Source organism: Mixophyes fleayi, chromosome 1, assembly GCF_038048845.1.
Source record: "Mixophyes fleayi isolate aMixFle1 chromosome 1, aMixFle1.hap1, whole genome shotgun sequence".
In the NCBI taxonomy this organism is placed as follows: domain Eukaryota; kingdom Metazoa; phylum Chordata; class Amphibia; order Anura; family Limnodynastidae; genus Mixophyes; species Mixophyes fleayi.
This window is the reverse complement of record NC_134402.1, coordinates 216,921,952-217,066,130: the sequence shown is the minus strand read 5'-3', so window position 1 is coordinate 217,066,130 and position 144,179 is coordinate 216,921,952. Positions and strand designations below refer to the sequence as shown.

The 144,179-nt window shown below is 41.6% G+C and overlaps 1 protein-coding gene across 3 annotated transcripts; it reads left to right on the top strand.

Annotated features, from left to right (window-relative positions):
• The first annotated feature begins 68,821 nt into the window (after nt 1-68,821).
• KLHL26 (kelch like family member 26) lies at nt 68,822-133,050 on the top strand. 3 transcript variants are annotated; one of them, XM_075205198.1, is made up of 4 exons: nt 68,823-69,190; nt 69,940-70,160; nt 92,166-92,348; nt 130,795-133,050. In XM_075205198.1, the coding sequence occupies exons 2-4, from the start codon at nt 70,114-70,116 to the stop codon at nt 132,374-132,376; spliced, it is 1,812 nt and encodes a 603-aa protein (XP_075061299.1). In that variant the 5' UTR covers nt 68,823-69,190; nt 69,940-70,113; the 3' UTR covers nt 132,377-133,050. The 3 variants fall into 3 exon arrangements, with proteins under 3 accessions (XP_075061306.1, XP_075061299.1, XP_075061296.1); XM_075205195.1 differs by lacking the exon at nt 69,940-70,160; XM_075205205.1 differs by lacking the exons at nt 69,940-70,160; nt 92,166-92,348 and having other exon boundaries at nt 68,822-69,190.
• The last annotated feature ends 11,129 nt before the right edge of the window (nt 133,051-144,179 follow it).

Here is a 144,179-nt window from a genome sequence, read left to right as displayed (position 1 = left end):
GATTTATCGAAGAAGGGACGTTCCACTTTCTTTTGGGACATCATTTGTTGCCTAATGTACGTATACTACCGATTTGCATCACCATTTACATGTATATTTGAAGTAAGAATGTTCCATTTCTGTTGAGACCATAGATTGGTACCTTATGTATGTACACAGCTGATATTATAATACTGTTGTTGTGTATAGGAGGAAGGGAACCTTTCCTATTGTGTACATATTGGGTAGTAGATCTTTTGGAGCGCTGTCAGTACTCGATCAAACCACTATTGCATGTGTGTATGTGTGGCAAGTGCTTTAAACATTACAGGAATTGTGCAAAAAAGACTTGCGCAACTTGCAGTGTACTATGGTTTGATATTTGAATTTACTTGTAGTAGTTTTGTACATATTTATGGACCCCGCTATTAGGCACAGACAGCTCAAAATGTATCTTTATTTGTAAGAAATGCCCCAATTACGCATCCATGTTTATCCCTTTACTGAGTTCAAGTGTATGCTGACGTTACACACTTGTTCCTGTGCCTCAAACAATGTTAGTATATAAAACTGGACTCTTAATTTTTGACTGTACCTAGGTTTTTGCTGAGTTTTTTTGTTTTTTTTTTGGGGGGGAGAAGGATGCTTGTGTATATGTTTGTTTACACTCATAAGCAGCTTGTAAACAATCATTTGAATGGAACTTTGGAAACACATTGCTGGCCCATTTGTATAGTAAACAGTAATGTTGTTGTTATATTTTAGTGTTTAAAGTTATGTTGAGTCAGTGTGCTAATTTTACAGTGTACTCACAAACAACAAGATGTTACCTTTTCCCATGTCTGCATAATTTAACCAAAAAAGACAATCAAACATTTTCCCAATTTTTTTTTAATTTAATTATCATTAGAAATTTTACAAATTTGAATTTATAACGAAAACAAAAAAATAAATAATTATTTTTTTTTATTTTTGCACTTTTTGCCCCGCTTTGAGGCGGAAACATGAGCTTGACTTCTTGTCACCAGTGATGTTGAGGGCTTGGAGGAAGCATTAGAACTCTCTTGGTCAGCAGGGTGTGACCAACGGCATGATTAATGGGTAGGGGCCTGGGCAGAGGAGTGAGCAGAGGCTTGGCCAGGGGGGTAGGCAAGAGGCTGGGCAGGGGAGTAGGCATAGTGGGGTAGGCGGGGGATGCTGAGGGGGGTGCAGAAGGATGAGAAGGGCCAGGAGGATGCAAAGGACCCAGAGGATATGAAGGACTTGGAGGATGACAAGGGCCTGGAGGATGAAAAGGGCCTGGAGGATGAAAAGGGCCTGGAGGATGAAAAGGGCCTGGAGGAAGAAAAGGGCCTGGAGGAAGAAAAGGGCCTGGAGGATGAGAAAGGGAAGGAGGCAGAGAAATAGAAAGTGGGGAATTATTTGGATCAGTGATCTGAGGGTCTGGAGTAGGTGAAGGAGTGACATTTAGTGGAGGGCGTTGTGAAGTTTGCATAATATGGACGATTCGGGACAAGAGTGTACACATATTTGTGAGGGTTAAATTTAAAGTATTCATGTGTTGGTCAAAATTGTGCTCTACACGGGTGAGGGTATTGCCCATATTGCGAACGTTGAAGTCAAGGGACTCACTGGCAGATTCAAAGTGTTGGCTTATGTGCGAAAGTGTCTGCAGCCTCAAGAGTGCTGCAGGCTCCATCACGGGTAGCCGCCTCCACTTGTTCTACATTTTGAGTTTCCACTTCACTTTGTGCCTCCTGCACCCGCTCTGTAAAAAAAAAAAAGAATAAACAATATTAGGTTTACATTGAAAATCAAACAAAGCAAGGGGGTTCCGCGCTGGGCTAAAAAGTATTATATATTGTAATCCAGGTGAAATAAAGCAGCTGTAAACAAAGGGGAAATTGCTAATCCCCAACTAGAAATATCGGTAGAACAAAAGATAACAGTGCTAAATGACACTCTGGAATAAACGATGTAGATAGTAAAAATAATCTCAAAAACCAGGGCAGAATAAATAAGTACTTCAAAGATTTAATAATGCACATACATGTATTGAAATCCAGCAATATAATAAAATAAGGAGATAATACTCCTAAGGTGTGTGTAAAAAACCGTAATCAACTTGTCAATTGAACACATAAATGGTTATTGGGCCACAATGATGTGCAAACCAAGGCCACAATCACATATATATATATATGGATAAAAATAGAGAGCATGGTAGAACGATGAAAATGGGTACTAAAATCAATACCGGAGTATAGAGTTCAATTCAAGTGTCCAGCAATAGATAGGGATAGCGAAAACCAACGGTACTCACGATCCTCTAATCTCAGCTCAGTTCACAGCTCTCCCGATTGAATGTTGTTACAGCTTTAGGCTGTTAAATGTCCACAGTATCCTGAGAAACGATGTTTCCTTAAACGTATGTAGCAGCTCTCTACAGCGTACAGCTGTCAACATGGTAATGTGTGCTGAAAAAATCTGCCCGGGCAGAAACAGGGAACCAAATTTTTCAGGTCCCTCTCAGATTGGGTCCCTGTATCGGATATGTGTTCAAAACTCCAAGTGATAAGCGGTGATATGCTCCACAGCAATAGGCGACGCGTTTCGTCCCTGAATGAGACTTTCTCAAGCCAATGGTTAGTATAGGTTCTTAGTCCTCATCCCTTTTTATGTAAAAAGGAAGGGGGTGGAGATTCAGATCTCTAATTGGAGATTAATTGATTACATACGTTACACCAGTTGGAACAGTGCAAACAAATACCAATATAGAGTTGGACCTTAATAATACATGAAAGGTAAAATACATTTAAAATAAAAATATAAATATACAATCAGCAGAGAGAAGGGCATTTATATATAAAAAAAACTCATTAACCATATATATAATCTTTATAAGACAATGAGTATCTCTAGATTACTGAATTGAAATATCAAACTAAATATATCTATATAGTGTATAATTCACTCCATCAGAGTAAAGGACTTACTACATATAAGAAATTAAACGGACCACAAAGGAATACTCGATATATAAAGACATTGTCTAGTTATATCACGAATAACTAATATATTAGTCTTCAAAAAAATCCAAAGCCTCATTTAATCCCTCTGGGTTTAGGGTTTTTAGCTTAAAAATCCATAATGTTTCTGCTTCACATAATTTTCTAAATCTATCCCCTCCTCTAGAGGTTTTAGTTATTAATTCTATTCCAGTTAATTGTAAACCTGAAGGATCTCGATTATGTACCAATGAAAAATGCTTAGATACACTATGTGTTTGTAAACCTATAGTGAAATTACGTCTATGTTCTCTAAAACGTGTTTTTAGGGATCTAGTCATTCTGCCTACATATTGGCGCTGGCAAGGGCATTCTAGAACATATATAATGAACATAGAATCACAAGTAATATGTTGTTTAATAGGAAAGGTTTCACCAGAAACAGTTGAAATCACAATCTTCTTTTTATCGGTAATAAAAGTACAGGTCATACATATTTTTTTGTTACATTTGTAGCATCCTGATAATTTTGGTGGTAGCCAATTAAGAATGACAGGTTTTGATGTCTTCTCTGCCTTAAATTGACTCGAAGATAAAACTTTTTAAATTTCTACTCTTTCTGAAAACAACTTTTGGTTTGGCACCTAATAGAGGTTCCAATACAGCATCCTGTCTTAATAAATCGTAATTTTTCTCTATCGATTTCTTAATGTTCAATGACTTGGTTTTAAACTTGGATACGAAAATCGGTGTAAATCCATCTTCAAAGGTAATACTTTTTTGATTTATAACTTTATCAGTCTTTGGTTTAAACAACATTTTCCTATCTTTTTCTAACACAGATTTCTTTGCTTCAGACAGTAACTCACAGGGATAGCCTCTCTGTATAAATTCTTGGCACATATTGTCTGCCTGTGCACTAAATTCTTCATCTAATGTACAATTACGTCTCAGACGATTTAGTTGACTCTTTGGTATGTTATTAACCCAGGGTCTATGGTGGGCACTCTTGTAATGTAAGAAATTGTTTGTATTTACAGATTTATTATAATTTTTAGTCATTATCTTATTATTTTGTACAAAAAAAGTGACATCAAGATAGTTCATTTCTGTCTCATTATATGTGTATGTGAAGTTTAAATTAAATAAATTGGTATTCAGAAATGAAACAAACTCATGTGCTAATGCGGGACCTCCTTTCCAAATAATAAAAAGGTCGTCAATATAGCGACCGTAGAACACCAGATTTGCCCCGTATGGGCCATTCCAAATTAGATTGTCTTCCAACTGGCCCATATAAATGTTGGCAAAACTAGGGGCAAATCTGGTGCCCATTGCTGTCCCTAAAATTTGTAAATAATACGTGGTATCAAATAAGAAATAAATGTGAGTTAAAATAAATAATATTGAATTTAAAATAAAAAAAACAGTGAGGAACAGAAATCTCTGTATTTTTCTGAAGAATATTTTTTACCACTTCTATACCACAAAGATGTGGTATGTGTGTATATAAGGCTTGTACATCTAAAGGTTAGGAAACCCATATTATCTTCCCAAGTAAAGTCATCTAATGTTTCCAAAAGAGACATAGTATCTCGAATATAGGAACGTATTGAAATAACAAGAGGCTGTAAATAATAGTCAACATAAGCAGAAGATTCGATGTCAAAGATCCAATGCCTGATATTATTGGCCTTCCCGGTGGCTGGGTAAGTGACTTATGTATTTTTGGTAAAAAATAAAAAACTGGAGTAATTGGATGTTCAGTAAATAAAAAATGGAATTCATCTTTTGATATTATATTATCTTCTAAAGCTAGCTGTAAATGAGACAGTAACGCCTGTTTGAACTGGAGTGTGGGATCACTGTCCAATTTACTGTAGAAGGTTGAATCCCCTAATTGGCGCATTGATTCAGTAATATAATATGAAGTATTCATTACCACAACTCCACCTCCCTTATCTGCTGATTTAATAGTTAATGACTTCTCTTTTTCTAATTGTCTAAGAGCTATTCTCTCGCCCTTTGATAAGTTTTTCATCCCTAATTCTTTCCCAGAATGTGAATCGCATAATTTTTTGAAATCATTAAGAGTTTTTTTTATAAAAACATTGTATTGCCGGACTTTTTTGGTTATTAGGGAAAAATTTGGATTTTACATTGAAAATCAAAAACATCACATTAATGAAAATACTGATACATCCATTAAGATGACTAAGATTTTAGGTTTAGGGTTATCTTGCAAACAAAGATTAACACATTTGAGAATCTGCAAAAAAAAAACATAAACAAAACACAAACATCAACAGCCAACAATAGTAAATAGTCTAACTGTACCTAAGGGGGGTAACGGCCATGTTGGGGGTGGGTCACCGCCAGTATCAATTCGGCCCACCCCAACAAGAGACTCCTCTGATATTGCCACACTGGCTCGCTCCTCAAGGGACGTTAATATAAGGTGATGTGGTGAGCCACCACCAACTCCCTGAGCATGCCTCCTTGCCTCTATAAGTTTTTTCTTTAAATTTTGCTTTTAGTCATCCCAGCTGTACCAAAGAGAGATGTATGTTATTTTGACAATTCTTATACAGTAAAAACCAGGGAACATCACATTGTTCTGTTATGATTTACATTTACATGTCCAAAGACATACTCACATACACACTGCTAAATGTGTGTTCCTTGGTCTGGGTGGATAATTGACTCAAAGTAACATGTAAATTAGTACAACTACTCTTTGACACTACAATGCACATTTCCTAGGCACAAATATGGCCTTCAAATTCAAATGACTTACATTAAAATATGTAAAATATGTGCCAAGGTAACAGTCGTGAGTCTGGAACTATGTTTAAAAGGAATGTAAACATATATATGCTTTTTGACAACCAATTAATTTGACCGTTTCTTCACTTCATTGTGCGTATGCCGACATGGAGCAATGCCATTTTCTTGTTGGGTTATTTCTTCCCAATCGCATGATTTCTTAATGGCTGACAGGCGTCTATTGTGGGTGTGAAATTTCTCTATTGTCATTTCAACCAATATTTCAATTTCTTTCGATGTGAAGTTATGTTGGCGCCTGGTTCGAGGCCATGGCCAGCATCTGACATTTTTTACTATAATATAAAGAGAGTTGTACAAATTAAAAACCAACTACAAATGAACTACATTTACATTATTTAATCTACCCCCCTCTAAATCTAATAGATTGCATGCTTATGAAAAATAAAGCATTAATCATGCTCCTACATAGTTTGTAAGTACATGGACATTAGAATATAAATGCTTATGCATGAAATAACAGATTGCATGCTTAAGAAAAATAAAGCATTACTCATGCTTCTACATAGTTTGCAAGTACATGAACATGTTACGAATACTTACCCCTCTGCGTTCCCCTGCCGCTCCGTCGGACCCGGAAGCCGCACTTCCGGGTTCGGCGGTCACATAATCGCTACCTAGTGCGGGGAATTCAAACAGGGCTCACTACAAAAACATAGCTCTGACACTTGGTGAGTGTCAGAGCACCTCACCTGTTCCTGGCTCCTGTTCCCTGTTCCTTCCAGTGCCTGCTCCCAGTGTATTTGACCTCCTGTGTACCGACCCGGCTTGCTGACTTCTGATTGCCTGTGTCCCTTACCCGGATTGTCTGATGCCTCTTCTATCACCTAGCTATATGCTCCCGCTGCCCTTGCCGCTACACTACTTCTTGAGGTGAGCCTGAGGACCGTGACCTGCATCTCTCGGCAGCTAAGCCCATCCCGCCTTGCGGTGGTTCTTGGTGAACACCGGGGAGTTCGTTAAACTCCGCACCTCAGGTAAGCCAGCGCTAATCAAGAATAGTCCAGGATCCACTTAATCCATTACAGAACATTAGAATTAGAGATGGGCGGGTCCGGTTCTCCGAGAACCGAACCCACCCGAACTTTGGGTATCCGAGTACCGAGCTGAGCAGCTCGGTACTCTCCCGCCCATTCCGAATCCAAATCGAGGCCGAACGTCATTGTGACGTCGTCGGATCTCGGGGCTCGGTTCTCGCGATACTTCAACTTTATAAATACACGCCTCCAAAGCAATCCATCGCCATTTGACAGAGGGAGAGAGCAGGGTGTAGTCATAGGCTAATTAGAGCAGGGACAGAGAATACAATATTGTTCTTGCAATTGCTCTAACCAAAATCGCTAGTGCAGAGAGGAGGATAGAGGTTTATTATTTTTTCTTCATATTTGGCACTCCCCAGCGCTTTTGGGGTGTCCCCCATAATTGTGCATTAATATTTCTGGCTGTCAAAAGTCATATCTGTCAGCAGTATCTACTAAATAATTTTTAGCACTCCTCAGTGCTTTTGGGGTGTCCTCCCTAATTGTGCATTAATATTTCTGGCTGTCAAAAGTCATATCTGTCAGCAGTATCTACTAAATAATTTTTAGCACTCAGTGCTTTTGGGGTGTCCTCCCTAATTGTGCATTAATATTTCTGGCTGTCAAAAGTCATATCTGTCAGCAGTATCTACTAAATAATTTTTAGCACTCCTCAGTGCTTTTGGGGTGTCCTCCCTAATTGTGCATTAATATTTCTGGCTGTCAAAAGTCATATCTGTCAGCAGTATCTACTAAATAATTTTTACCACTCCTCAGTGCTTTTGGGGTGTCCTCCCTAATTGTGCATTAATATTTCTGGCTGTCAAAAGTCATATCTGTCAGCAGTATCTACTAAATAATTTTTAGCACTCCTCAGTGCTTTTGGGGTGTCCTCCCTAATTGTGCATTAATATTTCTGGCTGTCAAAAGTCATATCTGTCAGCAGTATCTACTAAATAATTTTTAGCACTCCTCAGTGCTTTTGGGGTGTCCTCCCTAATTGTGCATTAATATTTCTGGCTGTCAAAAGTCATAACTGTCAGCAGTATCTACTAAATAATTTTTAGCACTCCTCAGTGCTTTTGGGGTGTCCTCCCTAATTGTGCATTAATATTTCTGGCTGTCAAAAGTCATATCTGTCAGCAGTATCTACTAAATAATTTTTAGCACTCCTCAGTGCTTTTGGGGTGTCCTCCCTAATTGTGCATTAATATTTCCGGCTGTCAAAAGTCATATCTGTCAGCAGTATCTACTAAATAATTTTTAGCACTCCTCAGTGCTTTTGGGATGTCCTCCATAATTGTGCATTAATATTTCTGGCTGTCAAAAGTCATAACTGTCAGCAGTATCTACTAAATAATTTTTAGCACTCCTCAGTGCTTTTGGGGTGTCCTCCCTAATTGTGCATTAATATTTCTTTCTGTCAAAAGTCATATCTGTCAGCAGTATCTACTAAATAATTTTTAGCACTCCCCAGTGGTTTGCGCTCAGAATGGATTCAAAGCAGTCCACATATGATCTGAATGAGCAACCAGGTTCTGTCACCAGTCCTGATGTTAGTGGTCCCAGTACGTCATCTGGCCAAGGCGATGTCAAACAACAGAGTGTTTTCAAATTAGTGCAAAAAACAAAAACCAAAAAAAAATTTACTGTATTGAAGCAAAAAAGAAGTGTAACTGAGCAAAAGTTAAGTGACGATAAAAAAAAAATTGCAAGCATGCCATTCTACACACGCAGTGGCAAAAAGAGAATGAGGCCTTCACCTTTGGCTATTAGTGGCAGATCCCAAAAAGTTACCCAGCCTACAATTGGTGCACAACTACTGTTACGCGTCAAAGCCGAGCTGCAAGATAACAGTGAGGCATTACAGGAGAATATTTGCTCTGATTCACAAATGACAACAATCCCTGTGGAGAGTCCATCCAACAGTGGGATGTCTAATCGTGAGCATTCTGCTGATGTGTGCCTTAATAGCCCGAGTGTAGCCGGTGATACCCAAATTGAGGATGCCACTTTGGAATTAGAAGAGGATGAGGGGGAGATTTGTGTAGGCGACGAGGGCGCTAATGATGATGTTGATGATTATGATGCAGACAGATACCAAATTGCCTTTCTCAATTTCTATTTATATTCTAGATTATATAACGGCTGAATAGTTTTCTATTTTACTCCTAGTGGAGAGAGGATCTGATGCAGACAGATACCAAACTGCCTTTGTCCATTTCAATTTATATTGTACAGTATATAACGGCTGAATTTATTAGTATTTTATACAAGTGGAGGGGGGCCTAGAGAGACAGAAACCAAACTGGCTTTCTCCATGTCAATTAATATTGTACAGTCTATAACGGCTGGATTTTTTGGTATTTTATACAAGTGGAGGGGGGCCTAGAGAGACAGAAACCAAACTGGCTTTCTCCATGTCAATTAATATTGTACAGTGTATAATGGCTGAATTTTTTGTTTTTTTAAAAAAGTGGAGGGGGGGCTATAGAGACAGAAAGCAAACTGTCTTTTTCCATTTCTTTACATATTTAACTATAAGTGTAGGGTGTAATATACATCCAAAGACGATGGCTGCATTGCCAATATGCATAGAGGGATAGGAAGACAATCTGTTTTGTGTGTAGAATAAATGAAGGCCTACCAACAAAGAATTAAACAGTTTTTTTGGATGATTTATTACCTCAACAATTAGATTACTTATCTCTAAAAAAGGTTGGAGCACTAAATTGGGTTATTTTAGGCACAAAAACATGTATTTTCCAACAAAATAGCAAAACAAAACCAAACAAAACCAAAACCAAAACACGCAATGGCGGTTTTGCAAAACCAAAACCAAAACACGACGGTAATCCAGATCCAAAACCGAATCCAAAACCAAAACACGGGGGTCAGTGACCATCTCTAATTAAAATATAAATGCTTATGCATTTGAAATATAGGCACTGGTGGCGCCTCAGGCGGAGGAGGTGGAGGTGGTTAGGGAGCCTCAGGAGGAGAAGGAGGAAGCAGTGGTGGAGGCAGAGGATGAGGAGGTGGTCACGGAGGCGGTGAAGATGGTGTTGGAGACATAGGAGATGGAAGTGAAGGCTGCAGAGGCAGTGGAGTAAGTGGAGGTGCTGGTGGCCAGCCAAGAGGTGTAGGCCTTGGTGGATGGTAAGTATTTACATTAAAGCTTTTACATAATTTTATAGTATTTAGATGTCCATTGTACTGGTAATAAATCCATGATGTCACACATGTTCAATCAAAGTTGACATACTTAAAAATGTGACAGGTTTCCATCATGATTGGCCTACAAAGTATCTTTGGAAAATACACTCTCCAACCCCCCCCCCCCCCCCACAACAGAATTGTGTATATATATAAAACTGCAACCAAAAAGCCTTAGGCCTCTTGCTCCAACTGTATTTGCATCCCATTAGACATTGCTGTCAGTTTAAAGTTATGTAACAGTAAATGTCTTTGCTAACTCCTGTCTTTTTTGAAAATTAGGTGGCCATGGATTTATTTATTTTGTTATTTTCTCTTACAGCTCCCGAATACACCTCAATAAGTCCTAGAGGCCCCCTTTCGGTGGCAGAAATCACTGCCAACATCCAGAGATATTCCAAAAACTTGCCAAACATCAAAAAAAAGATTAAAAAAAGAATCAAAATTATTGGACAATCTTTATGGTTAATTTTTTTTGTTTTATTAATTTCCATATATTTTTGGTTTCTATATTTTTGAAATAATATAATCAAACAATCATTTGTGTGTGTGTGTTTATTAATATATTACAATTGCACAACATGTGGGTATAAGGACAATAAAGAATGGAGATTTCAATAAAACAATAATAACATTTAAGCTAGATTGTTTTGTTACTACTACATCATCATTGCAACATTTATATAGCACCACTAATTCTACATCAGTGTGCAGAGAATGCAATCTGTCCCAACAGAGCTGACAATGTAAAAACTGTAACAGACAGACTCAGGTCAATTTGTTAGCAGCAAATGAAGATACTAGTATGTCTTTGGATTTTGCAAGGAAATCCACACTAACATGGGATGAACATACTAACTCTACACCGGTGGTAATCGTTAATACGATTATCACAATTACGACAGCCACTTACTTGAGCTACAAATGAAAAAAAAAAGTGTTAAAAGCCAATGTAAATAGTAATAGATTTACTTTTAAACCGACTGTGCACATCACCGATGGAGCAGTATGCTGACCGCAAGTGATTTCGATTGAAGAGCTGTCCGACACTACAGTTTACAGTCATCACAACTTTTATTAATCTTGATTTAAAGCGACAATGTCGGGCCCACGCAGGGTAAGTGTTTTAACCCGACATTGCCGCTTTAAACTCAGATTAATAAAACTCACGATGACAGTAAACTGTAGTGCCGGAGAGCTCTTTATTCACTTGCGGTCAGCATACTGCTCAATCAGTGATGTGCACAGTCGGTTTAAAGGTAAGTCTATTAATATTTGCATCGCTTTTTAACACTTTCGTTTATTATTTGTAGATCAAGTGGGTGTCGGGTTTTTGGCAATCCAAAAACCGTACCCCACCCCTCCACACAGATAAAGCAATGGTCAGGAATCAAACTCATGACACCATCACTGGGAGGCAGAGGTGCTAGACACTAAGCCACCATGATGACCCAGTGTTGTCTGCAGTATTTTTCTATACAAGATGGGAAATAACATACAAGCAGTAGATGAGGAAAAAAAAGGTTTGCAGTTGCTAGTTGCATGTTATGCACGTTTTGTCGCTATTCAATAACGATTGTCGAATCTCGATTTGTGTTTCCAAAGCACAAAGTGATTTATTATCCAAAAGTAGCAGAATGAAGCAAAATAAAACAGCCATTACTTATCGCAGGCGCTCTGGATCCAGTGAACAGTCATTCAGGTTTGAAGGCTGTGGTCAGAGACTGGTCACTAAGCCCGGAGCCCCTGCTTATATGCAGTCAGAAATTCAGTAAAACAATGCAGATAATGTGGCTTACTTCTATTGGTCCAGGCTTCAGGAAGGTCCAGTGTACTGCAGGTCATAGGCCAGTTCAAACCAAAATATCCAAAGGTGGGGGTCATCTCTCCAGGGGATGTGCTCCGATTTTCCCGCCAAGAATCCAGTTTCAACTAGTCTATTTGCATTTTACAGTCGGTATCACTTTAAAGATTTATTCCCTAACATCGCTAACTAGAGTATGCAATGTGCGATTCCTTCGGCGAATGAACCGGACAACTGCTGATGAAAAAGGGATTAAAATGATACTGAACATGACATAATCTGCAACCTGAACCTTTGATTTTACTAACATGCATATAACTTATAATATTAAACATAAATACTACTATATTTCGACATAAATAACTATGTGTTGCAACTACAATTAATGTGTACTAATTACAAATGTGTGTGTTTGTGTGAATGTGTGTAAAAGTGTAAAACCTGTTATTGCCATGTGTTGAGACGCTACGCATAATTTCAGACAAAGACAACCAAGTTTGCTCGATATTAATTGAAATGACTTTATCCAATTTGCTGACTTCGAAAGCTCCACCCTTTGATAGTGTAATAAACTATCACCCAATCACATTCTTGAGGTTAGGATTGTACTGTACCCTTTCACAGACCATGATCTCAGATCTCACTAAGATGGTACCAAGTATAAGGAGAAGGAGCTTACTTACGCTAGCAACCATTTCCTGTACCCACTCCCCTAGACCAGAGAACCATTTTACATGGTTCAACCATGAGAACCAACCTGCCACCTTTTCCCCGACCTCATACAATGAAGAATCTCCCGGTCTATTACTTCTTTGGGGTCCTCCGTATTATTGGTGATGTACGTGCAACATTTGACACCAAATTGGGTGGGCAACGTCACACAATATCCACCAGTAATAGATGTAAGATAATTCAATACCAGTCTATGCTGCACCAACTCCTTCTTATACGCTTGTAGCTCCCTTCCTGTATACATGAAAGTGTCATCATACATCTCTGTGATATTGTCTATCAATTTAGCTTGAATATACTTAAAATTTAAAGTTCCCCGAGCAGTCCTGGTGAGATCTAGAGCAAACCACAGCAGTACATTTTTGTGTTTTTCATTTTTGCACTTTGTTTTATTCATTTTTTATTGTGTGATCAGGGACACTGTGAAGCTTGTTTAGAATTGGACACAAGCAGTTTTGTGTAAAATACACATTTTTGTACTGTGCATGGACACCAAAAAAACGCATATGCATATGTCTGTATTGATATTTTTGCGGTTGCTTGACTTGTGCCTCTTAGAGAGACTGAATGGTTGATGGAAGAGGTATTCAAGCTGAGTACATTAAGGGCCTGTTCACTTAATTGCAAGATAATAAGAGGAGGAAGCAGCCGTAGATACACTGGCAGGAGGTGTATCTGTTACGAGTGTACAAATCTTGGAGCAAAGATTGATGCTGTATGAGGTATCAAATATATCAAAGAACCTCATTGCTACATTGAAGTTCACTGACACACAATGTGTGGTCTAGGCACAACTAACCAATCAGAGCAGCTTTTTCATGTTATGACCAATTAGAGCTTGATTGGTTAATTGTGGAAAGGGCTCCTGGTCTCTCATTTGCAGTTCTATATGTTTTTTGGATGTTTTTTTCTTTGGATTTACAGAAAATAGAAGTAGATAGAAGAGAAATCCTTGGAATTTAGGTGATTAACACAAGTGGTGAACGAATTGGCTCAACAGTGTGTTTATGCAGGCCCTGTATGCACAAGTGCACATACAGTATGCTCTGGCAACCATGGGCATGCTGGTATTTGTAGTGCTACATACGCCACTATTTCAAAGCAGTTGTTGGCTCTTGGGGCTTGCTGGGACCAGTAATGCCACATATAAAAATGCTATTTTATGACTTTTACACTTTATTAACCATCACATATGGGTGTTGGGAGGAGCTCCAGTGCTATCATTACTGGACTGTTTTTTCCTAGAGAGGCCCGCTTTTTGTGGGCCTGATTTCCCTAGTGAATTCAGCCCTGTGTTGAACAGGCTTGTGCTATGCCCCACTATGACAGGGGGCCCCAACGCTGCAATTTTCCGTCTTAGAATGTGACCAGTTCAGCTTGCTATAGCCTGGTGATGGTTGCAGCTATTGCGTGGGGACCACGTGCACATGCAGTTCGACGCCCCCCAATATTAGTAGCAACCAGTCCAGATTCTGAGTGTTCGTGCTTAGATCATATTGCATCAGGGGCATTCTTTACTAATTTATTTTTTTCAACAAAACATTAAAACTCCAAGCTTATGATGATGACTGGTGTCTCATGTATTCCGTAGCACAGTGTCGGACTGGCCCAGCGGACTACCGGTCAAACCAGCGGTAGGCCCGGCTACAGTATGGCTACACCCCCTTTTACCCGTGGGCGGAGCTTACCTGGAGGCCCCTCACAAGGACCCGGCGTCCCCGCTGATCTATTGCGATCGCAATTGAAACGGAGGGGGGGGGGGGGGGGAGTACCTGCTGACGCTGCCTGTTCTATATGAGCGCGAGAGGTGGGACCTCTTATTATTTTGCCGCCATCCTAGAGGGGCGCTCCCTCCCCCTGTCTCCCGATACTGAGCGGCGGCAGCGGATTCCTCTCTCTGTCACCCCGGTAAGAGCATTGCCCGTGTTATATGTTTGGCGGGGCACTGTATGCGGCACACTTCTTTGCAGCTCCTGGGCCGGTGTCATACTGACATGACAGGCTTCGGCTGATGGAAGGCTAGTGGGCATGTTTCCTGGCAGTGTGGATGCTGGCGGGGGCTACAGTCACTTGGAGGGGGCTTTGGGAACCCGCTGGTGCCCGGACAACAGGATGGCCGTATGGGAAGCAGGCTAGACTCCATCAGCGGCCTGTTCTGTATGAGTGGCGTAAATACACGCAGTGCTTCAATGTCAGGCGGCCGCAGAGCGCTGCACGTGTTGCTGTATTGATCACATCTGCTAGGGGATGTAGTGCGGCCCCTCCTGTGCAGCTCTGCGGCGGCATGCTGCTCTCTTCCTGCCTGAACAAACCGCGACCCTATGGAGGCTCCACCACATCTTTCCGGATGGACTGATGCTGAGACCGCTGTGTGATGTCTGCAGGCAGGATTTCCCCAGTCTCACAGCTAGCTCCACTAACATGGCACTTAGCACATAGCCTCTTTCATTTGGAGCTATCTTTAAAATATTCAATTCCAGCAAGATTGAAATCTGTAATTGTTTCCATTTCCTGTTCTGAGCACATTTGTCTTAAACCGATATTTATCTTATTGAGTAAATAAATGCCATTTGCTATACAGTGTCTGAAATTGTTTAGTACTATTTCACACTGGACCACACTGTTTCATAAGCTTTGTCTCTCACCCCAGTGCTTTCAGACAAGAGCAAAACAGTCTCAGCAATGACTGATCAGTGGAAAAACTAAGTTACTTTCTTGGTAATTAGAGGTTTCTTAGTTTTTGGGGGCATGGCAGGCCCATAGCAGTTGGTGTGCCTTTCCATTTTTAAGCATGTGAACCTGTGAGGTTGAACCATATACCCACTTGTACCTATGGACAGGAACATTTGGTCCCTTTGTACACTGCATACTTGTGTTTACTTATGTCCACTGCAAGTTAATGCAGGGGGGCCAGTTGAGCCCCCCAAACAAACTGTATTATGATTCCAAAAATCATGCTGAATATTACATGAATAATTTCAATAGAAAACTGAGGCTTGTAGACAAGTGTTAGTGAAAATTGCACACAGATGAATGGGCCCGTGAGGGGTTTTAACTTGTAGAATTGTTTATAGGGGTTTTGGTAGCATTCACTGATGCTACCTGTAGTCAATTTTGCAAGTGCAAATTTGTGGCTACTGTTTTTTCATGTCGAATGTCAGTGGGGTGTACTATGATCTGTATATTGTATATAAATGTGTATACAATTTGTTTATAATTATATATGCGTATACAATTTTTTTAATGTCCAATATAAATTGACCGAAAATAATGTGAAAACAAACTTGTCCCCATTAGTTTAATGTGAATAGTGACTTATTTAACTCCCAATCGCGCATATGTCTGCTGATTTTGCAGCTGAGCATTTGATTTGGTGGTGGTCATGAAGTGGCATTATGAAGACACTGCACCAATATTGTGCATTGACCAAGACTTGTCAGTGGCATAGAATGAATGGTGACAGGCCAGACTACTCTGATGTGGCCTTCCCTGCTGGTGGGCCTGATTTTTAGCAGAGGAAGTCCATGTACCCACTGTTCAGTTAGGGTGGTAGGTTAAGTTACAAATCTCTGCAGTAAAAGGTAGTTTTAAGCTTAAGCATTTTTATTCATATTTTAAATCTAAACACAATGTCTAAAGATACGGATCGCAGCTGCGATCGCAATTGAAAGATGACTGGGGCACTACTGTGTGGCATAACATTGGGGGCATATGTGGCATAACATTGGGGCACTACTGTGTGGCATAACAATGGGAGCACTATGTGGCATCACATTTGGGGCACTGCTGTGTGGCATAACATTGTTTTGGGGGCATTACTATGTGGTATAGGGGGGCTGCCTATCTATACTAAACTATAGGGGGCGCTGACTATACTAAACTCTAGTGAGGGGGGCTGCACAGAGAACACTATAGGGAGGGGGTGATGGGACCTTTAATGCTGAGGTGGTTTGGGTCTATAATTGAATGTGGGTGCTGTTGATTTAATGGCAGGGATGGTTGGCATTTCTAAATGTACCCATTATTTTTTCCAAATAGGGCCCTCAACATTCCTGGATCCAGACAAGCCGCAACTAAAGAGACCAGCAGCCACAGGTGGTAAAAGTGACAACAACAGGTAGGACAGTCTGTCAAATGTTCTGAGTCTAGTGCAGGCTTGGCTAACTTGTGGTACTCCAGGTGTTGTGAAACTACAAGTCCCAGCATACCCTTACAGCAATAAGCTGCTATATATTGGCAAAGCATGCTGGGGCTTGTAGTTTCACAACACCTGGAGTACCACAGGTTAGCCAAGCCTGGTCTAGTGGGACAATCCTGCTTTTTGGTGACTGTTCTGCCCAATCTAAAGGGCAGGTCAAGACTGTTTTCTTTATACACACACTGTATGCTTTATATACTACACTAAGGTGCTAGCTGTCTTTCATGGACTGACCACTCCCCCTCTAGTGTCTGGTTCCGCCTCTGATGGCTGACCACACCCCCTTTGGTGGGCCCCTAGTGTTGCATTCCCCGGTGGGCCCTTCATGCCCCAGTCCGACACTGCCGTAGCATCATGTATCTTTATGCGTATAAAATGTATCTTCACATGGACACATTTTCCTGTTTGTCCTGTGTTTCACATATCTTCAGGGCCGGTGCTAGAGTCCATTGCGTCCTAGGCATTTTGAAAAAATCGGCGCCCCCCCCCCCCCCACGCAAAAATCGACGGCGCCCCCCCCCCGCAAAAACGGCTCCCTCCTCACCCCGTCTTTCCTTACTTCACCACCCCCGCCTCTCTGCTCCGTCTCCTCCCCTCCACTCACTGACACTAGTGAGTGGAGGGGAGGAGACGGAGCAGAGAGGCTGCGGTGGTAAGCAATAGCCTCTTCCTCCCTCCCCCGTGCATCTGAATGCTGTGCGGCGGCCGTGACAGGTATGGTCAGCGCTTGCCGCACAGTTTTAAAGTAATTTTCATTCCAGAGCCCGGCGTCCTAGGCAAGTGCCTAACCTTGCCTAATGGGAGCGCCGGGCCTGCGTATCTTAAGATAAGTACGACCAAAAATAAACATGTAAATGCAGCATATTGGCAGCACACATTTTATGTGTTCATTTTGGGTTTAAATGCAGGCATCTCTAAAATCTATCTACAAAAGATATTCCTAGCAGATAGAACACACTTGATGATACAGTGTCTCTTGTTCTATTCACTCAATTAGCCTAGCTTAGACTGTCTAGGGTATACTATGCTATATTTACAAATATACAACAACCAATTGTTTGCAGGACAATTAAAGGCACCGCCAACCTGCAACAGTAAAAATTTAGAATTTTGCTCATCATTTATTCACATAAACAATAGATGTGACTTCCTTAAAACATTGATTAAATATAATTGTTATAATAGTAACCATTTAATCCAGTTTATGGTGGACCTGTCACTGGTTAAGGTTGGTGGTATGTGCATTTTTTTCATTTATAACATATTAGTTGATGTACTGAAAACCTAAAGATTGCCCTCTATATTTCCAAGGACATCATACTTATGTTGCTGTGACCAGGGCTGCCAAGAGGAATTCAGGGCCCTGGTACAACAAATTCATGCCCCCCCCCCCCTTATAGTTGAGTAAGCAAAATTTTTCATGGGTATGGTCACACAATTGGGGGCGTGGCAATGCGCCTTTGGGGCGTTACTAGCACAATAAAATCACTAGGTCCTGAATTCCGCGGAGCGTGACATTTGTCCAAGCACTCCTGACTTTCAGGACATCTAGCACCCTTGTATAGTATAGGAAGAATTCAGTGTGTACAGAAAGAGTTCAGTCTTGGCCTGCGCCCACTGGGCTCACCAAACATTGGCATTGTCCCTACTAGAATCACAACATTTCCCACACTATGCTGCTCTGTCCTACCTGTTCTTCTCACTTTTACCACATGTGGCTGCTGGTTTCTTTAGTTGCGGTTTGTCTGGATCCTGGAATGTTGGAGGACCTATTTTGAAAAAAAATGGCTACATTTAGAAAATTACAGCCAGCCCCACCGTTAAATCAATAACATCCATGATTAATAATTAGGCCTTCCTCCAGCCCCAACATTAAAATAGTATTCCTATTACCCCGCAAACAAAATAGCAGCCATTAATTAGCCATCTACCTCACACACACTACATTGCCAAAAGCTCCGTGCCATCACACACACATTGCTGTGCCCCTTTATTATCACCACGCTATGCCCCCTTATGATCACACTGCGCCCTCCATGCTGCCTTTGCCCCTTTCTTTAACCCCCTGTGCCATGCTGCTTGTCCCTCTTTTCTTTAACCCCCTGTGCCATGCTGCTTGTCCCTCTTTTCTTTAAACCCCTGTGCCATGCTGCTTTTGTCCCTCTTTTCTTTAACCCCAGTGCCATGCTGCTTGTCCCTCTTTTTTTTAACCCCCTGTGCCATGCTGTTTGACCCTCTTTTCTTTAACCCGCTGTGCCTCTGAGTTTCTCCTTCCTTTCTTTAACCCCGTGCCATGCTGCTTGTTCCTCATTTTTTAACCCCTCTGTGCCATGCTGCTTGTCCCTCTTTTCTTGAACCCCCTGTGCCATGCTGCTATTGTCCCTCCTTTCTTTAACCCCCTGTGCCATGCTGCTTGTCCCTCCTTTCTTTAACCCCCTGTGCCATGCTGCTTGTCTTGTCCCTCTTTTCTTTAACCCCCTGTGCCATGCTGCTTGTCTTGTCCCTCTTTTCTTTAACCCCTCTGTGCAGTGCTGCTTGTCCCTCTTTTTTTAACCCCTCTGTGTCATGCTGCTATTGTCCCTCTTTTCTTTAACCCCTCTGTGTCATGCTGCTATTGTCCCTCCTTTCTTTAACCCCTCTGTGTCATGCTGTTATTGTCCCTCCTTTCTTTAACCCCTCTGTGTCATGCTGCTATTGTCCCTCCTTTCTTTAACCCCACTGTATCATGCTGCCCCCCCCCCGTTTTTTAACTCCCCCTGTTTTCCTCCCTTCACTTACCTTTACCTCTCTCTTCCTTCTTGTTTTCTCTGCTGCTCTGTGCTCCATTGCTCCAGACTGACTGAATGTTGGGCGCGACATGATGATGTCACCCCCGGCATTCAGTCAGTCTGGAGCAATGGAGCACAGAGCAGCAGATAGGAGGGACGCTGGCGCCGCAATCATGTGAGTATGGTTTTGTTTTTTTTTAACTACCCTGCTCCCCCCACCAACGACCGAGCCCCCCCCCCGCCGAAAAAAAAAAAAGAAAAAGAAAAAAAAATTAATTTTGAAAAAATAATTTATTTTTTTTTTAAAAATCGTCGGCGCGAGGGCCCGGGTAATTAGTACCCCCCCCCCCCCCTCTCGGCGGCCCTGGCTGTGGCAACCTATTCTGAATCAAAATGCTCTCAATACAATGCCATGCAGAAGACCCAGCACAAATACATAGTAGCAATTTTTGCAATGTTTAAATTTCTATAAACCACTCAGGGCCTGATTCAAATGCTGATTCGTGCCCTATTTGCGTAAAATAGCTTTGCTCATGCCTAATACTGGACCATATACTGTGTATGTCAGACAGTGAGTGCAAAAGCATCCAATTCATCTTAGAACGCAACGGACCCTCACTACAGCATATGATTTCATGTGCGGAACGGAGAGGGGAATGGGCGTATGCACATAGTTCATGTAAAATAAGGACATGCCAAGCTCGAGCACACACAGCAGTACCTGGTTTAAGCTTTGGGCATCTCGCAGGTACATGTTTTTCTGTCTTATCACTTGCACCAGCTACAGGTCAGGTGTAAGTGTTGATTATTATTATTATCTTTAATTTATAAGGCGCCACAAAGGGTCCGCAGCGCCATACATGACATATACAGAAAACAGTGACCCATGACACAACATGATACAGAAAAATGAAGAACAAAAATATATACACACACACAGGTAACATGGTAATGCCAATCAAATTATTTCTGGGACAATGAGTGAAAGTGATGGTAGAAATCAGCGAGAAGTAGGCCAAAGTGATGGACTAGTAGAAGGAGTACACAAGGAAAGAGGGCCCTGCTCCTGAGAGCTTACATCCTAAAGGAAAGGGGGAGACACAAGTAGGGTGGTACTAACTGGGGGAGGACTGAAAGACATGAATAAAGAAATGAGTCTTAAGGGCACGCTTGAAGGGCATGCTTGAAGCCTTTGAGAGTAGATGCTACCCTGATGGAACGTGGAAGATTGTTCCACAGCTGGGGAGACAGAAGGAAGAAACAAAATAGGGCGGTAATTAGAGAGAGAGGCGGGATCAAGGGACGGTTTCTTGAGTACGGGGGAGACAAGAGCATATTTAAAAGAGGAGGTGAAGAATCCAGAGGAGAGGGATAGATTGAGGAGATGGGCAAGGTGGGAGCAGGCTTCAAGAGAAAGGAGGAGGTGGGAGGGGATTGGGTCCTGTGGGCAAGTGGTAGGGGATGAGGATGGGAGATTACTAGTGGTGACTGTTGTGTATGCATGCAATTAAGTCAAACTGTAAAAATGCATTTTATGTACAGTAGAAAATATCCTAGTATTATAGTGTGGGATATTGCAAGACCACAAATAATGAGTTATGTAAAAATATAAAGAGGGTCATTTGCAAAAGAGCAAAAATTTGCATTAAGGAAAGTAAAGCAAAGAAAACGAGTAATGTTGCACCTTGGCAAACCATGTTGCATTGCCTATCAACATGGGGGTATGAAAGGGGGTGTAAAAGTCTATGGGCTTGATCCTTTAAGGAACGTAAAGCAAAGAAAACGAGTAATGTTGCACCTTGGCAAACCATGTTGCATTGGAGTGGGAGGTAAATTTAAAATGTGCTGACAGATTTATAGTTTGAGTAGGGTATGTCCTAGATCAATTTTAAATTTCAGTGTAAAAATAAAGCTATCAAGTATTTGTTTGATACATGAAAAAACAGTCAGTATTTTTCTTCCATGCAAAATAATAAACTAATTTTCACCCCTAGCATTGTAAAATGGTTTGTCCAGAAAAAAAATACTCTTACTTTCCTTAATGAACCAGGCCCTATATCTTCTGATGGGAGGACGTGGGGTTGGGATGTTTGTAGGTAGATGCAGGCTGGGCGCACTCATACTCTCGTATTGTGACCTAAATTAGATTTAGGTTTGAATGTCAAAATATGTAAGTGACTGTCGGAGGAGGGTGCATGCAGTATGTATACTGTATGTATGTTTATATATATCCTCAACACTGACGTGAAACTCTTCGCCAAAATTCTAGCTAACAGAATAAATGGAGTCTTGGCCGACCTCATAGACCCAGACCAGGTGGGATTTATTCCTAATAGACAGGCCCCGGATAACACCCGCAGAGTAATTGATTTAATTCATCATGTCAATTCAAACAAACTCCCCTCGCTACTTTTGGCTTTGGACGCGGAGAAAGCATTCGACAGGGTTTCCTGGCCATTTATATTCTCCGTGTTAGAGGCTTTTGGTTTCCGAGGACATTTTCTACAAGCCATTTTGGCATTATACTCTAATCCCACATCACGGGTTATGACTAACGGCCAGGTTTCCAGTCATTTCCAACTACACAATAGCACAAGACAAGGCTGCCCGCTGTCCCCCCTACTGTTTGCTCTATGCATTGAACCTCTAGCAGCCAAAATACGCTGCAATCCTGACATAACTGGTATCTCCCTGGGTTTAGAACAATATAAAATCTCCCTCTTTGCCGACGATGTATTACTAACATTGACAAACCCGATGGTTTCGCTTCCAAATTTAATGTTAGAACTAGAACATTTTGGTAAGCTATCGGGCTACAAAATCAATGATTCTAAGTCTGAGGCATTACCACTTCATATTTCTCGTACCACTAGAGAAGCTCTCCAACAGTCTTTTACATTTCAATGGCGGCCTCATTCAATTAGATATTTGGGGATAAATATCACTAAACACTTTTCTGGTCTTTACAATTCAAACTATCTACCTCTACTAACCAATATCCAACGAGACTTATCTAAATGGGAGTCCATGTACATTTCTTGGATAGGCAGAATTCAGGTAATTAAGATGAACATCCTTCCCCGCCTACTTTATTTATTCCAAACTCTCCCAGTACCAATCCCTCGCAAAATTTTAACAACGCTCCAATCGACCTGTAACCGGTTTATATGGCAAGGAAAGAAAACTAGATTGAGGAAGACCATGTTGGCTAAGCCCAAAGAGGCTGGAGGACTTGGCCTTCCGCTAATACATGAATACTTTCTGGCTACTCAGTTAAGTTTTGTCATTTCTTGGCACCTTAACCCAGGCCTGAAAAAGTGGGTGGACATTGAAAATGCTTTGTCACCAGTCGCCCCCGTGCATCACCTACCATGGCTTCCCAGATCCAGCAGACCTGCCTCGGCATACTCTTGCCCCTCCATATCTTTTAAACTAAATTCCTGGGATCTGGCCAACAAAAAACATAGCCTGGCACCTTACCCGTCTCCTTTGACACCTATCTGGACTCACCCACTTTTTCAGCCAGGTAGGTCAGAAGCGATAGCCGACTGGTGGAAAATATATACAAATTCGGAACTTTATACAGTCACAAGCCAGATCCACCCGACTGCGTAAAAGATCCCCATTTGAGCGACATTGCATACATTCGGCGGGACGCAGGGGTAACATTTCCATTTTGTACCGCATGCTCATAGCCCCACTGGACCAAACTCCCGAACCTCACGAGGAGGCTTGGCAACAAGATCTGGGGATAACACTGGACAGCGAGGAGTGGTCTATCATTCGTGCGAGAACTGCAAAGGTCTCCATAAACGCAGGCATTCAAGAAAATTGCTTTAAAATTTACTCGCTCTGGTACCTTGACCCAGAAAAACTATACCGTATGTACCCATCTGCTTCTGACCGTTGTTGGCGTTTGTGTGGAGCTAAGGGTAGTTTCCTGCACATTTGGTGGGAATGCCCGGTTGTCCAAGCTTTCTGGAATCTAACTCTGGCTATTACACGTAAGGTAACTGGAATCAGAGTTACTAAGGTACTGGCTCAGGTGTTGCTAAATCAACCTATTCCTGATATTAGCAAGGCCGAAAACTGTTTAATCACTCATATCTACCAGGCTTCCAAACTACTTATTGCAAGAGCATGGAAGCAACCGTCCGCTCCTTCTAAAACAGAGCTGCTTAATCGTATCTGGTTCATCTCCTCTATGGAACATATCTCTGCTCTACTAAATGACACTGTTCCTAAATTCCGGGAAGTTTGGACACCGTGGTTCAAGTGGCAAAAATCTCCTGTTCCGGGTACTGTTTGATTCGTATAACCTAACCCTATACCCTCCCTCCCCCCCCCTCCATCCCCCCCCTCCCTAAAAACAGAACCACCGCTTTACCATAAATGTTTTCATGTCTTAATAAGTAATAGATTACCCTGTTTCTTCTTTCAGCACTGTTTTCTAATTAACGCTAGGGCTAAATTTTATATGTGCCAATTTGGGTCTTCTATTTTTGTATTATCTGCCAAATGTTGTTGGCACAACTGTTAAGTATGTTACCTCTTTTGTCTCTGCGGTTTCAAAAAAAAAAAAAAGGAGGGTGTTGGGACACTGGGAGGGTCACTTGCTTTTTGCTGTTGGACACATACATAGTGGGGAGAACCGACAGGGGTGATGACATCATCACCCCTGGACCCAAGAAGCTCCATGTGTGTGTGGTACACACATGCTGTTATTTGGGAGGCTGGGAGTTTCCAATTCTGGACTATAAAAGTCCAGACCCGGGACCCCTCTCTCTTGCTGCTTCAGAAAATACACTAGGAACACTCACTAATAGGGACACACTACATTACAGAAACTATATATACATTATACTACAGAAAACCTACACTAAGGTACAAGAAAGGATTCTATGCTACAGGAACGTTCCCTACACTGCAGATAAAGAATCGGACCGAGGATACAAGGACTTGATAAGTATCATTAATATATATCCATAGAGCTATATGTGTATTTGTAATGTGGATTTAACCATTTATATACCTATAACTGTGTAGCTATTGTCTGATATCTGTAATAGTTAAATCAATATTATAAATACTGATTCTTATTAAGGACACATATGTAAAGCTAGGATAGTGTAAGGAATAACGGTGGTGAACCTAAGGTTAATGTTATATTGATATACTATGTTATGTTGAACAACGTTATGGTATATGTGTAAACTGGGAATACTTTTCTGTGTTAACAGTAAAATACTTTGATTTAAATACATACATATGTTGTGAGTATTGGTTATTAATAACGAATATATACCGTGAAGTACTGCTGAGATACAGTGGTAATTGGATAAATAGTTCTGTAAAACTTGTGTTATTTAGTGTGGTCAAAAGACTGAGTAAGGCAACACTGTGTAAGGAAAAGTACATGAAAGTGCGAGTTTTATAGCGAGTGCAGCCTCGGACTGGCCTGCCGGGCTAACCACCGGTAGGCCCCACCGCGATTAAGCTCCGCCCCCTCTGTTGTTAGGGCAGAGCTTACAGAACAGGTGACAAGTGAACAACACTGCGACGGCGGCGGGGAGACTATGTGTAAGCACACTATCGCGCAGGTGCCCCGGCAAAAAGTACAAGGGAAAGTTGTTTCGAGCAAAGTGCCTTACTCTGTACAGAAGGCGACAGCCCAACACCTTGTGCGTTCCTGGGCACCCCCGGCTAGGGCAGCACTGAGGGCACATAGTACCACGAACTTCAAGCGAAGGAACAGGTGACGGCCCATCGTCTACAGGTGGCACCTTTACTAGTATGGTGATACTGTGCACAATGTTGCTGTCTTCTGTAGAGAAAATCATCGGTTTCCCTGCCAAATAAAGTCGTTTGTTCCCAGAGACACAAGGAGACAAATTAACCTGACCAGCTGGTGACACTGAAAGAAGCGGACACAAATCTCCAGCAACCCTCTCAACGTCATTGTTATAGGGGCAGCACAGGTAACAGTATTATTCCACTTAAAACTGAAAAACACAAAGCTCGAGGGTCCAGCCCTCAAACTTATAACTTTTAGTAGATCTATGTAGTCCTATAGAGGGGGTGGCAGATTGGTATGGGTAAGAGCACTGTCCTAAGAGAGGGAATACTGTTGGGCTACTAGGTACGTTACTGTGCCAGTAATAATTTATTGCAATGGTTCTGATGTGTGACTTTTGGCTATAACATGTACCTTTTGATATATGGTTGTGTTTCTCACCCACTATGTACCCCCCTACCCCATTTTGTTTTATTGTGCTTCCCTTCCTCCCATTTTTATTTTTGTACCCCTTCAAAAATTCTTCAAAACTAATAAAAACTTTCTAAGATAAAAACTGAAAAACACAGTTTTTATGGTGGAATTAAATACCGTATTTCCCCATGTATAAGACGCACCTTATTCCCAAAAATTTTGGGTCCAAAACCTGGGTGCGTCTTATACAGGGGTTGCGTTACAGGGGCAGCGGGGGGGTGATCCAGGAGGAGGGGGACAGGCAGCGTGTCAGCGGGGATGCAGCAGGCAGAGTGTCAGTGGGGATCCAGCAGGCGGGGACAGGCAGCGTGTCAGCGGGGATGCAGCAGGCAGAGTGTCAGCGGGGATCCAGCAGGCGGGGACAGGCAGCATGTCAGCGGGGATGCAGTAGCCAGCAGGCAGAGTGTCAGCGGGGATCCAGCAGGCGGAGACAGGCAGCGTGTCAGCGGGGACACAGTAGCCAGCAGGCAGAGTGTCAGCTTGAAAAAGCTACTAGCGAAACGCGCGTCGGCGGACGCCGCGTTCACTGCCCGTGCCCCTACAATTCAATTCTTTAAATAATATGAGCCTCCTATTCATTTAGCTAGCTTGTAGACCTTAAACCTCAGGCTATTAAATTACCTCCGTTAGAACCTCACAGCTTTCCACCTACTGTGTAGAGAAACTAGTGAGAGCTCATATTTTACTGAGTCCATTGAAAGTTATCATGCTCACAATAGTGGGACTGAACATATGCAAATGAGTATGGAGGGTCAAGTTAGCGATAGATACACCCATGGGAGTTATTAGAACATAAGAAATGTACACATTAGAATTGAGTACTCAGTATAGTTGAATAACTAGTGACCTAGAGTTAGTCACGCTTTTTTATTTGTGGTTTCAATAGATCAGAACAGTGCTATTGTATTTCACCCAGAATTCACTTGGGAATTAACATATGCAGATTAGCTGGACGGACTAATCTTGTGTCTGTCTATTGATTCTCATGCTGCTTGTATATATGTAAACAAGCAAGCAGTGTTCCCCCTGAATTACTGTACTGAATACTCATTATTGGTCTAATCTATCCTGATGAATGGGGTTATTTGAGGACAATACACCACTTTTGTATAAAGGTTTTTACACCTACATATGATTACCCTGATTTATCACACATCTGTTAACAAGAGTGTAATTGTATGAGTCATGTGCTGCTTGTATATTATAAGCAATCAGTATTTACCATCCTCTCAGCTCATAAATATTATTTGGAATCTATTCATGAAGGAATTACCATAATAGATTATACAATAAGATGTTACATCCTTAAAGCATGAGGATTCCAATAATAATAAAAAATAATATTGATTATTTGTGGCATATTTATGACCGAATATATGGTATCAAATATTATAGTGAGCAGTGACACGGCTTGACAATCAATATTGTCGATTTTACCAGTTTATTCTTTTCTCAATTGCATTCTATATACACCTTTTAATATTTCGCTATTAGAAATTTTATGATAAGTTGATTCAATAAAGATTTATTTAACAGTAATTTTCAGATACTTTCTGGTCCATTCGAGTGCCCCATAAGATCATTACTTTTTCTCTCTTGTTCTTTATCTGTGGTCACTAATATTTATGATCGGGTGCACCCTTCCCATATATGGATAGTCATTTACTATCCTAGCCTTATTAGAGCACCTATCAGAGGGAAGTGTAATCGGACCACCTGGTGCGGTCTTTTTTCCTTTAGCTCGGAGACAGGCAGCGTGTCAGCGGGGATGCAGTAGCCAGCAGGCAGAGAGTCAGCGGGGATCCAGCAGGCGGAGACAGGCAGCGTGTCAGCGGGGATGCAGTAGCCAGCAGGCAGAGTGTCAGCGGGGATCCAGCAGGCGGAGACAGGCAGCGTGTCAGCGGTGATGCAGAAGCCAGCAGGCAGAGTGTCAGCGGGGATTCAGCAGGCGAGGACAGGCAGAGATTGTCAGCGGGGATCCAGGAGGAGGGAGACAGATGCACAGTGGCAGCAAGTGCAGGGAGAGTGTGCTGCTCTGATCACTATCAGAGCGGCCGGCCATTACACTCTCCCTGCCTTTTTTGACAGCTAACGTATTTTTTTCCAAATTTCGGGGCCAAAAGTAAGGTGCATCTTATACATGGGAGCGCCTTATACATGGGGAAATAAGGTACATTAAACATAAAAGCAAGGACTTAGTTTACGGTGTTGCTGCCACCCATGCGGTCCTCTCCCCTGCCAGCAGTGTGTGGGCGATTCACATGCTGTCTGCATGAAAAAGTCCACTGCAATCCAACAATGCTCTCTTAGCTGTCCATGTTGCTGACAGGAGCAAGGACAGCCCCCCCTTGATGGAATAAGGGGGCCCCCGAATGGGGAGATTTGCTGGAACACAGGTTTTTTATTTATGTTTAACTTATTTAAGCCTTTAACAGGTGAGCTACCTAAACTCTACGATCATAAGGTGGCACAGCATGGTGATTAAGGGGCACAGTAGTGTGTGTGATGGCACAGCGGGCTTGTGGCAATGTAATGTGTGTGTGGTAGGTGGTGGCTAAGTATTAATTGTGGGTCCTATTGATTTAACGCTGGGGCTGTTTGGAATTTTCTCAATGTACCCATTATTTTTTCCAAATAGGGCCCCCAAAATTCCAGGAAACAGACAAGCCGCAACTGAAGAAACCAGCAGCCACAAGTGGTAAAAGTGACAACAACATGTAGGACAGTTTTTCAAATGTTCTGAGTCTAGTACAGGCTTGGCTAACCTGTGGCACTCCAGGTGTTGTGAAACTACAAGTCCCAGCATACCCTTCCAGCAATAAGCTGCTATAAATTGGCAAAGCGTGCTAGGGTTTGTCGTTTCACAACACCTGGAGTGCCACAGGTTAGCCAAGCCTGGTCTAGTGGGACAATCCAGATTTTTGGTGACTGTTCCCAATCTAAGGGGCAGGTCAAGACTGTGTACTCTTTATACACACTGCATTCTTTATATGCTACTCTATGGTGCGAGCTGTCCTTCGTGGGCTGACCACTCCCCCTCTAGTGTTTGGTCGCGCCTCTATGATGGCTGGCCACACCCCCTCTGGTGGGCCCCTAGCGTTGCAGTCTCCCGGTGGGCCCTTCATGCCCCAGTGCGACACTGAGAGAGTGTATCTAAGAACAGAATAAGAGGATAGCGTGCGCATGTAAGGCGCTACCACATTGGCGAGCTTAGCCCTCACTGTTTTAATTGTAATATACTAGGATATAGTAGTGAAAATTGTTATATTGTTAATCTAATTCGGTAGAGGGGCGGGGACGAATAGCATAGGTACACAAAGGTGGTGATACTTATGTGTTATTAGCGTACGCTTTTTCTGGAAAGAGGTTTGGACAGATGACATTGTTTTACTTGAGGCCTAGCAGAAATAAAATTAATTACAGCGAATCTAGTTTAAAATGTAAAGTTTCTTGGATACTCGTTGTTTTATTTCTTTTTTTTAAGAAGGAACGGTTCGTCGCACTGTGAGCGTTTGTGAGAATCGTGGATTCACATTTCAAGGTTGCAACAGTCATTTGGAAGGGTCCTGCTGAAAGGAGAAAGACGTTCCTGAACTGAAGAGGATCTTTCTGGAAGCAGCATTTTTAAATTTCGGAGGCTTAAGGGGACCGGTATTACTACAGTGAGAAGTAACACGCAACACAGAACAAAAATGATTTCTGGCGAATATGAGTTTTATTACCATTGAGAAGTTGTCAGCAAATAGTATGTTTAACCCAGTGATTCCTAATAACTACACATCTGCTGAAACATTATGGGCAACACTTTTAAAACAGGCTTATACACATGATATGCTGTGTATTAATAGGAGAACCGTGTTCAACAAAAAAACTAAACGTCTCCAAATGTTAGCTAAATTGGTACATGCTTAAGAAGATAGGATTTGGACATCTGAACACGCTGAGATGATACTTAAAAACAAAAAAGGGCACTGATGCAAATTCTCATTGCCAGTGCTGCATTGAAAAGGTTAAAAGTGTTTCCATACTTGAAGCACAATTGGAAGACAAAGATCTGGCCAATATAGATAGGGGAAGGCAGATTTGTATGCTCAATTCCCGAAAATTAGAAAAAGAAAAATATTACACAGATGTTGATAAGGAATTGGCAGAACTGTATACAGAAAGCAATGTATTCAGGGATAAGGTAGCATCTAATGAAGTTCTAATTGCTGAATTACAAAGTGATTTAATCAATAGAGCACAGATGATAACCAATATGCAAAAAATTATCAATGAGTTATCACCCTTCTCCACAACATATAATACATTCATGGCTAGAAAGCAGGTAAGTATAACAGATAAGAGAAGCAGTGAAACAGGGAGTATAGGACATTATAGATATATATATATAGATATATATATATATGCCCATACTTACTCCTGTGATAGATCAGCAAAATCCAATAGCCTCAGTGGCTGACCCTGTAGCACGCACATTAACTTATTCCCCAACACCCATGGGGAATGGATCTAATGGTCGTGCGCAATTTTTGGATGATCAAGTTTTTGGCCTAGGCAGCGGGTGGGAAACTGTACATACCGCTCCTACACCACAAACAAGTCACGGTAATGGCACAGGATTGCATGTTCCCCATCGAAATTATAGTATGGACTTGTTTAAATTGTGGTTACACACTCACCTCAATCAGAGGTATGCAGCAACTGGAAAAACTGCTCCCAAAAATGGTCAATTTTACGATGAGGAAGAGAGACTTTCTGTCCTCATGAAATTGGCAACTAACCATTGGAAAGTTACCCCAGAGATCCTATTTAACTTTAAACCAACCATTCACGATGAGCCATTGTATCTATGTGGTAGGTTTGAAGCAATGTATAGAAAAGTAACCAAAGATCAAGGTGCAGACGTTCCACAAGGCATGATTTGCATGTTTATGGAAAAGTTTCCTTATGTTGACACGGCAATTTGCTTAAGTGCGGCTAAAGAACAAACGCTTGCAGACGCAGCAATGGTTATAGAAGAGTATAGACAAGATTTGATGAAAAATAGGAAGTCACTGAAGATCAGGGAATATGTTGTGGTAAATGGCAGATCACAAGATAACCGTTACACAACATATGGCAATGTGTGCAGACAGACACATATTACCCCTACAGCTCCTCCACAGGAAAAATGGGTGAATGTGCAATGTTATTGTCACGCTGTAGGCCTATGAGGCTGAAGATGATATGACACTAACCGGTATTGGTGCCACTGGTCAAACAGGCACGGAGTCTAACGTGCCCCTGGTGTTCACCAGGGACCCCCGCAAGGAGGTTTGGACTTCGCAGCAGAGAGCACGCAAGTCGCGGTCCTGTTAGCCAGTTACCAGTGTAGCGTAGAGAGGTCAGACGGTTCCGGGTCACAGCAATCAGGAATATCAGGTACAAAAGGGTAATCCAAAGAATAGTCGACAAGCCGAAGTCACAACAGGTAATCAGGAATCAGAATACTCAGGAGTATGGAGGAATAGGGAAGCCAGGAACACTGGTGGTGAACCTGTTACTCTGGCACCCTAATGGCGCCAGAGGCAGGTTTAAATAGAGCCCAAACAGAAGTGATTGGTGGAGAGCGGAGGCGGAATCTGCAGCAGCGTCCCGTTGCCTAGCAATGGAACTGAGGCCAGGGCGCATGAGTCCGTGGCAGCCGCCGGGGAGATCAGACGTCCGTTCCCCGCCTGACAGGGAATCAGCGGGGACGGCGTCTGACAGTTATGCATGCCTAAACTCTGGCCATGTAAGACGTAACTGTCCACAAGGTGTTCGCAAAGAGTATTCAAGGCACTCTGAACACCTGGGCAATAATAATGGCTTTAAAAACAAGCCTCATGTTAGAGAGTTAGATGAGCAAACACATACCCAGTCAAAACTGCAGCACCTGAATCAGATGCAAAAATGTGTGTCGCTTGTAAGTACACATACTAGCCAAACAGGACAGTCTCATGTACAGTCACATAACTCAGTGACTCCACAGACACAGAACTCTTTAGAACAGGTAAACAATTGTGACTTACAGAAAGCACAAGTAGCAGTTCACACAGCAGATGTCCCTACTGGGAATCTGGTGCAACTAGATTGAAGGTTAGGGACCCCTAAGGATCTGGCACCAATATGCAATATCATATTGCATTCCTCAGGGAGACCCCACATAATGGCTAAAATGAAAAATGAATTACTGAAAATTCTGCTTGATACTGGGGCAGAAATTTCAATCACTAATGTAGAACATGACTTACTACCAGATAGCCCTCAGTGTGTGGTGACTGGATTTGATCACCAACAAGGGGGGGTAAAAGCCCAAAGAATTGAGGAAGTCACTGTGGAAATCAACAATGATTTCACCTTAAAAATTCCTATATGGTATTATTCAGGTTCTGATAACATTATCGGAACTGATGTAATGACACAGAATGGCTGGATCTTAGATCTAGCAAACTGTTTGTTATGGAAGGGCCCACAAAACTCAAAGGTCTGTGTGATAAAGAAACATCACTTAGGACCACCCATACATGAAATTGCTGGAAGAGTTAACATGGTTGTACACAAATGGCCAGAGGTCTCGTATAACACAGACCTTGAACCTATTGTATACAAATTCACTATAATACTCTAGTGAGTGGAATCATCAAGCCAGAAATATCACTGGGAGTTTTTGTTTTTTCAACACTCTGTTTTGGCCTAAGACAGACTCCCAATCACCACAGTATGTGAAGCGACTATTGCTTTACTGAGCTTGGTGCCGAGTCTGTAACCAATGTAATTTCAGAAATGGGAGAGGTTTCTGCCAGTGATTCTCCTCGTGTTCTCATTCAACCACTGTAAGTATACAACCACCGAAGGTATACACACACACCAAGATGACTCACCTCCTCATTCCCTGCAGAGCATCACACCCATCAAGTGACCTCAATTAGCTTCTACAAACCATCCGACCCATCAGGTGTCTCACTCACATCCTGCAGAGAATTCCACCCCTCAGTTTGGCAGAGAAACACACCTCTTTGGTGTGACATCCATCCGTCCCACAAAGTAGCTCACCCCTCAGTTGCACCTTTAATTAGCCCTGCGAAGCACCCCACCTGCTATGATGTCCTCCATCATCCCTTGCAAAGTATTACACTCACTAATATATTCTTCATGGTGCCCTGCAGAGCACTGGGCCATCCAGGTGTCCTCAATCAGATTTTAAAAAACATTCTTATGTCATCCATCAGCATTGGAGTACACCACAGACGTTAATGTGCCATCTATCAGTTTTTCAAAGCACCCCAATCCCCAGTCATGTATGATAATGATATTCAGTTTTCTAATATAATATATCAGATTCTGCAATACTTAAATTAGATCAGTGAACAAATGTAAGTTTCCTCCCTCACTTCTTGGCATGGTGCTTGTGTAAACCTGAGTAGCAGCTATCAATGCTGTATGAGAGCACTTCATGTGGAAGGTTGGCTCCACCTCAAAGAAAGGTTTGATATTATGAAACAAAAGACACTGGAGTCTTCTTTCTTCCCTGCTTCTACCCGAATAGGACACAGAAACAACTCCCAGCTGTAAGTTGAATGCAATGGAGGTCTGTGCATATGAAGTGGTCTGGAAGACAATTTATATTAAGGAATAGCTTGTATGAAAAATAGATTATAGTATATTTTGAATGGAAGTGTGAGAGATATACATTTTATGAGCTTCTTGTATTAATGCATTTTGTATAATTACTGCTGAAAGAAGAATGGTCTGCAGTCTTGCAGATCATTCTCTGTGACCTTTGCCTTACATTTCTTTTCTCTTCATCAACATGTTTCTTCTCAAGAATGTGCACATCAAGCAACTTCTGTTCCAGGAATCCACGACCCCCACATAAGGCCTACGTGATTGAGATAAGGACATCTGCTTTTCATCATGCCCACAAACTGCTGACATGGACAAGCTGTCTTCACAAACCTTGTATTCCTTATCTCCCTTTTTCTGTATTTGTGTATAAATAAAGCTACTCTGACTTAGGGCTGGTCAGAACCAGATGGAGTTTCAGCCTAATATCTGAACTTGTCTGTCTCTCTATCGATTGATACCCACAAGGTATAGCAGCCGGAGTTCAGGAGAAAGGACCCGTTTAGGTCATCTCTGACAGTCTCAGTGGGGGCTCGTACGCCGGGATCTCCAATACATCAGACCTCCCGACAACGGGGTTCTCCCTTTCCACAGACAGACGTTAATCCAGCGCTGGTGAGTAAAAAGCTTTATTTTTGCTCTTAGAGCTGTCTCTGTGGAGGGGGAATTATCCCAGCTCGAGGGTACTGCAGTCTGATTGACGGAGATCCCTGAACTCTGGCAACAGATACTATTAAGAGTATCAAGGTACTTGTGTGTAATCTGTCTTGTATTGTTACATGTATTGATATATTGTCTTCTCTATGCCATACACCTGATACATCTATACACATGAATAACACCACAGAACTCAGTCAGATCACACAGTTGACCTTGCAAGTAATATTGATTGTATACTTGATTGTGTTTTTTTGTTGGATTTTAGTAAAAATAGTCAGAAACATTCAGAAAGGCAGACCCGCTGCAAACTTGTTGTAAGGCAAGACAGGAATAAAATAAAAGTTTTCTCATTTAAAATATATTGGACCATAAGGTAATCCCATCATGGGAAGCAAAGGCTCCAAGACAGGAGAGAAATCCGAAAAGTACGGGGATCTAGACCCCATAGAATACATGCGAAAGCATAAAGGCAAGGATTTCACAAAAGGAATGAGAAAACTGTTCAAAGCTGCAGGGGTGTCTGAAAACGGTACATTAAAAGTTCCATTTTGGAAACAACTAATTAAAGACAATGAGAAAACACTGAAAGAAAAAGGTTATTTTGACAGATGTGTTGCATGGTGTAAAATGTCAGAGGAATTAGAAAATGACAATGATTGTTGTGATATGTTACAGTTGACAGATTTAAGTGATATTGATGATATAGAGCCTTTAGCGCCACCAGTCAATAATGTCCAAGATAACTTTGCCTGGCCACCTCCACCTCCACCTCCGCCTCCGCCCTGTCCTAAGATATATCCAGATTTGGGGACTGTTCACGGCAATCAGCCAGGTCCCAGTTTAAGACAAAGACCCACACGCCAGCCCGAAGGATATGGGGAATGGACATTTCCCGTCCATGTGGGCCCCCCGCCTTATAACCCAGATAAAAATCTCCCCAAAGAACTAAAACAAGTCGGCCTCCATTATGGGACCGTTTGCAAAAAGTGTTATCGATGTGTCCCAGCATACTCTGAGGCATGTCCATTTTGTGGTCGGCTGCAAGAAGCTACAGACCAGCGGTGTGACCCACCGCAACCCAGTCCAGGCATGTTCCCGCTAACCACCTCCACAACAATGGGCCCAGGGCCAGGTGAGGGTGGCGCAGACATCAGGATACGTACCACTACTCAACATAGACCTTGGACCCCCAGTGAAATAAGGGATATTTGTGATAAGTGTCCTGACCCCAGGAAATATCCCATACATTGCCTAGCTTATTTTAGGAGAATGACCAGAATATATAATTGCAACTGGTCAGATCTGGAGGAATTGGCTAATGTGATAATCGGTCCAAGTGGAACCGCAGTTTTAAGAGGCTCAGATGAGGTTGCCTGCCCAGAAGGAGAGAACGCTTTAACGGTGGACTCTTCAAATATATTCCTGACCAAAATGAATGCGTGGGCAGCTGCAGAACAGCGTAAGGTCCCAGTAGGCACCCCCCTTAAACAGGAAAACAATGACGAATGCCGTAAATGGTATGACCGTTGTTTGACCAATCACACAGACGGGGGCTTTGGCACTGCCGAGCCCCGAGAAACACAACTGCTCAAAACCACCTTTCTGATGGGTCTCAAACAAGAAATGAGGGAGTCCCTGTTTAAAACCAGACCTGAGGCAGGAAGTTTGGAAATAGAGGTGTTGTTAGATATACTAAGAGCCATGGAAGACAGGGAGGAATTAAAAAAGAAAGGAACTCCCATTTACATTGTGCAAGCCACAAACGAAAGAAAGGGGTTTAATGCACGGGCAGCTCCAGGAGCGTGCTTCTTTTGCAAACAAACAGGGCACATGAAAAGGGATTGCTTAAAATACAAAATCATGGTTGAAGAAAAAGGAGCAGAAATCAGAATAGGGAGTTGGCATTCTAGTGTCCACAGGGGTTGTAAAAGAGACGGGTCCTCAAAGTTTTATTGACATGTTACTTGATGGAAAAATTGAAACCCGTTGTTTGCTTGATACTGGAGCAAGCCGCTCATGCATAATGCACACCCCTAACATTGAACCCTATCTCACTGACAATACCATAACCACCACAGGACTCACTGGTACTGCCGTGAGATTACAAGAGACAATCCCTATCCCCGTCCAAATCCCCGGTGAAGCAGAGACCATAGACGTGCAGTTTCTGGTCTCAACTGACTGCCCTGTCAATTTGCTGGGAGCAGACATACTTTCCAAAATACAGGCATCAATAAAATATAAAGATGGAAAGGTTTATTTACAAAACTCAGACCCCTTACTAAGGGACTCAAAGGTCCTAGCCGCGCTCACTATGATACATCAAGTGGGTGACCCCGAACACGTAAAACATTCCCCAACACTCCCAGAAGGGTTTGAATCTTTGCCCGATACCCTCTGGTCAAAAGGAAAAACTGATGTCGGGCTACTTTCAGTACCACCCGTCCACATTAAACTAAAAGACGGTACGGTCCCCATTTCAAACAAACAGTACTCCCTTAAAGGAGAACAGAAGGGGGCCATCAATGAACAGGTTGTAGAGTATGTGGAGGCAGGGGTATTAAGAAAATGCCGGTCCCCCTGGAACCCCTCCCCCATCTTTCCCGTAAGGAAAAGATCGGCCGATGGATCGGTCCGATATAGACTTGTGCACAATCTAAGAGAGGTTAATAAACGAATGGTAATAGATGTTCCCATTGTTCCAAACCCTCACGTGTTACTTAATGACATCCCAGCCTCATCCACCAGGTTTTCAGTCATTGATTTGGCAAATGCATTTTTTTCTGTACCATTGCATCCTGATAGCCAGAAATGTACTGCCTTTACTGTAGATGATGCTCAGTATTGTTGGACTAGGTTACCGCAGGGAGCTGCAATTTCACCGTCCGCCTTTTCTGAAGCACTACACACTGTTTTGTCTGCATGGACACCTGCTCACGAGACTACATGTCTAATCCAGTATGTAGATGATTTGTTACTCTGCGCTGACACAAAAAACATATGCACACAAGAAACAAAAAGCCTATTACAGTTTCTAGCACAAGCACGCTGCAAAGTGTCAAAAGAAAAATTACAAGTTGCCTTGCCCCGAGTTCAATTCTTGGGACATTGTATTTCAGCAGGTGCTAAACACTTGCTAGACAGTAGGAAGGAAGCCATACAAAACTTCCCTCTCCCCACTACAGTAAGACAGTTACGTGCTTTTCTAGGACTCGCTGTCTACTGCTGCGAATGGTTGGTAAATGCCTCAGAACTCTTTGATCCCTTGTATGAAGGCACAAAGGGTAATGCCACTGGCACCATTACATTGTCAGCAGAACAAAAAGCAGCCTTTGAGCTGATCAAAGATTTAATCACAAGTGCCCCAGCCCTTGGGCTCCCTAACTATGAACTCCCGTTTAACCTGTTCTGCCATGAACAAGAAGGGCACGCTCATGGCGTACTAACACAAGAACATGGGAGCAGACAAAGACCATTGGGGTACTACTCACAAAAATTAGACCCCGTCATAGTGGGAGCCCCAACATGTATAAAAGCAGTAGCAGCAGCTGCTTTATTGCTACAAAAAGTTGCAGACATAGTGCTGGATCACCCTCTCACCATTCAGGTACCACACTCAGTCATGGAAATACTGAATCAAGCCAGAACAAATCCCATCTCAGTGGCTAGATTAACTAAATATGAAGTAGCACTACTGACACCCTCAAACGTTACACTAAAAAGATGCACAGTTTTAAATCCAGCAACATTGTTCCCAAGTTGCATGGATATAAAAGAGGGGAGTGACAGTATAGATGCTGCAGACACAGACAGTACAGAAAGTGTTGAGGCTGTGACAAAGCAGGAAACACAACAAAAAAATTTTTTATGTGATCATGACTGTCTAGCCTTAATGGACCTGGAAACTAAACCTCCCGGGGATGTTAAAGAGACACCTCTTAGCAACCCTGATCTACTCCTGTTTGTAGATGGGTCCAGGTACTATGAGGAGGGCTCTCCCAAAACAGGTTATGCAGTTACAACAGAAACAGACATTGTACTCCAGCAACCCCTCCCTCCAAGTCAATCAGCACAGCAAGCTGAATTAGAAGCACTTATAAGTGCATGTCAGTATGCAGAAGGGAGAACAGCTAACATTTACACTGACTCTAGATATACCTTTGGGGTTGCACATGACTACCAAAGTATTTGGAAGAACAGACACTTTATGGCCTCTAACGGTAAACCCATTAAAAATGCAGAAATCATTTTGAGGTTGTTTGCTGCATTAGAGCTGCCCAAGGAAGTAGCAGTCATAAAGGTAAAAGCACACACCAGAGAGCAGACTATGGAAGTAAGAGGGAACAGACTAGCAGACCAGGCTGCAAGAGCTGCAGCAGACTTACCGCTAGCACAACACTATTTAGTGTCCACCACACCCCCCCACTCTCCCTATAGATCTGGAAATGCTAAAAATCCTCCAAAAGCAAGCAACAGAATCTGAAAGAGAGGAGTGGCAAAAGAGGGGGGCGGAACACATAGAGGGCATATGGGCCACAACAGACAGACACTGTCTCCCTAGAGTCCTTTTTCCTACACTGGCTGCTCTAGTGCATGGGCCTTCTCATGTCTCAAAAGACGCAATTATTAACACTGTATTCAGACACTGGATCGCGCCAGGCTTCAGCACAGCTGCCAGTAATCTGGTAAAGGCCTGCGCCATCTGTAACACCCACAACCCTGGTCACACAGTAACAGTACCACCCAGGGTGACACCTAAACCCCTCTACCCCTTTCAGTGCATACAGATAGATTACATTCAGCTACCCAAATGTGGGATATATGAATATGTCCTAGTAGCTACTGATCTATTCTCTAATTGGCCGGAAGCGTGGGCGGTATCAAAAGCCACAGCGAAAAATACAGCCAAGAAGCTATCTGAGGTAGTATGTAGATACGGGGTTCCAGAGGTGATTGAATCAGACAGAGGTACTACTTTTACAGGAGAAGTGATGACATCTATTATGTCAGACTTGGGGATTGCTCAAGCATTCCATACCCCCTACCACCCGCAGAGTAGTGGCAAGGTAGAAAGGCTAAATGGCACTCTCAAGCTCAAAATACAGAAAGCCATGAGAAGCACAGGGATGCCCTGGCTGCAATGCCTTCCCCTTGCCCTATACTCAGTCAGGACAACACCTAATAAGAAACACAGGCTGAGCCCCTATGAAATACTGTTTGAAGGGCCGCCAAAGACAGGGTGTTATTTTCCACAATCTCTAGTGAAACACCAAGGTGAACTGACTAGTTATGTGAAAGAACTACAGAAGTCCCTCACTAACATACATTCTCGAGTTTTCTCTTCAATCCCAGATCCAGAGGATTGCACTGGAACACATGACCTGGTGCCAGGAGATTACGTCTTCGTAAAAAGACACGTGAGGAGGTCCCTGGAACCACGATTTGAGGGGCCATATCAAGTTCTGTTGACTACACCCACTTCCGTGAAACTTGAAGGGAAGGATCCTTGGATCCACGCCAGCCACTGCAAAAAGGCTACGGTGACCCAGGAAAAACCATGAAGGGGAGTAAGGTCCTTTTAAAAATTGTTCTTTTTCTATGTTTTCCTATAACCTTTTCTAACTTGGAAGAGCCAGAGAATGCTATAGCACACTTGCACAAAGCCATTAGTCAAATAACCAATACCAGCAACTGCTGGGTATGTTCTCGTACTCCTTCCATCAGTAAAAATATAGCCCTGGTTCCCATACCTTTGAGTATTGAAGAACTGACTAAAATGAGAGAGGTAAACTTCTCATGCGGACGCATGGTCAGCCGCAAGTATAAAACCACTAGGTACCCAGTAGTAAAACTAGCCACGAATGGAGTCAGACCAAAATACTGTTTCAATAAGGGAATAGAATCCAATAGGGCTATAAATGAATCAATATGGACCCCACACGGCCAAATACGAATTAGTTATCACAATAAGAGTTTCCCCTTAGGGTCCGTCCCTAAGTCACGCTGTCAAGTTATAGTAAATTTCACCCAACCTTATTTATCACACTGTAATTCTAAATGCAGCCAAACAGAGAAGAAGAAAACCGAAAAAAGTACTATTTTTTCAAAGAGCCAGGAGTGTATAAAATGTCAATATGACAGATATAATCTCACCTGGAACGGCACACTCCCTGCTTTTGACAATGACAGAGCAGAAAATGACACTTCATGTCACTTAGGACTACAGGTATCTACATATTGCCTGTTTTATGATATCCCCTACCTTTTACCAGATGATGTTTATTATGTGTGTGGACGCAATGCCTACAGGTGGCTCCCTCCAAATTCAATAGGGGTATGCTACTTGGCCAGATTGGTTCCTGAATTCTATGTCATGACCCACGATGACCTCAGAGAAGTACTCAGGAATAAAAAGGACCATAGGCTTGAAAAAAGGGAAATTAAGACAATAGATACTGAACATATTCCCCTCATAGAAAAGTCCAAAGGGCACAATGTGGGCATCGGATTTGGCAACATCATTTCAATAGGAACAATGGGGTACATGGCAAACTACAATATGATATTGAAGGTTGCAGGACTTTTAGATAACATAACAGAAATTTATGACGAATCCTTCAGATATGTTGGGAAAGAATTACAGGCAATGAAAACCCAGTTAATACAACATCAACTTGTATTAGACTACATCACTGCTCAGTCAGGAGGGTACTGTTTGACCCTAGAAACAGAATACGGAATACATTGTTGTAACTTTGTAACAAATGACACTGATAACCCAGAAGAAGTAATAGACAGGTACATGACAGAAGCCAAAGAAATGAAGGAGAATTTCAGGAAGGAAAATTTTGACCCCGATACGGTTAATGATGGCTGGTGGACATCAGCCTTCTCATGGTTAAATCCTAGCAATTGGGGCACAGGTATTTTCACATGGATTTCAGGCATTTTAATATGGATAGCTAAGATATTCGCTTTATTGTTGTTGCTATATGTCATTTTTAAACTAAGCTTATGTTTTTTCCAATGCTGTTTGAAAAAGTGCAAAAATGATCTCATTCTGAATAAAAAGTCTCTTAAAAGACACATGAAGCCCAAACCGGGATCAGAGGTTTACCTCGTCCTGTCTGAGCTTTAAGGCCCTTTTGTACTCTCCCCTCCCCACTCTTTTCCATTTTTCTTTTTTTATTTTTAAGAATTAGGTGTACATGAACCATAGACCTGATTGAATGTACCTTTACCATCCTCTAAGGGCCTATTAGAGGTTCCATTGAATTGAATGAAGTAGGTCGGGTGCAGGAGTGCTTCATGCACACCAAACGGACAGGCAGGGCAATTATAAAAATGATAAAAAGAGGGGTTTATGTAAGAGATATACATTTTATGAGCTTCTTGTATTAATGCATTTTGTATAATTACTGCTGAAAGAAGAATGGTCTGCAGTCTTGCAGATCATTCTCTGTGACCTTTGCCTTACATTTCTTTTCTCTTCATCAACATGTTTCTTCTCAAGAATGTGCACATCAAGCAACTTCTGTTCCAGGAATCCACGACCCCCACATAAGGCCTACTTGATTGAGATAAGGACATCTGCTTTTCGTCATGCCCACAAACTGCTGACATGGACAAGCTGTCTTCACAAACCTTGTATTCCTTATCTCCCTTTTTCTGTATTTGTGTATAAATAAAGCTACTCTGACTTAGGGCTGGTCAGAACCAGATGGAGTTTCAGCCTAATATCTGAACTTGTCTGTCTCTCTATCGATCGATACCCACAAGGTATAGCAGCCGGAGTTCAGGAGAAAGGACCCGTTTAGGTCATCTCTGACAGAAGAGAATTGAAAATGTGTAACTGCAAGGCTTATGTAAGTTTATAAAAGTTAGATTGGGTTTTGGACAGAATATGTGGAGTTTATATGGTAGCATTTGTCATTTGGTTTGCAGATGTTAGAATGTGGCTTAGATTAGGGAGTTTGCATTACTACAGTAATGTATTTGAATGGAAGACATATAATGTGTAACTGTTTGCTTGTTGGGTTTGTAAGGAAATGTGATGCTGTAATTTAGATGGAATTTTATTATTATTATGTGACTGTGTGGACTGAGGTTTCATGGATAGAAATTATATACATTTGAGATGGCACTGTGCTTGAGCATTGTGGCTGGATGTAGTGGTAAGATGGCTGCCACTAATGTGATCATCATGATTAAACAAAATCGCTCCTGTGTGAGGTAAATAATATCTTTGCTGTAATGCTATAAGTTTCCATGTGAGATAAATGGAGTTTATATATGAGATAAATAGAAGTTTACATGTGAATAAATGGTAGAAGTTTATAAGTGAGATAAATTTAAAATTATATTTTGAGATGTGTAATAGATGTAAGAGTGAAATGTGTTTTGAATGCTTAAAATGGAGTCTTACCTGAGGGTCTATCTCTCTTTATCCCCACAGCTCCCTCCACACACACACACACACACACACACACAATACAGTCAGACACCTTTAACAATAGGTGAAACTGACTCACACACACCCTTACACCATACAATAGCTGATTCACACACACACACACACACACACACACACACACACACACACACTTAAATATTTATAAAACAGGCAATGAATGTAATGTATTGTATGAACATATATACTATACCACAAATGTTAATAGAGCAAATACTGTCTATGAGTTTTACAATTAGAATGTTAATAAAGAATACAAAACATTTTAAGTGAAGCTACATCTTGTGTGCAGTTTTTCTTGACAATATATGCATGCATTTATTATTAAAATATTGGTCTTGTGGATTTTAGGAAGACTAAGAATTATATTTCTTAATTAATTCAGAACTATCATTGCGAGGAGTTGGTAGACGGTATTAGTCATAAATAACACCATTAAATGGTCATGCATACAGTTGCCAAAACTATTAGGACCCAAACCCCCCAGATAGCACCCTTTTACAATGTAAAAAAAAATCTACCCCTCCAGAAGAATATGTCACCCATTAAGGTATCCATTAGCAGCCCTTTACTTTCCATCCTTGTATGCATAAAATCACCCCTCTAATATATCCTCCATCAGCTTCTACATGGCATCGCACCCAAAAGGTGTATTATCCATCAGCCTTCGTGTATAGGTTGTGGCTAAATCACCCTGATGTGTTTAGGTCTGGAATTTAAAAAAATGTGAAAAACATATACAATCATGTAGTTTTGTTCCTGCATTACCATTTATCATTACCATTCCAGTCTATTTTCCAATGACCACCTCACAACTGTCAATATTTTCACCAATATTGGCCAAAGGCTGCAGCGAGCTGGCTGGCTGAAAATAGTGACAGAGCAGTGGCACTAAAAAAAAAATATATACCTATGAAACATAGTGGCACAGTAGTGGCAGACAGAGTGGAAGTTTAATAATGTAAATGACACATTTAAAATAGGCAGACAGAGCACTAGCTGATAGGATGGTCACTTTAGAAAAGAACATATATCCCAAAGTGGGCCCACCTGGCAAGTGAAATGGATTGAAAAAGAAAATGACATTTCAATGTCATATTTTATTCTGAAAAGGGATAGCAGCAGCAGTAATAAACGGTAATTTTAGAAAAGAAGATACACCAAGGTGGGCAAAGCCTATAATGTAAAATAATTGTCCGTCGGCACTTTCACCCACCCATTGTAACAGATTCTGGATACTTCTACTACTAATCTTGATTAGCGCTGGCTTACCTGAGGTGCGGAGTCTAACGATCTCCCCGGTGTTCACCAAGAACCGCCGCAAGGCGGGGTGGGTTTTGCTGCCAGGAGTCACAGGTCGCGGTCCTCAGGTTCACCCCAAGATGTAGTACAGCGGAGTGGAGCGGAGGTAGCGGAGTCAGACAAGCCGGTTCGGTACACAGGAATGGAGTCAGGCAGAATTAGAAGACAACTCGGAGTCAACAGGCCAGGTTCGGTACACGGGTCACAAGAACAGAAGAATGGTCAGCAAGCCGGGTCGGTACACAGGGATAGGAGAGCCAGGGTAGTCAAGCAGGCAGAGATCAGCACACAGGAAGACACTGGAGACTGGAAGACACAGCAATCCACAAAGAGCAGGAGCCAGGAACGGGTAAGTGTTGCTCTGACACTCAGCGAGTGTCAGAGTGAGGTTTTTATCCTGACAGGGATTCAAAATACCCGCCTCTAGGTTGAGGTCATGTGACCGCCTCCGGGTGCGGTCACGTGGTCCTGGATGCGGAAGTGCGGCTTCTGGAATGAGCGGCGGGGATCAGGTAAGTCCGTTACACCCATATGTTGTAAATTAAAAATAATATGCATAGTTTAACAAACCAAGCACTTCAAAAACAGGGAATTGTACTTTTGTGGCTAAAGTGCTTCATTTGTTTAGGCCTCCACAAAAGTAAACATTTTGGTTGTTGCTTTTAGAACTGTAGAATAGATAGGTATTTCAACAGTTTACTAATGGGTATTTGGCCAACAGTGGTCATCTTCCTCAATGTTGACAATGTCATCATCCTTATCACACAATATTAGTTCATCCCAACTGAAATCCAGTGTTAAAGATTGTATTTGTAATTGCCGACTGTATACTGACCAAACTTCCAGCACCTCTCCAACCCAGACTGGATGGCACGGAAACAGCAGGTGGCAAACCACTAATGTCATGATATACATATATATATATCCCCCCTAAAAAGGAGATACACAGACGACGAGGTAGACGAGGGGGAATCCAGAATTCACAAAAGAAGGTATCTGTGACCTCTAGTGTTGAGTTAAGGAAAAAGGGAATTTTTAACCTGTCAGAACATGTATTGTCTAAGCCCGAAATTTCTGTATTGAATAAGGGCCTTTCATTCGCTCCCACTTAACATCTTAATAAATTTCAGTTAAATATAGATGTACACAAGTTTGTGCGCAAATTAACTTTAAAAAGACATTTTGCGAGGAAGGATATGACCTGTCTTAAGAATTATGAAAATAATCATGATTCATCTTCGAAATCAAGTATGAAATTAACATCTAAGTTTTACCCCTTAGAGTCTAAGAGCAACCATATACACATATTTCAGGATTTACTTATTCAAGACTTATGTCGTACTGAACACAAAGAAAAGGGATATGAGAATTTGACCCAATATGAGAAACAGGCTCTAAAACAACTTCAGTCTCATAATAATATAGTCATTAAACAGGCCGATAAGGGAGGGGGCACTGTTATTCTTAATCTATTGGATTATGTGGCTGAAGCTAAGAGACTATTGGGGGATCATCTTTCATATTTGAAACTAGAGAAGGATCCAACTCAAGATTATATTTCGGCTATACGGGAGTTATTATCAAAAGGTCTTCATGACAATATTCTAACCAAAGAAGAGTTTCAGTTTTTATTTACATCTTGTCCTGTTATCCCCACCTTTTACTACCTCCCTAAAATCCATAAGGATTTGTTAAGACCACCGGGGCGACCGATAATTTCAGGTATTGATTCCCTCACGTCTAACTCTTCAAAATATGTAGACTTCTTTCTCAGGAAGTATGTCAGCTCCCTGAACTCATATCTTAAGGATACAAATAGTATTTTACAGATACTACAGGCATTTATGTGGGATAGTAGTTATCATTGGGCTAGAATTGATGTCCAATCCCTTTACACTTCTATACAACATGAAAAAGGTATGGAATCTTGTAGGGAATTTCTAGATCAGGATAGTTCCGTTACAACAGAACATAGAGATTTTTTATGTGATCTTATTGGTTTCATTCATTCTCATAATTATTTTAAATTTTTGGATACATTTTATCTTCAAACATGGGGTACAGCCATGGGTACCACATTTGCACCCAGCTTTGCCAACCTCCATATGGGCAGCTGGGAAGCTAAATATATATATTCACTCAATCCTTTTTCAGATAAGATCAAGCTGTATAAACGTTACATTGATGACATTCTACTCATCTGGAATGGTACTCCTGATGAATTTGATGAATTCCTGGAATATATTAGCAGGAACGAATATAACCTTAAGTTTACAGCTAATATAAGTAATATACAAGTGGAATATTTGGACCTCATTTTAACATCAAATGATACTCAGGTGATTACTAAAAACTATATTAAACATGTAGATATAAACAGCTATCTACACTTTAATAGCTGTCATCAGAGAAAATGGAAGGAGAATATTCCTTTTTCTCAGTTTAACAGGATAAAAAGAAATTGTAGCTGTAATAATGACTTTGAGGAACAACTTAGTGTTTATACTGATCGCTTTAAAGAAAGGGGATACCCACATCAAGTACTCAACGAGGCCACCAGGAAAATTAAACAAAAGGATAGAGTTGAAACATTGAATTACACCATCAAACAAGATAAAGGTGAAATGATACCCTTCATAACAGAATTTAATAGTGGGGAAAACTTGGTTAGGTCAACTATAAGAAAACATTGGGGGATTTTGCAGAGAGATCCGATACTCTCTACAATACTCCCAGATAAACCAATGTTAATCTTTCGGAAAAATCGTAGTCTAAAAGAGTTGATAGCTCCAAGTTTACTTTTGAGTAAAACAACCACCCAGAAACCCTCTAGTTTTATACCAGATAAGATAGGCTCAGATGTTCTCACTGTAATATATGTCGGTATATGAACCCAGCAACAATCTTTCTTTTACAACCACGATAATAGTAGGAAATTTAATGTCAAGCAGCGATTGGATTGTTTATCTACTTCGGTTATTTATATGTTGGAGTGCCCCTGTAAATTAAAATACGTTGGTAAGACTAAACGTCTTTTAAAACTGCGTATTCAGGGGCACATCCGTAACATTAAAAATGGAGCACAAAGTCATTCAGTTTCTAGACACTTTACACAAAAACATAATAGTGATCCAAAATATCTTAAGTTTATGGCTTTAGAAAGAGTAACATTAAATTTAAGGGGAGGAGATTTACAGCGCAAACTCTCCCAACGGGAAATGTTTTGGATTTTCCAATTAGGTACCATGATTCCATCTGGACTTAATAAGAATTATGAGTTAGCCCCCTTTTTGTAATTTATTACTGATCTAGACATAATTTTATGCTAATCATACTTGAGTACTTTAGAATATATGTGATGCTATAGTATATAATTATTTCTTGCCATACTATTTAACTGTGTGTCTTGAATTATGTAAGGGAGATAGATATTAGTACATTGGGAATTATCCCTTTTTAATTATATTGTCATGTTTAATGTATTAACTGTTATGCACTTTTTGAGCCAATAATAGATATATTTGAGCCAAATAATAATTTTTTATTGGATATGAGTAGAGGTTATGTTACCTAGTTGGGTTATATATTTATATGGTTCTGGATTGTCATATTTTGTAGCTAATAGTGATATACAATTTTTAATAGTGTCATTTTAATAGCGATATTTTAATAATGTTAATTATGTGCTATGTATCCTGTTCTAAAGAGAACCATTTGTTTATGGTAATTGTGTTATTCCCATATATATGGAAAAATAATAATGTGAGCAATTGTAATCACTGTATATGCGAAGTCTATCCAGTCTTGCACTGACACTAACTTGATGGTCTTCTGTTTGTGCCAATAAAGTTGTTTTGACGCGTGCGCGGTGATGGGTGGCATCTGCGCATGCGCCAAGATGGCGCTTCAGCATTATATAAAGCTGGGGATTCACACGGTATGTTTATCTACTATTTTGCTCCTGAGGAAGTCCCGTTGTTACCTGTCTTGCCAGCATGTATTTGCACTCCTTGATGTAAGTGCATTGTTTTATCTTTTTATTAAAACACAATTGTATATTTATACCTTTCTTCTCTGTGTCATTTTCGCCGCCAATGAACGAGGTTGGGATGGAGAGAGTATATATTTGATCATCTAAGGAACCAATTTATGCTGTTACCTAGAAAGCATCTGGTACGCAGTTTATTATTATACACCACGTGGGTGTCCAATATACTATATATGGTCTTCCACCTTGGGTATATATGGTTTTTCTCGCAATAAGGAAACCTAAATAGGTGGTGTGCATGCTCACAAGAAGTGTGGTGTATACTTTGACCGTACTACTCTATGTTACCCTTTTTTCTGCATTGTCCGATGTTTGACCTATTAGGAGGAACAGCCTAGAAGGAGGGTCTCCAATCTATGATTAGACGACCTACTAAAACCTTATGGTACGCAGCTTATTACATCCGTCTATATATATATACAATTGATAATACACATTGAGGCGTCGTGCCTGTCTTCTGTTGCAGTGTTTCCATTTCTGGACTGACCATCTGGCTACAGGTCATCGTGGCTGCCGCTCACACTTGAGCCAACTATATATCTGGAACTTTTTCCATTTGATACTGTATTTGATTTATATTGATAATTCTGTCATCACGTTGTGGTTATTAGCGCCATTTTATATCAATTTGTTGGTTTTCTATATATATATATATATATATATACATATATATATATATATATATCTATCTATGTGTATAGATATATATATGATTCTTGCTGGTAATCTTAAAGAACAGGGTAGGCAGACAACTAAACTGAGTATCGTCCTCATAACAATAAAGTTTAGAAAATATTACCCATGCGCACTGGCTACTTCCGGTACACGAACTAGCGATGGAACGCATTAATGTGGACATAGGAACAAGTAAGTTCCGTTGACTGACATCTCAGCATTTGCGAAAATTAATACGCCTACATTGCACACATGTCTCTTTGACAATAAAGGTTAGCTAATACCGATGTTCTGGGCCTGCACACTGGGTACTTCCGGTACGCGGGCGAACGAATAATTGAACACACTATTTAAAGCAGCAAGAGCTGCCCTTATTACGAAACCCTCCTGAGGAAGTCTAATGAATTAGATGAAACGCGTTGAGGTATTGTGCTGTTTTCTGTGGACATTAAGGCTGCCAATATACAGTGTGAGACTACCAATTGTGATCAGTGGTAAGAGCCAGACGCTTTTCTACTGCTGTGGTCCTAATGCTGGATATACACATATGCTGTTTATTCTTTTGCCTCATGTGAGTGCAACCATTGCATTTTTATTGAAATAAATATTTGTTATCCTATATACTACAGTATATAGAAGATTATTCCTTTTCATGTATTATCTGTGGACTTAATGAGGAGAAATATCTTCATATGCAAGAGTTAGATGCAGGCATCCAGTAACAGATAAGCTATATGTGATTTTTTTCCTGGTACGTGACTTCTACATGCTATGAGCATTGACAAAGCTTACATCTGGTATGCATACCACTTATTAAAGATACTGTCTCACAATCTAATACTATTACACCTTAAGGGCGCCCTGCTTTTCTATCTTTGTAGATATATATATCTATATGTCTCTCTCTCTCTCTCTCTCTATATATATATATATATATATATATATATATATTATATTATATATATGAAAACAGGGATACTCTGCACTCTCCAAACACATGATCAATGCTGTACCAAGTACTGGGACTCACCTGACACGAGTTGGAATTAATTAATGTAAAGAATGGGGTGCAAGAGTCATGGGACTTACATTGTATAAACAAAAACAGACATAGATCCTCTGCACTCACTATGTACAGACTGGGGTGCAAGAGGGGGTTGCCCACATTGTATAGACAAGAAAGCAGGGATACTCTGCACTCTCCAAACACATAATCAATGCTGTACTAAGTACCGTTTTATATTAAAAACAGGGAATGTTAGTTCCACATATTGCAATATATGTTAAGCTGACCAACTCACGCCAAAGTCTTCCCATTCTGGTCAGTCCTAACATGATCAAATGCTATGCTATTTTATCTGGGCTTAAGGCTTACCTGCACACAGCTTTTAAAAGCAAGTCTTTTCCAAGCACTAGCAGCCATATGAGACCTGGGACTCACCTGACACGAGTTGGAATTAATTAATGTAAAGAATGGGGTGCAAGAGTCATGGGACTTACATTGTATAAACAAAAACAGACATAGATCCTCTGCACTCACTATGTACAGACTGGGGTGCAAGAGGGGATTGCCCACATTGTATAGACAAGAAAGCAGGGATACTCTGCACTCTCCAAACACATAATCAATGCTGTACTAAGTACCGTTTTATATTAAAAACAGGGAATGTTAGTTCCACATATTGCAATATACATTAAGCTGACCAACTCACGCAAAAAAAGTCTTCCCATTCTTCCCAAATAGCATAGCATTTGATCATGTTAGGACTGACCAGAACATGACCTTGGCGTGAGTTTTGTCAGCTTAACATATATTGCTACATATATATAATCTCTCTCATATATATATATATATATATATATATATATATATATATATATATATATATACACACACACCTCTCTCTCTCATATATCTATATATTTTTTTATCTCTATATATTAGATATATATATATTGTGGAAAGAGCCCGCTACTGCTGAAGCACACGCGAACAACTTCTTCCTTTTTATGTAGTTTTATTGTCAAGATGGTAAATGTTTTGACACCGTACAGATTTCACAGCAATACTTGGAGACCCTAAACGCTAGCTAGACATAGCTCAGCTCTCTCAAGACCAGCCACCTTACCCAGCGTTGATCTCTCTGAACAAATGGCACAAACAAGCTTTTATACATGTTACTCCTCCCCCAGCCTTAGCTTGATGGACAGGTGACACACCCACTTTCTCTTTAAAAGAAAACACCCATCAGTGGCTCTGTTTGCCCAGACACACCATGTCTGTTTGCTGAGAGGAAATAATGTAAGTTAACAAACTTTAAACTACACATACATTTTTACCTGGTTTAATCTCAACCTAGGTGCATAACTGTGCCAATGTTTTATTCTGTTTGTATACTTTCTCTGCCTCTTGTCAGAAAAATGCCTCCCTTTGTTACACATCCCTCCCCCTAGCGTCTCCAAGTAGGGGGACACGGACTTCGCGAGGAGTTCTGCATCCATCTTAATGGTGCATGGTCTGTTATTAAGGTGAACTCTCTGCCTAGGAGATAATAGCGCAGAGCTTCTGTAGCCCATTTTATGGCGAGACATTCTTTCTCCACAGTGGCATATTTTTGTCCCCATTGGAAGCAACTTCCGACTTAGGTACAGGACAGGGTTTTCTACTCCATTCTTCTCCTGTGACAAGACTGTACCTAAGCCAACACCAGAAGCATCAGTTTTGAGGAAGAACCTCCGGGTAAAATCTGGTGCTTGTAGAACTGGAGAAGAACAAAGAGCTAACCGAAGATCAGACCAGGCGGTTTCTGCAGAATCAGACCAGATTAATCTATCTGGACAACTTTTTTTAACATGTCCGTAAGTGGAGCAGCTCTAGTGGCGAAGTGGCTTACAAACCGCCTGTAGTAACCTACTAAGCCTAAAAAGGTTCTTAACTGCGACTTTTTCTCTGGTCTTGCCCAATTTTTGACTGCCTCCACTTTGTCTAGCTGGGGTTTTACATGCCCTCGACCAACAATGTACCCCAAATATTTGGCTTCTCTCATGGCAATGGCACATTTCTCTGGGTTAGCTGTTAATCCTGCTGACCTTAATGAAGCTAAGACCGCCTCAACTTTGGCTAAATGTGATCCCCAGTCTGGGGTATAAATCACTATATCGTCCAGGTAAGCGCCTGCATAAGCTGTGTGAGGTCGTAGCAATTTATTCATGGCCCTTTGGAAGGTGGCAGGTGCCCCATGCAACCCAAAGGGTAGGACTTTATATTGATAGAGACCATCAGGGGTGGAAAATGCAGTCTTTGGCTTGGCAGTGGAAGTCAGGGGAACTTGCCAATAACCCTTTGTTAGATCAAGGGTTGTTAAATAATTGCTAGCAGCAAGATTTTCCACTAGTTCATTCACACGTGGCATCGGATAGGCATCAAACTGCGACATACTGTTTAGGCGCCTAAAGTCATTGCAGAACCTAATTGTCCCATTGGGTTTCGGGACAAGCACAATGGGACTATTCCATTCACTAGTGGACTCTTCAATTACATCTAACTGGAGCATCTTCTCGACCTCCTTCCTCACGTCCACCCGTCTGGCTTCTGGAATACGATAAGTCTTCTGCTTTACAATGACTCCTGGCGCAGTGACAATGTCGTGTTTGATTAAGTTAGTGCGCCCAGGAATGGAAGAGAAGACATCCCTGTTCCGGCGAATCATTTCTTCAGTCTGTTGTCTCTGCTGAATGGACAAAGCTGGCTCTATGGGCACTTCAGACTTTTCAATGGCAGTACTCACTACCTGAGGAGAGGTTTCCTCATCATGCCAAGGTTTAAGGAGGTTAACATGGTATATTTGCTCCTCCCTTCTCCGACCTAACTGGCGGACTCTGTAACTGACAGGACCGACAGCCTCTAGAACTTCATATGGACCCTGCCAATGGGCGAAAAGTTTGCTTTCCTGGGTGGGAACCAGGACTAGGACCTTGTCCCCAGGCTTGAAAGATCGAACAACAGCACTTTTATCATAACTTTTTCTCTGTTGTTCCTGAGCCTCATTTACATGTGTTGTACAATGGGCCCTATCTTTCCTAGCATATTGTACCAGATTTGGCTCCCTGGGACCTTGCTGCTCCCACCCTTCCTTTAACATATCCAAGATACCCCTGTGCTGTCTCCCAAACAATAACTCAAAGGGACTAAACCCTGTTGAAGTTTGAGGTACCTCACGGATGGCAAACATCAAATAGGATATAAGTGTCCCAATCTTTTTTCTCTTGAGCCACAGCTTTCCTGAGCATGTGCTTTAATATGCGGTTAAAGCGTTCCACCAAGTAGTCTGTTTGTGGATGGTATACAGAGGTGTGAAGAGCCGTCAACCCTAACAACTGGCACATGTCCTTCATCAGTTTGGACATGAATGGGGTGCCCTGATCTGAGACCAGGGAAATTCCTTGGGTATTCTCAAGCATGTAAACATCAATACAAGTTCTCTAGCTATGGTGCTGGACTTTATGTTTCGCAGGGCAATTGCCTCTGGATACCTGGTTGCATAGTCAAGCACCACTAGTATATATTGGTGCCCACGTGCAGATTTTTCCAGTGGCCCAACAAGGTCCATGGCTATCCGTTCAAAGGGAACTTGTACTATTGGTATTGGAATGAGAGGTGCCCTGTACATGGGATTGGGACAGGTTCTCCCACGAATGAGACAGGATCGGCAAAACTTTTTCACTGCCATGTGTACACCGGGCCAGTAAAACCTAAGCAGAACTCGTTACAGCGTTTTATCCTCCCCTATGTGTCCTCCACAGACATGTGTGTGCTGCTTTTAACACTAGGGGTACATGGACCTGAGGAACCATTCATTGTTCTACTTTTTCACTCTGTACAATAGCAACTCTATACAGGAAATTATTTTTTGACAATAAAATCAGGTATACCTTCTACAGGTTGGATGGCTCTTGCTACCCCATTCACCTCAGTCACACTTTAAAAAGCATGTTCCAAAGTGGCATCATTAAGCTGGTCCCGAGCAAAGTCCTGCAGAGGAAACAAAATTGGTATTGCTGACCAGTCCGTATCCTCACTGACAGGCGGGGTGGGCTCATCCGCGACATCACCAGACAATGCTAGTTTGAACTGTCCATGTTTCCCCGCAGGTGGATGCTTTTGTGGAACTCCTGCTGTGACTCCCAGGATAACATTCCTGTTTGGCGGTTCCCAAAGAACAAGGTCTAGATGATGTGGATTCTTAGGCGGCTCCTTTAAAAGTGGGCTTCCGACCGTTGCATCAGTTGCCGGCATGTCCGGCCGGATCCGCTCACCGAGGACCTCATTAAACAGTGGAAAGTCTCGCCCTAAAATGAGTGGATATGTGAGTTTAGGTGCTATGGCAGCTACCACCATAACGGTTTTCTCTTTGAGTGTGACTGGTAGTAGTGTTCTTTCAAACTCCTCTGTCGTCCCATGTACACAAAGAACCTTCACCTTGGGCAACCGAGAAGTTATGGTGTCGGGTAAGACAGAGCTGGAAACCAATGAAGGTTCACTCCCTGAGTCAACCAAGGCCAGAAAAAGGTTTTGGTTGATAACAACCGTCACCCGGAACAAACAAGGACTTCCTGATGTTGGACTCATGGTAAAACAGCCCAATATGTGCCACGGAACAGTCCATGGGTTCCGGAAGTTTAGGACACTCTGCCTTAAAGTTGCCTAGCTCACCACATTCGAAACACTTCAGATTAGACACCTTTGTACCTGGCCCTCTGTCCGTAGCAGTTTTGCATTGGGCCCTACAGCAAAGATTGTCAAACCTGGCTTTTGGCGTGGCATTGGCTTTGGCACAAATTCAGGTTCTTTAGTCATTTGCTGTAGTGCACAAAACCGCTCTACCACTGTGGCAAGCTCTTCGTAAGTTTGTGGGTCTTATTGCAGCACCCACCTTTGCAAATCACGGTTCAGCCCCCGGATGCAGTGATCTATCGCCAGAACTTCAATAATACAAGTGTCAGGCGCCGTCTCCGCACTGACACTTGGTGCAGGAGATGGACGCCTGAACCTTCTCAGCAACCACGTCCTGTTGCCTAGCAGCGGGACGCTATCTCTGCTCACCTTTCTGCAGCCAGCATGTCTTACTGCCAAAATCTCCCTAACCCAATCAGTAGGGTATAAAAAGCAGCCTCTGACACATGTCTAGTGCCAGAGTATTTGGTCTTCAGCCTTGGTCCAGCGTTTGTTCCTGTGTTGATGTTATTTGGATTCTGATCCCGGCTTGTTCCTGACTTCTCCTTTGGTTTCTGATTCTGGCTTAAAGTGATATTTGGCATTGACCCGGCTTCCGGACCATTCTCCTGCTTCTGATTTTGCTATATCCATTCCTCTGGTTTTGACCCGGCTTGCTGACTACTCTTCCATCCTGCATCCTAGTGGGCTGCCACCGCTGCCTCAATTGTTACCTCGCCAGCTGACTGATACTGAGGGCCGCGACCTGCACGTCCCTTGCAGCAAAGTCCATGCCTCCTTGCGGGGATTCCTGGTGAAAACCAGGGGCGTGTTAGACTCCGCGCCTCAGTACTCAGTAGCGCCAACTGCTGGCAGGTATCATCAATTCCACCTAGTGATTCTGACAACGAGAAGGTGAATTCTTCTCAGGCTGCAGACATTTCTTTAAAGTTTTAGAAAACTCAGCCAATTGCACTCTGACCAGCTTATCTTTATCATAGCGCCATTGGTGATAGCGCTGGGCTCAGCCTGGCCTGGAAACACCAAAGTGAGTCAATATCTCAGACTTTAGATGCAAATAATCAGAGGCCTAGTCCTCATCTAGATCCATATAAGCTTATCGAGCTTCACCAGTCAGATATGGTACCAGCCTCTCGGTCCAATCTTTAGGAGGCCATTTTGCCCTTTTTGCAAGTCTCTCAAAGGACACCAGATATGCTTCTACGTCATCAGCTGTTCAACATATTTATGTGGTAGGTCCGCTGCCGCCTACCATCTCTATCAAATGATACCACGTAAGTGATGTCACCTCAGGCGTTTTGATATGGTGTACGGTCCAGTACAGGCAGCCTGAAGCTTGTTCTGGAGTGTGGGCATCAGAACAAGGACCTTCTGCCCTACTTCAAACACTCTGGCACGCGTGCCCTGATCGTACCAAGTCTTATGTTTCGCCTGTGCTTCTGCTAGGTTAGCCTGTGCTAGCCCCATGAGATTCTCTAACCGATCTCTGATCTTCAACACATACTCCACCACAGAGACATCCTGGGTGGGTAGCACCCCTTCCCAAGACTCCCATAACAGGTCAAGAGGCCCATGGACTCTGTGGCCATTAAGTAGTTCAAAGGGGGAGAAACCAGTAGACTCCTGCAGCACCTCCAGATAAGCAAACAGGAGGTGCGGCAGGTAGCGTTCCCAGTCCCAACCCTTCCGAAGTTACAAATGCCTGTAGCATGTGCTTCAGAGTGCCATTGCACTGCTCGCACAGTCCGGTAGTCTGCATATGTTAGAGGGCAGTACGGAGTTGCCGCACTCCGCAATTTGCCCAGATACACTTGACCAGTTCACTCATGAACTGTGTCCCTTGATCGGTTAGAATCTCACTAGGGAACCCTACACTGCTAAATACTCCTCGCAGCGCGTCTGCTACCTTTTCCGCAGTTATGGAGGACAGAGCTACAGCCTCTGGATACTGGGTAGCATAGTCCACCATGGAGAGGGTGTATCTCTTCCCCGATCTACTGGGCACAGACAGAGGACCTACTATGTCCACAGCCACTCGCTGAAAAGGTTCCCCAATTATTGGAGAGGACCTGGGGGGAGCATGAGCACTGGGGCGCCCAAGACGCTGACAAACATCACAGGACTTACAATAGGCCCAGACATCATCCGACATTCCAGGCCAGAAAAAGTTCTGTGTCAGGCGCTTCAGTGTTCGGTCTCTGCCCTGGTGCCCTGCCATAGGGATTTCATGGGCAACTGACATTAGATGCGCACGAAAGCCCCATGGTACCACCAGTTGAACTTGTTCCAGGACTGGTCTATCCCCATCTACCTTCCTAGCTACACGGTACAATAACCCTTTACGCCAGGTCCCACTCTCTACCTCCATCGCTGGAAGGCTGCTGCCAGCCTGGCGCCTTATGCCTTCCAGTGAGGGATCAGAGAGCTGCGCTGCCCTGAACTCTTCCCTGCGCCCCTCACTATCATCTAAGTCAGGATTTTCTGCAGGGGGGTCTATGTTGGGGTGACTAGGGTCAGTCAAAGTGGGGTCAGTTAAAGGGAGGTCACTGTGGTCAGCCGTACTCACCGCTGGAGCTGGCATACTGCTAGGGACAGGAGCATCACCGGGCACCCCCACAAGATCAGGTTGGCAAGAGATAACATCCTTTGCATTGCTAGGGGACGTAGTCTTTCCAGAGGCAAAGAGCTGGCTGTTTCCTGAAGAAATAGCAGATGTGGTCTTTTCATCTGGGCTGGGCTGTGCAGGTGTAGATCCTGAAGACTGTAGCTTAGCAGCTTGGCTCCGGGTAAGAGAGTTCAGGAATGCGGTCACAATTTCACCACCAACATCGTTGCCCAAAATCACATCAGTTGGGAGGCCATCCATAACAGCAACATCTCGCAATTCCTGGCCATCTTCCCAGTACAAATACACTCTTGCTACAGGCACTTCCTTCTCTAGTCCATCTGCCACAGTAACTTTGGCAGTGCAATCCTGCAATAGAGCAGCAGGATCAATAAGATGGGGACTCACTACAGTGATTGAGGCCCCTGAGTCTCTCAGTCCTTCACTGTGCAGGGGTCCCACTTGGACCGGCTGCAGGTTTCTCACATGTTTTTGGGGAGTCTTTTGGACACACAAGTGACTCCACTGAGTCACCTTCAGACACGCCACACTCCGTGGGGCTGGCAGGGGTACAAACAGTCGCTAATGGCTCACAATGCTAGTTATGCAAGTTAGCCGGGCCCCAGGACTTGGATTAGGGGCACGAGTCTGGAGTGCTGGGGTTGTGGGACAGTCCATCCTTAAATGACCGGTTTTCCAACAGTTGTAACACTTTCTCTCCAGTCTGGGCTCCGATGGTCTCTGATAATTTTCAGGGACAGGGCGGGGCAGTGGCTGGCGAGGGGAGGGTACCGGAAGGGTTAGGTACTTGCTTTTGGGGGTGAGTAGAAGAGGGGTGTCCCCCTGATTGTACAGTCCTTTGGGGTTGGCTGTTAACCTGGCGTTTCTGCCAGTGTGGCCTCACTGCCACATACTGATTCGCTAGCTGGGCCGCTTTTTCCAGGATTGCTGGGCTACGGTCCAATACCCACTCCTTCACCTCCAGCTCGCACAGGCGGTGAAATTGCTCCCTGCAAATTAAGTCCACTAATTCTTCCCAGGACTTGGCGTCAGATCCATTAATCCATCTTATTGCCAACTGCCGCAACTGGTTGGCAAATTCCTCATGGCTGATGTGGGTGCTTTTAGCCAAGTCCCGAAACTTCTGCTTGTAGGTCTCCGGGGTAATAACATAGCGGAGGGCCCGTTTTACCACGTCATAGTCCGCACAGTCCTCTGGGGCCATTCCGCGATAAGCTTCCACTGCACGTCCTTGTAGCGTGGGAACCAGATACTTTTCCCACTCCTGTTTGGGCAAGTCATGGAGGCTACAAGACATTTCAAACACCTGCAAATGTCCATCAATATCTCCAACAGTGTCATCAAACATGGCAAAGTGAAGAGATCCCAATCTGGGCGCAGCAGATGACAGTTCATGGGCTGCTGCAGGAGGGGGTGCCCACCAATTGCCCCCACAACTTGATGATAAACAACTGCTCTGCCTCAGTTGCTTTGTCTCCCAGGGACCCCAGCTGCTGCATTAGTACAGAAAAGTTACCCTCATTACGCTGTTGAACTTGCATCACTGGATCACTCTGTGGGATAGGATTGTTGCTGAAAACAGGTGCTGTGTTCTGTTATGTTACTGCAGATACCTCTGGCTGTGAAGTTAATGTCTCCTCCAGGTCACTGTCAGCCTCCTCATCTTCTGACCCATACTGTGCATCCCAGGCTCTCAGTGCCTTTTTCATTTCGCTCCTTGTGGCTGTGTAAGGAATTTCCAACTTCTTTGCTTGGCACAGTATCTCAAGGTCCGCCTTGGACATTTTACTGTAATTAGACATCCTGTGCGTTCTCCTGGCTGCAGTTATTCCTCTCTTGAATAACTCGGCTCTCCTGACTGCTGCACGAAAAGCTGCCTGGGTTTATCCCACCGCTTGCCACTAGAAATCTTCGACAGAATGGACCGCCTATGCCACCCTGTCTGCTGTTGCTGGGAACCGGTTGGGCTTACGTTGCCACCGTTCCCTTTCATTATCCCAAAAGCGCCCTCTTGCCGCAGTAGGAGGGGCTTATAATGCTGCCACTACTGGACTCTTTACCGGCATCCAGTACCTGGTTTCTTCTGGGTCACTGACGCTGCTAGAGTGTCTTGTTGCTGGTGTACCTGGGCTGGTAACTCCGGACCTCTTACTATGGATCCGGGTTGCTGTGAATGGATTCCCCCTGGCCTATAACATGGACCAGGGCTGCTGGGTAGCAGGCAGAGAGGTGGTACTGGAAGTGCTTGGGTCCAAAACCTCAGAGACAGCCAGAGAACGGATTAGGTTTAGGGTCTAATCTGTAGATCACAGGAATACAACTATATTGAAGATGGTTCCAAGCAGGTCTTTGAAGCAAGATGCTTATTTGCTCTCACTGATTAGAGCTATCAGTGATCTAGTCAGATGTTGAACTCAGAAGAACACTTACATGCTCACACAGCTCATCTTTTATACAGTTCAGAAATAGTCTATTTTTAGAATCAGGATATACTCTATTTACACAAATATGAATTTACATGCATTTCAAGGCTAACAAAATTTACACTTATCTATGAAATTCTAGAACGCTGTGATGTCCTACACCTGGTTTTCAAAGGCAAAGAAACCAGGAGCCAGTCTTAATTAAAAGTTCCTGCCTTCAATGTTGGACCTTCACACATCAAAATATCTAATTAACATATGGCCTTTCCCCAGACCGTTCAGAATATATATTCACACAGAACAAAAAAAGGACCCACAACAAGCCACTTCCCCAAATCACAATACACCAAAGGCTTGGTAAACACAGGCTCATTGTATCAGATATATACATCAGAAATAGGCATATCCTATAGCAAGGTTAAACAGAAAAAACAACTATTCTATCCTGGTCTCAGAGATAACGATTTCCTATATCACAATATACAAAAAAAATAAGTGCCTATGCAATTATATAAATATGCGCCCTGCGCTATTTCCCTTCAATAAATTGATGCCATAAGTTATTTATAATTGATCCAGTCACAACCATGGACCCCATATTTTGTCAAAGTATCTAGCACAATTTTGAATTATACTGGTCATATACTCCATACAATGAATATTAAGCTCAGTGGTCAAAGTGGAGATTTAGGAGTGGCGGTATGAAAAATGTAAGGGGAATGTAAACAAGTGAATGGAATTTTATTATTTTACAATGAAGACAGTATGAGAAGTAGCGGTATAGCATACTACCATATACACCCCACTTCCACTACTGCTTACCTTACAATTCACACAAATTGTACTTTATCTTTAACTAAACTTAGGTATTAATCATAATTAACATGTCAAGAACCTGCAGTTCATGGTTAGCAAGCCCAGTAATAAAAAAAACAGCAGTCTCCTATCACTACCTTGTCACAGACTGTCCGCCACTACAATTACTGACTGCAGCCCTCTACCTACAGAAACATGAAAAAGTGCTGGAATGTAATAATCATGTTAACATGTCAGTCTTCTGTGTGAATCCCATAGTGCAACACTTAAACAAGTCAGTCCTCTTCATAATACAAATCCCACCATATTCAGGATAGTTGGCAGACTGTCCTGCTCTCTCCTAACCTGTTCTCGTCACTTTTACCACTTGTGTGGCTGCTCTGTCTTTAGAGCAGTTGCTGCTTGTCTGGATCCTGGAATGTTGGAGGCCCTATTTGGAAAAAAAAATAGGTACGTGAAATTTAGTAAACTCCAACCAGCGTTAAATCAATATAACAGCCACATTTTATAAGTAGGCCTTCCTCCAACCAAAACATTAAATAGCATACACATTTAATAAATAGACCTATTTTCCTCCAACCAACTCCAACATTAAATTAATAGTGTTACCATTTAAAAAATAAACATATTTCACTCCCACAAACAGCCCCTCACACATACACACATAAAATAAATACACTGGCCCCTCACACACACATAATATAAATACACTGGCCCCTCACACACACACATAATATACATACACTGGCCCCTCACACACACATAATATAAATACACTGGCCCCTCACACACACACATAATATACATACACTGGCCCCTCACACACACATAATATACATACACTGGCCCCTCACACATATTATATTAATATACTACCCACTCCAACTTACCTTTTTCCATCCACGCGGTGCAGTCTTCTTTCTCTTCACACATGGGACGGCACGGTCAAGTGGTGCACGTTCCATGTGACACACAGAGGAGGGAGGGAGGAGACCAGTCACCTAGCTATAACACCAGCCCCTCCCCCGACTCTGTGCCGCGAATCGGGAGAGGGGACGCAATTTTTTTCCCTTGTCCCCCCTCCAGCTGCTTTGCCGCGGGCCCCCTGAGAACCGCTGGGCCCCAGGCAGGTACCTAGGTTGCCTAGCGGTAAATCCGGCCCTGCATCACCCCCCATACGTAGGTGAAGAACCTGTAGCTGCAAAATTAATTACAGAGTTCCAGATCATGGTCGCATTAGACCCCACCAAGAGCTCTTGAAACTCTAAATTTTAAATATATACAAGATCTAGAAAACAAAATTGACAATATTACAGATTTGTATTATGACACATTCGGGTAAGGAGCTACAGGCTTATAAGAAGGAGTTAGTTCAGCATAGGTTGGTGGTAATTATTTAACAGCAATTACTGGTGGATACTGTGTGACATTAGATAACCAATTAAATGTTGCACTTAGATCACTAATAGTATAGTATAGATGATCCTAAAGTAGTAATTGATGCAAAATGGATGAGATCCTACAGTTAAAATGGAAATTTCGTAAGGTCTATGAAATAGAAGAAAAAGTAGTAGGATTGTTCCAATGGTTGAACCCAGCAAAATAGTTCACAGATTTAGGGGAAAGGGTACAAGAACTGAATGCAAGTATAGGTAAGCTCATTATCTTTATAGTTAGTGTCTTTATAGTTATTGGCATCAGATGATTATATGTATCAGATGTGTTCCTACTGTGATGAAGTGTGGTAAACATTTGACTGAGATGACCACAGAAAATGATAATGTGATGGTAGTAGGAAGTACAGATACCACGGAAAATGAAGAATTGAATTACAATCCTGAGATAGAAAGCATAATTAGGGGATAGCTTTGTGCACTATCAACAGGTCAAAGTCAAATATTTGGATGAAGTAGTTTTAAATTAATAAATATCAGTTGTTATAGTTTCTTGTGCAATTGCGATTCGTACGCATCAACATAAAGATTTAAATACGCAATCACATAGGAAAACACAGTAAATACTCTTACATTCACACTCACATCTGTAAATAGTTCACTTTTAATAAAGTTTTCAATTCACATTCTTTTATTATTAAGACTTAGAGATTGATTACAAAAAGGGAAACCTACATTAAAGTTAGTTATGGTTCAGGTCCTAAGAAATATATTTCTTTTGGTCTTATATTAATCCATATTTCACCAGCAGGAATCTGGTATCACAGGAGAAGTGATCACACATTGTGGTTGCTAGTTATGATTAGCATAAAATTAGTTCTTAAAGATACTCTGCTAATGGGTTAGCTTAAACCAGATTTTTGGCGGTTCCCTGAAGCAAGACATGTACACAGCTGTTAAGAGTGAGTTGCCTCCACCTACATTACACGGGACAAACTCTCATTATCTATTATGATACAATCAGATGTCAATTCATGTTGTTATTTAACTCTTTTATACTGTATTTAATAAATACGGATTTATTTATATTATCAGCAATCTGCTCCTTCATTATATTTTAGTATTCATTTTCTGTTTGACATCTCTCACAGCCCCTGTTTTGCGCTGTATGTATTCTGTTTTTGCCACCTTTCGAGAAGCATCTTTTGAACTGACCTATGACTGCATTGTACTGGAACATCATAAACCCTGAACCAATGAAGAACTATCTTAGTGTTATCTTTGTGTATATTGTGACATCATCACATTTTTTTCAAACCAACTGTATATAAACAGGCCACTGGTACAGTAAGTCTCTTTGACCACATAAACTTCAGGATTGATGAGCCATTACTGGATCTAGTGCGCAGTGTATGTATCGGTTATACTTTGCTATATTATTTTTACTATTAAATCTTTTTGTGTTTTGGAACCACGCTAATCACATCGGACAATCTTTATTAGTGACACTTCCTGGCTACTCTTCACTTACAGTGCTATGCCACAATTATATCACAATACTGACGCGGTCAGCTTTTGGGAGACAGAATGCATTGCACAGACTGGATCCCTCCCCCTAGGAATGGGGTACCTCCGGTACCTCGGTGAGCCTGTTTGATGCTACACACAATGTTTACTCCGTTATCGGCAATGAGAATCCTGAGGAGAGTCTTAGTGGGGTGAGCTATTCTGCAATGACATTCCCGAGGTTTCCAACAGACTGACAATGGTATGTTTCTTAGTGAAGCCAGCGATGCAGAGAGTAGTTTGCCTGATAATGGCCTGGCATTGTGTGCTAGCACTAGTATGCTGTAAGAATGAGAAGGAGCATAATGAGGCTACAGGCGCTGCTTCTGATCAAGGTGGTAGACCTACACAGTGGACTGTCACGATCATGTAGTCTTTTGTTTGACCAGTACCGCTTGGCCACATATTCACAGTTATGTGGATAGTTGGTACAAAGGCATTTTCTAGTGACTGAATGCATATGTTTTTAACCTCCTGGTACAGCTGAGGAACTGCTGTTCATGAAATATGGAATCAACATGGAATTTGGTAGCGTGGAAACATGACCTAAATTAATTGGCTAAAACCTGATGCATTGATGGCGGAAATTGGACGCACATCCAATGCTAACATAGCTGTCATGGCCTTTGTGATCAGATGTGCAACAGGGTGCTGGCTGTCATACTTTGTACTTCTTGCAAATGATTGATTCACAGAAAATTGTTGTTTAAAACTATACTTAGTCTTTTGGTCCCCTTCTCTATAGAAGTACCACCATCGGCAGCAGCAGCCTAAGCGCGCAAGGATTCTACATTGGAAACATGGATTGCATTAGGGGAGTAAGTTTGCATTTGCAAATTGAATGCTAGAGTACATATTAATAATGAGAGGGTAGATGATGGTGTTGATGCGCTATCTATCCATTCTGTTGGTAGCTGATGCTGGACTGCTTGCTACTATACATGACTTTCCTACATTTGATAAACCACTTCAATGAATTCACTGTAAATGACATAACAGGGAGGAGATACCTAGATGGTTCACATCCCTACCTCTACTTATTGTGGCATCACAAAGGATACAGAACCTTGACAAATGTTGTCTGTGTTTGGATATGATCGTCCTGAAGTGTTTCGTCTCATGATATGTGACTTTTTCAAAGGACGTTAGATATTATTATGAAAAAAACGTTTCCTACAATGGAGATCTCCAAGTTGGCCTTTTACACACCCTTTCATATACTATTGCACTGGAAGAAATGATTTGATATTGGTTTGGAGAAATTTATCACAATATTCTTTGTATATGCTGTTTCCATCCATCCTGATTGCATTTACATGTGGGATGTTGAAGTCCCTTACAAAGTGTTTGTGATAGCAAGAAGCTGTAGTTCATTTATACAAACAAGTTTTCCATTTGGGACTAACAAACTATTTTGATATATAGACTATACACATAGCTATATTGCTTTAGCACAATTCTGAAGATTTTTATTTTTTCTGTCTCCTTCTAGCCCCTGTGCCTGAGCGTAAAACAAGTACTTCATTTCAATTTGATTGTCCAAATGATAACTATTGTGTTTTATTATAGTTACTAGGTTTTTATGAGATTAAATATTTTTCTTTTACATATCCAACTCCAAAGTAAATTTATTCACAAGATCAACAGATAAACGTATTGTGAGGTAATCAGGGGAATGGGTACCTCCTGGGGTAGATGGCAGCAATATGTTACTTGAATGCAGGGTTTTTCGGTGTAACTGACCTCAACCAGTTTTATTAGCATAAACAAAGTAAACAAAACACAAATAAAAACCTTGCCTGTCCGGCACTTACTTAAACATTTCTGGAGGCACTCTCTCCTGTGCAGGACCTTATGTCCCAAACACAAATCAAACATATATTATTGCTCACCACAGCAGAGTGCCTCAGGAGGAAACTAACCTCCTCCCCAGGTCTGAGACAGTGATTGAAGCAGAGCTGCAACCTTTTAACAGCCATGTGTCAGGTGCAGCTCCTAATCAGTCAGTGAGGCTGCAGAGCAGAAGACCCGGAATGGGCCTTTTGCATAGAGCCCACCCTGCTCTCTCCATACAAAACACCAGGCACCCTTAACAGCTTTTCCTGAAGCCGAACACACTGATTTAGATGTTGCTTCCTATACATAACAATCTCCCTGAGATCAAATGCATGCAAGTCAGACAGTCTAGGACATGAATAGCTGCCATTCAAACGGCATGTGCATACAATCCAAATTGGCACCCGCCGTTGGTACATCTGTACCCACGAGAGAGAGACCCAGCCATGCACACTGGACCCTGATAAGTATGCAGGAAGGTCCAGCACGTGACAAACGGGATTTCGCTCAGAATTAAATCTCCCATAAAGTCACTTCAAAATGAGTTCGATTGAAGGTCTGAATCTTTATGACAGACGTTCTCTCACACTCCAGGGAGTAAATGTATTAACCTGTGATTCTAGCAAATCTACAACATTCAGCAATGTGTTTAAAGGAAAGTTTTGCTGCTAAATCCCCGAATATCAGCGATTTGCTAGAATCACAGGTTAATACATTTACCCCCTAGGTGAACAATAACTGATCTGGTATTTATAGTTGCTTGTATGCCACTAGAGTATGTTTAGTTGAGGGACATAAAGAGTATATAGGTGAGGGAAGTATACAAATGGCAAGGTCAGCAAAATACAATGGCAGGTCATTACAGGGGATTAGACAATGGGGAAAAAAGTGAAACGGGAAGAAAAGACAAAGAACACTATCCAGTGCAGTATCCAGTTGCTGCACACTTGGAGACTTTTTCACATGCCAACAGGTATGATAGGCCGTCATGTCTCCTTTTGGCTTTCATTAAATTACTGGCCCAGGCGTCTTTAGTTGGTAATACTTATGCACCATTAGGGATATGTCCTAGTGTAGATAAGTTGAGAATCCCTAAGTCAACGCAGGCAGTTGGCGATTCTCCAAACTCCAACCACAGAGCCTGACCTCAATTGGAGGGTTTTTTACTTTGATCTCTAGATGGGACTTTATGCGGCATGGTGTCTATTGTTTCTGGGTCCCTGGCCCTCTTCACATCTTCTGTGCTTTCTCGATTTTTCATATTATTATTCCTTCCTCATCTTCCTTTCATTTTTCAAATTCTTCTTTGTCACTTAATCACAATGTTTGGCCACACGGCCATACCTGGGCATGAGAACTGAAACTCACAATGGATTCAGTCCAATGGTTCGCTTTAACTGGTAAGTCTTACTTAGTTTTGTTTAGGTCAGTCGTACCTCATTAGCTTCTCAGGCTTAAACATACCTCTAAACTCTGGCATATGTAGCAAGGGCCACATTACGGTGGTGGTGTAGCAACACCCCAGCAGTGCGTCTATTGCTTTTGCAGCATTAGGCTGCCCCATACAACCAACCCTCCAAAACACTCATTCAATGCAATGCACACCAGAGGCAGGTGCGTGTGGCTCCCAATCTCTCCAGCTCTGCCATGCAGAGCAGCAGTGAATGGCAAATACCTCCAAAGTTTCTGACCTGTGTGTGTACAGTCATGGACAAAAGTTTTGAGAGTGACACAAGTATAGGTTTTCACAAAGTTTGCTGCTTCAGTGTTTTTAGACCTTTTTGTCAGATGTTGCTATGGTATACTGAAGTAAAATTACAAGCATTTCATAAGTGTCAAAGGCTTTTGTTGACAATCACATTAAGTTAATACAAAGATATTTGCCGTGTTGACTCTTGTTTTTGAAGACATCTGCAATTTGCCCTGGCATGCTGTTAATCAACTACTGGGCCACATACTGACTGACATCCATTCTGCCCTAATCAATGCTTGGTGTTTGTCAGAATTTGTGGGTTTTTGTTTGTCCCCCCGCCTCTTGAGGATTGACCACAAATTCTCAATGTGATTAAGGTCTTGGGAGTTTCCTGGCCATGGACCCAAAATGTTGATGTTTTGATCCCCGAGCCACTTAGTTATCACTTTCGCCTTATCGCAAGGTGCTACATCATGCTGCAAAAGGCATTGTTCGTCCCCAAACTGTTCTTGAATGGTTGGGAGAAGTTACTCTTGGATGATGTTTTGTACCATTCTTTATTTATGGCTATGTTCTTAGTCAAAATTGTGAGTGAGCCCACTCCCTTGGCTGGGAAACAACCCCACACATGAATGGTCTCAGGATGCTTTACTGTTGTCATGACACAGTACTGATGGTAGCGCTCATCTTTCCTTCTCCGGACAAGCGTTTTTCCAGATGCCCCAAATAATCTGAAAGGGGATTCACCAGAGAAAATGAATTTACCCTAGTCCTCAACAGTTCAGTCCCTGTACCTCTTTGCTGGCCTTCTTGACACCAGGCCATTCTCTAAAAGTCTTCGCCTCACTGTGCATGAAGATGCACTCACACCTTTCTGCTGCCATTCCTGAGCAAGCTCAGCACTGGTGGTGCCCTGATTCCACAGCTGAATCAACTTTAGGAGATGGTCCTGGCGCTTGCTGGACGTTCTTGAGTGCCCTGAAGCCTTCTTCACAACTTGAAGTTCTTGATGATCTGATAAATGGATGAATTAGGTACAATAGGTACAATCATACTAGCAGCAATATATTTGCCTGTGAAGCCAAGGATATTGCTGCTAAGCAATAATGACTAAACCTGTTTCCTTGCAGTTGACCATGGTTAACAGAGGAAGAACAATGATTTCAAGCACAACCCTACTTTTGAAGCTTCCAGTCTGTTATTCTAACTCAATCAGTATGACAGAGTGATCTTCAGCAGTGTCCTCATCAACACTCTCACCTGTGTTCACGGGAGAATCACTGACCTGATGTCAACTGATCCTTTTTTGGCATGACTGAAATGCAGTGGAAATGTTGTTTTGGGGATAAAGTTCATTTTCATGGCAAAGAGGGACTTTGAAATTAATTACAATTCATCTGATCACTCTCCATGACATTCTGGAGTATATGCAAATTCCCATCATCAAAACTGCGGCAAACTGTGAAAAATATAATTTGTGTCATTCTCTTAACTTTTGGCCATGACTGTATATTAGAGAATTCAGACTAAGCTCCAATGGGACAGAGACTGATGTGAGTTTACTGTACAGCACTGCAGAATTAGTGGCGCAATAGAAATAGCTGATGATTATCACACACAGGAGCCCCTTTAAAAGCCACAGCCTTTGCTATGTTCATTGGTCCTTATATAATGTGCTTGAGAAACAGAAAATAAGAAAATAATACACGGTGATCCATTTTCCCATATGAACAAACAAAAATATTCTGTAATTTTTTTCCATGTCTTATACATTTGTGCCCCATGTGGAATGCAAGTGATCACACGAATGAGCCCTGTGACCCTACTATAGTTGAAACGGAATTGAAGTCTTGGCCATAAATAAATCTTCACTCACCTGCCTCTAAATTAAACCAACCTTTTACCAGTCTGGTATTTAGTTGAGGCCTTTTATATTGCATTTTTGAAAATTACAATATTTTCTGACTAAAGTCAAGGGACGATTGCCCCATTTTTCTTACTGTTTATATATGTATATTTTGCTACAAGCATAACATGGGTGCAGTGCTATTCTTTTTTTCCTGATCTTCCATAAAGAAGATAGCATCAAATATGAAAGAGGCATAGAACTCAACCTTCATTTTTTTTCTGACAAACTGAAGTCAGTCGAAGCAATGAACTGTTATGTCGTACACAAAAGTTTTGTTCTACCTTCTATTTGTCTCGTAATTTGCATCGCACATTGATTTAACCCTCAAGAAGAATCCGTCCCACATGTTCACAACAAAAAATTGTGATGGGGAAAACAACATGACAACTCGCAATAAGGTTGCTATGCGTGTCAATGTGTGTAAATATTCAATACGCATTGTTTATTCAGTTTTATGACATTAGCAGCTGTCTCTTTAATGCCGTTTACCTGAGACTGCCATAGGAACATGGCGGAGTCCGGCGGAGGAGAGTTCGTCTCGCTCGGACAAAGCAGGTGAGGAGACACCGGGCAGATGGATGACAGACGTTGACTTCCCAGTTTGTTTAATATGTATGAGCCTGCAGGCCCCTTTCACCACAGAACCTTGTTATGCCAGACTGTACGGCCGCTGAAGTGGGCTGGGTAGAAGCGATGAGGTTGTTCTAAGAAACTCCGGGGATCCATTCTTAGATTAGGCCTAAGAAAGGGGTGTGTAGCATTTTGATATAAGCCACCTGGTTATCCATCCAACTTTCCCAAAATATGAATGTGTGTTTGAAAAGACTGTTTTACCTGTGTTTTAAATACTAACGTGCTGTTGCCTTCTCGTTTATATTTAAATTGTCTAAAGTGGGTTTTAAATTATCATAAAACATTTCATGATATATGTTTACAAGGCTATTTAGAAGTAAACATGATTAAAGTGAATTAGATTACGGTTACCACTGGTGGATATATTTTCCATATGGCAAGTTATTGGCTCCTTTACACCTATCCATTACTTTATGCATTGTTTACATGTAATATGATATGTTAACATTAATAATGATGCACTTGTAACATTTGTGTTATGCATTTCTAAATGTGCTATTGGAGTTACTTGCAAGCACACACTTAGCAGGGGGGGGGGGGTTCATGTTGCAAAGAAACCCACACTCAGATGTGCACTTAGGGGGGGTTCTTCTGTTGGCCAGAAACCACCTCTGTGCGCACTTGAATCATGAAGTGTCCGAACATGCTTATGAAAAGTCTGGGCACTGCAGCAATGGGTGCCCTCTCTGCCTGCCTTTCCAACAGACAAGAATGCTGCCCAGACACAGTGACCAGGAGGCTTCGCCCCTTTCCTTGAAGGTGCTGTCTAGAAAAACAATGGCTGGCAAACTTCTCCCTCATGTTCTTTGCTGGGGATTGAGCCAACTTGGGAACTGTAGAGGAGGATGATCCCCAGCAGGGGCTGGAAAATAGGCTGTGATCAGTCAGGCAGGTCAGTAGCTCAGTGGGAGACTTTATTATCTACTAGCACTAAGTTACAACACAATCTCACATTTAGAAAGTCTTTATGCTTTATAATTATTTATCTCAATGCTACTAATGTTATAGCTCTAATACTAAATAATGTATTAATTTGTTGTGGTAGAGCAGGGTAATATATATATTTTTTATTTAAGGAGGTTTACAAAACCCCCTCTCATCTTAGTTGATAGCATGACTCATGCCTGGACTCTCCAACTGATGTGGAACTACATATCTCAGCATGCCATGTTTGCACATTTTATCCAGTCACCTTGAGTTTCACAGTCGGCTCATGACTGCATGGTGACACAACTGTACTTGTTATTTACATTGAAACAATTTAACTAATTGTGATTTAATTGTTGCCAGCTAATTGCAACAAGTTTTTGTTCTATGTTCCGAATGCAAGTATTTGGAAATACTCCTCTAAAATCTTGTGTTTGATTCTGACCTGTTTCCATTCCTGTTATAATGTACAGTGTTCCCCCTAACCCCTATTTCCCGGGCACTCCGCCTGGCTGTTATTAAATGCCACCTGGCTCTTGGAGCCCAACAGAAATAGAAAAAAAGAATAAACCATTGTTTTTCCTATTATAACAGGCACTATGTGAGCACTACAGCCAGCAGTGTATGTGTTAGACCACTGACCACCAGTCTGACCAGTCCTGGCAGGTGTGGGCCAAAACCTCCAACATTTTTCATTATTATTGCAAACTATTACAATTGCCGCCATCACGCTGCTTCTAAATGAAATCAGGCTGGCAAAATTTTCAGGGGAGAACACTGATGTATATGTAGTTCTTATTAGCGGTGGTTTTAATGTGTCACCTTTTCTTTTAATTTTATTTGTAATGTGCGTTACTGCCCCAAAACTGCTTACAGTATTTTTTTTAACACTGTGTTGATCAAAGCATGGATTTGAACAAGCCTAATTGACTTTAATATAGTTTTTATTCGCTAAATAATATTTGCACTGCACTGGTGTGACCAAACCATTATAAAAACTGTATATTTGTATGAACACCACACATTATACATATTACGTTAAGTAAATAATAAAACAATAATTAAAGGTTTGTTTGCGCAGATAAGTTGGAGCAGCCCACTACTGACCTGCACACAATCCACTCAAGTATATTAGAAGCTCATAGAGAAAAATATGGTAAGTAGATAGGGCGCTAACAACCAGACAAGGTAGGTCACAAAAAGTAAACAGTTCGAATCTTGACACATACAATGTAGAAAAAAAAGGAGGATTCAATAGAATATAAGGAACAAAAAAAAAGTCTATACATCCAAAAAAGTTGTGAAGTTCCAATAGCGTAAGATGTATCTTAAAAGAGGAAAATCTTGGGTCAGCGTGGTTCAAATGTACAGTGAGGATCTTCTCCTGACTGATCGGATCAGTCTCTATTAATAGGCTCCTTGCGATAAGTACCGGGAAGACAAATGCTAATTATAGATTTCTACGAAAAAATTTTACTTAAGAGAGGATATCAAAACAACTATTTCTGCCAAATATCTCAACTGTCTGACAATTAGTTGATTTAATATTGATTTTTCAATTTATTAAATTAATTTACTAATCGCGGCTTCTTTATCCAGTTTTATTGAAGTACCGCGGGTGTTTATTAAGGAATCGCCACACAATTTGGACCCCTAAGGTAACTCTTCCTCTTGAATCCAAAAATCCAAACCACATTACTTTATCTGCCTCATGTTTTGCTTTACGGCAAAAATGCATGTTTTTCTAATAGAATTAAAAACGCTAGGTTCAATTGACATTAGGGATCCCATTTTTTGTGCGGTGTTTAAAAAAGGTATACATTACTTACACCAAAAAAAATCAGCTGGGTACTCAGTTTCACAGTGAAGAAAAAAAAAATATGAAGTTGATGTTCGATTACTGTTGTACTGCATACATAATTTACACATTGTTAAAAACCATACCAAAAAAGTAAGCTAAACTGAGGCAATGGGATAAAACTCCCATACAGGAAATGAAACGGACAGAAACTGATGGGAAGGGGATTCCCTTTAGAGAGACCAAAACTCAAACTTTCCAGAGAAAGAGAGAGGGAGACACAGAAAGAGTCAATCGTGGAAGCTGCTCATTTGGAATTCTTTTAAATACAGACTGCCATATTACTATGTACTCAAAAACCATTGGATTATATAGCTGGGACCACTTTACAGATGAAGAAAAATAACTTTTGATTCTGAGAACTGAAGTTTCAAATGCAGTAACCAATGATCCTGAAACCTCAGTCTGCTACCATCATGAAAAGCTTCTGCTGCTAAGATATGAAGAATTTCAGAAAACATGCTGTAATCCTTTCTTGTCTCACAAAAAAAGGAGCCAGAAAAAGCTGAAAAGTTATGTCACTGAAGTGGACCAAAGAACATGGTGACTGTCAGTCAGCTTGTTGTATATTTTAGGCAAGATGATTGTGACACTTCAAACTGTGTGAGCCTGTGCTTTATTAGCGATATCCATGACCATGTAGCTGTAACTGTACATGCCTTCATTACGGTAGTTATGAAACACTTAGTGAAACTATTGGAGTATATTTACTACTTTAGTGATGGTGCTAGTGCACAATACAAGAACTGCAAAAACTTTTTTAACTTATGCTTCCATAAGGATGACTTCAGCATTCAAGCAGAATTAAATTTTTTGCCACATCTCCTGGTAAGAGTCCATGTGATGGCATTGGTGGGACAGTTAAACGTCTAGCCACACGCACCAGTCTGCAAGCAGTGGAAACCCATCACATCTTGACATGTACATGCCATGAAGTTTTTTTACGTGTCACAAAACAAAATACAAGAATGCAAAACCAAGCTGCATGGCCATCTAGAAACGGCAAACACTGTGGCAGGAACACGTTCAGAATCACAGATTTCGGCCTATTAGTAATGATGAGCTACACATATATTGATTGTCATCTGACGACATAAAGACAGGAGGAACCAAAGTTAGTGTCACTATGACAACAGTCACAAAAAATGTGGACAAAAGTGATCTGCAACCTGGAACATACATAGCAGCAGTGTATGATAACATCTGGTACATTGGGTATATCATTCAATGTAATGAAGAGGAACAAGATGTGCTGATACACTTCATGCAACTAAACCAATCAACAAATGTGCTGTCCTGGCCTTCAAGTGATAAGTGTTTTGTTCCTTTTATTCACTTCCTCTGTGTAACGGAAGTGCCTACTATCCAAGGAAGTACTGGAAGGCAGTATACACTTTCTGCTGACACTTTAAGGAAAATTACAGACCGTTACAACAAGATCCAAACAAGGGAAAAATAATGAGATTGTTAACTCAATTTCAGTTAAGGACTTAAGTTATGTTAAAGGTTTTAAATTTCATGGTTTCTTGTATTAATTATGTATGGGGTACAACAGTAATCGAACATCAACTTCATTCGTTTTTTTCTCCACTATGAAACAGAGTACCTGGCTGATTTTTTTTGTGGTAGTAATGTATACCTTTCTTAAACAGCCCCCCAAAAATGGGATCCATAATGTCAATTGAACCTAGTGTTTTTAATTCTATTCGAAAAATGTGCACTTTTGCCGTAAAGCAAAACATGAGGCAGATAAAGTAATTTGGTTTGGATTTTTGGATTTGGGAGGAAGAGTTACCTTAGGGGTCCAAATTTTGTGGCGATTCCTTAATAAACACCCGCGGTATTTCAAATAAACTGGATAAAGAAGTCTCGATAAGAAAATTATTTAATAAATTGAAAAATCCATATTAAATCAACTAATTGTCAGACAGTCAAGATATTTGGCAGAAATAGTTGTTTTGACCTCCTCTCAACTAAAATATTTTCAAATAAATCTGAGACGGGTGGTGGATATTTCATGTTTTTTTGGGTGATCTGATGTGGAATGACCCTGGTACGAGTGGCTTTGATGTTCTAAAAGTCTAAAGGTTACAAGAAACTCAACGTCCATTCAGTATATATGTGTGTATGTATATATATATATATATATATATATATATATATCAGGAAGAGTCGTATAAGCGATGTATGTATATATAACATGTTAATGTCCTGGGATCTCGCTGTACAAATGCCATATAATCTTTCTCCAGATGTCAAAAATACCAGAAAAGAGTCCTCTGCTTCCTTATATTATAATCTCCCAACAACACGTTTCAACTGACAAAGCAGTCTTACTTTTTTCTTTAAATAGTATGTCAAATATCTTTAAAACATGCATCTGATAGTTATGTAGATATATGTGTGGTTTGTGTGTGTGCGCGTGTGTGTGTGTGTGTGTATATATATATATATATATATATATATATATATATATATATATATATATATATATATATATATATATATATATATTGAATGAAGAAGGAACTCTCATTGCCAGTCTTAGACCCTATCGTCACTTTACTAAAAAATCGTTTAGTGCCTCCAACCGAGCAGCATGCTAGATGTGGGTGTGGGTCCTCCACATCAAGTGTGAGGAAATTATAACATTGTTTAGAATTAATATCTCTAATAAGAATGAGAATAAGAATTGTGAAATTTTAGAAAGGTGGTAAAAAAAATACTAAAAGTAAAATTCTGCTTTAGAGATCACCCGATCATGGCATGACCCAGTAGACTTTTAAGTTATTGTTGAAACCAGTTTGTTAAATCATTCAGAAATAATTTATTGAAATGTATAGACATTTTTATTATTGCCTCAAAGCTTCTTTAACAAATTCACTGTCTTATACCCTATAAGTTTTTTTAGAACTTTTATCTGCTGGTGTCATAATTGTGAAATGATTTTGTTTTAATTCCCTAAAAGCTGCCCTTTCAGATTTAGTAAGATTAGCATTCCTATAATTATTGGATGATTTATTGAGTAATTCTAAGTTTAGTATACTTAATTTTATCAATTGTGAATCTACAGTTCTAATTTATGTACTGCAGGGACTCTGTAGCCTGCAGTATGTAGGTAGAACAACTAGGTCTCTGAAAGTAATTCATTTTTTGTTGTTGTTGGAGCATAGACCCAGTATTATTAAGCAAGGTAGTAGACATAGTGTGACTAAGCAATTTGTCAGTTGCACTAAATGAGTATGGAATAGGTTAAGAGAATTGTTTCTCATAGAAGCCCTCTGCTGCTTTTCTCTGTTATTTCTAGAGATGGGCGGGTCCGGTTCTCCGAGAACCGAACCCACCCGAACTTTGGGTATCCGAGTACCGAGCTGAGCAGCTCGGTACTCTCCCGCCCATTCCGAATCCAAATCGAGGCCGAACGTCATTGTGACGTCGTCGGATCTCGGGACTCGGTTCTCGCGATACTTCAACTTTATAAATACACGCCTCCACAGCAATCCATCGCCATTTGACAGAGGGAGAGAGCAGGGTGTAGTCATAGGCTAATTAGAGCAGGGACAGAGAATACCATATTGTTCTTGCAATTGCTCTAACCAAAATCGCTAGTGCAGAGAGGAGGATAGAGGTTTATTATTTTTTCTTCATATTTGGCACTCCCCAGCGCTTTTGGGGTGTCCCCCATAATTGTGCATTAATATTTCTGGCTGTCAAAAGTCATATCTGTCAGCAGTATCTACTAAATAATTTGTAGCACACCTCAGTGTTTTTGGGGTGTCCTCCCTAATTGTGCATTAATATTTCTGGCTGTCAAAAGTCATATCTGTCAGCAGTATCTACTCAATAATTTTTAGCACTCCTCAGTGTTTTTGGGGTGTCCTCCCTAATTGTGCATTAATATTTCTGGCTGTCAAAAGTCATATCTGTCAGCAGTATCTACTCAATAATTTTTAGCACTCCTCAGTGTTTTTGGGGTGTCCTCCCTAATTGTGCATTAATATTTCTGGCTGTCAAAAGTCATATCTGTCAGCAGTATCTACTCAATAATTTTTAGCACTCCTCAGTGTTTTTGGGGTGTCCTCCCTAATTGTGCATTAATATTTCTGGCTGTCAAAAGTCATATCTGTCAGCAGTATCTACTCAATAATTTTTAACACTCCTCAGTGTTTTTGGGGTGTCCTCCCTAATTGTGCATTAATATTTCTGGCTGTCAAAAGTCATATCTGTCAGCAGTATCTACTCAATAATTTTTAGCACTCCTCAGTGTTTTTGGGGTGTCCTCCCTAATTGTGCATTAATATTTCTGGCTGTCAAAAGTCATATCTGTCAGCAGTATCTACTCAATAATTTTTAGCACTCCTCAGTGTTTTTGGGGTGTCCTCCCTAATTGTGCATTAATATTTCTGGCTGTCAAAAGTCATATCTGTCAGCAGTATCTACTAAATAATTTGTAGCACACCTCAGTGTTTTTGGGGTGTCCTCCCTAATTGTGCATTAATATTTCTGGCTGTCAAAAGTCATATCTGTCAGCAGTATCTACTCAATAATTTTTAGCACTCCTCAGTGGTTTGCGCTCAGAATGGATTCAAAGCAGTCCACATATGATCTAAATGAGCAACCAGGTTCTGTCACCAGTCCTGATGTTAGTGTTCCCAGTACGTCATCTGGCCAAGGCGATGTCAAACAACAGAGTGTTTTCAAATTAGTGCAAAAAACAAAAACCAAAAAAAAATTTACTGTATTGAAGCGAAAAAGAAGTGTAACTGAGCAAAAGTTAAGTGACGATAAAAAAAAAATTGCAAGCATGCCATTCTACACACGCAGTGGCAAAGAGAGAATGAGGCCTTCACCTTTGGCTATTAGTGGCAGATCCCAAAAAGTTACCCAGCCTACAATTGGTGCACAACTACTGTTACGCGTCAAAGCTGAGCTGCAAGATACCAGTGAGGCATTACAGGAGAATATTTGCTCTGATTCACAAATGACAACAATCCCTGTGGAGAGTCCATCCAACAGTGGGATGTCTAATCGTGAGCATTCTGCTGATGTGTGCCTTAATAGCCCGAGTGTAGCCGGTGATACCCAAATTGAGGATGCCACTTTGGAATTAGAAGAGGATGAGGGGGAGATTTGTGTAGGCGACGAGGGCGCTAATGAGGATGTTGATGAGGATGAGGTTGTTTGTGTAAGTCCTGCACCAGTGGCAGCAGTTCTGGCACGTGACAAGAAAAAGGCCATTGTCATGCCTGGGCATAAAACAAAAAAATCCACTTCTTATGTGTGGAATTATTTCTACCCAAATCCAGACAACAATTGTATAGCCATTTGTAGTGTATGTGAAGCCACAGTCAGTCGAGGGAGGGACCTTAACCATCTTGGAACCTCGTCTATGTTACGCCATTTAACGAGAGTTCATGGCAAAGTGTTGGGAAAAGCTGAAAGTTCTTCCCAAAAGAATACAAGCACTCCCTCATCAGCTAAGACCCTCCGCTCACCGACATACCGACGGTTACAAAATACACCCACCACACCATCCTCATCAATATCCTCAGTAGCGCTCGGAGTTAGCCCGGCATCCCACTTAAGGCTGGATGACTCCGGCACTATTATTGATTCCTCTGAAGAAAGCGTTAGTCCTGCTGCTGCTGTTGCTGCTGCTGGGGGTGAATCGTCATCCCAGAGGCAGGTGAATAAAATGAGCAGTCCTACATTTCAGCAATTAACTGTGAAACAATCATTTGCGAGGGGAAGCAAATATGACAGCAGTCACCCAGTCGCCAAGCGAATCACAGACGCCATGGCTGCAATGTTAGTGTTAGATCTGCGTCCAATCTCCACAATAAACGCAGCTGGTTTTTCACAGTTAATTGAGGTTTTGTGTCCGCGTTACAGAATTCCATCGCGACACCATTTCTCCCGTAAAGCTATTCCACAACTATACCAAAAAGTGTGTAAAAATGTAGAGATTGCGCTGAAAAATGCCATTCTGCCCACTGTTCACTTAACCACAGATATGTGGACAAGTGGAAGTGGCCAAACCAAAGACTATATGACTGTGACAGCCCACTGGGTTGGTCATTCACCTTCACCAGCAGGAACAGCAGCAGCATGTACACCACTACGTAACATTTGTCACAGGCAGGCCACTCTTTGTATCACCGGCTTCACTAACAGGCATACGGCTGACAATTTGTTACGCAAACTGAGAGATGTGATTGATGCATGGCTTATACCACTCTGACTCTCCCCAGGGTATGTCATTTCAGATAACGCCAACAATATAGTGCGAGCATTACAGCTGGGTGATTTCCAACATATTCCCTGTTTTGCTCACACCATCAACTTGGTGGTGCAGAGCTTCCTACGAAATAACCGTGAGGTGCAGGAGATGCTTTCGGTGGCCCGTAAAATTTCAGGCCATTTCAGGCATTCAGCCACAGCATGTAGGAGATTACAGCAGCTCCAAGAGCAGTTTAACTTGCCCTGCCACCAACTTAAGCAAGAGGTGGTAACTCGGTGGAATTCCACCCTGTACATGCTTCAGAGGATGGAGGAACAGCGCAAAGCCATCCAAGCATATTGCACAAGTCATGACATTGGGAAAGGAGGGGGGATGTATTTCACTCTTGCACAGTGGGGAATCCTTTCAGTGCTGTGCAAGGTGCTGAAACCATTTGAAGTTGTGACATGTGAGGTCAGTGCAGACTCTGCTAGTTTGAGCCAAGTCATTCCTTTAATTAGACTATTGGAAAAGCAGCTTGAGAAAATGAAGGAGGAGCTGAAAGCAAGCAATTCAGCAAAGTATGTTGGCCTTGTCGATCAAGTACTTAATTCGCTTCACAATGATCCTCGAGTTATTAAGATCTTGAACTCGGATCAGTACGTTTTGGCCACTGTGCTTGATCCAAGGTTTAAAACCTACATTGAGTCTTTACTTGTAAATGAGCGAGATGTGAACTTTTGCAAGGAGCTATTGCTCAGCAAGTTGGCCGCTGAACTGGGCCTCGGCTTGACGACGTGTCCTCCTTCACTTTCTCAAGCTGTTGCTCGTAAAAAATTAAATTTCCAAAAAAGAAGCAGGGAAGACACAGGGGGCAGACGAGAACAATTTAACATCTGGGCTGGTTTGAAGGATTTTTCAAAAAAATGTGTCACTTTGCCCATAAGTCCATCCAATATGAGTATAAACATGCAAAGGATGGTGGAGGATTACTTTCAAGAGGTAGTTGATATGGAAATGTCAGACAGTCCCTTTCCTTACTGGGAAGAAAAGCAGGCCATTTGGAAACCCATGTACAAACTTGCTTTGCAATACCTAAGCTGCCCACCCTCCAGTGTGTACTCTGAACGAGTGTTCAGCACAGCAGGGAACTTAGTCAGTGATCGCCGTAGAAGGTTACTTCCCAAAAATGTGGAGAAAATGATGTTTATAAAAATGAACTACATCTTCCACGAGGAAGGCCTTCACCATCCAAGACATCCAAGCACTGACTGTTCTCTAATGGCGGATTCAAGCGGCGATGAATTGATAGTCTGTGATGATGACGTACACACTGATGAGGGTGAGGATGAAGCTGAAGATGATGCCGATAACATCTTTTTAAAACTTTCTATGTAAGTGTAGGGTGCAATCTACCCCCAAAGAGGAAAGGGACTTGTGGCATTTCCATATCACATACCATCTTGAAAGGCTGCTGTTAGGGCAATTTATCCTTAAGGGTAGGGTGTCATAGACAGAGTGACCCTAAACTGGCTTTGTCCATTTTTCATAATATTGTACAGTCTATAATGGCTGAATTTTTTAGTATTTTATACAAGTGGAGGGGGGCCTAGAGAGACAGAAACCAAACTGGCTTTCTCCATGTCAATTAATATTGTACAGTCTATAATGGCTGAATTTTTTGGTATTTTATACAAGTGGAGGGGGGCCTAGAGAGACAGAGTGACCCCAAACTGTCTTTCTCCATGTCAATTAATATTGTACAGTCTATAATGGCTGAATTTTTTAGTATTTTATACAAGTGGAGGGGGGCCTAGAGAGACAGAAACCAAACTGGCTTTCTCCATGTCAATTAATATTGTACAGTCTATAATGGCTGAATTTTTTGGTATTTTATACAAGTGGAGGGGGGCCTAGAGAGACAGAGTGACCCCAAACTGTCTTTCTCCATGTCAATTAATATTGTACAGTCTATAATGGCTGAATTTTTTAGTATTTTATACAAGTGGAGGGGGGCCTAGAGAGACAGAAACCAAACTGGCTTTCTCCATGTCAATTAATATTGTACAGTCTATAATGGCTGAATTTTTTAGTATTTTATACAAGTGGAGGGGGGCCTAGAGAGACAGAAACCAAACTGGCTTTCTCCATGTCAATTAATATTGTACAGTCTATAATGGCTGAATTTTTTGCTATTTTATACAAGTGGAGGGGGGCCTTGAGAGACAGAAACCAAACTGGCTTTTTCCATTTCTTTACATATTTAACTATAAGTGTAGGGTGTAATATACATTCAAAGACGATGGCTGCATTGCCAATATGCATAGATGGAGAGGAAGACAATCTGTTTTGTGTGTAGAATAGGCCTACCAACGAAGAATTAAACTGTTTTTTTGGATGATTTATTACCTCAACAATTAGATTACTTGTCTCTAAAACAGTTGGAGCACTAAATTGGGTTAATTTAGGCCCAAAAACATGGATTTTCCCAAAAAATAGCAAAACAAAACCAAACAAAACCAAAACCAAAACACGCAATGGCGGTTTTGCAAAACCAAAACCAAAACACGACGGTAATCCAGATCCAAAACCGAATCCAAAACCAAAACACGGGGGTCAGTGACCATCTCTAGTTATTTCTGTTAAGCAAATGTTTACAAATATCCCCCATTGAACAGCTGCTTTCTGAATAATTATAGATTTAGCGCTTGAATACTTTGTTTTTTCTTGTTGCTAACATAAAGCAGTATTATTTTAAGATATCTTATATTTTAATGTCATTCTGATTGTCTGTAAAGGATATTACATTATTCAGTAGCCGTTCTGTCTACAAGTTATCTCCTCTTTAACTATCAAGCCATCCTGCTCATTGTGACATTCACTGCAAGTTGTGCTATTGTGTGAATGTGACAAGTAGTGAACATTAAATCATTAGTAGTTGCCTTTTAGGTGATATGTTTTCAGGTTGTGTGAGCAGTTTGTTTGATAGGAATGTTTTTCATTCATAAGTAAAAAAAAAAAGTCCTGGTGTAATTTGCTACTAGAGTATTAGTGTGTAGCCATGGGACACATACAGAAATGTGGTAGTAATCGAATATTGTTAAGATAAAATACTATTGTGGCTGGATCACGTAGAAATTATTGTAGAAATTATTTGTGGAAATTAGTGGCGCAGACACCAAATTATATAATTGCAAATGTACTGATTTTTGATACAATAGGCAAATGTTGGAGGAAATTTGATTTGGAACTTCTGAGACAGTATGTCATGATTTGGTTTTGTAACTTTTCTCGAGGAAAACCCACTTAAGCTATTAGATCTTTTTCATCTGTGAGTGACCAAAACATGAATACACAGCAGGGAGACATTACCTTTTACACTGCTTTGCTAAAGAGAAAGCCTCTGAACAATGCAACCAGAAAATTTTAGGAAATCACTGATTAGTATAAATTTTGTTAAAAGTATAAAATTGTGTTAACTTCAAGTCTAGAGAATTTTACATACTGAGATCTGATGTAATATTTCAGACATTGTGGTGCCACTAGCAGCTATGTAAAACGGTGTAAATCCCTCCAGGCTTATTGATGTGCAGACTGCATGATGCAGCCTGGATTGATTAAAGGGGCAGAAAGCTGGATTACCTCCTGCCAGGGTATGTGTGTAAAACTGTATGAAAAGAGATATGTTTTACCATGTAATGTATTATTCCATCTGTACACTTCTGTAAAGATTGCTAGTACCATAAACTGGCATGTAACTGTCCTTATAAGGGCTACTTGAGCTAATAAAATGTCACTGCAACAAGATCCTGTCACAATTCCTGTGATCTACAGATTAGACCAATCTAATACGTTATCCAGCTGCTCTGAGGTTGGCACCCACCATCCAGTACCAACATTCTGCATGCTACCCGCCTCTCTGGGCAGTGTGATAGGCCAGGGGGTACCATCCACAGGAACCCTGATCTAAAGGAAGAGGTGAGGGGTACCAGCTCTGGTGCCCAATGAGGGGGTACACTAGCAGCAACAGATACCCTTAAGAACCTGGTACTAGGTGTCAGTGTGTCACGGTCGTCTGAATTTCTTGATCCGATTCGGGACCCTTGGGACTAGCTGGAGCAGGAGTGAAACAGAACTTAGCAGCCTGGATGAACTTCTTGCTCATGTTCGTGCTGATTGTAGAATATAGCAGGGGAATTAGCAGTCTGGAAATGTAGACAGGAACACTGCACTTGTAATGCAGTCAGGAACACTGCACTTGTAATGCAGTCAGGAACACTGCACTTGTAATGCAGTCAGGAACACTGCACTTGTAATGCAGTCAGGAACACTGCACTTAGGAGTGCAGACAGGATTACTGCACTTGTAATGCAGTCAGGAACACTGGAGCCAAGAACTATCCTCTGGAGAGAAGTGTGGCTAAGATCCCGATTTGTGACAGTACCCCCTCCCTTACGAGTGGCCACTGGACACTTAGATTGGGGCTTAGTTGGAAACTTGCGGTGAAATTTTTTGATGAGAGATGGAGCGTGAACATCAGAAGCTTTGATCCAGGCCCTCTCTTCTGGACCATAGCCTTTCCAGTCGACTAGATATTGTAAGGTTTTATGTCGAAACCGAGAGTCCAAGATCTCTTTAATTTCATATTCATCACCATGTTCAGTCTGCACTTCAGGAGAAACCAGTTTGGGTGTATAAAACCGATTTAGCACCAGTGGTTTCAAGAGAGAGATATGGAAGGTGTTGGGTACCCTGAGGTAAGATGGTAGATGTAATTTGTAGGACACTGGATTGATGACTCGGGAGATGTTAAACGGTCCAATAAAGCGAGGAGCGAATTTCATAGATGGAACTCTGAGGCGTAGATTGCGAGTAGACAGCCAGACTCTGTCTCCGGGTTTCAAGCTTGGAATGGCTCGTCGCTTTTTGTCGGCCTGAATTTTGTAGCGTTGGGACGCTTTAAGTAGAGATTCCCGTACCTGGCGCCAGTGGCCTGAAAAATTCTTTAGGAAAACTTCAGAGGCAGGTACTGAGGCTGTAGGAAGTGGAGTAAACAAGGGTACCCTGGGGTGTAGGCCATAGACCGTATGAAATGGAGTGGAAGCAGAGGATTCGTGATAATGATTATTATGAGCAAATTCTGCCCAAGGAAGCAGATCTACCCAGTCGTCTTGAGAAGAGGATATGTACAAACGGAGAAATGTTTCTAGGTCTTAATTAACTCTTTCCGTTTGCCCGTTGGATTGGGGATGATAGGCCGAAGAGAAGTTTAGTTTGATCTGTAGTGCTTGGCACAAGGATCTCCAGAATTTCGCCACAAACTGAACTCCTCTATCTGAGACGATTTCTTCAGGACACCCATGCAAACGGAAGATCTCCTTTATAAATTGCTGAGCCAGGATAGGTGCTGATGGGAGTCCACGGAGAGGAACAAAATGCGCCATTTTAGAGAATCGGTCAACGATGACCCAGATGGTATTGAAATTATTAGAATTGGGCAACTCGGAAACAAAGTCCATAGAAATATGGGTCCAGGGTTTGGTGGGAATAGGCAGAGGCAAAAGTTGACCAGCTGAAGATTGTCTTGAACTTTTATGTTGGGCACAGCTGCCACATGCGGAAACAAATTGCTGAACATCCTGATGAAGCGTAGGCCACCAGTAGCTTCTCAATATGAAAGATTGAGTTTTGCGGATGCCAGCATGACCGGCAAATCTGGAACAATGTGCCCATTGGAGCAATTTTTTCCGCAGATTCTCAGGAACAAAAGTTTTCCCCTGGGGAGGTGTATTGTCGGGTCTACTGACTGCGATGCTGAGTGGGCTGATAATAGGCCGTGGATCCACAATGATGGAATCTTCTTCTTTTACCATAGAACGTGACAGAGCATCGGCCTTGCGATTTTTGGAACCGGGACGGAAGGTGACATGGATATCAAATCGAGAAAAGAATAGTGCCCATCGGGCCTGACGTGGATTCATGCACTGTGCAGTTTTAAGGTAGAGCAGATTCTTGTGATCCGTGTATATTGTGACAGGATAACGAGCTCCCTCAAGTAAATGTCTCCACTCTTCAAGCGCCAATTTGATGGCAAGCAGCTCTTTGTCCCCTATGGCATAATTTCGTTCAGCTGGTAAAAATTTTCGGGAGAAGAACCCGCAGGGATGCCATTGCTCATCAGCTGGTTTTTGGGAGAGAACTGCCCCTACTCCGACAGATGAGGCATCAACTTCCAAGTAGAATGGACAGGTTAAATCTGGTTGCCTCAGTATGGGAGCAGAAATAAATGCTTGTTTCAGAAGTTGAAAAGCAGATTGGGCTTCTTCAGACCACTTGGCAGGATTAGCTCCTTTTTTGGTGAGGGCGGTGAGTGGTGCTACTACAGTAGAGTAGCCACGAATAAATTTTCGATAGTAGTTAGCAAATCCCAGAAATCGCTGTACTGCCTTTAGTGTAGATGGTTGAGGCCAGTTAAGAATAGCTTGCACCTTCTCTGGGTCCATACGGAGACCAGTGCCCGAGATGATATACCCCAAGAATGGAATGGATTCAACTTCGAAGGTGCATTTTTCAAGCTTGCAATACAGTTTATTCCTTCTGAGACGGCTGAGGACCTCTTTAACATGTCTGCGATGGGACTGGATATCAGAGGAGAAAACGAGGATATCGTCCAAATATACCACAATAGTATGGTACAGTAAGTCCCGAAAGATTTCGTTTATGAAATTCTGAAAAACCGCTGGGGTATTGCTCAGAACGAATGGCATGACAAGATATTCGTAGTGCCCATTCCTGGTGTTAAAGGCGGTTTTCCATTCATCGCCACGCCTGATACGGATCAAATTGTAGGCCCCGCGGAGATCCAACTTCGTAAATATTTGCGCACCTTTGACTCTGTCAAATAACTCTGTGATGAGGGGCAGAGGATACCGGTTCTTGATGGTAATGTCGTTGAGACCTCGGTAATCGATGCAGGGACGTAATCCACCATCTTTTTTTTTTACAAAAAAGAACCCGGCTCCTGCCGGTGAAGAGGATGGGCGAATAAAGCCCCTTTCCAAGTTCTCTTTTACATATTCAGACATAGATTTTGTCTCAGGGATAGAAAGAGGGTAGACTCTGCCACGCGGTGGGGTTTTACCCGGAACAAGATCAATGGGACAGTCCCAATCCCGATGAGGTGGTAGAGTTTCAGCGGCCTGCTTACTGAAAACGTCTGTGAACTCTTGGTAGGCAGAAGGAACTGGCAAAACTTCCTTATCAGAGGTGGAGCAATGTGGAAGAACACGTTGTAAACAGGACCCGAAACAAGTTGGAGCCCACGCCAGGATTTGTGGAGTCGACCAGTCAATATGGGGGTTATGCGTTTGAAGCCATGGAAACCCGAGAACCACAGGGCTAGTGGCTTCTGGGATGACCAAAAAGGTAAGAGACTCGGAATGCAGAACTCCTATTTGGAGCGTCACTGGAGAAGTCTGATGCGTAATGGTACCCCCTGGAATACGGCTACCGTCAACCGCAGAGAGAAAGATGGTCACTGGAATTTTCTCTAGTGGAATGGCTAGTTCAGCAGCTAATCTGGCAGACATGAAATTCCCAGCTGCTCCAGAATCCAGCAGGGCTGAAATGTATTGGGAGCCTTGAGCGTGTTTCAGAGTGACTGGGATAATACAGTCCTTGCCTTGTGGGGAGCGAAGAGCCACTCCTAGGCTCACTTCCTCATTGTCAGCTAGGAGGTTGTGTTTACCCGGCTTACGAGGACAATGATGTAACAGATGTCCGGAACTGGCACAGTATAAGCAAAGTTTCTCTCTAACTCGCCGTTCTCGCTCGGTGGGTAAAAGACGTGCTTTGCCTAATTGCATGGGTCCTTCAGGGAAAGGAGACGGTACACGGACCCGTTGAATAGGGTGGAACTTGGAGTGTTTCAGCTTCCTCTTTTCTAGAGTTCTTTCTCTGAACCGAAGATCAACCCGATTGCAGGTGGTAATCAATTGGTCTAGCGTTGTAGGTAAGTCCCGAGACGCTAATACATCCTTAATGTGGTCAGACAGGCCCTGCCAGAAAACCGCAACAAGAGCATCGTTATTCCAAGATAGTTCAGAGGAAAGTGTTTGAAATTGAACGGCATATTGGCCCACAGACTGCTGCCCTTGCCGAAGGCGCAGAATATCTAAAGCGGCTGACGTTGTTCTTCCAGGCTCGTCGAATATTCTGCGGAAGGTAGACAGGAAGCTATCAATGTCAAATAAAATTGGGTCAGATTTTTCCCAGAGCGGTGATGCCCATGCCAGAGCTTGCCCTGATAGTAGCGAAACAATATAAGCAGTTTTGGTACGTGCAGTGGGGAAATTTCCGGGTTGTAATTCAAAGTGTATACTACACTGGTTGAGAAACCCGCGGCAATTCTTCGGATCGCCATTGTATTTAGCTGGCGTGGGAAGATGGAGTCTGGATGAAGTAAGTAGTGAAGCGGGTATTACTGGCTCAGGCGGAGTATGGGATGGTTGACTGCGGAATAACTGCAAGGTATCCATACGTGTAGAAACATCCTGCAGCAATCTCAAAATTTGCCCCTGGTTAGTTTCTTGTCTCTCAATGCGTTCAGCTAATATTTGGACAGAGTCCTCCCTCGGGGTATGTTCCCCTAGCGGATCCATTAGGCCAGAACAAACTGTCACGGTCGTCTGAATTTCTTGATCCGATTCGGGACCCTTGGGACTAGCTGGAGCAGGAGTGAAACAGAACTTAGCAGCCTGGATGAACTTCTTGCTCATGTTCGTGCTGATTGTAGAATATAGCAGGGGAATTAGCAGTCTGGAAATGTAGACAGGAACACTGCACTTGTAATGCAGTCAGGAACACTGCACTTGTAATGCAGTCAGGAACACTGCACTTGTAATGCAGTCAGGAACACTGCACTTGTAATGCAGTCAGGAACACTGCACTTGTAATGCAGTCAGGAACACTGCACTTGTAATGCAGTCAGGAACACTGCACTTGTAATGCAGTCAGGAACACTGCACTTGTAATGCAGTCAGGAACACTGCACTTGTAATGCAGTCAGGAACACTGCACTTGTAATGCAGTCAGGAACACTGCACTTGTAATGCAGTCAGGAACACTGCACTTGTAATGCAGTCAGGAACACTGCACTTGTAATGCAGTCAGGAACACTGCACTTGTAATGCAGTCAGGAACACTGCACTTAGGAGTGCAGACAGGATTACTGCACTTGTAATGCAGTCAGGAACACTGGAGCCAAGAACTATCCTCTGGAGAGAAGTGTGGCTAAGATCCCGATTTGTGACACAGTGAAGGAGCCTATTGGTGGCAGCAGAATGCCCCCCCCCTACTGCGTTTAGAGGGGAGCAATTTGAAATAAAGAAAGGGGACTGTACCAAGGCAAGCCCAGCCAGTCCCCAGCAGCATGGACAGGGTGGCATAGGAGGTCCATCATGTCACAACTATCTTTTACTTTAATGATTTATTTACCTATGTTTAGTGAAAATATGCATATTTACTCAGTTACAGTGTAATTGTTTCTTGGCACTGCATAATAAAATAGTATGTCATCACTTCCTTGGGTTTGCCTGCTTTCATGCCCAAGAAGATGAATGTAGTTGTGAACATGTAGGTTTAAAATTGGTTTGTAGTTGCATGTTACTTTAATTTATTAGCTTGCACATGGCCTTGTGTAACTTTTACTAAACACATTTGTTAATCTTGCTAGCTTTTCTTCTGTGGGTTTAGCCATGTATTTATGTCAAAAGATAGAGTTGTTTTTTATTGTTGTTGCTCACTTTAATGTTTAAATCAATGTTATGATTGCATAGTTATAATTGCTAAATCATTTGTATGTTGAAGTTTTATTAAATGGTTGATCCACATTTGTAAAAATATAGCTCCGTTAACGATCCACTTGTCTTATACTTGGGCCTGACTGCATAATGTATGTGACCGATTTGGGCATTAGGGCTCCTACATTTGGGTGTTAATGTCATGCATTCATTGCACATTCTTAAAGCCTATTAAGTGCACATTAGTGCTGGTAGTCAAAAGTGATGTAAACTGAAAGACCTGTGCAGATGTTCTCTGAAAATCATTCACTTCACTGTATATCCATTTCAATGTTGCATGCAGCATTCATAAGCATTAACACTCCATATTATTTGTAGTTCTATGGCAGCGCTTATTAAATACATGGTCCAATGTGTTGCAGGAAGGCTTTGAATACATGCTTCAAACACTTTGTTCGAGGTGAGGACAAACTACAAGCTGTTGCCTACTATTATAACAGGTGTTATTTATTGGCTCCCGTGTGTATGAGCCTGGCAAAGCATTCAAACCTTGTCTTATTTTCCTTGTGAAATGTATTGCTAAACTTGATCTTGCCCAAGCAGATGAGAACGCTGCTGATTCACAAGCTATCATAACATATCGTGGTGCATTTTTAGTTACGCAACTTCAGTTTGGCATATCCATTGCTCCAGGAATCTTACAGCATTTCATGAAAACCCTGCTTTCAAGAACCCCAGGGGTTGCAATATACTTTAACGATGTGCTGATTATGGGACTATCTGAGAACTTAAACGGTGCTCCTGAACCAAAGACTATTCAGGCATTCTTTGCGTTCTTCAACTTCTATCACTGTTTTTCTTTCTCACAAAGCATTAGTAACAGAGCCTACCCATCACTTGCTTGACAAAGGAGTTCCTTGGAAATTGAATCACCATCATTTTCAAATCTTTCAGAAATCTGAAGCAGGATCATTCCACATCAAATTAACAGAATTTTAGAAAAAAATTCTATCTTGCATCCTCTAAGTTCAATTAAATTTGGTATAATAAATGCTGCCATGGGTGTAAAGAAAACCCTCAAATCTTAGGCTGATACGTACACTGGTTATATGCCTTGAAAGCTGCAACGTTTTAACGAATATTTGCTTTCAACATTTTTTTTAATTGCATTTGTAACTAACCTAATTGAGTTGGGCAAGGTCTCATTTTAAACCTCTTTTTATGGGCTTTCATATGATATATAAAACAGAAGTATGTTTCAATAAAAATTAAAAATATAACATTTTAAAAATTTAGATTTTCTCAAAAAGCCATTTTTTATTGTTTGAAAAATTGTTCATACTGTTGTTAATAAGTCACCAAAGTTCTATTTTGGCATCATGAATGGTGCAGACAATCTAGTGAGAAAAGTGCACAGCTCAAACACGTGATTCAAAGTGGAAATCACAGTGAGGAAGTACCAGTACAAGTAATAAAGGTAGAAGTAGGGTAGGCTCTAATAAAAGAGATGAGTTTTCAGAGACAATTTAAAGCATACAATTAAATACAGTGACATGAAGCAGAAGGTAGTCATTGCCCTTCCCAGTTTAACTTACAATCTAAGAGGTCTGGGAAGCAATTTATACATAAGGGAGCAGGAGAAGAGGGTGATCATTGCTGTAAGCGGCAGAAAAGTCTGGGAGGAGGAGTATGGAGAATTGACCCCTAGATTTTGTTGTAAGTAGTTACAGGGTCACTTTTCTGATAGCAGTCTCAGTGGAATTTTGGGGTTAGAGCCTTTTTGGAGAGCGTCAAACAGGCAGTGATAACAGAGAAAGGGAAGCACTATGGAATTTGCTGATGCTATATAAATGTTGATTATGAAAGGAAGTTAAGCAGGTTAAAACAAATCGCTAAAGTAGTTAGGAGCCAAAAATGAGGAGGACAGATAGGTTGGTAGTCAGAGGGACTGTTTTCATGAGATTTTTTTTCTAGGATAGGTTAGATGAGCGAATGCTTAAAGGAGGATGGGAATGTACCAGTGAAAGTCAGGTTAAAGATGTGACTTAGATGCAGGCATGCAGTGTGGGAGAGGGTGCAGAGAAGCTAAGGAAAAAGTAGTCGAGCGAGCAGGTTGTGACAGTGGGTCTTAATTTCTTTTCACTTTCTTTTATAGGTGCTGTAATTTGTTGTCATATATCATAACCTAAAATTTTTATACTTCCACTGTACATGGGAAAAAATGCAAATTTTGTAAAATCACTGTACACAAAAAAAGGCAGAACATAGATGTTTGGTTAATGCAGCAGGTAAGTAGTTGGAATTGATACAAGTTCATCTCACTCCATGAAAGGGGATGTTTTATATCTTAGCAACCAGACCAAATTATACAGTTTTGTTGTGTCAATTTTGGCATATTTGTGTATCCTGGTAAATGTCATTAGAAAAGGTTAGAAAAAGTGTTGTTCTAATAATATTTTGAAGTTAAATTCAACAAGACTGCATCCAAAATTGATGTATGTTCTAACACTGTTATAGGCCTAGTAACAAGGATCAATGGAGATTTTTAACATTTTAATATACATTTTTTGTTTTTTAAAAATAAAAAATATTTTAGACACGGTTCTTATGTCTCCCCATTTGGTAGAGCATAGAAATGTACCCAATGGTAAATTTGAATGCTGTGCTCTTAATAATTGGTCAAAAGTAATGGTTTCCAGCGGTGCTAGTCATTATTCCTACTGCCATAATTCTGACGCTTAGTATAGCGACACCACAAATCCGATTACTATAAGCCTGTCATAAAAGAAATACCATTTTAAGTGACGTCAATCCCCACTGCCGCCATTTTATGCATTCAGAATTTAAAGGAGCCCTGTCAGAAATGTTCTCTGGCTGTTTTATGGTAAGTATTTCTTTCATGCCGGGCTTATAGTAATCGGATTTGTGGTGTCGCTATTACCACATTTGGACAAACGTACCCCACCTGTTTTCAGCCACATCACTGCATACTACATGTTTAATCAACAGCAGATTTCCTTATCATATAGCATATGCTGCTATACTATATATGTTATATATGCTACATCTGTTTTACTTATACATACATAGGCAGAAAAGTGAAAACCCTTGTGTTGGTTAAAAGTTATTTTTCCCCTGTATTTGTGTCTATCTCCCGACAGATATATATATATATATATATATATATATATATATATATATATATTCATGCCAATTCATCGGCCAATGTCCCAGTGCACAAAATTAGATTTTATGGAAGTAGGACAAAAATGAGTTCTGTTAAGTGTGAATTTTTTTTAAGGTGAGTAGAGAGATCATTTTATGCAAATCCCACCCCTCTCAAACTCTGTACAGAAGAGTGTGTGGCAGCTATAGCACCAACCGCCTTTAGTCTAGAAACCAGACTGTCAGCAGTGCTAGTTCTCTCGTGTATACGGCTGTACAGACGAACATACAGAGAAAGTCGGTGTGAGGAAACATCTCAGTGAAGCCCTGCAGGAAAGTAGAGCCAGATTTGATTTTTTTTTTTATTTTTTTTTTAAATGGGGTGATTTAAAAAAAAAAAAGTCTAATCTTTATATTTACTGAACCTTTAGACACGCTGGACACACACATGCAATTTTGTTGGTTGGTTTGACCAATTTCCAAGAAAGATATTGGACCCAGATCCAGTTGTCCACCTGGCCCCACTCAACTGTATCTTTATGTGTGGGGCCAGCTGGGAAAAAATGCAATATCAAACTAGTGATGTGCAAATGTAGCTTCTGGTTTTATTTGATTGCATTATTTTTAAACAACACTAAGGGGAGAATTCAATTTTCCACAAGGTGTCACAATGCGTCTCCGGAACAGTCAGCGAAGACATATTGCGTCAGAATTTTTATTAAAATATCTGATCATTTTCTTTCACGTGCCATGGAGATGCAAGGGAAAGTGAGCTGAGATTTTGTAGCCAGATATTGCAGGGATTTCTGACTGCACCTTGTGGCCAATTGAACCCCCCCCATGTGTGAATACTTATGCAGTATTTTGTGTATTTAAACATCTTACCAGAAGAATAGTCAATGAGATGTGATTTTCTTTACTTTTTAGCATGGCTGACAAGAACAGCTGCTTGAAATGCACCTTCTCTGCGCCTGACCATAGCACAACTCTCCTGCAAGGGCTGACTGCACTACGTGCTCAGGGTCAGCTGCTTGATGTCATTCTTACCATAAACAATGAAGTTTTCCAAGTGCACAAAGTGGTCCTAGCTGCCTGCAGTGATTATTTTAGGTAGGTTTAGAACTTGATTTTTCTTTTCCTTTTAATAGCCTTTTTTTTATTTTTGGCATTATGTATCTCCTGGCACAGTGGTATATCTTAAATGACAAAATGCTGGCTAGTTGAAACTGATGGGTTCTTGTTTACCCAACCTCATCTTCTATAGCAGTTCTATACAAGTTTTTCATGTAGAATGCTGATTGCATGTAACATACCTCTGTCGCATCTAAATCATATTGTTCACCTGTAAGTGTCAGTCTATCAGTTATGAGCTCATCAGCTGGAGATAATTAAATACATTGCATTGTTTGAGTGTACAATAAACTCTGCTTTATTAGATACAAGTCCCTATCTATATAGCAAAAATCACATATTACAGAAAACTACGCCCCAAAAGGTTTTAACCACTCATGCTCCCTTTTATTAAGGTAATTCTAGCGTTTTAAAATAAGCATTGCCCAATCAATTGTATGTGTTTCCAAAGCACAAAGTATTTTATTTTAGCAGATGTAAATAGTCAACAATTCAATACATTATTATATTATGATAAAGTACAGTACAGCACAGCCAATACCAAAAGATAAATACATACCAATGCAATCGCATGCGCTCGCTGCGCACCCACGGGACCCGGTGGACAGTATATCTGTTAGAATACTGTGTCAGAGTTGACTGAGAACCAGAGGGTGTGCAGCTATGATTATATACAGTACAGTTTTACACTTGAACAATAGAGATGACGTAGATCGTTTCTATAGGTCCAGACGTTGGGTGGGTCCAGGGTAAACAGATCATAGGTTGATTCAATCTAAGGAATCCAAAGGTGGGGGTCGTCTCTCCAGGGGGTCTGCTCCTTTCATAGCCAGCATCATACAAAGGATTATTCCCTAATAACAATAACTAAAATATGCAATGTGCGATCTCTTCGCCGACTGCACCGGACAGCTGCTGATGAATAGGGGATCAATATGATATCGGGCATGACACCTTTCCTATAACCTAAACCTTTAATAACACTAAAATGTACATATAATCACTATATATATATATATATATATATATAGACTAATAATAAACCAAATACTATCTGCTCCTGAATTACAGTGTAACGGAACCAATATGAAATTATATAAATAACTAAATGTTGTAATGTGTGCGTATTTTACAGTGCGAACGCACCACGCCACGTGTTACACGGCGTACGCTTCGCAATCGCACGGCAAACCAATATTAAACCAATATACTTTCGTTCATCCAATTATACGACTTCAACAGTCCACCCTTTGATAGTATAATAAACTATCACCTTAAAGATGTTATATGCAGGATCTCAGTACCACGTTTCATTGTTATGTAATACAAATCCCCCTTGGTGTATGACCACGCTGTTTGTAGATCTAGACAAGTTATCATAAGAGAGAGTCTTAATCCTCTAACGATTTCTTCTTTTACTGTAGACCGTACATTTCTGGAGCTTGGAGTTAACCTTTTGTACGCCCTTCAAGGGTGCAATAAAACACTTAATACATTATTTGGAAAGGTACAATAGAACATGTATCAGCTATACAGAATTCTCTACTACTGTTCTTCAAGTTTAACAGGTTCTTCTCTCCAACGCATGTCTTTAAGCTCAGAATACATTTAAACACTTCATGTTCATCAATAGCATCATCCTATGTCTATCGATAATGTCATATACAATCTCCTTCAGCTTGCGTTAATATACACTTCTAATAATGTCATCAGTTCTTTTCATCAACACTTGTGGGCGGGCTATTGTCTGTTCGTTCTTCCCAGTCTCCCAATACTCAGATTTAACAGTGATCGGTTTGCAAAGCATTGGGAGACTTCAGACTAAGGGACCTAGGTGTCGTACTTTTCCCTTAGTGACCTCCCGCCTATAGTTCGGGTACCTCAAAAATATTTAGTGGAAAGAGAACTAATTCTACTTGATATAATCACTGAGGCACGTGTGAGCACGCCCAGCACTTTGTTTGGTCTAAAACCTTACCCTCCCAAGAATGATAATCATTCTCAAGGATGCCTTCTCAAGTCCGAATATTACTGGATTGGCATCGCTGGGTGTATCTCTTTTCTAACCATGGGGTCGCCGTACTTACGGACGTACTGCTACTCAGACAATAGCTCCTCGCACTTTCTCTAAGCTCCGAGGTTTCCAAATTTTCCTTTACCCCTGAATTGAATAGAGTAATTGGCTGGACCGATTATGCTACTAACTTCTCCTTCCTCCCCAATACCTCCTTATCATTACTTGAACCAGTCTCTGTCACCTGCTAATAATCAAAAGAATTAACCGTCCTGAGAAGAGACTGAAATGAGAGAACACAAAACAGGAAAAACTACAACTTCATGCTGGACAACAGTCTTAGCCTTTGGCTCAGGTGCTACTAACTGCATTCGAGGCCTTCCAGAACAGACTCATGAGTGCCCTTGGACCCTTCTCTGAGTGTTGGCCCCTCTGCAGTGGGTGGAATGGGCACCAGTGTGTCTCTGCTACCCTTGAAGCCGTGATGCTGGTAGCCTACACCTGGTACCTGTCTGTCAAATAACCTGAGCCTAAGAAATTTCTGCTCCACAACTTACTCTCCCGATCCAACATCCTGACAGTTAGTGTGACCTTTCAGGTAACAGTGTTTTGGACATTCTTGGTTGCTGTCTCACTATTTACCTTCTCTCAAGGTCTAACCTAGCCTCCCAGTTACAATCTCATCTCACGAGGGGTCAAGAACATTTCACAAACCGACAGGTTAGGAGTCTGCTCAGGAGTGATCTTTTGGTAGCGGAAAAGGACTAGTGGCCGAAGCTATCAGTCACTTCAATCAAGTTCCAACTCTTATTCTATTCAATTCGTTCTACCGAGTACCACTACTTTATGTTCACACTGGTTTATGGCTAATTGAAAGTATGTGATTTGTTACCACTACTCATACATTATACCTCTATTATCAATAACATGAATACCCGTATCATCTATTATAACTCTAGGACTATCACATTGAATAACAAAAGTTTTGAGTATGACACAGTAATACATTAGACACATTTCAATACACCTTTACCCAGACATATTTCATTGGTACACCAGTGTATACTTGAGGATCCTGCATGGTGGTAATTGGATGACGTGTATTTGTTTTACCTGGAGGAAAACCCATCAGCAGGAGGGATATGGGATGGCTCTATTGGTCTACCTTGTCCATCTCTCCAGAGTCCACCAGACTCCTCACCACATCTCTTCACCTTCCAGACAGTTTATCCCTCAGGTAACACAAATCTTCATATATTAACCAATATGTGTATGTGTGTGTGTGTGTGTGTGTGTGTGTTCATATTTTAAAACTAAAACAATACAACGAAAAACAAAACAAAACATAGATTTGTTAACTGTCACATAAAACCCTGCTGTCTATTTGACAGCTATGTTCGCACTGGTGTGACAGCCATGTATGGTCGTGTGTGTAAATGTGGACCTTACTAGCAGCTACTTCAGTTGGTAACTGTGTCACTGCATAAAGTCCTCTAGGTAGTGTCCTAATCATGTGCTGGTATTGCTATAAAACGATTTCTCAGTCACCTCAACATCGCCCCCTAGACTAGAAAAAATGCTGAAGACCAATGTATATCAATCGATTTTCCCTCTGCCAACTCACATGTCATTCTCAGTACCTCACATTCAGCTACTTGACTAAGTGGGAAAGGCAAAGGGGTCTATTTCTATAACACTTTCTTCAAATATAACAGTATCCAGTACATGTCTGTCTAACAGTAAAAAAATATAAAACATGAAAATTCTACATATTCTAGGGTTTCACATTATGTCGTATCTTGTGGTAAAAATCCTACTCCAATGTTCTATACAGAGATGCATATCTGTATGCCTAACTTCCAGCAATCTCCTATCCACTCTTTGTGCATCCATATAAAGGCACATTTTTTAACAGGAGGCACGAATCATAAAACAAAACAGATATGCAATCTATAAAACATGAATCGTATTTCCACAACAGAACCTTTCTGCTTAAAATCAGCAGTTTCTATACACATGAAAACAAAACCCCTCACTGTTTCTGTAACTCATGTCAATCTAGTATGTGTGTCTCTGAACTTGTGTTATGTAAAAAAAATAAAAAATATGTCTTAGCCCCATTGATGAGACTGTGTCTGTTTTTATCTCTACCAGAGCAGAGAGAGAAAGAGAGAGAGGGAGAGAGACTAGCGTTTGTGTAAAGAATGAGAAATAGGAAAGCAATGAATGATGGGAATATAAAGATTTGAATACAAACATACATGCAGAAAGGGAGATTTTTACGACAAAATGACAGCTGGAATGGACTCTGACTCTATGGGGAAATGGCTGTATTCATTTAACTATGATCCCTCCCAAGAATGACTAGGGGGTCTTAACCGTGCAATCCAGTGTCGTCCGTCATTTGTTCATTAAGAACTCGGTATCTCATTGACTACATACCTTTTCAACGGACTTTCCTAACTTATAATAGAGAAATGTAAAAATTAACTGTTGATGACTCATCTGAGATACATAAACGATATTTTGGAGCAAAGTATGTATATACTTCATTGTTGGATAATGATTCTCAGCCAAACAAATTATCATGAGACACTGCAGCCTAAAACAAGGAGTGTTCCATTTGTCTATTGTTAATTAGTCTTTCAAGAGTAATTCTTCTATTTCTCTATCTCACCCCTTTTAAACACTACATCTATACTTCTTTTGTCTACCTTTATCTGTGAAGAGAAAAACAAGATATTTATCTTAAAACAGCAAACAAAACAAACATTTCCGTTCTCTACCATCGGTCAGCGATTAGGAAAACAAACATTTGACAACATAAAACAAACAAACAAAACCAACAAAGATTACCTTTTAAAATCAGTTTCTTTCTTCACTTTGCACCTTAATACTTACCACAGTTTTAAACTTTACTTTGTCTAGTTGTAGGATTACAGGTCTGACCTGAACTCTAGAGTTGATTAGTGCTTTCACGCACAGCATTTGCTGCTATAACATGTGCGGGCAGGTGTGAGTTTTCTAGTCTATGTGATTTCCTTCTTGGATGATATCTATGTGACCCACCCCTATGTGTATTGTCACTTTCCTTTTTACAATCTCTCCTAATGTGTCCTTCTTCTCTGCAATTGTAACATCTCACTATTCTGGGTTTCCTGTTATGTGGGTTGTATGCTGGTGGTCGTGTGTGCAGTCCCTCTAGTGCTGGGATACTTACCATCATTACCCTATTACTTAGTGTCGCTTTCTGTTTATTTTTATCATGTCCTATAGCTGACTCCCTGAGAACACTTACAGTACTTCCTCTCCAGTATGGTAATGAAGTTTGCACCCTTCTTTTCAAGTTTTCCCTGAGTCCATCCATTAGAACTTTAACAGCAACCTCTCTGTAGGGTACATTATGTCTGATACCCCAGTATATTTGGCCATCGCTATCAGAGCCCTGCAAAAATAGTCTGTTGCTTTTTCACTATCTTTTTGCTTGATAGTAAAAATTTTACTCCAGTCCACTATCACTGGAAAATATATGGCCAACTGTGTGATTATTTGTCTAATATTGTCCTGATTATCATCCTCGGTTAAGGATTCATCCTCCTCCAACATACAATCCTTAATGAACTTTTGTATATCAGTATTGAGAGGAAGACAGGCCTTCAACATTACTCCAATCGTTATTAGTTCGCTCGTACACATTACCATAATATCTAATAAACTGCTGACATTTGGTCAAATCTTTCCTAGGATCAGGGAAATCGGACAGAATTGAAAATATTTCAGATCTAGCTCATGGATCATGCTTTGCTACATGTTTTAAGGGAACATCACCATCTCTGCCCGCTTTCCTATTGGGAACTGTTATAGTGCAGACAGGATGTAAGTCTACCAAATGACTATGTTCTGAACTAGTTGCTGAAATTGCTGCGGCAGTACAATGGATGTCTCCCCCTGTGTTAACCTTTACATTATTCCCACCACTTTCAGCCGCTGCCCCTGCTGGTAAGATCATTCCTTCTCTTTGTCCTGAAACATTGCTTTTAACATTACTTAAAACAACATACAAGTTACTAGTTACAGTTTTTACATTTTTGGTATTGGCTGTACTTTCCGCCCCGACCGAATTTGTCGGGGGCGTGTTTGCGCTCAGTTCGCCACGCTTAGCAATGCACACTTCCGGAATGCTTGTTTCCGGTATGCTTACTTCCGCTGAACACGCGTTTCCTTGCCACGTGTACTTCCGCTGAACACGCGTTTCCTTGCCACGTGTACCCTTCTTGTTGCCACAATTTTAAACAGTCATCATGTTCAATTCTCGTTTTTGTTGATTTAATCAACCGCACTTTATCTTTAACATTATTTAACACCTCTGAATCAAGACTACCTATGTTTGGGAAAGGTTTCACACACTCCCGGGTCATCTTGACCCATTTGTCGCAATATGCCGTAGCTTACGCACTGTATTTATTATACATAACATATTTTGCCGAACCAACCGGCCATTCATTAGCCAGCACAACATGAACTATCTCTAGCGTTTGCTTCGTATCCATTGTAAAAACAACCTATTTCTCAACGCTACGCACAACAGAACCTACTAGAGATTTTTTATTCGTGGATGTTTTCAACAGGCACGTCCCCTTAAAGATATCAATGCCCTTCCTAGTTTGAGTACTTTACCACTGTTAGCACCCGATATCAATCAAGAATATCAGTGGTTGCAGCGTATTTCCTCCCACATCTCCCAAGTCGCAATCACGGCTGCACTAAATCAACCATGCGGTCCGATCGCACCGCTTACGGATACTAACTATCAGTAAGCTTTGCGATTAATATTTGGGAATGCCGCGAAAACCTGCTATTTTTGCTTCGAGAATGCCATGCATACTCTGTGGTGTCTCTTTATCACCTGCTCTTTGTTAGAACAGAACACCACTCACACAAAGGTTTCTTTTTATCCTGCTCAGCCCTAGAACAGAACCTTTGTTGTCAGGTCACCTTTTTTACCATGCCCCGTCAGACACACCTGAACCAAAGCGCTATCAATTTTAAATAGTTCCACGCTGCCCTCCCAATTCTCAATCACGGCCTTGCCATGCGGTCGATTTGCACAACTCAATGATTCATTATGCGGACCACAGATAACACCGCAATGCTCTGTCCCTTCCAGCAAACAATACCCTTTATCAGTGAATGTCGTGATTAGTATTGGGTGCACGTGCAAAAACCTATAGTTGCCTATTATACTTTTGCCTTTATGTATAAATAACATTCACATACACACACACATAACCTTTGTTTTCTGTACAGAAAATAAATTTCCTAAACAATGGCACTATCTTTTCAGAGATTTTACCAAGTGATTACACTATGCATAGATAACAAACTATGATCATGACTGTTTACACACTTGGCAATATTACCGGAAGTACACGTACGCAAGGCAGGAAGTACACATACGCAAGGCAGGAAGTACACATACCCTATGCAATGCAATACACTTTAAAACGTAAAACGACAATAAAAAGAAACATTTTTCTTTCTTGTCCCTAGATTCTAATTAGCGTTCCTTCAGTCTATGCAACAATGGACATTCGGTCTCTCAACACAAAGTGAACCACAGGTCTTAAACACATTGCGTTCTTTCCTGCTATGCGACGCGTCCGTCAATCCACCCTTTGTTGAGGAACCGAATAACGTAAGCGTTGCATACCTGCCGATAACGTAACTCCTAAACTTACGAGCCCCCAATTATTAAAGTAATTCTATAGTTTTAAAATAAGCATTGCCCAATCAATTGTATGTGTTTCCAAAGCACAAAGTATTTTATTTTAGCAGATGTAAATAGTCAACAATTCAATACATTATTATATTATGATAAAGTACAGTACAGCACAGCCAATACCAAAAGATAAATACATACCAATGCAATCGCATGCGCTCGCTGCGCACTCACGGGACCCGGTGGACAGTATATCTGTTAGAATACTGTGTCAGAGTTGACTGAGAACCAGAGGGTGTGCAGCTATGATTATATACAGTACAGTGTTACACTTGAACAAAAGAGATGACGTAGATCGTTTCTATAGGTCCAGACGTTGGGTGGGTCCAGGGTAAACAGATCATAGGTTGATTTCAATCTAAGGAATCCAAAGGTGGGGGTCGTCTCTTCATGGGGTCTGCTCCTTTCATAGCCAGCATCATACAAAGGATTATTCCCTAATAACAATAACTAAAGTATGCAATGTGCGATCTCTTCGCCGACTGCACTGGACAGCTGCTGATGATTAGGGGATCAATATGATATCGGGCATGACACCTTTCCTATAACCTAAACCTTTAATAACACTAAAATGTACATATAATCACTATATATATATATATATATATATATATATATATATATATATATATATATATATATATATATATATATATATATATATAGACTAATAATAAACCAAATACTATCTGCTCCTGAATTACAGTGTAACGGAACCAATATGGAATTATATAAATAACTAAATGTTGTAATGCGAGTGTGTGCGTGCGTATTTTACCGTGCGAACGCATCACGCCACGTGTTACGTGGCGTACGCTTCGTAATCGCACGGCAAACCAATATTAAACCAATATACTTTCGTTCATCCAATTGTACGACTTCAACACTTTACACAGATGTTACTATATTCTCTCATTATCACACAGGAATACTTCCCAGGGGGGTTTGGCTTATCTCCTGTCTGCTATGTCCAAGGTTATAAGCATAGCCTTACAAATAAGGAATTACTCCTACAAAACAGGTGCATCTAATCTGTCTTTAAGTTATAACAGAACAAAATGGCTATAAGGCAACAAGATGGCGTCAGCTTAGCAAAATCACATTTCTCATTTCCCATCCTTTTATTCATTATTTACCCTAACACTACCTATCAGAGATCATTCTTGCTGTCGCTTTTAATGGGTACTTATTCACATACACCCTTCTAACAGAACATATGAATAGGGATGCCTAAAACTGGATACATAGAACAACCCATCCCCCTCCAATAGCAAGTCCATGATCCCTCTTCTAGCTGATAGATGGTCAATGAGTCGACAACCGTCTTGCACCCGCTGCATGTCCTGATGTCAGATCTTCACATATATCGGTGAACATGAGAGGCTCTATGGCCTCTTGTGCTTCCTTTTTGTCTTTTAACTATGGATTTTTTTTAGGGAAGGAAAGGGAGGGAAAAAATACACAGTGCGCTCGGCAAGTGTTATATGTCACTTATTTCACAATAGAAGGGATTGTCCATTGTGCTGTATATCTTCATAAGGATAAGCTTCAGTAACGACCATGTGGATTCCAAGGAAAAGGTTCTTGGTTTCTGCACTGATCACTGGCAGTAGTACTGAGAGTTCCACAAGGTTCACACTTATTAGATGGCGCGTACAGTACAGCGGTTAAGACAGATGTGGTAACTTTAATTTTTTTGGAAGAGAAACTCTTTACTACATTTAATAAGCCACATCATCAATTTTATTACTATATATATATTATAATAAGGATTAGTAACAGTCCTTGAAGTACAACATGTATAAAACCTGATAACCATCCTCCTATACCCTTGAACCAATCGGCCAGGTACAACCATGAAAACTATCCTTCTAGATAAGCATCTCCAGTGTGCTCCTTTAAAAATGTATTCATGTATTAATTTTTTTTGTAAGTGTTCATCAAACATTTTCTCTGGATCATCTGCATCACTAGTTGAAAAGGTGCAACCCTGGGCTTCAATTTACACATTTAGGGTCAGGCAGTACCCTCCAGACTAAGCTGTCAGGTAGTCCAATATTAACCTATTGTCTTGTGTAAATGTAAAATGTTGGGTCACAATACTCACAAATACATTTCTGTATTGGGTGTAAACCCCTACAGTCATGGGTTGCTCTTTTCTTATTTGGTTGGGTTAAACTTTCATATTAGAATTTTTCTCATTATGTATAATGATCTTTAGATTACTATTGGCATGATTCTGGTTCTTCCAGACCTAGCTTTCCTTTCTAGACTAGTACACATCTACAGCCTACAGCAAAGGAACATAACATGCAATCAATATTCCTTCTGCTAATATCAATGAACACTTCTCTCTTTTCTCCCTTGGACCTTTAAAAAACTTGTAAAATACAGTTTACTCAGACTCCCCTTGTCTGAAGATCTTGCAGTGGGATGCATGTATTCAGGTGTCATTTCCCTGTACTTTAATTACCATGGAAGTCGTCAATAAGACCTGGAAAGGACTCTCGTATCTGGGTTCAAGAATCTTCCTGACGTGCTTTTTCATGACCACCCAGTCCCCTGGTTGCAGTTTATGTGTACCTGCATCAAAATTAGGACCTGGAATGGAAGAAATCACTTGCCCATGTATTTCAGTTAGTTGTTTCTCTAATAAAGCAACATAGTTCAACAAATCAACATGCACATGCTGTAGTTGCTTTGGAAAGTAACAGCCTGTTCTGTGTGCTGTGCCAAACAGTATCTCATTTGGTGCATCCATGGCAGGCCTGTTTCAGCCATTATTTTCTGCATTTTCAATTTCAGAGTACCAATAAGGGGCTCCACACATCCTGAACTTTGGGGTCTGTGAGGGGTGTGAATGGCAGATATGATTCCCATGTCTTTTAACAGTTCCTGGAATCCTTGTCCCGTAAAGTGTGTCCCTCTGTCACTTTCAGTGACCTCTGGTACCCCATATCAGCAGATTACCTCACTCGTAATTTCTTGGCTACTGCTTTAGCATTTGCTTTCCTATACAGTCATGCCTCCAGCAAGTGATTAAAAAAGTCGACACAGACTAGCACATTTTCAAAGCCCGAGCATTTGGGAAGTTGTACAAAGTCTATCTGTATCCTCTTATAGGGATACTGTATCTGCGGTGTGCTTTTCCATAGGACAGACTTACCCGGGTTATTCTATGCACAGATTAGGCATCCTGCCACTAACACCTGTGCTGCTTGGACAAACCCTGGTGCTATCCATAACCTGTCAGTGAGTACAACCATAGCATCTTTCCCCAGTTGCACTTTACCGTGTGCTGTATTGGCCATAATATGATAAAGTGCTTTTGGCAGACACAAACGCTGACCTTTACACCACTCTCTTTGCACTTCTAGTGCTTCATGTTTTGCCCAAGTCTTTTTCTCATTCTCTTTATTTGTCTCTGCATAAGTTGGAGTGTGGAACGGTCAAATTTGGGGTCAGGGGGTCACAATGTAAATAGACTCCCCTTGGGGTACTGGGGCTATGGCGGCTTCTCGTGCGGCCTGCTCTACCAGTCTATTTCCCTTAGCTTCGGGGGTAGTGTCTCTGTGTGTGTCTTCATCTTCATCACTGAGTTTGGAGGGCAGCTGGAATGCGGTGAACAGTGCCCTGATATGTTCAGCATGTTGACTAGTTTGCTTGCTGAACCTATAAGTCCCTACTTTTCCATATAGGGCCATAAACATGTGCAATTTCAAACGCATAACTTGAATCAATGTAAATGTTTACTCTTTGTCCTTTTGCATATATGCATGCAAAAGTCAGTGCTGGCGCTGAAGTTACTTCAGTTTAAAATTGGTTAAACATTTGGCTCTGCTCAGAGGAGAGTATAAATGGCGTACTATCATCCAGAAGTGCTATTGCAGGAGCACAGATAATAGCTCTTAAAGTCTTGAGGCTTTTTTCATTTATGTACAAACATTGAATTCCCATCAATGCATTACCATACCCATAATACAAAGGTATTTACAGTATATGATGATTATAGCACAGTAAATAAGGGCAGTTAATGTCTTTACAACACTGATTGACTCAAAACTATTATTAGGATACAAAATAAAAACCTTTTGTTATCTACCATAATTTGACATTATATTGCATTACTTTCTTTCAACCATCTGATATAAAATTTGGTTAAAAAACCACAAAAATAAACCCAAACACTATTTCTTATTCATCTATGTTAGTCCATTTCTCCTTTTCTCTTTAAACACATACCTTCTGACCTTCTACAACATACAGAAAAACCACCTAGTTCATGCATTTGCTATGCGAATAGCCCATAAACTCTATTATCTCTTTCCAAAACAAGGTAATCATTACTCAGCAGAGTCTACGTTCCTTAAATCCTTCATTAGTTTATACTTATGTTTGTTGTGGCTGTAGACCAAAACATATTGCAAACTTCTATTCATTGGAAGTTGGATCAATGCAATATGGATTGCCTAAAGGGTCTTTGCAGCTGGAGACCTGTTAAAAAAAAAAAACAAAAACAAAAAAACCTTTTGCATAGAGATTAACATTTATTCACTAGGAATTACAGTAACTATCATGCTTGTCAGTATCAGTACACCGTTATCAAGTAACCAGTAAACATTTTTGTGCAGTGAACAGCTGCTAAAAGCTTAACTGTGACGCTATGCGTTCCATGCCATGATTTCCTCAAAGGGGCAGTCCCTATTCTCACAAACAGGGAATGTCAAAGTGACGAGACCTGGATGTTCAAAGCCACTCCTTTCTCATCATCACCTAGTACAGCCCCCTTGAATGACACTAATATGTTTTCCAGGTTTACAAACCTTCAATCTGTAATCTTGGTTCCAGGCATTCAGCCATTTGAAAGCAACACTGCTCCTCTCATAAATAAGAGTACTCTCGTTAGACACCTCACATTGTGTCTATAAATCACTCAACATTTTCTCAACAAAATCTCCCGTGACCAAATATTCACACACATTTCCAGATTTTGTGATTTCCATGTTGAAAGTACAAATATATTCACAATTCTCGCTCACAGACGACATTTTCTTTCAGCCCTTTCTTTATGGGCATAACAAACCCTTCTGATTTCTGAGAACATTCAACAGCGCCATTTTTACACAGATTAAAACAGCTTTTAATATCTGCATGTAAAAGTTAACTCCCACAATTCTCAACTTCATTAACGAGAAAGCTATTTTTCTCAACTTCAGAAACAAAATTACTAGAGATGCTCAGTGACCCCCGTGTTTTGGTTTTGGATCTAGATTAGCGTTGTGTTTTGGTTTTGGTTTTGGCAAACCGCCCTTGCGTGTTTTGGTTTTGTTTTGCAATTTGGTTTAAAAATCAATGTTTTTGGGCATAAAATAACCGAATTTAGTGGTCCACCTGTTTCTTGAATAAGTAAGGTAATTCTAAAGCTAATAAATTAGGAAGAAAACAGTTTAATCCCTGGTAGGCCGTCCTTAATTCTGCACACAAACCTGGTTGTCTTCCTCTTCATCTTAGCCTATTGGCAATGCAGCCATTGTCTTTGGGTGTATATTACACCCTACACTTATAGTTAAATATCTAAAGAAATGTACAAAGGCAATTTGGTTTCTGTCTCTATAGACCCCCCTCCACTTGTAGTTGAATAGAAAAGAAGCAACCTGCATAGACTGTAGAATTAGAATATAAAAAGAAATGAACAAAGGCAGTTTGGTATCTGTCTGCATCAGATCCCCTCTCCACTAGGAGTAAAATAGAAAACTATTCAGCCGTTATATAATCTAGCATATAAATAGAAATTAAGAAAGGCAATTTGGTATCGGTCTGCATCATAATCATCAACATCATCATTAGCGCCCTGGTCGCCTACACAAATCTCCCCCTCATCCTCTTCTATTTCCAAAGTGGCATCCTCAATTTGTGTATCACCGCCTACACTCGGGCTGTTCAGGCACACATCAGCAGAACTGCTGAAAGGACCCTTCTTTATGGGTACACTAACAGAATGCTCACGATTACACATACCACTGGTGGATGGACTCTCCACAAGGATTGGTGTCATTTCTGATTCAGAGCATACATTATCCTCTAATTCCTTACTGTTTTCTTGCAGCTCGGCTTTCCCACGTAACAGTAGTTGTGCACTACTTTTAGACTCCAAATTACTTGGTCTTGCTTGCTCACGAGTGTCCTTACAAGAAGAAGGCTCAGTAATATTTTTAGATCTGGCAGTAATAGAGAAAGGTGAAGGCCTCATTCTTTCTTTGCCACTGCGTGTGTAGAATGGCATGTTGGCAATTTCTTTTTTTTTTATCGGCAGTAAACTTTTCGTCAGTTACACTTCTTTTTCGCTTCAACACGCTACATTTTTTTTGGGTGTGTGTTTTTTTTCCCCTGATTTAAAAAGACTATGTACTTTTACATTGGCTTTACCAGATGACGTACTGGGAACACTACCATCAGGACTGGTGCCAGCACCTGCTTGCTGATTCTGCTCATATGTGGACTGCTTTGAATCCATTTTAATGAGCCCAAAGCACTTGTAGTGCAAAATATTGAATTAGATAGATACTGCTGACAAATATGACTTTTTGTGACAGCCAGAAAAATTAGTGTAAAACACTGGGGAATATGGGACACCCCAAAAGCACTTGTAGTGCAAAATATTGTATAGATACTGCTGACAAATATCACTTTTGACAGCCAGAAAAATTACTGTAAAACACTGGGACACCCCAAAAGCACTTATAGTGCCATTTTTATTTTTTTATTTTTTTTTATTTTTTATTTTTTTTTATTTTTATTTTTTTTTAAAAAAAAGCCTCTATCCTCCTCTCTTACTGCTCTAACAATTGCTAATACAATTGATATTAATATTAGAACTGTATAGAATAGAAACGATAATGTGTCCAATTATTGCTCTGTCCCTGCGCTAATATAGCCTGTAACCTAATCCTGCTCTCTCCCTCTGTCAAATGGCGATGGATTGCTGTGGAGGCGGGTATTTATGGTTTTCAAATCTCGCGAGAACCAAGCTCAGAAATACGAATACGTCACAATGACGTTTTGCCTCGATTTCGATTCCGAATGGGCGGGAGAGCTCGGCTTGGTACTCGTATAGGCGAAATTCGGATGGATTTGGATCTCGGGAACCGAGCCCGCATATCTCTAAAAATTACTTTCTTCAAATACAGAAACAGCATGTTGTATCCCAGCCAACTTTGTTCTGACACTAGTAATAATAGTGATAATGTACATTATTTACAGTCTTGTCCGTCCACTGAATCGTGCAGTGACGGACCAAAGATTTTAAAACTTCTTTTACATCTCTTCACATTATTTGCAAATGTACAACTTTTTCAACTTTGAAACATGTCTCTTGTAAAACGGTCAAGACAGACAAACACGGATCTCCCTCACACGCAGTAAGACGGAGATAAAACTCACATACAGAGAAAGAAAAATTAACTGCTATCTTCCAGCCTACTGCTGTGGAACTACAAGTCCCAGCATTAGACTAAATACAATTCAGCTTCGATATGCTACAATCACTCAGCAATCCGGACATATTTTATCCTCTTGAAATATTGAAGTATTCTTGAAGAACCTTTTTATCAATGTTATATACATTGCCAGATAACAAAATACAGAGTCCTTCTTATCTCAACACACTGAAATCTTTTACACAGAATAATGGAGGGGCACATTTCACTCTTTCAGCTGCGTAGCATCAAACATACATTTTTAGTACACAACCCACTTGATTCACCATTTTAGTCATTATATAATTTAGCTTGTGATACATTTAGCCTATCCACATATATTGCAAGTTTCCAGTTCTCTAAACTTTCCTTTGCCACCTCAAACTATCTCTTCGGGTTTGGGCTCAATACCACTTTTGTTCTGTTCACATTACCACTTGCAACACCCTTGTTTCTCCATTAACACATATCAATTCCTTTTTTGGCTTTCCCCACTTTCTTGACAAATTTCATGCAGACCTCCTACTCCCCACACATCCTATAAATCTGCACATCATTTCTATGGGGGGGTTGCTGTCATCTATATGCTTACTGTCTATATTCCCCCTATATTGACAGTACTTTTGAGTCCCAATAGAGACTCTGGTCTAGGTTCTGTGGACACATTGGGGTGGATGTCCGATTCTTTGGGCTCCTTACACTGGATGTCCGGTTCTTTGGACTCCAGACACTGGATGCCCCTGTGCAGAATAGCTTGACAGTATCTGGGACGAAGGTCTGAAAATTCTTTCTAAACTTCTTGACAAAGTTCTGGGGATGGTGTTGGTGTATCACACATGCACTCAAAATTCACTCATCTTACAGAAATCTAATTACCAATACAATTACAATAAACAAATTGTCAGTAACTGTATAATTCTGAGACTTACAGATCTGCGTGCCTGATACCTTAGACGGACATGAGGAAGCTCTAAACAGAGGAGCCTGACGAGTAGAAAACTCTACTCATCCGGGTTATAGTCAGAGCCCTGTGTACAGGGCGACCTCCAGTTCTGTCTGTCCTTGGCTTAGGTCAGCAGTCTCGTTGTGGACCTCCAATGCTGTTGAATCTAAATCAGATTGTTCACCTGTAAGTGTCAGTTTATCAGTTATGAGCTCATCATCTATCTGCTTTATTAGTTACAAGTCCCTATCTATATAGCAAAAATCACGTATTACAGAAAACTACGCCCCAAAAGGTTTTAACCACTCATGCTCCCTTTACACAGATGTTACTATATTCTCTCATTATCACACAGGAATACTCCCCAGGGGGGTTTGGCTTATCTCCTGTCTGCTATGTCCAAGGTTATAAGCATAGCCTTACAAATAATGAATTACTCCTACAAAACAGGTGCATCTAATCTGTCTTTAAGCTATAACAGAACAAAATGGCTATAAGGCAACAAGATGGCGTCAGCTTAGCAAAATCACATTTCTCACTTCCATACTGTCTCTTATTTGGGTGATCATTCCTATTTGGTACCCAGTTATTTCTGTTCTGCTTTCTATTCTGTGTTCATCTTTTGGATACAATGGCTCAACACAGGTAAATTCCATTTTTCTTGAAGTGTTTGACTGGTGCCCAAAAGTACAGTATATAGGGGACAGTGCAACTCACACTGACTTAAAAGGATACTGGAATTCAGCAAGTAGTTCTTTATGATATCTGATTTTTTGATTTCTGTGTTTTAATTACCAATTCATTAAATTATGTATTGCATACTTTTTGCCTAATGATGTGTGGTTTTTTTTTTGTTTAGTTTTGTTTTTTTTAACAAAAGGAAAGCAGTCTGCCTGTCGCACCAATGTTTTTTGTGAGGTGATTTTATCTGTGACTGGTTTGCTGCACGAAACAGGAGTCAGGTACTGGCAGGCAAATTTTAGCCTAGGGATGACCACATAACACTGGTACCTAGTGCATTAGCAGCAGCTAATCTTTTAACGTAATGATAGGTCATACTTGCCAACTCTCGCAGAATTTTTGGGAGACTCCCGAATTGCGGGCAGGGCTCCCGGACTCCCAGGAGAGCAGGCTATTCTCCCGCACCCTGCACACTTTCTAGTTAAGTGGTCACTTTCTATTGAAGTGGTCAGGATGTGGGCCTCCATAACGGCATAATCCTGTATTTCTCTGTGGACTGCCAATTCCTGCACTTCACCTTTCCTGCGGGATCTCCCAGAGGGGAGGAAAGGCAAAAAAGATATAGACAATATTTGTCTTTTTTAGCAACATAATTTTAATAACGCAAGTCTAAACTAGTGTTATTAAATAGCCAATGAGCTTGATTTATTTTATTTCTGTTTAAAACAATAGAGACCCAGTTCAATGACATAGGGCTTATGTAACAGCCCCTTCATGACCATTTGCAAGATACTGTGCCGATAAAATATCCTTTCACTACAATTTATCAAGCAGCGATACTTGGCTGCCATGGCAATAAAGAGTTAGCCATTTTGCCAGGCCAGTCTTTGCCCTTGTGCATATATGTGTGAGCTGCCTTGCCAGATTTAGGCCTTCAATTCCACTTATGTGGCAAAAAAAGTTTAAAAGTACATAAAAAATAAATAAAAAATTCAACTATATTTATCAACATTTATACATTACAAATGCTTTATTCAAAGTTTTTTAAATTCACATGGGGAAGAGTTAGGCTGGGTACACAATGTGTCAGGTGCCGTCTCCGCACCTCCGCTGGGTGCCGGAGACGGACACCCTCTGCCCGGAAGAGATGTCCCGTTGCTAGGCAACGGGACGCGATCACATGATCGCGGTGCTCGCGCATGCGCGATGCGCTGCTTCGGTTGCTAGGCAACCCAGACGTTTCCCAGCAATCAGCTGAGACTGATCGCCGGGACTTCCTCCCTAGGGCTTCCTGTCTGCCCCTATTTAAACTTCCCTCTGGCACCATTAGGGTGCCAGAGTATTGGTTCCATCCAGCTCCAGCATTTATATTACTATTACTGTTCCTGACCTCCTGTGTATAGACTCCTTGGCTTGTTTGACCTCTCTCCCGGATCTCCCTTGTACTTCGCTGCCCGCACTGGAATTGACCTTTGGACCGTCCCTGACTACTCTTGTCTTCTCTCCGTGGTACCTCGCTTCCTTGGTTTCGACTCGGCCTGTCTGGGTACCCTCCATTGGTGACTTCCTGGGAGAACCGCGACCTGCACATCACACGCAGCCAAGCCCAAACCTCCTTGCGTGGGTCCTTGGTGAACAACGGTGGTGTGTTAGACTCCGCGCCTCTCAGGTTAGTAGCACAAATACCAGTCAGTGATATTCCTAGTGAAAAGTGTGACACACTACAGGGGTTTGACGATATTAGGCCAATCACCCGATAAATGACTGTTCGGCCCGATATTGCGCTAGTGTATACACTGCAACGATGAGCGATTTGTCGTTCCAAAGCACATCATATCGTTTAATTTGATTGTTAAACCAAACTAAAAATCTTGTTCAATGATGGAACACTGTTGTTTCAATTCTGCAGCGTGCACGATCAGAATCTGTGACAGGATAGACCACCTATGCCACTCTGTCTGTTGTTGCTGGGAACCAGCTGGGCTTACTTTGCCACTGTTCCCTTTCGTTATCACAAATACGCCCTCTTGCTGCAGTAGGAGGGGCTTACAATGCTGCCACCACTGAGCTCCTTCTATGGCACCCAGAACCACATTCCTTCTGGGTAACTGACGCTGCTAGTGTACCTCGTTGCTGGTGTACCCGGGCTGGTACTCCTGAACTCTTACTATGGATCCGGGTTCCTGTGGATGGATCCCCCCTGGCCTATCACACTAACCAGGGCTGCATGGGTAGCAGGCAGAGCGGTGGTACTGGAAAAGCTTGGGTCTAAACCTCAGACAGCCGGAGAACAGATTAGATTTTAGGGTATAATCGGCAGGTCACAGGATTACAGCAATATTGAAGACGTTGTCAAGCAGGGTCTTGAAGCAGAGTGATGTTTATTGCTCAAGTGTCCTGACAAGGACAGTTCCACTGATTCAAGGTATAAGTGGTCAGGTCAGATGGAACATCAGAATGATACATTTCAGTGTACAAGTCAGTGCATTTTATACAGATTTGGACACAGGCTATTTTAAGAATCAGGATATAACCCCGTTTACCAAAACACGGATTTATATGGAAAGCCACTAATATTTATACTTCGCTATGAAATTCTTAGAAAACTTGCTGTGATTTCCTGGATTTTATTTCAGAGGCAGGAGACCCACTAGCAAGTCAAAAGGTCTGACTGGCATATGATTACTTCAGACAGTCGCCAAACACACATTCCCACAGAACAACAAAAAACAAAACAAGCCACTTCCCCACATCACAATGCACCAAAGGCTTGGTAAACACTTAAAGTATGGGGTAAAATAAAAAATATCTATTGCTGGTGGACACTCCGATTTTGGTTGGTAATAGAGCTTTTCACTCTGATAAATCTGCCTTTTATTGCATTCATCTTCAATGGATCCCTATCCATGATGGTAATGTCTCAAAATCACAATAGCATCCCATAATGTATCAAAAGGTTATTATTCTGTCGCTCTCCCTCAGCAAAAATTATTAAAACCAGTATATTGTGCTTACCTGCCATCTTCAGGATCGTCCATGTATCTTCTGATTTGCAGCCACCAGGACTCCCATCGACTTCAGTAGAAGAGGAGGAAGATAGTAAAAAGAGGGAGAATAAGAAAGGGGGTGGTTGGGAGTAGGTTCATGGCTAGAGGTAAAGTGGACTTGCGAGGGTCACAGGGGAAAAGTGGATGGTGGGGATAGATATGATAAGAGTGGTAAATGGAGACAGACAGATACACAAACTAGAGAAAGCAAGGACAGATAACACAAAGGGGGGGCAAAGAAAGGCAGATGTGGTAAAACTTCTGGATGACTATATTGCTAATGTTTTGCTGCATGTTACTGGATTTAAATCTTCAGCCTGAATAAAATGATACCAGGGCACTACTTCTCTCGTCGCCATTGGTGGAACTGGCACGTGATCACCTAAACACTTATTAGAACACTGTTCTGTAATGTGAAAGTGGGAGTTGCACAATAGGGTGATCCAGTTGGCAGCAGAATCCAATCTAATGTGCACCTTATCATTGCTAAATCTGTGGGCCTGAGTCATTAATGGAGAGGAAACCATGTTACAATGTAAGTGGTGCAAATTAGTTTATTATTTTGCACATAAGTTAAATACTGGCTGTTTTTCATGTAGCATACACATACATGATAGCTTTATTTTTACACTGACATTTAAAGTTTATCAAGGACATGCCCTACACCAACTATAAATCTGTCCCCACATTTTAAATTTACCTCCCCCTCTAATGCATTATGGTGTTCTCATTTTTTTTGCTATACTTTCCTTAATGAATCAGGCCCATAGCAAGTATAGTTGCATAATGTATTACTTGTTTTTTGGGTGCACTGCAATTCAACACTGTTTTACAAAAGTATACAGTGCTTACAGTGTGTTTGTTATGGTTACCAGTGCAACATAAACTGATAGAACAGATTGAAGAGGTCTTCACCTTTAGCAGCCACCTTTCCCATAGAGACTGGTTGTGCTCACAGGTACTCAGATGCCCCCAGGTCTTATGCTCAGAGTAGTATGAGTTTATGCTTACACGGCAGTGCACAAGTATAGGAGGTTGCACATGGAGTAGCGACACGCCAGATGTCAGCAGACTGGGCAGGGCACCAGAGAATATGTCAGGTATAGGCAGAAAGGTCAAGATCACAGGCATAGGTACAGGATCCAGGGACAGGCGTAAGATCAGGGTCACTAGCAGAGGTTTAGAATCTGGGTTCAGGCAATAGATCATGGTCTGAAGCACAGGTTCAGAGTCCAGGAACAGGCAAAGGTCATACACGGGTAATCAATCTCGGGAACAAATAGCAGGCAGCAGTACTGGAACAGGACGCTATAACCGGCAGTGAGGCTCAGTCCTCACTGCCTTAAATAGTCCAAGCAGCCAATCAGGGAAGAGCCCTCACAAGTATTCACAGGAGTAGCCTAATAGATAGTAGTGCTGGTGGCCAATAGTAATGCACTGTACAGCTGCATAATAATAAATGACCCACAGACAAACTGCCTCCTAGACACCTGGATAGCCATGATTGGCTATCACCTAACTAGTCCTGTGCGCACGCGCCCACCTATTAACCAGCTGGTCGGGCGCGGCGTCGGGGAGCCTGGAGCCCAGGCAACCGGGACGCGGAAACCGGAAGTGGCGTCCCGGTCGCCATAGTGACGGCCGGGACGCCAGCAGGGGAGCCCAGAGAGTCGCGGCGGTGCTAACAGTGTTACGGGAATTTGTTAGCCTTTTATCATCATAAAAAACTCACAACATCTCTGGCGCTACAATTTGAATGTTGCTAATCAGTATAAGAAGTAAATTGCAGCAATTCAATGGAGATAGTGTCCTATCTCCTTGTCAGGCGCCGTCTCCGCACTGACACTTGGTACAGGAGATGGACGCCTGCACCTTCCAAGCAACCACGTCCTGTTGCCTAGCAGCGGGACTCTATCTCTGCTCACCTGTCTACAGCGAGCATTTCTTACCGCCAAAATCTCCCTAACCCTATCAGGAGGCACCTTTAGGGTATATAAGGCAGCCTCTGACACATGTCTAGTGCCAGAGTATTTGGTCTTCAGCCTTGCTCCAGCATTTGTTCCTGTGTTGCTGTTATTTGGATTCTGACCCCGGCTTGTTCCTGACTTCTCCTTGGTTCCTGATTCTGGCTTAGACTGATATTTGGTATTGACCCGGCTTCCTGACCATTCTCCTGCTTCTGATTTGGCTATAGCCGTTCCTCTGTTTTTGACCCGGCTTGCTGACTACTCTTCCATCCTGCATCCTGGTGGGCTCTCACCGCTGCCTCAATTGTTACCTCGCCAGCTGACTGATACTGAGGGCCGCGACCTGCACGTCCCTTGCAGCAAAGTCCATACCTCCTTGCGGGGGTTCCTGGTGAAAACCAGGGGCGTGTTAGACTCCGCGCCTCAGTACTCAGTAGCGCCAACTGCTGGCAGGTATCATCAATTCCACCTAGTGATTCTGACACTCCTATAGTACAATATAGAAAGAGAAAAAGGATGAATGCGCAAATCCACTTCTTATTAACTGTATAATCAAAATTTAATGATACCAACTTATTGGACCATCACAATCTCACATATGTACAAAAAATTGAGAATATACCTGTACATAAATCTCTAAGTATATCCCCTTAATAATTGCATATACACAGCATCCAATCAATACTCTTTAAAATCTGCAGAAAACGGATTCTAGCGTCTTAACCCAATACTATGAGTGAAACTCCTTTTCATAGGACAAAATAAAATAAAATCTTATATCAGTATGGAAATATACGGCAACAATGTATCTCCTTGATGAATAAGAAATCCAGATGACTCCACAGTTATTATGCACGTTATATCCGGCAGTATGAAACTTGATACAAATCTATATACGCAAACAATCTTCCTCCCTATAAGAGGTGTGTAGATTTCCATCAATTGGTAATCCTACATGTAGTAGTCCACGATGTATTTAGGGCATAAATGTCCTACCCACTTTCTGGGAGAAGAGAATAATATCTAGAGGTAGTAGCCCGCGATGTATTTGGGCAAAAATATCTTCCCCGTTTTAGGAGGAAAGAGTAGTATCTAGCGGTAATAGCCCATATTGTGTTATAGGCAAAAAAAAAATCGCTTACCCGCTTCTGGGAGACGGAAAGTAAATCACTCGCCTCTATGCCGCTCCGACGGCTGCTAGATTCAGCTGTTTCTGTGGTGCGCACCAAAAGCTGTCCGGACAGGATATCACCTCCAATAGTAAGGTTTCTCTTGGCAAAGACTTTCTTATTGCTCAGTGCTTGTATTCCTATTCAGTGAGAAGATTGTGAGGATTATTATAACTTCTGTGCACAAAGTTATTTCCCAACCTTGTTTTCAAGAGGAACCTTACTATTGGAGGTGATTTCCTGTCCGGACAGCTTTTGGTGCGCATTATATGCGCAGTAGCCGACCGGAAGAAGCATCACCGTTGCCTAGCAACAGGGCGCTCCAAAAGGAGAAGACGACCGTCCCCGGCAAGCGAGGCGCGGGGACGGCGTCTGATATTAGCCCCCTCACAATTGGAGAAGTTAGCGGATAGTAAACGCTGCTTGGAGAAGGCAGCCAACAACCATGGAGCATGTAAATCTTATTTAAAAACCCAAGACCTCTCCTCGGGTCCAAAACCCCTCCAAGGCACAAGGTATTGCAAACGACCTCAAAGTTTGCGTTCAGCCAGGACTTTACTAACTTCATACTCGTCACCTGTAGTGGTGGGAATGGATCGAGGAATAGGGGTTACATGAGAGAATATGTTGAGTACCACCGGTTTGAGGAGCGAGATATGGAAGGTGTTGTGGATCTTCAAAGTAGGAGTGAGTTGAAGTCTAAAGGTAACTGGATTAATTACTTGAATCACCGGAAAGGGACCAATGAAGCGAGGTGCCAATTTCATAGAGTGGACCCGTAATCTAAGGTTCCACGTGGACAGCCATATTTTGTCCCCAACCTGGAGGACCGGCACTAATCTCCGATGGTGGTCAGCAGAAGATTTATAGTGACGTCCGGACCTTTAGGAGGTTCTGCTTAGTGGAAGCCCATAGTTTAGCCATATCTTGAATCATGTCATGGGCGGCAGGAACCGTGGGAGACATAGAGGAGAACAAGGGGAGAATAGGATGGGTACCGTACACAGTGAAGAAGGGAGAATATCCAGAAGAGGAATGTCTATGATTGTTGTGGGCAAATTCGGCCCAAGGCAGCAGAAGACTCCAATTGGACTGGTTATGTAATGAGAAGCAGCGGAGGAATAATTCCAAGTCCTGATTCACCCGTTCTTTCTGCCCGTTGGTTTGAGGGTGATAGCCAGAAGAGAATTTAAGGGCGATGCCTAAATCCTTGCAAAAGGCCCTCCAAAAGCGAGATATGAACTGACGCCATGGTCAGAGATTATCTCCTGAGGCCAACCGTGGATGTGAAAGTTCTCCTTGATGAAAACTTGTGCCAATTTGGAGGCAGATGGAAGACCCTTTAGTGGGACAAAATGGGCCATCTTGCAAAATCTGTCCACTGTTACCGAGATGGTGTTGAAGCCACAGCTGGGAGACAAGTCAGTGATGAAGTCCATTGAGATGCTAGACCAAGGATGATCAGGAATGGGAAGAGGTTGCAATAGTCCCGCGGGAAGTTGCCTAGGAACTTTGTTCTGGGCACAGATAGTACAAGAGGCTATGAAGTCCCGGTCATCCGTACGGACAGTTGGCCACCAATAATGCTGAGATAATAGTGAGAGGGTCTTCTCTGTACCGGCATGTCCAGCAAATCTTGAAACATGTGCCCAACGGAGCACCTTCAGACGTAGGTGGGATTCTAGAAAAGAACAACCAACAGGGGGGGTGCGAGTGATGGCCACAATGCAGGAAGGTTTGATAACCGGTGGAGGTTTAGCAATGGGTGGGACATCAGAGATATCGAAGGACCGGGAGAGGGCATCGGCCTTGGAATTCGGAGTACCAGCGCGGTAAGTGAGTTTCAGATCAAACCGAGCAAAAAATGAAGACCACCTGGCTTGACGGGGATTCAAACACCGAGCATCCCGAAGATAGATGAGGTTTTTATGATCGGTGAAGACTAACCGGGTAGAGAGCGCCCTCTAGAAGGTGACGCCATTCCTCAAGCGCAGACTTTACTGCAAGTAACTCTTTGTCACCAATGCCGTAGTTAGCCTCGGAGGGAGAGAATCTCCTAGAGAAGAAGCCACAGGGGAGGAGTGTCCCAGAGATGGATTCCCGCGATAATACTGCCCCAACACCGACAGAGGAAGCATCCACTTCTACTAGGAAGGGTCTGTTCTGATCTGGCTGAGCAAGCACGGAAGCAGATGAAAAGGCCTTCTTAAGTAATTCAAAGGCGGAGATGGCCCCTGAAGACCAGTTCAGGGGATTAGCCGATGTTCTAGTTAGCTAGTTAAGGCAGTGATGGGAGCAATGATGGAGTAAAATTGCAGAATAAACTGCCGGTAATAGTTGGCGAAGCCAATAAATCTCTGAATAGCCTTTAGGCCAATTGTCTTGGCCAATTGAGAATGGCGGATAACTTCACAGGTCCATCTGGAGACCAGTTCCCGACACAATGTAGCCCAGAAAGGGAATCTGTAGAACCTCGAAGACACACTTTTCGAGCTTACAATATAACTCATTGGAACGTAAACGGGATAAGACCTCTTTCACATGAAGACGATGGGAAGGTGAATCAGGAGAGAAGATTAAAATGTCGTCTAGGTAGGCAACCACAGAAACGTAGAGGCGGTCTTGAAAAATCTCGTTAATAAAAGACTGGAAAACAGCAGGGGCGTTGCAAAGGCCGAGGGGCATGACAAGGTACTCAAAGTGTCCTTCTCTGGTACAGAAAGCAGTCTTCCACTCGTCACTTGGGCGTATGCGGATGAGGTTCTACGCCCCTCGTAGATCCAACTTAGTAAAGATCTTTGATCCAGCGATCCTGTCAAAAAGCTCGGAGATAAGTGGTAAGGGGTACCTGTTCTTGACAGTGATGGCATTCAATCGCCGGTAATCAATACAAGGCCGTAAGGTTCCATCCTTCTTTTTAACAAAGAAAAATCCTGCGCCAGCGGAGGAGGTAGATTTCCTGATGAAGCCTCGCTGGAGATTTTCGGAGATATATGTTGCCATTGCCGAATTCTTGGGAAGAGATAGTGGATAGATTCTGCCTTTGGGAAGCGGTTTATCCGGAAGTAACTCAATAGCGCAGTCCCAGGGGCGGTGAGGAGGAAGAGATTCAGCAGCTGTCTTGCAAAACACAGCCAGGAAGGAGGTGTAGGGAGACAGCAAGTCAATTTGAGGAGAAGTCAAACGACACTTGAGAGAATATTGTCCAGGTTTAATGCCGGAGAGGCAGGACTTGAAGCATCGGGAGCCCCATGAGATAACCATCGCACAATTCTAATCAAATTGGGGAGAATGAAGCTTGCGCCAAGGTAATCCTAGAATAACAGAATTCACAGAACGGGGAAGAACCAAGAACTCGACAACTTCAGAATGTAGCACCCCTACCGTCAGCCGAATGGGAGAGCAGATGTGAGAAATGGAACCATTGGAAATTCGATTCCCATCCACCGCAGTGCGAGAGCGGCTGAGGCAATTTTTGAATAGACAATTGGAGTTGCGATGCCAGTGTGGCAGATATTAAATTCCCGGTGGAGCCGGAGTCCACAAAGGCTAAGGTCTCAAAGGGGCCGACCGGAGTATCCAGGGAGATGGGCATGAGGCAATCGGTGACGGAATTTGAGTAGGGACTAGTAACCCCAATTCCTAGGTCGGCCTCCCTGCCACGGACTAGGAGGGGACGTTTGCCGGTCTCTTGGTGCAAGAAGATATAACATGACCTGGTTCCCCACAGTACAAACACAGATTTTGCTTAAAGCGTCGCTGACGTTCTTCATGGAATAACCGGGAACGGCCAATCTGCATTGGTTCCTCCAAAGGTGCAGGGTTCTGAAACAGAGGAGCAAGGCGTGGAGAGATCCGTCTGGTGGCCGAACGTTCCTGAGTATGCTCCCGAAAGCGTAGATCAATGCGATTGCATAGAGAAATCAGGGAGTCAAGATCCGCTGGGAGTTAACGTGAAACTAATTCTTCTTTGACGCTATCTGTTAGGCCTTGCCAGAATGTTGCCACTAAAGCTTCATTATTCCACCTGAGTTTGGAGGAGAGTGTGCGAAATTGAATCGCTTACTGACCGACTGTCAGAGATCCCTGGCGAAGGTTCAAAAGACTGGAGGCAGCAGAAGATACCCAGCCGGGTTCATCGAAAACTCTCTGAAAGGCCTCGATAAAGGAAGACACATTAGACAAGAGAGGGTCGTTCCGTTCCCACAGGGGGGTGGCCCAGGCAAGGGCTTGGCCAGATAAGAGGGATATAATAAATTCCACCTTTATCCGCTCAGAGGGAAAGGATGCAGGATTACACTCAAAGTGGATTAGACACTGGTTAAGGAATCCTCTGCATTTCTTGGGTTCCCCATCAAACTTGTCCGGAGTAGAAAGTTTTAAGGAAGCGGTAGAAGCCACGACAGAAGAAGATGAGATAGCCGCGGCCCCAGAAGTTGTCACAGGAACGGCTAGAGGTCACAGAAGCCTGGAGACATTCGAGACGTGCAGCGACAACCTGGATGCATTGGAGCAACTACGCCTGTTCGGACTCCTGTTTTTCAACTCTGTGGGCAAGGTGGAGAAGTAGGTCTCGGGCAGACGGTTCACCTGGTGTTTCTGTCGACATGGCCAGAGCAAACTGTCACGAGGAAGATGGCGGCACCTGCGGGTATTGGCACTGCTTCACTAGGAGGCGTGGAGTCTAACGCCGCCGGTGTTCACCAGGGACCCCCGCAAGGAAGTTTGGACTTCGCATGAACGACGTGCAGGTCGCGGCCCTTCCAGGGAGCTACCTGCGAGATGGAGGAGATAATCGTAGTCATACAAGCTGAAGTCTGGAACTGTGCGGGCAGAAAAGGTACAAAATCAGGAGGCAGAGAATAGTCAACAAGCCAAGGGCCAATCCGGAGAGTATAATGCAGGACAAAGGGAGAATCCAAAACAGAGTCAGGGAGAGCTGGGTCGGTAGGCAATGGGCGCGCATGCGCAGTAGCCGACCGGAAGGAGCGTCCCCGTTGCATAGCAAGCGAGGCGCGGGGATGACGTCTGATACTAATATTTTAATAAAAATCATTATACCAAATAAGGCTGTATATTTTTGCATTTTCACACGTGTTTAACTTGGGTTGCACTTTTTGTTTAATTTTAGTATGTCAACACAGTTGAAAACTTACATTAGTATCTGTGACAGCACTTTGTATGTGAGATGCATTTTAAAAATATTTGCATGTGTGTTTAATTGCATCTTCCTGTTTTGTCATAGATACAGGTTTAAAAAACGTAAATTAAATGCACTTGTAAACACACCTAAACATATTAAAGCCCAGGGCCGGACTGGGGCTAAAAATCAGCCCTGGCATTTAAAGTACACAGGCCCACCTCCGTTCCAGCAGGAAAGAATCTGTGTGCCGCCGCACAGTGGCGGCGCCGATTAGTGCATGACTACATTGTGTTGTGGGTGTAGCCAACATGGGGCATTGATACTAGGGATGTGCACCGGCGACTTTTGAGGTCTCGTGTTTTGTGTTTTGGATCCGGATTTTCGTTATTTTTGAGGTTCGGATTTGTCTCGCAAAACACTTGACGAAAGGTCTCGGTTCGGATTTAAGGTATTGGATTCGGATTTTTTTTGAAAAAAACATAAAAAGTTTAAAAATCAAGTTTTTGGGCTTATTTTCACTCCTAGGCTATTATTAACCTCAATAACATTCAATAACAAGCATTTCCACTAATTTACAGTGTATTGTGAACACCTCACAATATAGTTATTAGTCCAAAACGTTGCAACAAGGTATCTTTCTGGACTGCGTAGAGGAGTGGGTCACCACAATATATATTAAAAACCCTGAACTTTTATGAATCGCACCAATAAATGTACCTGGACTGCGTAGAGGAGTGGGTCACCACAATATCTTAAAAACCCTGAACTTTTATGATTCGCACCAATAAATGTACCTGGACTGCGTAGAGGAGTGGGTCACCACAATATCTTAAAAACCCTGAACTTTTATGATTCGCACCAATAATTGTACCTGGACTGCGTAGAGGAGTGGGTCACCACAATATCTTAAAAACCCTGAACTTTTATGATTCGCACCAATAATTGTACCTGGACTGCGTAGAGGAGTGGGTCACCACAATATATTAAAAACCCTGAACTTTTATGATTCGCACCAATAATTGTACCTGGACTGCGTAGAGGAGTGGGTCACCACAATATCTTAAAAACCCTGAACTTTTATGATTCGCACCAATAATTGTACCTGGACTGCGTAGAGGAGTGGGTCACCACAATATCTTAAAAACCCTGAACTTTTATGATTCGCACCAATAATTGTACCTGGACTGCGTAGAGGAGTGGGTCACCACAATATCTTAAAAACCCTGAACTTTTATGATTCGCACCAATAATTGTACCTGGACTGCGTAGAGGAGTGGGTCACCACAATATCTTAAAAACCCTGAACTTTTATGATTCGCACCAATAATTGTACCTGGACTGCGTAGAGGAGTGGGTCACCACAATATCTTAAAAACCCTGAACTTTTATGATTCGCACCAATAATTGTACCTGGACTGCGTAGAGGAGTGGGTCACCACAAGATATATTAAAAACCCTGAACTTTTATGATTCGCACCAATAAATGTACCTGGACTGCGTAGAGGAGTGGGTCACCACAATATCTATTAAAAACCCTGAACTTTTATGAATCGCACCAATAAATGTACCTGGACTGCGTATAGGAGTGGGTCACCACAAGATATCTTAAAAACCCTGAACTTTTATGAATCGCACCAATAAATGTACCTGGACTGCGTAGAGGAGTGGGTCACCACAATATATATTAAAAACCCTGAACTTTTATGATTCGCACCAATAATTGTACCTGGACTGCGTAGAGGAGTGGGTCACCACAATATCTTAAAAACCCTGAACTTTTATGATTCGCACCAATAATTGTACCTGGACTGCGTAGAGGAGTGGGTCACCACAATATCTTAAAAACCCTGAACTTTTATGATTCGCACCAATAAATGTACCTGGACTGCGTAGAGGAGTGGGTCACCACAAGATATATTAAAAACCCTGAACTTTTATGATTCGCACCAATAAATGTACCTGGACTGCGTAGAGGAGTGGGTCACCACAATATCTATTAAAAACCCTGAACTTTTATGAATCGCACCAATAAATGTACCTGGACTGCGTATAGGAGTGGGTCACCACAAGATATCTTAAAAACCCTGAACTTTTATGAATCGCACCAATAAATGTACCTGGACTGCGTAGAGGAGTGGGTCACCACAATATATATTAAAAACCCTGAACTTTTATGATTCGCACCAATAAATGTATCTGGACTGCGTAGAGGAGTGGGCACTGGGCACCACAATAAAATATATAAAAAACCTTCAACAGATCTGCATTACACTACACATACGGCTGCTCCTCCATCCTCTCCATCATATACATGTTGGAGTTTTAGCGTGTGACAACCTCTTGTTTTTGATAATGTCAGTGCATTTGGAATATTTTTCAATTTGCCCCACACCACTGAATGTACTTTATCTATGATACGCAATACGCATCTATCTATCTTGACTGCGTAGTGTGGTGGCCCCGGTACACAATTTGGTACCGAGGCCACAATATAATTAAAAAACCCTCCACGTGTCGGAATTCCACCAAACAAGTATCTGGACTGCATAGTGGGGTGGCCCCGGTACCCAATTTGATACCGGGGCCACAATACCTCCTCCAAACATGCTACAGACAATTCGTCATTGAGAGACCCCAGACAGACAGGGTCGAAGTGTTATTGTTTGACTTTGTAAACCCAAAAAAATGTCCCTGTTGCACATAGTCGTGCAATGAAGACTGACTTTTTCATTTAAAGGCACGATCTTTAAAGTGTAGTGTTTGTAAGTCTAAGTCATATTATACTTTTGGTAAAATTGGTTTTTTTTGTTCCTCTTTATGGTAATTAATTAGTAATAGAATTAAAGTAGGAAATAGAATTAAATAGAATTAAAGTAGGAAATAGAGTGGTATAGAGTTGTAGTGTGGTATAGATAGAGTGGTCCACACAATATAATAATAAAACCCTCAACTGGTCTGAATTCCACCAAACAAGTATCTTGACTGCGTAGTGTGGTGGCCCCGGTACACAATTTGGTACCGGGGCCACAATACCTCCTCCAAGCATGCTACAGACAATTCGTCATTGAGAGACCCCAGACAGACAGGGTCGAAGTGTTATTGTTTGACTTTGTAAACCCAAAAAAATGTCCCTGTTGCACATAGTCGTGCAATGAAGACTGACTTTTTCATTTAAAGGCACGATCTTTAAAGTGTCAGAAAGAGAGAGAAGACACAGGAGAGGAGAGTTGTAGCTGGGGACCTGGGGTGGAAGCTCCCAGGCTCCCCCAGCATTGCCTGGAAGTCTGAGCGTGGTGACTGAGCCAGGGCAAGGAATGTGTGCCCTGGATGAGGGGGAGAACTCCATGCCACTATAGTGAACCCAAGAGAGAGGGGGACACTGCACATGGAAGAGGCCCTGGAGTGAGGGCTGCTACAAGAGGCATGGTAGCTGTAGTGTCAGATCCTGAGGCTGAGAGTACACAGAGTGACGTGTCAGAGCACAGGAGACATTATCCCCGCAGAGGAGGGATGAGCTGCAGTTGAGAGGTATGTTGTTGAAATAGGACATGCACACTTTAACAAACCAATCATTTCAGCGACAGGGCCTACCAAACAACTTTGACTGAAATGATTGGTTTGTTTGGGCCCCCACACCAAAAAAGCTATTCATCTCTCCCTGTACAGACTAAACAGGCTCTACTGAGGCAAGATGTCGTCCTCATCCTCAACCTCTGATTCCTCTCCCCCTACAGTGTCTACTTCCTCCTCATCACACATTATCAATTCGTCCCCGCTGGACTCCACAACCACAGGTCCCTCTGTAGTATCTGGAGGGCAGTGCTGTACTTCATTGAGGAATTGATTATTCATTTTTATAAACATCATTTTTTCAACGTTGTGAGGAAGCAACCTCCTTCGCCGCTCACTGACCAGGTTCCCCGCTGCACTAAAAACTCTTTCCGAGTACACACTGGAGGGGGGACAACTCAGGTAAAATAGAGCCAGTTTGTACAGGGGCTTCCAAACTGCCTTTTTTTCCTGCCAGTAACAATATGGACTGTCTGACATGTCTACTTGGATGGTGTCAGCAAAGTAATCATCCACAATTTTTTCTATTGTCACAGCATCCAATGCAGCGAGAGTAGACATGTCTGCAATGGTTGGCAGGTCCTTCAGTCCGGACCAGATGTTATCAGCATCCCCGCCAGTGCCTCTTTTGGGAAAACTGAGCTTTTTCCTCGCAGCCATAGATGTGGAAGAAAATGAGGGTGGAGCTGTTGGCATGTCACGGTCCTCTTCAGAGGACAATCTCCTGACCAGCAGGTCTTTGCACCGCTGTAGACTTGTGTCCGCCGGAAACAGAGACACAACATACGCTTTAAACCGAGGATCGAGCACGGTGGCCAGAATGTATTCCTCTGACTTTAAAAGAGTGACCACCCTCGGATCCTGGCAAAGCGTACGAAGGGCTACATCCACAAGAGCTACATGCTTGGTGTAATCGCAATGGCTTACCAGCTCCTCCCTCACTTTCTCCAGCTGCTTCTGCAACAGCCTGATCAGGGGAATGACCTGACTCAAGCTGGCAGTGTCGGAACTGACTTCTCGTGTGGCAAGCTCAAATGGCTGCAGAACCTTGCACAACACGGAAATCAGTCTCCACTGCGCTTGACTGAGGCGCATCCCCACTCCTTTGCCTATGTCGTAGGTGGCTGTGTAGGCCTGAATGGCCTTTTGCTGCTCCTCCATCCTCTGCAGCATATAGAGGGTGGAGTTCCAGCGCGTCACAACCTCTTGTTTGAGGTGATGGCAGGGCAGGTTCAAGCTTTTTTGATGTGCCTCTAGTCTGCGGTAGGCACTGGCTGAATGCCGAAAGTGTCCAGCAATTTTGCGGGCCACCGCAAGCATCTCCTGCACACCCCTGTCACTCTTGAGGTAATGCTGCACCACCAAATTAATGGTGTGGGCAAAACATGGGACGTGCTGGAAATTGCCCATATTTAATGCCGGCACAATGTTACTGGCATTGTCTGACACCACAAGTCCCCATGAGAGTCTAAGTGGGGTAAGCCACTGGGAGATAATTTCCCTCATTTTCTCTAATATGTTGTCAGCGTTGTGCCTCTTATTAAAGCCTGTAATGCACAATGTTGCCTGCCTTTGCATGAGCAGCCATTTTGTAGATGCTGCTACTGATGCAGCTGTTGCTGTTGCTGCGGAAGGGGATGCATCTACCCAGTGGGCTGTCACAGTCATATAGTCCTTCGTTTGCCCAGAACCACTTGTCCACATGTCCGTGGTTAAGTGGACAGTGGGTACAACCGCATTTTTAAGAGCACTGAGGACACTTGATCGTACTTCTCTGTACATTTTTGGTATCGCCTGCCTAGTGAAGTGGAATCTCGAGGGGATTTGGTACCGGGGACACAATACCTCCATCAACCCTCTAAATCCCACTCCACTGATGGCGGACACCGGGCGCACGTCTAACACCAACATTGCAGTTACAGCCGCAGTTATACGCTTTGCAATAGGGTGACTACTATCGTATTTGGTGGTCATGGCAAACGACTGTTGGACGGTCAATTGTTTGGTGAAAGACTTAGCGGTCTTACGACTTCCCCTCTGGGAAGATGACCGACTAACAGCAGCAACAGCAGCAGTGGCAGTAGTAGGCGTACCGCTGCAGGATTCCTCGGATGAATCCCGTATTGAGGAGGACTCAGTCTGGCTGCTGACTTGGGCTGCAGGACTGAATCTGATGGAGATTGTGGAGGAAGTTGACGAGGAGGGTGTTGCTGGTGTGTATCCAACTGGACCACGGGATTTAGGTGTCCCTGTACCGATGAGGGTCCTAGCCCCAGTTCCTGAACTAACCACTGAACTATGAAGGTTATTCAGGTGACGTATAAGGGAGGATGTTCCTAGGTGGGCAAGATCCTTACCCCTGCTTATTTGAGCTTTACATAAGCTACATATTGCCATACATTGGTTGTCTGGATTTGGATAAAAATAACTCCAGACCGAAGAGGTGCATTTTTTGGTCTTCTGACCAGGCATGACGATGGGCTTTTTCATCCCATGGACATCAGCTGTTTCCCCCCCTGGTGCCTCATTTACAATAACCACATCACCATCCTCATCATCAAGTTCCTCCACAGCGCCAGCTACATCATCAATAGCCTCCTCCCGAGCCACCTCTTCCCGTACAGTGATGGGAAGGTCAGGCTTGACAACCACCAACACCCTTGGACTCGCCTTGGGGATTTGTGATAATTTCTCTTTAGAAGGCAGAGTTGTTTGCTGTTTTGTTGCTGACAGCATAACTCTCTTCAATTTTTTGTAGGGGGGGGAGGAGGAGGAGGGCTAAGATCCGTGGGTGAAGCTGAACCACTAGTCATGAACACGGGCCAGGGCCTAAGCCGTTCCTTGCCACTCCGTGTCGTAAATGGCATATTGGCAACTTTACGTTTCTCCTCAGATGATTTTAAGTTTCTCTTTTTGCTACTTTTTCTTAACTTGGGCTTTTTGGATTTTACATGCCCGGTACTACGAGATTGGGCATCGGGCTTGGAAGACGACGTTGATGGCATTTCATCGTCTATGTCATGACTAGTGGCAGCAGCTTCAGCATTAGGAGGAAGTGGGTCTTGATCTTTCCCTACTTTATCCTCCAAATTTTTGGTCTCCATTATATGTAGCACAAGATACTGCAGAATGTGTGAACTTGGTAATATTGCAGTACCAATGGACTTATAATGCTGGATTGGTTTTGCAAATTTGGTTATAATTATTATATATTTTTTTATTTTTTAAAAACTTGGGAATAATGGGGAAATAACTATGCCCTTAGAAGCACAGAGCACAGGACACAGCACCACTGGACTGAACAGGACACGGCACAGGACCCAGCAGCACTACGGAACTCAGCAGGACAGAGCACAGGACACAGCACCACTGGACTGATACTGCAGAATGTGTAAACTTTGTAATATTGCAGTACCACTGGACTTTTACTGCTGAATGTGTGAACTTGGTAATATTGCAGTACCAATGGGCTTATACTGCAGGATTGGTTGTGAAAATTTTGTGGTAATTAAAAAATATTAAAGTAGTTTTTGGTATTTTTTAAAAAAACTTTTTTTTATTTTTTTAAACACAGGGGAATATTGGGGAAATAACTATGCCCTTAGAAGCACAGAGCACAGGACACAGCACCACTGGACTGAACAGGACACAGCACAGGACCCAGCAGCACCACTGACCTCAGAAGGACAGAGCACAGCACACAGCACCACTGGACTGATACTGCAGAGCACAGCACAGCACAGCACAGCACTAAACAGCACAGCACAGCACAGCACTAAACAGCACAGAACTAAACAGCACAGAACTAAACAGCACAGAACTAAACAGCACAGAGGACCACCTAACACACCCTCCCTCTACCCTGATCAATGCCCGAGTGAAGATGGCGGCGACTAGCGGGGAATTTATAGGATCCGAGTATCGCGAGATCCGACAACGGGATTATGAGTCAGAGCCTCAGTTTCACTTTTGAATTTGGCGCCAATACCCGGATCTGTCTCGGATCCGACTCGGATCCGCAACGTTCGGGTGGGCTCGGATTTCAGAAATCCGAGTGCGCTCATCCCTAATTGATACATACATTATAATAAAACATTATATTTATCACGTACTCCAAGCCACATCATGCCATCCCCCCAGGCACATTATGACACCCCCAGCCCACTGTACTTATGTATGCTTCTGGTGCTGCTGACATCCATAAGGGTGGGAATTTCCTGTAGTGAGCAGGGAATCTCTTTGTTTCATGAGATTACCAAATCTTGTGAAATTTAGAGCTCCCCGGCTTGCTCTGCAGTCTGTCCTGTCCAGGAACTGGGAGCAGCTATCGGTTCCCTTCCCCTAACCAGAGGTGGATTAAGGCTCAGGGGGCCCAGGGTATTTAAGATAGCAGGGCCCCTATTATGTAACATGGTTATCATTTTAGACAAATACACAGGCACTACTGTTAGAAGCTCACAGCTCTGCCTTCACAAGCAGTACGTTGTGAAGCGAGACATATCTCCCAACTGTCCTTACAGTCGGACTAAATCCTGACTAAGTGAGAAGGTCACGAAATTCAAGACTGCCCCAACAGATTCAGGATAGTTGGCAGACTGTCCTGCTCTCTCCTACCTGTCTTGGTCACTTGCAACCACATGTAGCAGCTGGTTTCTTTAGCTCAGTTCCTTCTTGTCTTCATCCTGGAATATTGGATGCCCTATTTTGAAAAAAAAATGGCTCCAATCAGCCCCGGTGTTAAAACAATAGCACTCATGTTTTATAATTAAGCCTCCTTCTAGTCCCCACAATAATAATATTCACATTTAATAGGTAGACCTCTTTCCATACAGCCAGCCCCAACATTAAATTTACAGTATATCCATTTACTCAAAACATATTTCCCCCCCTCCAAACAGTCCCAGCAATAAATTAAATAGCATTAAAGTTTAATAAATATAGCCATTTTTCACAACCATCCCCGGCAATAAATAATTCAAATTCACATTTAATAAATAGCCCTCCTCCCCAAAATCAGCCCCATATTCAATTGATAGCCCTAAACCACCCCAGCATTAAATTAAAGGTTCCTTCACCTCACCTTAAATTATTAGCCTCCACCTACACTCCACCATTAAATAGCCTACTACCCACACTTTATTAAGATCCTCCCTTCCCTCACATATTATATTAAAATACTGTGCACACACACGCACACTATATTAAAATACTGTGCGCAGTGATGTGCGCCACTCACATGGCCGCACATCAATGAAACTGTCCGCCAAGCAGCGCACAGTGGGCTGCTGCTGCTCGGGCAGGCATGCTGCCGGCTGGATCGACCCAACTACCCATCGGCCCTTCTGGCATTTGCCTGAAGTGTCAGATGGCCAGTCCGGCCCTGTTGGAGCCTATGCAGAGTGAGCACTACGCCAGTTTGCATAGCGCATCTTGAGTGAAATCACTCTGTGCATGCCCAGAAAAGTGGCCCTGTTCATATGTGCCTTTTGCAGTTTCTAGCAATTATGCCCGCTTGAGCTTCGAGAGGTAGGATGGGGGAGGGAAGGGGCGTTCTAACATATGCCAAGTACAGTGAGGGAAAGTTTGTGTATTTGCGAACAAATGCCAACTGAAATACAAAAGCTGTGTTATTTGTGAGTGGTTAAGGGCAGTTACAAACAGCAGATGATGATCATGGTCGCCAATAATAGCAAACTGCTTGTGGTTGGCTATTTGCAAATGTTCCACTAACACTGATAGAGGTTTACTTCGGTGCATATATTAATTATGCTTTTGTGCATCTAAGCAAAAAAAAATTCATTTTTCACGTATGCAGGATGGGGAGTTGTTTCTCCTGTATTAGAGAGATTTTGAAGTTTTAAAATTCCTAATAGCGAATTTGTATTTTGCAAACAAAACAAATGGTTTTAAATATAGGCATAAGCAATGGTCGAAGTGGTGGTATGGAAAATGTGAGTGCATGGAATTTGATAGTTTTACAATGAAAGCAGTAGAAGTGGCAATATGGCATACCACTGTATACCTTCCCACTTCAAACACTGGGCATAAGTGTATGTAAGGCATGCCCGATGTAAGCCGTACTAATATGCTACTGGTGCAGAGCTGTGTGTATCTTGCAGCTCTTTTAGTGAGCACAATTTGTGTTGCAATTGCAGCCAACCCTGCATCATCCCCATTACGTGGTTTTACATGCATTTTAATATGTAACAAAAAAATGCATTGCAAGTTAAAGATTTCTAGCAAATGAAAAAGGTGGTAAAATTGCTGTGATAGGACACAAAGGGCTCACAAACCATAAGTTGTTTTTATGCACCCATTACCCTACCTTTCTTCTAGTTAAGTTTAATTACTTTTTTTTTTTAACAAAAAATTCTCATGCTCTCATCCACTTTGGGCAAAACAATTATTTTCTGATCTTTATTATAACAATCCTTATTTGTACAACCATGTAAGATAAAGTTTGTTTTACACTGTACATATCAATTAAACTCTCTTTACTGTTTTAAAAGGGAAATATAGTTGATAAGTGAAACCTTATTTATTTATATTGTATTTATTAATGAACTAAATTTTAAAATGTAATGAAATATTCATACAGTTTCATTTCCTGTTTTTGTTTTTTTTGTTTTTTTTAAAGGGCAATGTTTACAGGCGGAATGAGAGAAGCCAGTCAAGATGTTATTGAATTAAAAGGTGTATCATCTAGAGGACTACGACACATCATTGATTTTGCATACAGTGCAGAAGTTACTCTCGACCTTGACTGTATTCATGATGTCCTGGGAGCTGCAGTGTTTCTCCAAATGGTACCTGTTGTGGAACTTTGTGAAGAGTTCCTGAAGTCTGCAATGAGCGTGGAGACATGTTTGAATATTGGACAGATGGCTACAACTTTTAGTTTGACATCTCTGAAAGAGTCTGTGGATGCATTCACATTTAGACACTTTCTTAAAATTTCTGAGGAAGAAGATTTTCTTCATTTACCTTTAGAGAGGCTAGTTTTCTTCCTCCAAAGCAATAAGCTAAAAAACTGCAGTGAAATAGATTTATTTCATGCTGCTATTCGTTGGCTGCAGTTTGATTATTCTCGTCGTGCTAATGCTAGTCAAGTTCTTTGCCATATTCGGTTTCCATTGATGAAGTCTTCTGAGTTGGTGGACAGTGTCCAGATTGTAGACATCATGGTAGAGGATGTCCTTTGCCGGCAGTATCTACTTGAGGCTTTCAACTATCAAATTCTTCCATTTCGGCAGCATGAGATGCAGTCTCACCGGACGATCATAAGGTCAGATGTATGCTCACTTATAACATTTGGTGGAACACCTTATACAGATAATGACCGTACAGTGAGCAGTAAAGTGTATTATTTGCCTGACATGAGTGCTCGTCAGTTTAAAGAACTCTATGAAATGGAAGTTGGTTGCAGCCATGCTTGTGTTGCAGTGCTGGATAATTTTGTGTATGTAGTAGGAGGGCAGCATTTGCAGTACCGAAGCGGGGAAGGAGCTGTGGAAGTTTGTTTCCGCTATGATCCCCATTTAAATCAGTGGCTACGAATTCAACCCATGCAGGAGAGCAGAATTCAGTTTCAACTGCATGTTTTGTATGGCATGTTATACGCAACTGGAGGAAGAAACAGATCAGGCAGTTTGGCATCTGTCGAAAAGTATTGTCCAAAGAAGAATGAATGGACCTATGTCTGCTCACTGAAACGCAGAACTTGGGGCCATGCTGGTGCCACACTTGGGGGCAAGCTATATATTTCAGGAGGCTATGGAGTGTCTGTTGAAGACAAAAAAGCCTTGCATTGCTATGACCCTTCTTTAGACCAGTGGGAATTCAAAAATCCAATGAATGAACCAAGAGTTCTCCATGCAATGGTAGGAGCTAAAAACAAAATGTATGTGTTTGGTGGGAGGATGGATCATGTTGACCGATGTTTTGATGTGTTGGCTGTTGAGTATTATGCTCCAGAGACCGACGTGTGGACAACTGTGAGTCCAATGAGAGCAGGACAGTCTGAAGCTGGCTGCTGTCTTCTGGATAAGAAGATCTTTATTGTAGGGGGTTACAACTGGCACCTGAACAATGTGACAAGTATTGTACAAGTATACAATGCAGAAACTGATGAATGGGAAAGGGACTTGCACTTTCCAGAATCCTTTGCTGGTATAGCTTGTGCATCTGTTATACTACCACAAGTTATAACTCAGAGTTAACGAAACACAATAAAATTTCACTACATTGACCTGCATTTTTGTTTTCTATTCCACATGCGATATAAAATCAAATACACAACTGCTGTACTATATATGCACAAGCCATCAGTGTTTTCTTTTCTGTTTACAGTATTTGCTGAAACCGTTTGTACATCACTCTCTATTGTACACCTGTTCTAAAATATGCTGTGAAATTACAAGCAATACTGAGTATATTCTAAAACATCAGTAAATGTCTGTTTTTCTGTAGGTGAAGTTGGCACTTACCTACCTCTGAATCTTCTTATCATATGTCTTCCTGTAACTTGTAGCCCAGTACTGAAATGTGTTTTTAATTGCATTGATTTAGTTATATATTGTATGTGGTAGTAGTTTCAAACAGACATTTGAAGGGAAAGTTTTGTGTTTTTTGTTTTTGTTTTGTGTTGTTTTTTTTCTACATTTTACTGGTGTTTCAAACTGTATCAGTCAGATAAAGTGATTATCTTAAATATGAAGTTACTTGAAGATGTTGCCATTTTGTTTATAAAAACAACCACTATCAATAGTAAATTATTTTTAAAAAGGAAGAGTATTCTCTGGGCTTATTAACTGTTGACTATTATGCCCAGCATACCAAACTCTTTGGTACAACCTGTCTTAAATTTTAATTAAACAGTGCATATTTACATGCAGAGTTGCCCAGTCATGGTTCAAAGCCTTGCCACATTTTTATTTACCCATGTCTGTAGTTTATCAATTGTTACTGCTAAAGTTTTTCTACAAAAAAATGTGTTGTAAATATTCATCGTCTGAATACAGGTGTTCTTGAATTGATGCAGTATTCATACACTAATCTACATAAGTGTGATGTATTGTGTATCCTTTTTAAAATGTTTGCTGTTTCTTAAAGACAAAAGTACTGTATTTTACCTGTACACAGTTGATTCATAATATAATAATGTAAAACAATGTTTATCCATACAGGGATACATTTCAGGATACACAATAAGAACGAACAACAGTCTGGCCACACAGGATGATCTGGTTGACCAGACACGTCCCTATGTTAGACAGTGAATCTGCCAAATCAAATGTGATCAAAATAGGGTACACTGCCTATGTAGGGTACATCTATTATCAGTCTATGTATGCGGTCATCCACAGATCACATTGCACTTGCCTGTTATAGTCCAGTTGTTCTGCCCAAATTACCAGACAATCTGAACTTTCCAGGATGCTGTCAAATTGACCACCGATCTTATTATTTGACAATGGGTTTTGCCATCCAGGTTTCTTCATGAGTTTTAGGTTACAGAACAAATTTTCTACTACTACAGGATGTGTAGCATGACTATACTTTCTTGTTAATTTTATTATAAATGAGTTTATGTACAGATTTTAATGATAAGGTAACAATACATTTTTATGTAATTGCTCCCATACAGACAAGTAACTAATGAGTAACTAGAAATGCTGCTGTCAAACTGCTTGTTTTCATACCACAGTTTTTTTCATTGTTTAAATCCATTGTACCATATGAAAAAAAAAATATTGAATAGCAATTTTAACTGTGCAATTAAGAGAGAGGATACAGTTATAGTCTTTTAACAACACAAGCAGAACAATGAGAAATTGTAATCAAACCTGTCATATTCCGATAAATTTAAATCACTGTTAGAGCTGTAGACTTGCTTAAAACAAACCAATTAAAATTACCTGCATCAAATCACTGTCTATTGCTAAAGTCAATATAATGGTAGAATTTGTTAGACACTGTAGGCCTGATTCATTAAGGAGCGTAAATGGTGATGCGTTCCATATAACGCACACAGTTACTCTGCGAATGTCCAAAACAGGACCATACACCAGTGAAGGCAGCAATGTATAATTCATTTTCAAGTACAGAGGACCATTACTACACCCTTACTGTACTCAATGTACAGTAAGCGCGTGCAAAGCTCGAGCGCACGCAGCAGTGTCCGATTAAAGCTTTGTGTTTCGCAAAGGTATGTGATTTTCAGTTCTTTTGTGTGTTCATTTATGTCTTTTTATTCCACATATGTATTGGATGTGTTCTGTGTGGAGTTTGTATGTTCTCCCCGTGTTTGCGTGGATTTCATCCAGGTCCTCCCATACTCCAAAAACATACTAGTAGGTTAATTGGCTGCTATCAAAATTGACCCTAGTCTCTCTCTCTATCTGTTTGTCTGTCTGTATGTGAATGTTAGGGAATTTAAACTGTAAGCTGCAATGGGGCAGGGACTGATGTGAATGAGTTCTCTGTAAAGTGCTGTGGAATCAGTGGCGCTATGTAAATAAATGGTGGTGATGATGATGATGATGTATCCTGCAGGGTCTTGTCTGTTAGAGCAGAGAGGTCCTAGACCTGTATTAATTAACAAACATATCTTCAGAAACACTTCTTGTTGAATACAGGTGCGCGTGTACCCGATGTATGTGTTTTTTTATTTTTTATTAAAATGCACATTAAATTCATTTTGCATTTGTTAATTAATCAGGCCCTGTATGCATACTGTATCCCAAAAGTCTGAAAACACTTTATTTGTGTTGCTTAAATATAACCCTTGAAGCACAGTTTTCATGACTTACATGCATTCAGAAAGACATTGATCTTCTGAACTCATCATGTACAGTCTGGGATGCAAGAAAGGGGAGTCCTCATTGTATAACCAAAAATTCAAATACACTATTAATGCTATTCTAACTCCTTTTCTGTATTAAAAGCGGAATGTTAATTACATATATTGCAAAATATATTAAGCTGACCAACTCATGCCCATCTCTCATTCAATCCATTTCTAGTTCTTTACATTAATTAAATCCAACTTGCACCAGGGGAAACCCTAAGGGCCTGAGTCATTAAGGAGAGCAAAGCATATAAAAGGACCAACTGCACCTGGGCAAAACCATGTTGAATTAGAGGAGGAGGTAAATTTAAAATGTGGCAACAGATTTGTAGTTGGGATAGGGCATGTCCTAGACCAACTTTAAATTTCAGTGTAAAAATAAAGCTATCAAGTATTTGAGTGCTACATGAAAAAAAAGCCAGTATTTAACTTATGTGCAAAATAGTAAACTAATTTGCACCCCTTGCATTGTAACATGGTTTGTCCCGGAGAACATTTACTCCTTTTTTATGCTTTGCTCTCCTTAGAGACTTAGGTCATATGTGTCCAATAGTTGCTATTGCTTAGGGAAGATTTGCCTTTGAAAGCTGTGTGCAGGTAAGCCTCAATGCAGATAAAAAGTATAGCAATGGTAATGTTAAAGTTTAGAATTAATGGTTTTATTTCATGTATATCTAACCAGAAGGGGAAGTCTTTTGCATGAGTTGGCCAGCTTAACATATATTCCAATATGTAGAACTGACATTCCCAGTTTTTAATACTCAGTATTAGTAGTTGGAACAGTATTGTGTATTTAGTGAATGCAGAGAGCATCAATGTTTTCTTCTTTATACATGCACTCAGCAAATGCTACTTGTGCCTTTTGGGGTTAATTCATTTTCAGCTTCAGGTTCTTCTAGACATTTGAAACTTCCTGAGTACAAAACCTGAGTGGTCTCATTTTGTTTCATCAGAGGCACTATCAGGAGTGGTCTGAAACACATGATAATGATAATGTCAACATTGGTCTATCTTCCGAGAAAAAAGAGTGCAGCTCACAGTGCCTCTAAAGTTGGAGCATTTTTTTAAGTTTAGATGTCTCAGACATGCAAAGCAATATTTTATAATAGCATATTCACACATGTATTGCAAGGAAGATTACTGAAGGTTTTTTCCGTTATATGGGATACAAAAATAAACATTGCAAAAACAAGAAAATTACATACTTTATTGCTTCGCACACACACATCCAACCAGTGGTGGGATTCAAAAAAATTAACAACAGGTTCTATGTCCTAATGACCATTTTAACTATACCAAAAGATATACCGAAAGGTAGTCTAACAATTCACGCATTAAATACTGCAATAAGAACAGTAAAAGAGGTAAAGACAACTAGATTATGTGTAACGTAAGATTTTAAATATTAAATACCTCATAAACAGTTAGTGAAGATATTTCCATATTGCTGTTTGATTGGCGTCCTCACTTGCAATTTTCTTTGCTTTTATCCGAGCATCATCAGCTGTGTGATTTACCCTTAACCATCTTTGCACTGTAGGATTCCATTCCTTCAGCGGTAGGCCGATAAGACCGATAATCATAATGTTTGATATATTGGAAACAGTTAGCCGACTTCTCTTCTCAGAACATATAATGTTCATCTTTGAAAAACCCCTTTCTGCTTCTGCTGAACTTACAGCAATTGTTCTGACAATATTTCTAGCTCTTTGAACACTTTCAGGAATTGAATAGTTCTCGTTGCTTTTTAACACATTTTCCACAAAATCTCGATACTCATTAATCTCAATTTGGTAATTGAAAAATGTATTAAATACATGCAATTGCTCTTCAGCTGCTTTCCATGGAACTATTACTTCTTCAATATTCCAGTAATCTGGCTCCAAAAACTTGAGAAATTGTAATGTATTACTATCATCAAATTGGCTACAACTTGCTTTTAAATGGCCACAATACATTAATCTTTTTTTTAAATTCGTTACAATGCCTTCTAAGAGTGTTTTCCGAGGAAGGCCAACAAACCGATGATTTTCTACAAAATCTATTTTTTTTGTAGCTTTCTGAAGTAATTCATTCATTAACCTTTTTTTCGTATGGACCCTTTTCTTTTTCAAGCATTTCAAATGCTTTAATAGATCGAATCACAAGTTTTTCAGCCTTTATTATGTCTGTATTTCTTGCTTGCAGTGCATTGGAAAGCAGAGAAATTTCGTTTAAAATATCAATCATTAATGCCAAATCAGTTAAAAAAAATATATTTTTAAGACGGATAGCCATACCCAAGTACTTGGCATTTGAAGAAAAATAGTGATGTAGTGCAGGATAAGCGCGCCACACAGCTAGGGTTGACCTTAAACTACAGGCAGCCCATCTTGGTCCCAAAATTCTACCAATCTTAATAATTTCAATTCCAAGTTGTTCGGATATTTTGGTAAATTCAATCTGGTTCTTATTGGATTGATGAAAAATAGTATATATCTTATCAAGGAATATTTTGAAATGATTTACTTGCTTTATTTCCTTTATTGAGTCATCTAAAACAAGTTGGAGGCGATGGTTTAAACAGTGCCATATTATTATGTTTGGGAAGTCTTTTGTGATCCTAGTGCTCACTCCAGATTTTCGTCCAAGCATAACACTTGCACCATCAGAGCAAAATCCGATTAAATTTTTTTGTAAGTAGTTCTTGGTAAGCCCAATTTTATGTAAGCTTTCCAGAACTAGCTCAACAAAAATTGTTGGAGATGAAGCTGAGTCCTCAACTTTTAAGAACAGTATTATAACTGGTTTGCAAGATATAGTTGAAGCTTCATCAATAATCCAAACATATTTTCTTATCTTTTGCAGTAATTTTAGTAAATATTTATTTTTTCATTTCCTTGGCAATAAAATCTACTATTTTCACAGCAGTTTTACGTGAATGCAATCCTATTCCCATATCTAATCCATTTTTTCATTTGCAGTTCGATCTCATCTTCTATGTCTGAAAATGGTTTACATCTTTTTGTCAGGCTGTAAATTGTATTAAATACTCAACAAGTAGTACTGAAATATTTTTTATTCATTGTATCTACTACGGTTGTTATAGTATCCTGCTCACGTATTTTGAAGTTGTCTTTACAAATGTTATGAGCCTTTGATGAAAAATGTTCTTTCATTTTTTTCCTTAGAGAAGCTTGTTGTACCATTCTGTTTTTCCCTGATGCCTCAATCTGAAAACCTTTACACTCTTTTGACACATGAACACTTTTCTCTTTTATGAAATCATATTTCGCACAATACTCACAACCTAACTTTTTGTTACAAATGCCCAGGCCTTCATATTTTTCTTTAAAATTTTTATATTGTTGCACTGACCAGCATTCCGGAAGACTGGAATGCAATATTGGAGTTGTTGTGATTTTCTATTTCAATTGACGTGCTGCTTTCTTCACACTGTATTGGTTGTGCTAGTGACTGTGTTGAACCTTCCAAGGGCAATTCTGATACAACAGCAGAATCTGACTTTCTTTTCTTATTGAAAAAATCTCTCAAAGTATGTTGCCTTTTCATCCTTGTTTCAAGGGCTACATAAAAAAAATTGTATATAATAACATTTATTTATGGACATGGAAGTAGAAGCATACATCTCAGCCTCACTCTAAGTACAGAAGTCATGGTCACAAGGCAGCATGAAGAATCTTCATCATACTACTGCGCCATTTTGATTCCCCCCTCCACCACTACAGGCTAATTAAAATGGCTCCTTTCCTCTCTGGCCAGCCCAGCCATACTGGCTTCCCTCTCAGTCTCTCCCCAATTTGTGCAGCTACCTGGCAGCCCCTGAGCTAACCTCCTCAGCAAGCTAGCAGCAGCCTTCAGCCGCCCTTCCCCTCTCTTGCCACATTAAACACTGCAGTGAAAATAATGTGCCTCAAAGGTGTTAGTCTCGTTCCATATATATATATAAAGAAAATAACAATCAGCTCTCATGTTGATAAAAGGAAAACAGTGCAATCCGTTACTTACATATAAGTTTAGTAGATTCCAATTCCGCCTGATGTCACCACAACGAAGACTACCGCACTGCGTGTCCAAACTTTACACCTTCCAAGTTTTTTCACAGTAGCGGTGTGCCCCAAGTTCTATTCAAATATGAAGGCGAGTGTACTCCTCACTGTTTAGCCCTCTTTCCGCCTCATAACCAAGCAGACGTATATAGGTTGAAAGATTCCAATTCTGTTCACTGTCACCTCGCGGGAACCATCAAGTACGTATAGTGGTCAAATTAACCTCCAGAGATACCTGTAATAGCGCGGTATCCCAAATGCTGTTGCAGTGTAAAACAAGTGGTCTCCTCGTTAGTCACGCTCCTTCCTCTCACAGATGGATCTTGAATAAAATAACTTTATTCTACATACAGATAATGACAGTTTACACGCTGTCATCAAAGTAAAACACTTTAAAATGTCAAGTGCCAAAGTATCAAATGATAGCGGACCTCTGCGTTTCGTTCTATAAAGAACTTTTTCAAGAGCTATTAAACTGATTTGTCCAGGCCAGCAGGGCAAGCTGCAGTGCACAAGGTGTAAAGCCGCACAGCAGGCCAGCAAACGGTTCTGCCGAACCGCAAGTATTCTAGGAATCGGTTCTATAGAACCGGTGCGAACCGGCTGAATCCCACCACCGGATCCAACCACTAATAAACCTGTTGTGTTCCTATAATGAATAAAATATGGGGTATATTTTGTGGTTTTAATTAAATATTAAGAAATGCTATGTCAATATGAGCTCGCTTAAAGTGGGTAAGGACCTTTTTACGTTTAATGGGAGAATTGAGACCACCCACATTCCAAGATGACAAATTAAGAGTCTGCCGAGTGTTAGGCCAATGAGAACCCAACTGTGTAGGCTGCAACTCTAACCTACCCCCACACTGGGGCAATTAGTCAAACCAAAGATGTGTAAGAGGAGAATATAAATAGACTCCTCCAAAACCATCAATAAATAAACTTGACATAAATAGTGGGCTTCATTGTCCCGTGTTTTTAGAGTGAGACATTGGATGTTTAGCAATTTTGTAAAAAGTAAAAAGAGAACACATAATGCATTACAGTTTTTGTACCTCAAACCTTTTCTTAACATTTTCCTAACCAAATTTTGTGTTTGATCCCTGGGAATATTACCAGAGATCACAGAACATTCAACCATAAACATTTGTAATATAACAGTCTATATGTATATACGTACAGAGAGAGTTCACGTATTCATAATAAGCAAAGTATCATATAGTCATCATGCGTTTTATTAACCTTTTAACGCCTTATTAACTAAATCCATAATGTTATACCATTCAAGTTGGTGCCCTAGAAGGCGAATGAGTACTAGCTGGTGACCCTGAATGTGGAGTCAATACCCGAAAGTGGCTTATAGCTGCCTCTGGATTTTCAAAGATTAGCGTACGACCATTCTACACAACTCTAAGCTTAGCTGGGTAAATAAGAGCAAAGCTTTTGTTATTACCAGCCAGGAATTTGCAAACCAGAACAATCTCCTTTCTTTTCTGTGACAACATAGCCGAGTAATCCTGAAATATTAGTATTCTATTGCACTCAATCTCCAATTGCTTCTTCCGCCTGAATGCCATCAGTATTTTTACCTTCTCTCTGAAGTCTAGGAATTTAGCCAAAACAGGTTGTGGTCTAGCAGAATTACCCTCTTTAACTGGGCCTAGACGATGGGCTCGCTCTATATGCAAGTTGTCTATTTCGTCATGTAAATTAAGGGCAACTATTAGGTCCTGACTAAGATGAGAGAATAAATCAGGTACTCCTTTGGCTATGATTTTCCAGGTCATCAATTATTTTGACAGAGATGTCAAAATTATTTTATAACCTTAATTAACAACCCCAACAGCATCAAAATTATACCAGAATGTAAGAACACCTAAATGAATTATCAATTTGAATGCTTTTTTCGGTAATTCAAATCTAATAAGGAATATATAGTAATAAGCAACATAACATATATAATCATACGTATCCAACTCCGGGAATGTTGCAGTGTTTGTCCATGCTCCTTAGGCTCACTTGTGTGGCTGGACTCTAGGGAGAAAAGAAAAAGAGGAACTCTTCTTAGCATGCAATCAGCTTTCCAGTTGAGACGACTCACGTTTCCACCCCAACTCTAGCTCTTAGAGGGAGTATATTCCGTTTCTTTCAAAGTTAAAGTTGTCAATAGAAATGAATTGCTTGAAAAGATTTGTTAAAACGTGGCCATCTAGGTGTACCGCCCGCCGGAAGTCCCTGTATTAGGTTATCAGTTAGTCATCTGAGCAGGACGAGTTTCCAAGGCTCTAGTTGTTATCGTCTCAGATGAATAGGTTGACGTAAGTGCTAAATTGGATCTAGCAATCCTGTCCAGTACAATCTGACCATTCTATTTTTTGCTCAGTACATGTTGCTGTTAGTAATATTAATATCAGAATCAACATCAATATTATTAATGGGGAAACTCAATGATAGTGTATGATGGAGAATGAAGCCTGTGTCCCAAGAAGAAACCTGTATGATCAGCCTCAATGTATACAAAAGAGTCCTCTCATTAAATAAAAGGCGATGCAGTTACAGTAACATCCACTAGATGGCAACGGTCCACCATTCAATATAGTAATAAGCAATAATGTGGATAAAATCCAATAAAATGGAGCGGAATGGCTCAGATACCTGCCTTCTCGGGATTCCCCAGGTTTGCTCGTCTCCCATGAGGAACAGCAGAGAACAGATGCACTTTTCAGGTGTATGGTGATGATGCCATCTACTCTTTCTAAAAATGCTGTGAGTCCCAGCCAGCGGGCAACAGGGAAGCCCCAAGTCTCTTTCTCCGCTGTCTATCCACTGGGTCCACTCAGCCGATGAGCGCTGGGGCAAAATCCTTCAGAGGTTGCAAAGCTAGTGAGCATATGTCCCACACATCTCTGTCCCACGGTCCCCGTCGGCACTTGGCCCTCTCGAGATGGGTAAAACACACCTCAATGAGACATTCACTCCAGCAAGATCCTCAGACGGACTCCGCGCCCATAACCCCCGTCACTGAAGTGTAGCAGTGTTCTGCCACATTATGAGAGCCTCAGACCAGCTTACCCGACCGGACCTCCATGCGGGAGGTAAACCGATCTAGTTTCTCCCTGCAGGTCCACTTATGGTATATTGCTGTCACCGTTGGGCTCCCTCTTTGATCTGGATGCCTTCTTGCAAGTTGTTTGGCGTCTGTGTATCACAAGCGTGAACGGAGCCTGTTTCGCGCCAAAAGTAGCTTGATGGTGTAATGCGGCTCCCAGGACCGATGCAATGCCCGAGACAGGTATCAGTCAGCCCCCAATCAGGAATTTTCACATGTATGGTGTACTCTTTGATACGTTATATTCCCTGCAGTGGGAGCTATGAAAAGTTACGTCCGGCCATATTGGCTACCTAGCTACGCCACCACAGCTATTTTTTTTAATTTTACAGGAACTGTTTGCTCCATTGGAGATGACAAACAATGGTAATATTTCATTTTTATGTTTATTTACTGTGAGAGCTAATCTGGACACTGCAGAGTAAGCAACAAGCAATATCATTAAAAGGCTAGCTTTTTTTTTTTTTGAGCGTAACTGTTTTATTAGGTTTGAAAAGTACATGAAAAACATACAAAGTAAAACGTATTACAAGTATGGGTGTAAACAAAATATACACCTATGCCGGCTTTTGTGGAAATAAACAGCGGTGGAAGTTTTGGAGGTGAAGAGGGCGAGGAAAGAAGAGGAGAGTTACTAATGACTTGGGGTAGTGGGTGATATAGTAGACATATGAGATCATATAGTAGTCAGCAGAGGGTCTGCATCATTGTAGATTGTTCACGGGGTCCACACAGCTTGGAAATCAGAGAGAGTGTTATGTAATCATCATCAGCAACATTTATTTATATAGCACACGCTGGTCCCATAGACAGGTACCGACGCTGTTACCTTCCTCTCGTAAGCGGTGATTAAGGCTGCTAATTCGTTATTAGGACATCACCTGTAGTCTTTCCTGCGTATGTACCTGTTACCTTTGCTATGACCTCTACCTGTTCCCATTGGTTCTAGCATTTTGGAGCGCTATTTAAACCTCCCATGGTTTCCTGTCCTTTCCTTGTTCTTCGAGTTACCTACTCTCAGTAGGATTTGGCTTCCTGAGGTCTACTCACCTGTTGTTCTGCTGTATGTCTGAATCAGCTATACTCATCGCTGTTACCGCTTGTTTCACCTGGATTCATCGCTGCTCCTTTACATTCTCATCTCTCTCTCTCCAGCCAGCTAATACCTCCATTACCTCGTTATTGGGATTGCTGCTGAACTGCTCAAGCACGGATCAGCTAAGTTTCACTCCTCCGCTACTTCCGCACATTGAACTGTTTGATGAACTGCTTGTTACTCCTGTGCTCGTCTCTGCTGCTCGGAATTGCTATCTGTGGATCAACGTTCAACGTTTCTGCTCGTGCTACATTTGAACTGCCACTATGCCAGTAACTCATCTGCTATTCTGAATCACCATTCACGGATCAGCTAAGTTCTATTTCTCGTTATCTGTTTTATTGAACTGCCGCTGTACCAATACTCATATGCCGCTTTGAATCATCATTCCGGATCAGCTAAGTTCTATACTATTATTTTAATTGTTTAAACTGTCGCTGAGTCAGTGATTCTACTGCTTGCTCTGAGTTATATCTACAGATCAGCCTAGTTCTAACTTTCCAATACCTTTGTCTGAACTGCCGCTATATCAGTGATTCATTTATTGCTTTGAGTTACCAACTCCGGTCCAGCTGAGTTCTATCTCCGTTACCATCTCTGTTGAACTGTTGCTCTACTATATTCCCTGTAATTACCATGAGTTACCAAATGTGGAGTAGCGTGTTGTGATTCATTATTTCTATCTGTCCATTTGTCATGTTCCCGTGCTTGCTGTTGCCCTGAGTTACCGCTTTCATTCAGCTACATCAGTGTCTATTGCAATATTCCTGTCGCATCATATAGCTGTTATCATTGAGCCAAGTCTATTAGTTCCTGTATCCAGAGTCTCTCCGATTATCTGTATCAACTTATTGTGTCCTAGGCTCCACTATTACCCTGCCAGCACTCATTTGGGAGACCGTGACCTGCGGGACAGGAG

Bases quoted from the DNA above. Each gene is read 5' to 3' on its own strand.
- KLHL26 (XM_075205195.1), top strand. From the start codon at position 69,144: ATGGCGGAGTCCGGCGGAGGAGAGTTCGTCTCGCTCGGACAAAGCAG. The intron at 69,191-92,165 runs GTGAGGAGACAC...TTTACTTTTTAG, and splicing joins GTCTCGCTCGGACAAAGCAG to CATGGCTGACAAGAACAGCT. The intron at 92,349-130,794 runs GTAGGTTTAGAA...TTTTTTTTAAAG, and splicing joins GCCTGCAGTGATTATTTTAG to GGCAATGTTTACAGGCGGAA.